General features: G+C 34.8%; 8 protein-coding genes and 1 long non-coding RNA gene across 14 annotated transcripts; 5 read left to right on the forward strand and 4 right to left on the reverse strand.

The window, feature by feature from the left end:
- Positions 1–16,955: 16,955 nt before the first annotated feature.
- Positions 16,956–25,085, forward strand: MEF8S (Pentatricopeptide repeat (PPR) superfamily protein). Its single transcript, XM_059603782.2, has 2 exons — positions 16,956–19,480; positions 24,764–25,085. Exon 1 carries the CDS (start codon positions 17,106–17,108, stop codon positions 19,461–19,463), a length of 2,358 nt encoding a protein of 785 aa, XP_059459765.2. The 5' UTR covers positions 16,956–17,105; the 3' UTR covers positions 19,464–19,480; positions 24,764–25,085.
- Positions 25,086–26,874: 1,789 nt separating this feature from the next.
- On the forward strand, positions 26,875–31,098 carry DNMT2 (DNA methyltransferase-2). Of its 4 annotated transcripts, none has more exons than XM_059603783.2 (10): positions 26,875–27,010; positions 27,108–27,218; positions 27,706–27,799; positions 27,877–27,995; positions 28,125–28,247; positions 29,274–29,622; positions 29,738–29,832; positions 30,321–30,386; positions 30,489–30,553; positions 30,773–31,098. In XM_059603783.2, the coding sequence occupies exons 1-10, from the start codon at positions 26,936–26,938 to the stop codon at positions 30,897–30,899; spliced, it is 1,224 nt and encodes a 407-aa protein (XP_059459766.2). In that variant the 5' UTR covers positions 26,875–26,935; the 3' UTR covers positions 30,900–31,098. The 4 variants fall into 4 exon arrangements, with proteins under 4 accessions (XP_059459766.2, XP_059459767.2, XP_059459768.2 ...); XM_059603784.2 differs by having other exon boundaries at positions 26,919–27,010; positions 27,744–27,799; XM_059603785.2 differs by lacking the exon at positions 26,875–27,010 and having other exon boundaries at positions 27,129–27,218; positions 27,885–27,995.
- A 1,772-nt stretch (positions 31,099–32,870) lies between these two features.
- On the forward strand, positions 32,871–37,304 carry LOC132190247 (uncharacterized). 2 transcript variants are annotated; one of them, XM_059605179.2, is made up of 3 exons: positions 32,871–35,717; positions 35,812–35,909; positions 36,641–37,304. In XM_059605179.2, exon 1 carries the CDS (start codon positions 32,979–32,981, stop codon positions 35,601–35,603), a length of 2,625 nt encoding a protein of 874 aa, XP_059461162.2. In that variant the 5' UTR covers positions 32,871–32,978; the 3' UTR covers positions 35,604–35,717; positions 35,812–35,909; positions 36,641–37,304. The 2 variants fall into 2 exon arrangements, with proteins under 2 accessions (XP_059461162.2, XP_059461163.2); XM_059605180.2 differs by having other exon boundaries at positions 36,655–37,304.
- Positions 37,305–42,001: 4,697 nt separating this feature from the next.
- On the forward strand, positions 42,002–45,859 carry LOC132189350 (Plant Tudor-like RNA-binding protein). 2 transcript variants are annotated; one of them, XM_059604057.2, is made up of 5 exons: positions 42,002–42,192; positions 43,057–43,477; positions 43,847–44,146; positions 45,553–45,589; positions 45,735–45,859. In XM_059604057.2, the coding sequence occupies exons 2-5, from the start codon at positions 43,079–43,081 to the stop codon at positions 45,779–45,781; spliced, it is 783 nt and encodes a 260-aa protein (XP_059460040.1). In that variant the 5' UTR covers positions 42,002–42,192; positions 43,057–43,078; the 3' UTR covers positions 45,782–45,859. The 2 variants fall into 2 exon arrangements, with proteins under 2 accessions (XP_059460040.1, XP_059460039.1); XM_059604056.2 differs by lacking the exons at positions 45,553–45,589; positions 45,735–45,859 and having other exon boundaries at positions 42,004–42,192; positions 43,847–45,376.
- Positions 45,860–46,211: 352 nt separating this feature from the next.
- On the forward strand, positions 46,212–49,631 carry LOC132189351 (uncharacterized). Its single transcript, XR_009441041.2, has 2 exons — positions 46,212–48,394; positions 49,246–49,631. It is a non-coding gene; the product is annotated as an uncharacterized LOC132189351 (long non-coding RNA).
- A 6,426-nt stretch (positions 49,632–56,057) lies between these two features.
- On the reverse strand, positions 56,058–58,805 carry LOC132190729 (GTP-binding nuclear protein Ran-3). Its single transcript, XM_059605781.2, has 8 exons — positions 58,726–58,805; positions 58,557–58,626; positions 58,236–58,292; positions 57,969–58,086; positions 57,227–57,316; positions 56,881–57,060; positions 56,694–56,771; positions 56,058–56,354 (listed from the first exon to the last, which is right to left on the reverse strand). Exons 1-8 carry the CDS (start codon positions 58,726–58,728, stop codon positions 56,285–56,287), a joined length of 666 nt encoding a protein of 221 aa, XP_059461764.2. The 5' UTR covers positions 58,729–58,805; the 3' UTR covers positions 56,058–56,284.
- A 6,735-nt stretch (positions 58,806–65,540) lies between these two features.
- Positions 65,541–69,099, reverse strand: LOC148583599 (GTP-binding nuclear protein Ran-3). Its single transcript, XM_088510328.1, has 8 exons — positions 68,993–69,099; positions 68,795–68,864; positions 68,324–68,380; positions 67,975–68,092; positions 67,165–67,254; positions 66,890–67,069; positions 66,693–66,770; positions 65,541–65,861 (listed from the first exon to the last, which is right to left on the reverse strand). The coding sequence occupies exons 1-8, from the start codon at positions 68,993–68,995 to the stop codon at positions 65,792–65,794; spliced, it is 666 nt and encodes a 221-aa protein (XP_088366454.1). The 5' UTR covers positions 68,996–69,099; the 3' UTR covers positions 65,541–65,791.
- Positions 69,100–78,633: 9,534 nt separating this feature from the next.
- On the reverse strand, positions 78,634–83,230 carry LOC132189476 (BIIDXI-like protein At5g11420). The gene is made up of 3 exons (XM_059604222.2): positions 83,113–83,230; positions 81,805–82,302; positions 78,634–79,484 (listed from the first exon to the last, which is right to left on the reverse strand). The coding sequence occupies exons 1-3, from the start codon at positions 83,228–83,230 to the stop codon at positions 78,946–78,948; spliced, it is 1,155 nt and encodes a 384-aa protein (XP_059460205.2). The 3' UTR covers positions 78,634–78,945.
- An 11,783-nt stretch (positions 83,231–95,013) lies between these two features.
- LOC132190526 (cytochrome b-c1 complex subunit 7-2, mitochondrial) lies at positions 95,014–98,264 on the reverse strand. The gene is made up of 4 exons (XM_059605545.2): positions 98,075–98,264; positions 97,828–97,985; positions 97,004–97,051; positions 95,014–95,413 (listed from the first exon to the last, which is right to left on the reverse strand). The coding sequence occupies exons 1-4, from the start codon at positions 98,166–98,168 to the stop codon at positions 95,345–95,347; spliced, it is 369 nt and encodes a 122-aa protein (XP_059461528.1). The 5' UTR covers positions 98,169–98,264; the 3' UTR covers positions 95,014–95,344.
- Positions 98,265–103,859: the final 5,595 nt, after the last annotated feature.

Consider the following 103,859-nt stretch of genomic DNA (forward strand, 5'->3'; position numbering starts at 1 on the left):
AACACATTTACTTATCTACTTACTACTTATCACGTTAAATACTTATTTACTACCTTATCTACGTAACATTTATATATCCATTCCCATTGTTGTTTACTCTAATTTATAATACTCATAAACACTTACAATGTCATATTAGAGCCTAAACCCCATAGGTATCAATTTCCATGGAATCCCATAAAAACCTAGGATTAATTAACACTTTAAATGTAATTAATCCATTCAAACAACATTCTTAGTGTTCACATATCAAAAGCCCCAAATTAATTCAAACTATATAAAATTAGGGTTTATGCCCATATTTTACCAAAAAGTAAAATTGGAGTTTCAACCCATTAATTTAACAACCCGGAGCTTAAATCATGCATAGCAATCTACTACACATAAAAGCCCTACATTAATTTTTAGGAATTAGGTTTCTTATCAAATTTTCCCAATTTTCGGACCTAATTAAAAATCCTCCAAATCATTATGATTTCAAGCTTGATATCCAATAGGTAGAACAAAACTTTAAAGAGAAACTAAAGATTTTAACAATATAACAAAATTTCATTTAAGAACCCTAATTTTTGGACCCAAATCAAAGCCCCACAAATCCACACAATTTCTAGCTTATAATCTCACAAGCATAATGAAAATTACAAGAAAAGACTAAAGCTTTTACCTCACAAGCACCCATGGCCAAAACCCCCTAAAAATTCGTTACTTTCATTTTTTTTTTCTTCTTCTTCTCCTTCTTCTTTCTTTCTCACGGGCAGCATCACCTCTCTCTCTCTCTCTCTCTCTAGGCCGTATGTGAGTGTGTGTGGAAGGATAAAGAGTGAGACAAACGGAGAATGAGAGAAAGGGGGGGGGGGGTGCGTGAGATGGGGTGAGGGAGAAAAGAAAGAAAGGAGAAAGAGAGGATTTGGGGGGGGTGCACGTGGGACCCACCAAAAAGGCTTGCCTTTTTGCATTTTTCTTTTAAAAAAAACTAAGGAGATAAGGTATCTCCAATGGCCAATGACAGCCTGACATGTGGCATGAGATAAGATTCTCTTTTTATTTTAAAGCCCAAACGATTTAGAATTGCAAGATTTACTTCCACTACCTTTAATTCATCTTTCTTAATTTTATATTTCACCCCTACCATTTATTTCAACTACAATTTACCCATACATATCATTATTTACCACACTAGGAATTATTATCCTAATACTGTTAACCCATTTTATTTATTGATCAATTGTCACACTAACATTATTATTAGTTAATCTCTTTATCACTTAAAACTTATATTACATAAATATATCATCGTTAAATAATATTGTTATTATATTATTATCTCACAAATATTATTATTATTATATTTATTATTCTAAATTATCTCATGTGCAATTTATCACATTAATTAATTTAGATTAGTATGGGGTTATTAATAATAAACTTAATAATTATCTTGGGCGTTACAACTTGTTACTTTAAAAAAAAATTATGTCTATGTTTGCTTGTTATACTAATTGAGTATTGACTCATTGACAATTTTTTTACTTATTATGTTCATGTCTGTTTACTTATGATTTATGAGATCATTGAGATTTATGATATTTGAGATTTAGACTCTTTTGAAATATTAACAAATCCTTGATAAATGGGAAAAATCGTTTTTATTTAGGGGTCATTGATTTGAATCGTTGATTAATAAACTTTATAATTGAAACTTGAAAGTTGAAAGAATTGTTTTTACTTATCACAAAAAAAATTGAAAGTTTTGTTTTCTTATCTAAAACTTGCCAGAGGCCTAATTTTTATTCAGAAATTTAACAAAATTTGAAGCCCATCAGTTAAAGTTTAAACTGTGCCTAAACCCTGATAAAATTAACAAAATTAGTCCCAATTAGGCTCAAAATGGATAGGTCAATAGCCCCAATACAAAATCTCGGCCTACCCCAAATTGACTTATCCCGACTGACACTAAACCGACTTGTCGGTGTCGGAAATACCATTCGGTCCCCCCATGAAACAAATGGTATTGCTCCCACAAACGGTGCAAGAGGCATTTCACACTCTCCTCGATATTTTTCGCCCACTCAATATCATTGCATCTTCTCAACCAAAATACCAACGTCTTCATCTCGGAACGTGGGTAAAAAACAAAAGTCACATACAGCATTATATTAATCTTATCCATAGTCTCCCAAATACTTATCATACTTAGTTTTCATATCACAACTCACTGAACTAAGGATAGGATTATTACTAAGAATCCTATCATTCAAGGTATTTTGAATAATACAAAATTGAATGAAATATGAGTTGGCTGTGACATTAGAGAACTTCAATGTGGCATCATAAAAAGATTTCAAAAATTTCACAATTACCCTAGTATTTTCCCACTTAATAGAGCTAAGAGCAACAAAATGATTACTCTCATCCTCCCCAAGTAGGGCAAAAGCATTTTCGTATTTCTCAGTGGAGCTCAACATTAAGTACGTAGAATTCCATCTTGTTTGAACAGCTAGACATATCATCTTCGTATAAGTAATCTTTTTCGGCTCTATACATGATTTAAACTTTGACATCCTCGCTGGTGAGAACCTCACAAATTTCACTGCATTCCTTATATTAGAAACACAATCACCCAATCCTTTCAACCCTTCATTTACAGCAAGATTTAAAATATGAGCGACACACCGCACGTGAAGAAATTCCCATCCCAAAACAATATAAGGCTTGTCTTTCAACCTCCTTTTCATATACTTGATCATCGTATCATTATTTGAAGCATTATCAACTGTAATAGTGAACAAACTATCAATCCCCACTCCATCAATGTATTCTCCAACATTCTTCCAATATCGTCACCTATATGACTTGAAATAATGCCAAATTTGATTATTTTTTTATGCATTATCCAATCATAATCTATGAAGCTAGCGATAACAACCATGTAGTTCAAATTTTGAAGAGATGTCCATATATCAGTAGTTATGCAAACCTTTTTACCACTCAAAAAAAATTTCAACTTAAGTATTTCTTCCTCATATACTTTCATGCAACCTTTTCGTAGAGTATTGCAACCTGGTAATTTGAACATTGGTTCAACTCCATTATTCAATTCTCTAAACCCATCATTCTCCACATGCCTAAAAGGCAACTCCTCTTTGATGAAATACCGCACAACCAAATTTCTTACATTACTCGAATCATACTTCACAAATTCTACTCCTAGTTGGTTGGTACCAGTGCCTTGACTGCCTTCTTTTTTTTTTTTTTTTTTTGGCCTTGACTGCCTTCTATTGCAGTCATAAGTGGCATTTGCAACAGAATTTGACCTTTGGGCATATTCGATTTTTCTGAGTGGAGCGGTCGGACAATTAAAGTTAAGGTGGGTCATCATGCCTGAATCACCATTTTTCCAGTGACACACTAACACCGTATTGCAATAATTGCACATTGCCTTAGGGTTTTTCTTATTAACTGGTTCTACTTTTTTGAAGTGATCCCATACAACAGACTGATTCACAGATGATTTTGTGGATAGGTTCGTTTGTGATTGCAAGAAATTTGTAGAGAAATTTGGATTGGTTCCAGAATTGTCACCTTACAATTGCATACTCAGACTATTTGTCTCCTCCATCTATTAAGAGTGTTTTGATGCTATATGCTAAAGTGAACAATAAATATAAATATTAAAGTTACTAATTTGAATCATTTTCCTTCCATGTGCGGATATGTCCAAAAAAACAAAAAACCAAAAGTCTAAAGCCAAATTCTTGAATGCTCAAGTCTAAATTGAAAAATTGGAGTTCCATTCAAATATTGAATACTTGTAGATTACAAACGTTTTTAATCAGATTGAAAAATTTGAGTTCAATTGATGCATTTTCTAATCAGTTTGATAGATGCATTGGATATATATGTAGCTCAAATAATTTCACATGATTTAAACCTTAATCAAATTAAATAAATCCCTTCAGGTAGGATTAACATCATTTACCCTGATTTTATTCTCAAACTTGTGTACTAGAGCATTCAACAGCTCTAACACAGCAGAAATCCATTAAAACATGGATAAAATGACATGGACAAAAAGGAGATTCAGAAACCACATGAAATCTAACTAGAAACAAGATGGTAAGATAGCAATATATAATCAAACATAACACTTTCAAAACATAAAAAGACAAATAGACAAATAAACAGTATAAACAACTAGAAAAAAGAAGAGGACAAATCAAACAATCAGATCCAAATTAAAATCAATATGAAGCTATGAAATCAAAATAGGAACCAAAATGAGAAATTGCACGTAGTCAAATATTACCCACAAATCAACATAAGAGATCTCAAATAAAGTTACAGAGATATATACACACAGCTAACAAAACACAATTTTGTTTGAAAGCAAAAGGGTAATCTTTGAATCTAATTCCGAGAATGATCAATCCAAAATCAAAGCTAAAGTGAACAATCAGATTCACCCATTATTTACCCCATGATCTCATCACCCAATACTTAAACCCTAAAATTTTCCATCAAATTTCCTGCACTTTTTGATCAACCAAACAAATATAAACACCCTAAATCAAAACTCAAAAGCAAATATAAACCTAAAAAGTAAAACCCCTTATTGCTCAATTGAAACTGCTCGGCTGGAGTGAAGAAGAGAGCGGTCGCTAGTGGAGTGAAGAAGTCTAGACGAGCGACGGAGCGAGAGAGAGAGAGAGAGAGTCAGAGAGAGGCGGAAGTGAAGAGTGAAGAAAGAGGAGGAAGTTGTGTGAACCCTAAAGTCTAAACGTGTAAACCTAAAGTAAAAAGTAAAAATAAAAGCCAATATATATATATATATATAATTTACTAAGTGGTTAAGAGTATATATATTGTATACTAACAATATCACATAAATCACTAAATAAACATATAATTTTACTGTTATCTTTTTGTTAGGCTTGGCAACTGCTTTGCGATCAACATGTTTTAGAGCAGTTGTGGTGCTTGTAGGTGAAGTTGTAAGAGAACCACTACATTCCATAAAAAGAGAATAATTTATCACGAACATGCTTAAACTGACTAGAGTCATCCACTCTATAAATTTTCGTATAGCAGAAATTTACAAAGTGAAGCTTGTAACGAGGATCCAAAATAACTGTTATGGCTAACACTGACCTGAACTTTGATCAATATTTCTCAAATTTTGAGAGCATTTTAGTTGCCATTAATCGTTTATACTCATCTTCACTCTCATTTTCTTCCTTTAAGGACATATGAATACTCTAAACCACATGAAAGTATAAGTTGGCTGTGGGATATTTTTTACCAGAAAATTCACATGTAGCATTGTAAAAGCTACACAAGATATTGCTAATATTTTCCATCTTTTCCCATTCAGGTGAAGTAGGACAATGCTTAAAGCATGGCTCAGTCATCTCTAAATAACTAAAACCAAGTCGATAATGAATGACACTCACAAGCATAAGATATGTGGAATTCCATCTAGTTGACACATTTTGTTTTAGCCACATTTTACTATTTATTGACATTTGATTCACAGGCTGAGTAAACCTTTGTTTCCTCACTTGTGATCCTTTAACATACTTAACACAATCACGTATTTTTTGGAGAGCACCATCAATCACTTTCAAACCATCTTGTACTATCAAATTAAGAATATGTGCACAACAACGGAGGTGAAAGAACTCACCAGAACAAACAGGGGCTTTCTTAATGTTCAATTGATCTTTCAATAACCCAACAAAAATATCATTGGATGAAGCATTATCTAATGTGATAGAGAAAAGCTTGGTCTCAATCCTCCACTCTTGTATCATAGTATGCATCTTTTCACACAAATATTCCATTATATGGTGGGGCCATGAATGAAAAGTTCAACACCCTTTTTTGTAAGACACAATTTGCGTCAACATAATGTGCAGTGACACATATATACCCATCAGTTGTCAAGAAGTCCACAAATCATATGTTAAAGAAATCCTCCCACGACAACAATTCAACATAGCATTAACCTTTTTTTTTACTTGCATACATCAGCCTTAACAGTGTTTTTAGATATAAGTTGCACACCATTATGCAAGTACTTCTTTGATTCTCTTACACCCTCATATTCAACATATCGAAAAGGTAAATCATGCTTAATAATCGATGCAACAACCAATTCTCTAAATCTTTTAGAATCAAACTTAAAAGAAACTACTAACATACCTCCCTGACTTCCAGATAAGAGCATCTGCCCAACATCAGGTGTGTCTTTCCTTTCGCAAGTTTTTATGTGTCCAGTCATATTTCTAGTTCCATATTTGCCTGGAGTCTTGTATGTAATGCCACATGCCTTGCATTTTGCCTGTAACGTATCATCACCTTCCACATTAACGGGATCAAAATACTTCCAAACCATTGAGGTCCTCCTACACGTTTTGGTCACCTTCTTACAAGTGCAATGACTTTCAGAAGGCTATTGTGTTGGATTTAATTCAACCACATCATCTTCAAATATGTCTTCCATAATATCTTCCGCATGTATTTTGTTACTCATCTACATACATCATCATTAATAAATTAGTCCCCGCTAGATATATATCTTAACTAAGAGTTTCTAGAAAAATATCCTCAAAATGCTTTGAATACTATTAGTAATTCATTGTCATTATTTGTAGCTCTTCTCCCGAATTCAATAAAATGACACCCAAAAGCTTTACTTCATTTGAAGCCCTACGTTTTAAAAATCCAAAGGAAACAACCTTTGAAACAGAGTACCTAAAAACAAGAAATCAACTTTCTTTTTGGGTACTCTCTAAGGAACAGTATAAAATCCCTAACATTTTTCAAAATATTTATAATAAAATCTGTTGGGGTTTTTGGTGTTGTGTCCCCTTACCTGGATTTGATGTTGGGTTGAGTCGAGTCATCCTTCTACCTAAATAAATTGAAAAGGTGAACTTAGAGGAGTATTTTAAAATTTTAGTCTAAAATTTTAAATAAAATACCCATATATATATATATATATATATATATATATATATATATATATATATATATATGTACGGACCCTTCGTGTAAACATATAAAATCCTATCCAAAAAATATTGCATAGATATCTATATATATAGTCCTTATGTGATATCCAATTTCCAATCCCTAATAATGCTGCATATATATTTATATACACAAAAAAACCTTACGTGACTATATATATATATCTGGCGCTATTCAATTATCCTATAAGTCTTGCACATCTATAATTTTTTATTTATTTATTTTTTATGTGATGTATAAAATCTAATCACAAAATCACTACATATATACACTAACTTATGTGAACATATATAAAAATCTGACTAAACAAAATATTGCATATATATAATCTTTATAAAATTTATAGAACTAACACTTCAACAACAAGAGTCGTTTAAGCTTTTTTACAAATTCCTAAACAACTACCCGTATAGGAATCCTAAAAGAAATACCCATAAGAAGCAAATAATAAACACATCCTCGATCTCTTTTCAAGAAGACAAAATGATAACAGAGAAAGAGAGCAGCAATTCCTTACCGTTGCTGTGCTAAGAGTGAGATTGAAAGAAAGTCTTTAAACAATCCTCGTGTTTGTGCTTCTTTACAGTGTGGACGTGAGGAAATGATGAAAGCTTTTGGGGTATTTATACAATAACCAAAGAGAGTTAAGAGAGAGATATATTAAAAATTCAAGCTAAAAGACAAGTGTTGAGAGAGATATGGTGAAATCCATGCTGAAGGACAGTTGTCTACTATGTGGCTTCAAAATACCTGATTGGCTATGCATGAGATACAATTTTCAAGGAATTGAAGGGATAAAGACACGTTGGTCTTGTTCTTTTCTTAGAAGCCAAGAAGGCAATAAGGCTTTAAATAATAAAAGAATTTAAAGCTCTCTCTTTTCTTTTTCTTTTTTCTTTTTTCTTTTTTGGTTATTGTTGTTGCAAGGCCTACGTTGAGTTTGGGACAAAATAATAAATAAATTCCTCCTAGATTCTAGGAGACTTTAATTGGCTAAAAAAAAAACCTCTTAAGTCCTACTTTGGTGGATCCTCTTGTATATTCATATAGATTTATATACGTAACTATATACTCCCACATATATATAAAAAAAATATTAATAGCACTTATAAAAGCATTTAATATATACAAAGATGCTTTATAACTCTATTTTAAATCTATAAAATTTACAGGATGTCACAAACAGAGTACCCAAAAACAAAACACCAACCCATTCGGTCAAGAACCGAAATACCCAAAACAAAGCTCCAAAACTATGGATGTTAAACTTAGCGAATCCACAAATCCATGGACACTGTATTTCAGAGTCACAAAAGAAAACCTTAAAATATGATAAGTCTAGCTTTTGCTATGTCCAAGTACTAAGTTCATAAAAAAGCGGTAAAAAGTGTTGTAAATTTTTCAAAATAGGGAAACTATATAAACTCCTGCAATTAGTAGTAAATATACCAATTGTAAGGCTATCAATACGGACTTGCAATTCCCTAATTCAACAAATACACATTAATAATGAATCAGAAAATAAGATCATGTAAACTTATAATCAAGGCTGAAATTATGTTCTGTTGCAGAAATTTCAATAGTGGGAAAACCAATTATAGATTGGTGTTGCTTTAAAATGAATGGGAGAGCCTGGAAATGAAGAAATCTCATCACTAAAACAAATAAAAGGAAAGAAGATACCTGACGGCTAGAGGTAGTGGTAGCTGTAGCGACGCTGCACCGCGAACCAAGAGAGACAGAGCGATCGACGAAGAAGGAGCTATGGACAGAGGTAGTGTCGAAGTGGTAGCGCCTCGAACCAAGAGAGAGGGAGAGACTAACGAAGAGAGTTAAGAGACTGAGAGAGAGACTGAGAGAGAGTGACATATCGAAGCAGTGAGGGGCTGGAGGCGTGAGCCGTGAGGTGAGGGTGAGTGAACTCAGCGTGAAGGTGACTGACTGGGTGAGGCTATGAGAGACAGTGAGACTGGTGAGCGGCGCAAAGTGATGGTTTAGGACTTTAGGGTTAGTGAGCTACTTCGGTGTATATATATATACGGGTGACCAGTTTATGACCTGAACCCATTTAGCCTCAATCCTAACCCTAAAATTACGTGTCGGGTTCGTGTCAGGTTCACGGGTCATGGGTTAAATTGCCAGCCCTACCCCTAGCATACGTTCGATCAGGAAGTGAATGTCTCGGGTTTTGTTTAAAATAACTCAACGGATTGGGGTTACTCATTAGGGGTTTAGGTTTTTGGGCTTATAAAACCTTGTTTTAGAAAAATGTTTTGTCGCTTGTAGTAAATTATTTGTCTTTTAAAACTAGTGTGTTTGTCGGGGTATTATAGAAAAGGCCCGCCAATCGCACTAACCATTAATCGCTTTTGAAGGCGATTAAGAAAAATCACCAACCACCTAGGCCGTTACGGTAAACGGTTTTAACTTTTTTCCAAGCACTAACTGCTAATTAGGCTTAAGATAGCTTGATTAAAGCGTTAATTGGACTTTAGGACACTAAGGACACCTAGAGGGACATTTTTGAAAATTTTGAATTTCTTCGGAGCTACAATAGACGAACGCTCGCGTGGGGGACCACACGAGCGCTCGCCTGGCAACAGTACATGAACGCTTGTGTGAGGAACAGGCCGAGCACTCATTGACTTTTTGTTGACCGCTGGTTTTTGCCCGCGCATGCCACCTACAATTCAAAAACCCTTGGATAAACAGTACACGAGCACTCGACACTATAGTACATGAGCCCTCGCAACTTTTCAGAAATTTTTTATAGTGCCTTCAACTTTTTCCCTCTATTTAAACCCATCCCCCAATGCCTTAAAACCCCCATTTCAGCCTTTGAAGCCTTAGGGAAACTATGTTGCTTTAATTCTTGAGTGTGTGTAAGGTTGTGAGTATTTTGTTGAGAGGAATGAGGTGCTCTTGGAGAGCTTACTTGTTGAGGTAACCACTGCACTCTCTTTGTGTTTTGTTAGGTTATTAAGCTAACTTCTTGATTTATAATAGCTTAGTGGTTATATCTAGGTACTTGCCCTTAGGGGACGAGCACTCGCTCAAAGACGTTCCAGAGAACGTCATCTCAGCCCGACGTTCTACTACCCCTATTTTGAGTCTTAGGGTCGTTTTAGTTGAACTTAGGACTAATAGTAGGTTTTTCACAGATTTGGAGAACTCACATCATTCAGAGGAGTACTCGAAGAGGTTGTTCGACCCATGTGAGTTTTAACTCACATAATGCTTGCCATTTATTTTTCCGCATTGCACGACTATTTTGTATACCAAAACATACATATTTACAACTCTCACGATATACACTTTGCTGCACCATGAACTTTATTATTTGTGAAAATGTGCTACTTAACAAGATAATGACACTTAGATTTGTAAAAACATGCATGTAAAATACGGACAAGATTAATTGCATCGTATAACATGGTACACCGGTATGTGTGGGATAACCGCTATGGACTTACTATACATGTTAACTTTATGGTCAAATGTGTGTGTTGTTATATGTGCCTTGGATCCAATGGTTGTTTCGTGACCGATGCAGCCTTAACGGACGGTCACTATGGGATGTACATCATTAGTAGCGTGGACCACTCGAGGTCAGACTCGGTCAGGCTGCTAGTGTTATGTACGGTAGTGTACAATGGTTGGGGCACCGACATTGTATTACAAGTCCATTGGGACAGTGCTAACCCCGCTGAGAATGGGTAATATCTCGAGTAGACCATATTGTTGAATTATCATTGTTAGGGGTGGGCAGATTAACCGCTTATCGATTACCAACCGATTACTGAATTTAACATAACCGATAATAACCGTAACTGATAGTTATCGGTTAGTAATCGGTTAAAAATTTTATACCGATAAGCTTATCGGTCGGTTAATAATTTGTTATCGAAAAACCGATATGACCGATAAGTTTTTTAATTTTGAATTTTTTATAATTTTATATTTATTATTGAAACCAAAACAACGTCGTTGGTTTCACTATACTGTCTATAGAGAAGTAACAAACCTATCTTAGGTTTTCACTTTTCTTGCTTTTCCCAAACTAGCAAGCAGCACTACAGCAGCCAGCAGGTCTCCCTCCGTCGATCCCGCAGCATAAGCGCCACAAGAAGGTCTCGCGTCGCAGCAGAAGCGCCGCAAGCCCGCAGCAGCACCGCATCTCCGTCCTCTCCCTCGAGTCCCTCTGCAGCACCTGCACCGTCGATCTCTCGCACCATCGCACACTCACTCGCACCATCGCACACCTGCACCGTCGCTCTTCTCTCGCAGAGTCGTATCGCAGCCCAGGTAATTTTCTGGGTTAATTGTTTTTTTCTTGTTTCATGAATGAAGTGGCTGGTTGAATTCTTGTTTCTCATGATGATTCGTTTCCCATTTCTAAGGATTTACATCAACACCTTCCTATGCATTTCAAGATCTTATTTTTCAGATTTTCAATCGAGTGAAAATGAATCTTGTAAATTGAAAGATCTAATATTATTGTTGTTTGTTGGTAGCTTTTCCCATGACTGTTGTTGATTTATCATAAAATTTTGGAGCTTCAAATCTAGTGGTTGTTGTTGGGAGAAATTAAGTTATATATGGCCTTGGTCTGTTTTCAATTTGACCTTATTCTAGTAATTATATATTGCTAGTTAGAGTTTCACTTTTCACTTGCTACTGCAGTACTCTTTGGAGCTTATACTCTTATATGCTTCTAATACATCATTGATACTAATAATATTAGAGATGCATTATGCTTCCAATAGTTCTATTCGAAAACATCAATTCACAAAATGGGTCTGAATCTGATTCCCATCTAGTTTTTTGAACTTTTCATATACTGTGTTTTTTTAATAAGTAATTTTTCACATTGTATGAGTTTTAAAAATATTGAATACAAACTATTTTTATTTTTATTGTAGTTTAGATGAATGCATATGCACCTATATCAGCTACTTCTTCTTGTCCCATAGATGATGAAGAATTAGAAACATATGATGATGAATCTGATGAATTTGAAACAAATACCCAAGGGATTAGATGTGCTGGTTCTATGGGAACATCTCTTAGTCGTGGTGGACGACCACCAATCCCTGGTAAAAAAAGATTAAGAATGAAAAGATCTTCAGTATGGGACCATTTTACTAAAGATAATAGTAGTTCTGAAAATTTTCCTACTGCAAATTGTAACTACTGTGGAAGTTAGTATAAATGTCATCCTACAAGAAATGGCACCTCTAACATGTTGTACCATTTTAGAAATTGTGAAAAGTACAAGAGCTTAAAAGCAAGAGAAGATAGCTCTCAGTCTAAGTTCACTTTTGTGGCCGGAGAGAATCAGAGCAGTGGTGCTAGTGGTAATAACCTAATTATTGCTAAGTATTCTGAACAACTTATTAGGGAGACACTTTGTGAAATGATCATTGTTGATGAATTTCCATTTTCAGTTGTGGAAAAGAAGGGTATTAAGAAAATATTTAGGGTTTTTGAGCCTCGATATACGCTTCCTTCTCGCTATATAGTGATGAAGGATTGTGTTAAGTTGTTTATGACCAAAAAGGACCTAATAAAAAAAAAGTTGTTAATAGCTGGTCAAAGGATTTGTTTGACCACTGACACTTAGACTTCGATTCAAAATATGAATTATATGGTTGTAAGTGGACATTTCATTGATCCTTCTTGAAAATATCACAAAAGAATATTGGCATTTCGCCAAGTGTCGGATCACAAGGCAATAACGATTACCAAGGAAATAGAGTAATGTTTGGTAGAATGGGGGATTAAAAATTTGTTGGTGATAACACTTGACAATGCAAGTGCTAATGACAAGGCAATTACTAAGTTTAGAAAAAGAAATATGTCAAATGCAAATGTTATTTGTTGCCATGAGTTTGTCCATGTAAGGTGTTGTGCGCATGTTCTAAATTTAATTGTGCAAGCAGGTACGAAGGATGTACATAATTCAATTGAAAGGATCCGAAATATGGTGAAGTATGTGAAAGGATCCCCCCAAAGATTGGCCATCTTTAAGTCTTGTGTAGAAAGGAAGCAACTTGGGTGTAAATTTTCATTGAAACTTGATGTTTCCACTAGATGGAACTCTACTTATAACATGTTGGAGGTAACACAAAATTATGAAAGGGCATTTGATCTTATGTTAGATGAAGATTCGAATTTTTTCAACTATTTGAATGATGATGAGTTGGGGACTCCGACTAAAGATAATTGGAAGAAGATTCGACACTTTGTTAAATTTTTGCGTGTGTTTTATGAGGGGACAATAAGGATGTTGGGTTCCTCGTACTCAACTTCCAACTTATTTTTTGAAACACTCCAAAATGTTTATCATTGTTTGACGAAGTATTGTAAAAGTGATGATTATTCGTTGAGTAACATGGCAACAAGTATGAAAGAGAAATATGATAAGTATTGGGGAGGCTTTGAGGCTATTAACCCCTTTTTTTCTTGCTGATGTGCTTGATCCACGTTATAAGATATCCGTCTTGGAATTTTGGTTGCAAACAAATGTGGGTACACCAAAAGCAACAAGAATTATTGTCAACTTAAAGAATGTCTTAGACCAGTTTTATCAACATGCTAAGAATGTTGAAGGAAGTGGGACTAGGGTTTCAAATGAGGGTGTGGATGTGGGTACAAGTTCCGAAGGTGTGGGTGCTAATAAGAAAGATGCTTTAGCTATTTACCATTTATTTCGGGCATCTAAAAATGTGATGATGTGTCAGACAGAGATAGAGCAATATTGTACGGAAGAGGTCAAGTCACCAAGTAAGACCTTTGATATTTTAATGTGGTGGAGGGTAAATAAGTCAAAGTTTTCGGTTCTCGCCGAGATAGCATGGGATGTCCTTGCAATTCCACTTACCTCTGTTGCTTCTAAGTCGGCGTTTAGCACCGGAGGTTGCATCATAGATCCTTTTCGGAGTTCTTTGGCTCCAAAAATAGTGGAAACTCTTATTTGTTGTCAGAATTGGTTGAGATCTTCTCCCAATTTTGAGTATGGTGAGCCACTCTTGCCTGATATTGAAGATGAAGAAAGCTACAAGCTTGAGTCGGGTAATATTTGTTAATTTCAAATTTGTTCATTGTTCTAATTATTTGATTAAATTATTTTTATTTTTTACTAATCCTTTAAAAATTTCATTGTGGTAAAAATTTTGTCTAATTCCCTCACATTTGATACGGATTAAAGGTTTGATGGATGAACTTTGCGGGGTGATGTTTTGTTTAAAGTATTTGGTAAGTTTTTTGCATCATATATATATATATATATATATATATATATATATATATATATATATAATATATTTTTTTTTTTTCTAACTTGATATTTATTTCTTACTCTTTAATATTAATCACTAATAGCGATTCACCATGTTTATGTTTTGTCTATTGAAGGAAGCAAATTTAAGGAATTGAAGATAATCCATGTTTGAGGTGGATCATGGAATTGGAAATTATTATGTAACCGTGTTTATGTTTATCCATATTGATTACTATCTTTATGTTTTCTTTCTACTTTTGATATTTGTGTAATCGGTGTTGCCCTTTATATGGGTTAAACTTATTTTCTTTTTACTAAGTGACTTACTGACTTTACTTGGTTGATACTTTGTTTATTATTCTTGGATGAATTTTAATTTGGGTTTGGGTAGGTTTGATATATATATATATATTTTTTTTTAGTTTTGTTGATTTGAGATTGCCTGATTGGTGCTGGTGTTTGGCTATTTGCTGCTTTAATGAAGGCATTGGATGTGATTTCTTTGCCTTTTGTGAAAGCATTATTCATTAATTGGTATTTTAGGTTTGTTTAAATTGACATGAAAATAAGTTTGTACGTTGTAAGTTACAATAAGTTCCGGAAGAGGAGGCTTGTTTAGGATGTTGGTTTTATTTGGTAATTATATTTCTATTGCACGACTAGAGTACTGTATAATTATTGACTATTGAGCATATTTGTGATTTTTATTTTTTAGTCTCTCTTATTTTGACTATTTGTGCTTATTTTCTTAACTAAAAAAAAAAAAAAAATGTTCTCTTAAAGCATTACGTGCATTTGGCAGTTTATTCATTTGATTTTTATTTTATATTGTAGTGGATCAATATAAAATAAAAAATAAAAAAATAAAAAAAACTTCAATAATCAATAAGCTATTTTAGCCAAAAATATACTCCAAAATAACTAATTTTTAATAAGCTATTTTAGGCTTTAGCTCAACAAATCGTATTTGGGCCTCCAAAATAATTAATTTTTGGCCCAATTAGCAACCAATTAAAAGCCCACAAAAAATCGATTTAACCGACAGATTAATCGATTACTAATATGACCGATAATTTTCGGTAACATTTCTTATCGGTCAGTAATCGATTAGGATTTGGTTAACCGATAGCTTATCGGTTACCGACCGGTAAGCCCATTAACCGGACCGATATGACCGATACCTAGCCCTAATCATTGTTTTTCATACTATAAGCATGTACTATATTCATATTGCATTCACGGATAACTATCGTATCTAAAATGTTGCATACTTTATCAAATGGAGTTCATCACTAAATGACATGGGTATTGTGTGCATTATCTCTCACTAAGTCTTTGTACTTACCCCTTTTTATTTTTCTCTTTTATGTAAAATTGCGCGGTTTAGCTAGTGTAGAGGAGGATGCCTTCAAACCAAATCATGGTGGTTGCTTAGGACATGATTCGGGTCATTTTTGAAAACATGGACTCGGTATGGCTGAAGTCCATGTGGGACGATAGAGGGACCATCTGGGCAAAGATGATAGATATAGTGATCATACTTGCACTACTTAAGATTAAGCATTAATCTTATTATATTATTTTAAGACAATAATTTGGGGTTGTAATATTTTGATGATCGGTTTTTGACCATATATTTGATGACCTATTTATAATATGATGCTTTATCATTACTCTGGTGGTTGTGCTTGTGATGTTTAGTTATTGCTTTCTATTCTTGTAGTTAAAGTCTTTCGCTATATTCTCTCGTTTATGAGAGATAATGATCCATGAGTCTTGTCCCGTGAAGGATGTAACTGGAAGACGAACCATAAAGTCAATTACCAGTTTATTGATTTTCACGGGGCGTTACAATATATATATATTATTTGAATAATAATAAAAAAAGTAAATGATGTGATATAAAAAGTGAAAATATATATATATATATATATATATATATATATATATATATTTTGATGTTATTTTTTTCTTGGAGAAAAGTTGTGAAAACCGTACGAAAGGGCAAAATAATTTGCCAAAGAGGACCCTATGTTAGGAGAGTTTTCCCTCTCACCATTGGGGTTTCCACGTGGTAGAGCTATGGTTTTTTTGCAAGTGTATTTTTCTTAGGGGTGAAAAGGTGGGCAACTAACCACTAACCACTTTTAAATGCAGTTAGGAAAAATCGTTAATTGCCTATAAAAATATTAAAAAAAATACATTAAACGACGTTGTTTTTATGTTTAAATATATATAGATATTTAGAAACAACGTTGTTTTTTGTTTTAATTGTTTTAATTTGTTTATTTTAAAAAGTGATTATTAGGATTATTAATCGCTAACCGCCGGTTAACCGTTTAGGCGGTTAATGTATTTTATTAACCGTCTAGGCGGTTACGGTTAGCGATTTTAGCAAATAACCGCTAACTGTGATCGCCTTTTCACTAATATTTTTTTTTTAGACCAATGGATTCACTTTCCTAGGCTAGTTTGGGCTGCAAGCGCTCTAAGCCCAAGTGGGCTTATGACGGGCTAAGTTTGAAACAAGACAAGAGACAAGAACATACACACCCATCCTAAATTACCTTTTCAGGTAATTACATCTGAAACAAAGAAAAGCCCAAAGTCCCATTTCTCATATGCCAACGAGGGGGCCCTGTACATTTGTAGCCCAATAGGGTTTAACGTTCGAAGATCAGGGATTCAGGGTTCAGCTCCTCCATTAACACACTTTCCGGTCTCTGCTTTTCTCTCTTTGAAATTCTGTTCTGGGAACTCGCTTGTAGCACTAGAAGGGTCTGGGCCAGAAATGTCCTCAAAGAGAGCTACGATTCTCACAAACAACTTTCTCGTAGCACTATCCAAGGTATGTTCTTCACACAACTCATCATATTCAATCAAAACGCTCACTTTGCTGAGAAATCTCAGCACTGCCGCTGAAAGATCAGATTTTCAAAACGCTAATGGATATTACGTAGATAATTCTTTAGAATATCAGCAAAACCCTAGTGGGTATTACAGTGAGAGCCAAAATCCTAGAGCTTTTCACCAGAAATCAACTGGTTCTATTGGTGGAAGCTCAGTGGAGGTTCAGTGTGGCTCAAATCCCGCTGGGACTTGTAGGGAAAACGCAACAAATGATTTTGTGGAGAACCCAGTTGGGCAAACTGGAAGTTTTAGTGGGTTTTCTGGGCAAAATTATGGTGAGTTTCGGCAAAATTCAAACGAATATGATCAGAATTCTGGTGGGGCTTATAGGCAAAGCTCTAGCAGTAGATATCAGAGCAGCCCAGTTGAAGAAGGGGGAAACTTTAGTGGGAATAATGGTCAAAATAGTGGAAAGGCGCTGCAGAACCCAAGTGGGTTTTATGCAAATAATTTGAGAGGGTTCGAGCAGAATTCAAGTGGGTTTCATCAGAATAATAGTGAACTTTATAGGGAAAGCACAATAAATGAAATGCAGAGCAACCAAGTTCAGCAAAATGGAAATTTTAGTGGGCATCATGGGTATAACAATGGAGAGTTCTCGCAGAACTATAATGGAGTTAACGCGCAGAGTACAATGAATTTACAACATAGTATGAATGGATTCTATGGGAGAAATAGAAATATACAAAATTCATATGGGTCTTACCAGGAGGGGCCTGGAGAAGTGAGGCAGAATCCTTATGGGTTTAATTCCCAAGGCCTTTCAGAATCTCATGGAAGCCTAATTGGGAACTACATGCAAAATTTTGGGCAAGCTCAGCAAACCCCGTATGACCGTAACTTAGGGAATGTTGGACTGAAGCAGCAAGTCCAAAGTGGGTGTCAGCAGAGCCCAAGTGATGGACAATATCATCAGAACCTACAAGTTGGACAATATCCGCCAAACTCTAATGCTTTTCATAATATGACAGGGAGTTCTCAATCACCGAGTCATCCAACACCTGAGGGGGAATCGGCTGAGATATCTGACAGTCACCCAGATGTTGGAACTCTTGAGGAGCTAGATGTCTTTTGCAAAGAGGGGAAAGTGAAGGAAGCTGTGGAAGTTTTGGGGTTGTTAGAGAAGCAGTGTATTCCTGTGAATTTGCCCCGATATTTACAGTTAATGAAGGCATGTGGTGAGGCTCAATCTATACAGGAGGCAAAATCTGTTCACGAACACATCTTAAGATCACAGTCCCCTCTCCAAGTGAGTACCTATAATGCAATCATAGAGATGTATTGGAAATGTGGTTCTATGGATGATGCGTTCACAGTGTTTGACACAATGCCGAAGCGGAATTTGACATCTTGGGATGCTATGATAACGTGGCTTGCTAAGAATGGTCTTGGGGAGGACGCCATTGATCTGTTCACTAAGTTTAAGGAAACAGGACTGAAACCTGATGGTCAAATGTTTATTGGGGTTTTCTCTGCTTGTGGTGTTTTGGGAGACATTAATGAAGGAATGTTGCACTTTGAATCGATGAGCAAGGATTATAGCATTGCCCCATCCATGAATCACTATGTTAGTGTGGTAGACATGCTAGGTGGTACAGGGTATCTGGATGAAGCTTTTGAATTCATTGAAAAGATGCCATTGGAACCAAGTGTTGATGTATGGGAAACCTTGATGAATCTCTGCAGAGTTCATGGGCACATGGAGCTTGGTGATCGTTGTGCTGAGCTTGTTGAGCAGCTGGACCCCTCACGTTTGAATGAGCAATCGAAGGGCAGCCTTCTACCTGTGAAACCTTCAGACCTTGCAAAACAGAAAGAGAAAAAGAAACTAGCAAGTCAAAATCTTTTAGAAGTTAGGAGCCGAGTCCATGAATATCGGGCAGGAGATAGATCTCATCCTGGCACTGATAGGCTCTATACGGAACTTAGGGCTTTGAGGGCACAGATGAAAGAGACTGGTTATATACCAGATACTAGATTTGTGTTGCATGACATAGACCAGGAATCCAAGGAGGACGCTCTTCTTGCTCATAGTGAGAGACTTGCTATTGCTGATGGTCTTCTTAATAGTCCTGCTAGATCTCCTATTAGGATAATCAAGAATCTTCGTGTTTGTGGTGATTGCCACACTGCTCTGAAGATCATCTCAAAGCTCGTTGGCAGAGAACTCATTATACGAGATGCCAAGAGATTCCACCATTTCAAAGACGGGTTGTGCTCTTGCAGGGATTATTGGTGAACAGACTGAAAATTGAGGTACTATTTTATCATAACCTTTCTTTGTTTCTATTATATGTTCATGCTAGGTTCTGAATGTGGTCCTATATTCTTGTTAAGCTTGTTACTAATGCCCACTCTTGATGTAGGTCTTAAGTTGTCTCTAATTTTTTTTTTTACTCCCTCCTTTCTGTTGAGATGATTTGTATCCAATAATGTAGCTGGGTTATTATACCTTTAGCTTTAGCTTATTACGATTTTATCTAAAGTATGCTTCATCTTCAACTGGGCAAATATGAGTAGAGAACAAACGGAACTGTCTGGTTGCTTTTATCAAAATGTTGATTATATATATTTGATGCCTATGTGAAATAGCCTTTTTTCAGTGTTTGCCTTTTGTGGTGAGAATTGAGTTGCATGTAATTTCAGTTATGCATATCCAAAGCAAATGGAACTGCTACTATTTGAAGCAAGTTTTTGTGTACTTGGAAGTCAGATTTTAAATTGACTATGACACTGTTTATAGGTTCTGGGGAGGGTGTCGAGTTTGTTGATTTGTATGACTGACGTGCATGAGTTGGTTACAACCAGTGTTGTTAAAATTGTGCCTAGGCTTGCTTAAAGCACAAATCACCAAGTTAAAAACATTTCTTGATCTTCAATTGAAGTGCACTCAATAAAGCGCATTAAAAGTGTAAAAGGCACGTGTTTTTTTGTAGATGCACCAGAAGCATAAAAACACTTTTGTTGTTGATGTTGTTGTTGTTTTTAATGTTAAAAATAATGACTTGTCAGCAACCAATTGAAAATGACCATTGACTAGAGATACTCCCATTATGTGCCTGCACTTTTCTGGGTATGTTTTGTAAAATCGTCTGCTTGAATTGACCTTTCTACTATAGTTGGGTATATTTCATAATGCACATGAAAAAAACTTCTTAGAGTACGAGATAATGGTATCTGCTGTTATGTTTAAATTTTATTTGGTTTGTTTGTACTTTGCTGTGCATTTATGATTTTATTCATATGTGTTTATGGATATTTTAAGAAATGAAGGGCTTGTTTGGATATGCTTTCAATTTTGCTGCTTTTGAAATGCAATTTCTGAGGAAAAAATAAAAAAAATAACAATAAATAAATAAATAAATAAAAAGGTTTTGAGTTGTTTTGAAACATGAAAAAGTGGTTGGCAACTATTGAGAGAACAACTGATTCTGTGTGCGAAAAACAGGAAGTGCATTTCGATCCAGACTGGTTTCCCCATGTTTTCAAGCGAAATCCATTTTTTAGGTTTTGAAAACATCTAAAATATGTTTCCAGTTTCAGTTAATTTTCTGGGAACTGGGTCCAGAAAACCAGTTTTCAGAAATCAAAATGCAAATTCCTTTTCCTGAAAACTGTTTTAAAAAACGAAATGCAAACAGGACTTAAATAGCCTACATAGGATTCAACCTTTGGGACCTAAATTCTGCATATATTTGAGCTAATAAGCTAAATAAATCATATTTTGATTATTTTCTAACTTTTCTGATCTAATATTATAAATAGTTTTCTTGGAAACAGGTATATACTACATTAAAAAGATGCGTGCTTTACATCAGTCAGGTGCATGCTTGTACTTTGCACTTAGTTCCATAAGGCCTTTGCACTCAAGTGCACCTTGAGCTTCTAACAACACTGGTTATAACACATATTCAGTTTGACTTGAACTATTTTGTTTTTTAAAAAAATACTATTTTTGTGTTCAAAGTAATTACTATTGTATTATTTTAATTTTTTTAAGTATAGTATAAGTAGCCAAATTTGTTTAAAAGCTTTGTGACGAGGAGACAGCGAGGAAGGCGAAAGTCATAAGTGATTTGGAGAGGTCCACTCTCATGGAGGAGGTGAGTTGGAGACATAAATCTAGGGCCTTGTGGTTAAGGGAGGGTGACAAGTGCACGGATGTTTTTTCACCGAATGGCCAGTTCTAATAGAAGAAATAACTCCATTGAATCCTTGCTTGTGGATGGTTCAATCTCTACCAACTAGAGTGAAATCAATGAATACATTGTGCAATGTTAGAATAACTTGTTTTCTGAGAAGTTCAATTGGCAATCTAAGTTGGATGGCCTTTCTTTTGATTCCATTGGTGAGGTTGATGCCAATTGGTTGGAGAGAGCATTTGAGAAAGGGGAGGTTGTGAAAGCTATGAACAGTGATAAGGTCCCAGGTCCTGACGGCTTCTCTTTGGCTTTCTTCCAAGCTTGTTGGGATGTTTTAGAGGAAGATATTATGAAGGTCTTTCTTGGCTTCCATGCTAGAGGCAAGTTTGAAAGGAGTCTAAACACTCCTTCCAAAGTTTCCAATGGCTACTGATCTCAGGATTTTCATTTGAGTAGTCTAATGAGTGGCATTTACAAAATCATAGCCAAGGTTCTAGTTAACAAGCTGGAAATGGTTTTGGAGAAGGTTTTCTCCAAGTCTTGGAATGCATTTATTCAGGGTCCTGTTCACATTGCTAATGAATGCCTTGATAGTAGAATTAGATCGGGGAAGTCGAGTGTTCTTTGCAAATTGGATATAGAAAAATCTTATGATCACGTCAATTGGGATTTTATGTTGTACTGGTACATGCTAAGGAAGAGCCTTTTTTTTTTTTTTTGGGGGGGCGGGGGGGTTTGGGGGATGGGTGTACTTGGATTGCTCACTGTATTTCCTTGGTGCGTTTTTGTCTTGGTGAATGACACTCGCTTTGGTTTTTGTAATAGTTCTTGTGGCTTGAGACAGGGAGTAAGATGTTTGCTATTGTTATGGAGGCGTCGAGTAAGATGATCTTTGTTGCAGTGAGTGAGGGATTGTTGTCTGGATTTTCCGTGGGGACTAGAAATGATGGTGGGATTGATATCTCTCTGGTTAATCACCACTTATCCCAAAAGCTAAGCTCATAGAAATGAATGAATTTAATCATCTAATTTATATTCTAACATTCCCCCTCACATATGGGTTCAAACTCCCTTTTAATAAGTGAGGCCCAACACGTGGAATATTTAATTGAAATTAGGGGTGAATTGTGGAGTAAGGGTTTAAACTCATGACCTCTGAATCTGATATTATGTTCAATCACCTTTTATCCCAAGAGCTAAGCTTATAGGAAAATATGAATTTAATCATTTAATTTATATTCTAATACTTATCTCTTGTTTGCGAATGATACTTTATTTTTTTGTGGGGCCGATCCAAATCACCTTCGTATTTTACGATGTTTGTTCTTATGTTTTGAATAGGTCTTCCTTTGGGTGCGTCGTTTAAAGCCAAATCTATTTGAGATGGCATTATTAAGAAGATTGAACGTCAATTGGCTGGTTGGAAGCGGTTGTACTTGTTTAAAGGGGGTAGGATTAAGAGATAGGCCATGTTGAAATTGGTGGTGGACCTTAAATATGGTAGTTAGTGGGGCGGGTGATGCTCTAATGGAGTCAATGGGTAGTATGGGGTGGGACTATGGAAATTCATTAGGAGGGGTTGGGAGGAATTTTCTAGTTTTACTAGATTTGAGGTGGGAGACGACTCAAAGGTTAGTTTTTGGCATGACGTATGGTGTGGGGTGCTGCCCTTGAAGGGAGCGTATCCGGAGTTGTTTAGCATTGTCTACCTTAGGGATGCTTCCGTGGCAGATTATCTCCAGTTCTCTATTGGCTCTTCTTAGTGGAACATTAATTTTTTTAGAGCAGCGCATGATTGGGAGTTGGAATTCTTTACTTCGTTCTTCGATCAGCTGTACTTCATTAGTTCGAGACAAGATGGTGTAGACAAGCTTTACTGAATCCCCTCCAAGAGAGGGCAATTTGAGGTTAACTCCTTCTATAATGTCTTAATTCCCCACGACAGCACCCCCTTTTCCTTGGAGGTGTATTTGGCGGAATAAGGCCCCTTTGAGAGGGGCTTCGCTTGGATGGCCGCTTTAGGTAAGATCCTCACTTGGGATAACTTAAGGAAGCGGCGTATCATTGTGTTTGATTGGTGTTGTTTGTGTAAGAAGAGTAGATAAATTGTCGACCATCTTTTACTCCTTTGCGAGTTAGCTAGTACGTTATGGAAAACTTTCTTTGGATTGTTCAGCTTGGTGTGGGTCATGGCTTGTCAACTGAGAGATCTCTTTGCTTGTTGGAGAGGGAAGTTTGATTGCCCTTTGAGTGAAGCTGCTTGGAAGATGATTCCATTATGCTTTATGTGGTGTATTTGTAGAGAAAAAAATGATAGAAGATTTGAAGACAGAAAAAAAAAAAGAAAAAAAAGACGGTAGTAGAATTAAATGCCTTCTTTAACTCTTATTTTTGTTGGATGATTGCATATGGTTGTTTTCATATTTTTAGTTTCCATGACTCTTTTGACGGTGGGGAACCCTCTAAGGCAGGGTTCGTGTACCTACCCGTGAAGGATAAACCCTGGACCTATGTAACACACTCCCACCACATAGGTTGGTGAAATTTGGCTTTCGCCAGGGATTTGGGTCCAAGGAGTTGTTTGCACCCAAAGTGATTCGAGTCTTAAACCTAATGGTTATGCCACCAAAGTCCAAGTCCTTCACCACTTGAGCCAAACCAAGGTGAAGGACTGCACAGATTCAGTATATCTAATATATAATTTTCACTATTGATCATTGCTAATGATATTGCAATATATTGTTTATCCTCATCCTTTTGAGAGCAGCTAGTAATTTTGTGAACTAATATTAGTGCAAGTATACTAATGCAGTCAAACAAAATTAAAACAGAAGTTGCCAAGAAGAGCCTAAAGTAGAAAACTATTTGTTAAAAAATTAGTTATAACTGATTTATATTAGCTGACACTATATTGGATGTTAAAAATATTTTTTTTACTTGCAACTTGCAAGTTCCCATCATTGTTAGATGTCAAAGAAGTAATCTTTGCACATTGACATAGTAGATGGCTACTGGATGCAGTGGGGGTTGCATGTCAGAGGCCTAGCTGCAAGATCACCTGCTCCCTGTACTAGTCATCATTTGGGCACCATTGAGTGTAAACCTTATAGCTCTTTGATGACTTACTGCCTCCAACTAAAGGCTCTTATAATCTACAATTGCAAAAAGAACTCTGGATGAAGCTTTTTTGTGTTTCATTATTTCTTGGAATGGAGTGAGAAGGTCTGAGCATCTCATTATTTATAGGATTTTTTATTTTATTTTTATTTGTTAGTTTATTTTCTTTTCATCTTTAGTTTTTTATATCTTATTTTACCTCTTTTTTGTAGTTGTTGTGCTTCTGGGTTTGTAAGCCAGGTTTAGAAACTGGAATTAACTAATCTCATTTTTGGATCAGTTATGCAGGTCTTACCTTGAGATTTGAAGGAAAAGCCTTGGAGCTTACTCACAGGGAAACCAGTGAAGAAAATTGCATACAACATGTCTAAATCAGTTCTGGGAAGCAACAAAATCTGTGTCCCTAGATTGGATGATATTTTGCTCTTTTCAGGGTGTTTTGTCCATTGATTTGACTGAGGCAAACAACAAGGAAATGGTGTAGTCTCAGCCACTAAAGCATTATTCTTTCCAAATACTCTTGAGATAGCTGATTGTTCTTCTCTGCCATATTAACTTCAAACATCTCAAAATTTATATCTTATTATTTCCCTTTATGTTCACTAGCAATCTCTATCTTTGTAATATGAGGTCCAGCCCCCAATTTTGATGGTAAAGGTTGGTTGTAATCAGCACATTACCATTTTTCTTTTGCTATGTGTGATTTCTTAGAAGATGTAGGGGAAGGAAACAAGCCCTAAAGCAAACTGGCAGTTAATTAGGTTAACTGCCTAGACTACATTTTTATGAAATCTAGCATCTGTATGAGTAGGGATTTGCAACTGTCTTGTGGGGTTAGCATTCGGCAGGTTTTGATGTTGTGACAACGTATGTTTGATAGACTCTTTTCAGAACTCTTTTATTGAGGGGTGTGCACCAATTTTGTTGGAGTCGGAAACATCCTTTTCGCCTTTTGCTTTTGTCGGAGTCGGAAAATCTTCAAGCAAAAGTATAGGAGGTTTCTGTCTTGCAGTGTGCTTTTATGGATTTTTTTTTTCTTTTTTTCTTTCTAAATTGCAATATATATATATATATTCTTCGAGATGAAGAAGAGGTCTTCGCCTTCAAAGGCGAACCTCGTCTTCGAAGGAGAAGACGGCGGACAACTCTTCATCTTGGAAGACAGTTCTTCAAATTCATCTTTAGACGCATGAATAGGGTTTGGAACCTAAAGGTGATGGAGATGGGGTAAAGAAGGAACAAAAAAAAATAAAGAATAAGGGGGTTGTGGTAGGATTTCGAATCATTTCGGCCGAAGCCTCAATGAGATGAATTGAGATGAATAAATAGGCACATCAAAACGACGTTGTTACGGTCTTAGTTGATTTCAAAATTTATGTACAAAATAATGTCGTTTCACTATTTTTTTTAAAATACATTTTAAAGTTCATGTTGGATTTATTCGAGATTTTATACCCATTTTCGATTTCTGACCCAACTTCATTTAGAAATCCAAAATGATATTGAACATCCGAGATTCTTTTGATGAAAGCCGGCTTGTGCACGGTTCAAAAGTTGGAGGGGGGGAGGGGGGGGTTCAAAAGTTGTGGGGAGGGGGCGGGTTGAGTTTTTGCTCACCCTTGCTTTCTATCCTTTTAAAAATTGAAAAACATTTTCACAAAATACATTTCAAAATCAAAATATAAAACACGTTTAAGAAAACTTTTCATACATTTCTCCAAGAGTATTTTGAAGACACGTGCTTATGTTCTCAATTGTAGATATTGACTTATTACTAATAAAAAAAAAATTAGAAGAAAGAGGTGGTTGTGTGGCCACCCCAACCAGAGAGAACAGATGGTCGCCTGACCACCCATACATTTTTATTTTTGTTTATTTTTATGAAAGCAAATCTTAAATTTGTGGTTTCACAAACACTCTTCAGCTTATCAAACAAATTTTCTTGGTGGATTGGATTCCACAAATATACTTTTCAAATGCGAATCTCCACAGAAAAAATACATCTCAATTTTTTCCTTTTCAAAAACTCTTAACAAACATAAACATACCCATAGTTCCCATCTTATGTAATTCAACGGATGGATGCTAGTTTGAGATGGTTTTAGATTGAAGCTTGTAAGTTTATTTTCTAAATTATGTTTTGGACATAAATATTAAATCCCATTACCAGTTTTGAGTTTTTATCTGCAATTTTAGGCACAACAAGCCTGTGGGAAAGCTCGGTAATCATTCAACGCATGGTCGTTTATGATTTCTCCCTCAAAGCAACAAAAAAAAAATGACGAAGAAGAATTAAAAAAAATCGAACAACCGGCGTCGTTTCTAGAGAACGACAGTGAATATTCAGAGAATGTATACAAAACGGCGCAACAATAGTTTACCCATTACATAACTTCAAGGATTTGGGCGGTCTTGGTGAAAAAGAAGCAACTGGAGAGGACAATCCGATCCCATGGCGGAGGGTTCTAACAAGCCACAAGAGGAGCCCTGGAGAGTCCTCGAATTCTACAGTGGCATTGGTGGCATGGTATTACGCTTCCAAAACCCTAAAATTTTCTTCTTCTTCTTCTTCTCTCTTTCTCTGTGAGTTGAATGGATTGATTCTTGTTTTATGGTTTGGTTAGAGGTACTCGCTAATGAAGGCGGGCGTGAATGCGAAAGTAGTGGAAGCCTTCGATATAAATGACACAGCCAACGATGTTTACGAGCACAACTTTGGTCACCGTCCCCATCAGGTTTTTGCTTATACTGCTATATACTGCTTGTTTTGCTTTCAGAAGTAGGATTGTGGGGTGCAACTCTGTGCTCCCAATTGATAAATGCAATCTTGTGCTGCTGAACTTTTTGCTAGAATGTTCATAATGATTATTATACTGTCTAATGCTTCATTGAAGTTCATGTAGTTTTTCACTTGATTACACATTGTCATGGTTAAAATTTGATAGTTCATCACTTCCCAGTTTTAAATATGTGGTGTTAGGCTTTTAATCATCCAAGAAAATGGATTTTACTAGTTAATCGATAGAAAATTGTGTATTCCAGAAAAGGGTAGCTTCGTACTAGTCATTTTCAGCAGGTTTATATTTGTGCTTTGAGCTGCTAAAAAAACCAGGATTTCCTTTAGGCTTCAAATTGTTTGTGTTTGGCTTTTTTACTTATTGTGTCAAAGAATTCTCTATAGTCACAAAGTTTGTCTTGTCCTAAATATGTTGGTCGGCATAGGGTAATATTCAGAGCCTGACAGCTGCTGATCTCGACAGCTATGGGGCTCATGCGTGGCTTCTTTCTCCTCCCTGCCAACCTTACACTCGGCAAGGTGAGCCGTTGATGCTTCTTGCTTTATGGATTATTTTGTTAATTGGTCAATAGTTTCACAAGATATCTTATGACTAGGCCTCCAGAAGCACTCCGGTGATGCTAGGGCATTGTCTTTTCTCAAGATTCTTGAACTTATACCACATACGTCACAGCCTCCAAGTATGTTATTTGTGGAAAATGTCGTTGGATTTGAGGTTTGTTCTTAATATTTTGCTCAATGCTTGAATTTTAATTTCTTCTCGTGGTTGCAGATATCTGTCCTTTTCTGCTCAAGTAAATCTTTTTGCTTACTTGTTTTGTCCTTTTTTTTTCTTTGGTTGCAGACATCTGATACGCACACGAAAATGATTGATATATTGGCAAAAACAAACTTTGTTGTACAGGAGTTCATATTGAGCCCTTTACAATTTGGCATCCCATATTCCAGGCCACGTTATTTTTGCCTGGTTCTCTCTCTCTCTCTCTCTCTCTCTCTCTCTCTCTCTTTCTCTTAGCTAGAATTTTATTAATTAGAGCTTTTTATTTTCATTTGTTATTCTTTTCACCTGGCTTTTTTAAAAGTGTCCTAAGCTGTGGAACTGACGAATTCAGTAGGGTTTTGATTCTTAAGAAATCAACTGGTTTTGATTCTTAAGAAATCAGCTCAGAAAGTTTAAAGGATTCCGTTTAAAATTATTAATCAGATTTTGACAACATAGAATTATTAATTTACTTCTGCTTCACTCAACAAGATAAATTTGAGGTCGGTATATGATTTGCCAAACTATTTTTGGAATTATCTATTTTTAAAACCATCAATTTTGAATCAAATTGGGGGCCATTGTTTGGTGTTGTGATGGTCTTGGGCTTCCAAGTTCACTTGTAAGATACAAGTCTTGAGAGTGACTACTTCGTGCAAAAAATGCTAAAGGGGAAGATCGTGTCCAATCCACCCCTACTAGGACCTCATTTAGGTGCGACCAACACTGGGTAATGACCCTTAATCAGTTTTGAACCAAATTGAGTTCCACGTTGACTGATTGTTAGTCATATAATGGACCAGTTAGTCATTGTGATAATACACTTTTGGATAGAAATTTGTATAGTTATTGATTTTCTGTTGAACTTTTTTTCTTTTCAGAAAGTAGATTTGTGCAAATTTTATGAATTGGACTTATATAGTCTTTGGCCAGGCAAATTTTCACTTAAAAACTGAGGTAAAGGCACCTTTCCACATATTCTGTAAAGGTGATCTTGTTGGATATGGGTGGTAATGGGGTTGATATCTTTATTCAGTGGGACTATAGAGGCTTCGATTTCACCTTTGATGGTTGAATAATCATGTTTATAGATAATTATGTTTTTTTCTTCCTTTTTTTTTTTATTTCTTATATAAGATATTTAGTTATCCAGGATTTGGGAACTCAGTGTTATTCCTCTTTTCAAGAGTCTTTGAGTCTATTTGTGTGACCCATATTTGTTTTACTTGACAGGCAAAAGGGAAACCTTCATCTTTTCAAAATCAACTCCTCAATAACAGGCTACTTTGGTCCCCAAGCCCATTGTTTGGGCATGATAACACTGAGGCCATTGAACATGATCAATCACAAGAGAGCTGTGACGAATTGCTCCAGTCATGTGAGCCAGTAGAGAAATTTCTTGAATTCAAGAATCATAGTGACCAAATGGATACCGAATCTGGTTTGCTGGACACCACCATTGTTCCTATAGATGCTTATGGAGCTCTGGAGAAAAATGATAATGCGAATGGTCGTAATGATATTTCTTTAAACCAGTACCTTGTTCCATTAAGCTTGATAGAGCGGTGGGGAAGCGCTATGGGTATCCTTAATTTCTTTTCCTTGTCATTATTGCCTTCTCCTATTTACTATGTCATTATTTATATTGACCATCTCTCTCTTTCATTCTCTCTAAAGATATCCTTAAAAGACTTTAGATATTGTATATCCTGATTCAAAGCGTTGCTGTTGTTTTACTAAAAGTTATTATCGGTATGTGAAGGGGACTGGCTCACTTTTGGCTACTGTCCAGGTATGATTTCATTGAACTTGTGGATAGGTACAGAACCACATGGGACTCCAAGTTGAGCTAATTGGATGCTGCATGCCCAAAAAAAAAAAAAAAAAAGAAACTCAATCGCTTTTAAAGCTAAAGAAGACAAAGACTTGCTGTCCATATCGTTCTAAACACTGAGAAGGATGATAATTAATGATATTATTAATTTTAGTTATTTTCACCTGTCTGTGCTAGTTTACAGTCATTTTATGGATCAACATCCTGCTTGGGTTTCAAAATATTGGGTTGGATATTTGACATGACACTTTGTGTCAAATTCTGGTGTACCTGACAAAACTCTGAATAATTATGTTACATCTTGATCTATTTAGTTTGTGCAAGAAAATACGTACCTCTTGATACTTGCTCCTTTTCTTTTTCTTTTTTGACTGCTGGTGTCTTTTGAATAGTATCTTGCTATGGTTTTTCGTAGCCATGACTTATATAAATTGGTGGACATGCAGCCAAAGAAGAAAGGCAAATCATCTTCATTGAAGGAGCAGTGCCTTAGATTTTTTACTCCTAGGGAGGTATGTGCATTCTGCTCAATCTCTTTATTCTCCCTTTTTTTTTTCCTTCCAATTTTACTTTTCCTAATTGTGAAAGAGGTTTTCCCCTGCCCCCAAAATTAGGTTGCTAATCTACATTCTTTTCCGGAAGACTTTCACTTCCCGCAGCACATAAGCCTTCGACAACGGTATGTCTATATATAATATTTATACAGTTTTTTTTATTTTTTTTATTTTTTTTGGGTGGAAAAAATGGAAATTGAATCTTAGTTTACCGCTGATGAATCGGCTTCTTCTATATGCTTTATTCTGCTATATCTGCAAAATTAACTATCATCTTCAAACCGATTATTGTAGACGATGGTCTTAAGATAATATGTTAAATGATTCAGTCGTTTTTGCTGCAGGTATGCATTGCTGGGTAACAGTTTAAGTATAGCAGTGGTTGCTCCCTTACTCCGATATTTATTTGCAGAACCATCTGTTCAAATCATGCAGATTTTTCCTTCCAATGGTGCATATACCCATATCTAATTTCTAGCCTTGTGATGAGATCAACTTGATAATTAAATATTGCCCTAAGTTTTGAATTATTAGGACCTAGGTATCACCCTAACTTTTATCCAATCTCTCCTCTCTCAATGACTAGGAGGCTCAAAAGTCTACTAATCATTCATGATATTGCCAATTTGCCGGTGTTCCAAGACAAACAAATGTTGACAGGTTGCAAATGCACGCGTTTAAAATCCTATAGTGATCAAGTGATTCTATTAAATGATGTGGAAGGACGGATAGAGATTTTTAGCAATTTTGCTACTACATGTAACTTACTTATCCAAACAAATCTTAGGTAGCATGCCCACTTGTTTGTAGGGATTTAAACTCTATTCCGGTTAGCGGTTATTGGCTAAAATCGCTAACCGGAACCGGGATAACCAGTTGGTCAATTTTAAAAATCGGAACTGGTAACCGGCTATTGGTTATCCGGTTACCAATTGATAGCCGGTTATCCATACCGGTAACCGGGTCTTTAAAAAATTAGGTATTTTGGGTATTTGACATACATTTTGAGCCTAATTTAGTCCTTTTTGGTCATTTTTAAAAAACAACTACAACTTTTTTGACCAATAAGCTAGGCTTTGTTATGGTGATTAAAAAAAAAGTACAGTAAACGAAGTTATATATATATATATACACTCTGTTACTGGTTATAACCAGGTGCATATTATCGGTCCGGTTATTTCCAATCGCTTTTAAAAGCATTTGGCCGGTTAGCTTGTTATAGGTTAGTGGTTGGTTATTAGTTATAACTGGTTGGTTTACGTCCCTACCTGTTTGGGCAAGTGAATCCTATAGGGGCACTTGATATGTGCAGCAAATTGCTAGAGATTCTTAATTCTCAAAGTATAATTCTTAAAAGCGCAACACATCTCAGAATACTGTTCTTTTATTAATCATCGAAATTATATATAAATTTTAGTGAAATTGGGTAATCAAAGAGAGGAAGTAGCAGGGCTCACTTGTCCCAAACAAGTTGGTCATGCATCCTAAGTTGTTTGAAACTGATGGACTCTTAGCTCTTTCTCGCTTAAGTTGTTTGAATTTTGGTAAAATTTGGGCAACCTAATTTTAGAAATCTTTGTCAACTTTGTATTTGCCCGTTCAAATGTGGCACAAGACATTTGAACAAGACTTGCAATGTTTTATGCTGAAAAGGGCAAAGTACCTTGAAAATAATAATAATAATAATATAGGAGTGTACGAAGGCAATGATGATATTATTAATTGTGATTTACAAATTCTGTGGTAGAGTGACTGCCTTATGAAATTAGCTTCAATGGAGAAAGTAAGAACAAACTTGAGTTTCACTCCTAGGCAGGATCATTATGGATTGCTCTTGGAACGAGCTTCATCAAGCGTCAATCTCGTCTCAAAAAGAAAGCATTGATTAGGCTGAATCTCAAAATGAATTTACAAAACCTTAATGCCAAAATCAATGAAACAAAACCTCTATCTCTAACCTGTAAAATTTTGTTTCCTGCACGATTTTTTTTTTTTTAATTGAAATTAAAAATATGGGTGAAAAAATCAAATACGAAATATAAAGAAAGGTAAAAACATTTATTTATTTTTATTATTATTATTATTATTATTTTGGTAAAAGAGCAAATAGAATTGGACAACAGAGCAGGATAACAGTTTTGAGAGGAGGAGGGAGCTCTCCTGTTCCCCTTCTACTCCCTACTCTTATCCTCTTCCTTTTTTTCTTTTTGTAGTTATGATTTTTGCAGAGTTTTTATACTTTGTGGTGTAAGAGCTTTTTGCTCTGCTCGGTAAGAGTTTTATGCTCGTGATCTTTAATCAATAAAATCCTCAAATTTCCGTTAAAAAAAAAAAAAAAAAAAAAGCATAAGCAAAAGCAGTAAAACATATTCATAGCGCAGGCCCAGCCCAATCTGAGCTTCAACTTCTGCCAACGGCAGGGAAGACTGGAAGTCCTTGCCCCTCTTCCAGTTTAACGACGCACCGTTGAAGACGATAAAGGGGTTTTAAGATTTAACATTCTAGGGTTTTGGCGGCTCGTATTCTTCTCTGACCAAACCCACTCACACGATGAGATCTTCACTCACTTCTTCTCCAACCTCTACATGTCTTCTCCGCTCTTTCTTAAACCCTAAATCTCTCTGCTCACAACCACAATTTCCCAACGAACCGCCCATCCCAGAACCTCCATTTGCAGAGAATCCGAATCCAAACACCAATTGTCCCGAGAAAATCACTTCAGTATCCAACTTTTCCACGAGACCCACTTCAGACCATGAATTTACTGTCGCCCCATTTTCCCCAGAGCCCAAACACGCTGACTTCGCCGCACCAATTTCTCAAAGCTCGGTTTTGACGCAAACCGATGTGATAAACACTCTTCTGAGCCACAAGAGCGAGCCAAAATCGGCTTTGAAGTACTTCAAATGGGCCGAGAGAAAGCGAGGCTTTGTTAAAAGCGTGGATGTCTTCTGTGTTGTGCTTCACATTTTGGTGGGCTTTCCTCAGACTCATAAACTTGCTCAAAATTTGCTTAATCAGTGTGTCTCGGGCGATTCGGGTCCGGCGCCGGGTGTTTTTGTTGATCACTTAGCAGAATGCGCCAAAAGGTTTGGCTTTGTGTTAGATTCGCGGGTTTTTAATTATTTGTTGAACAGTTATGTTAGAGTTAATAGAACCGAAGATGCTGTATTTTGTTGTAATAGAATGATAGAGAGGGATATAATTCCTTGGATATCATTTGTGAATATTCTTTTGACAGCATTGGTTAGGAGAAACATGTTTGGTGAAATGCGAGATTTGCATGATAAGATAGTATTGAAAGGAATTAGTGGAGATTGCTATACGGTGCATGTGATGATGCGTGCATTTTTGAAGGAAGGGAAGGCTGAGGAGGCGGAGGAATACTTTAGAGAGGCGAAAGATAGAGGGGTGGAACTTGATGCAGCGGCATACAGTATTGTTATTCAGGCTGTTTGTAAGAAACCCAATTGGATTTTGGCTTCGGGGTTGTTGAAGGAGATGAGAGAAATGGGATCGGTTCCTTCAGAGGGTACTTATACTTGTGTTATTGGGGCTTGTGTGAAGCAGGGGAATATTGTAGAGGCATTGAGGCTTAAAGATGAAATGGTGAGTTGTGGGAAGCCAATGAATTTGGTTGTGGCAACGAGTTTGATTAAGGGGTATTGCGTGCAAGGCAATCTGAATAGTGCTTTGGATTTGTTCAATAAGATTGGTGAGGATGGGCTTTCACCAAACAAGGTTTCATACTCAGTCCTGATTGAATGGTGTTGTAAGCATGGGAACATGGAAAAGGCCTATGAGCTTTACACCCAAATGAAAGACAACGGTATTCAGCCTAGTGTCTTTAACCTTAATTCCTTGTTACGTGGATTCTTGAAATCTGGGATGCTAGAAAATGCGTACAAGTTGTTTGATGAGGCAGTTGAATGTGGTATTGCTAATGTTTTCACATATAATAGCTTTTTTTCATGGCTCTGTGAAGAAGGCAAGGTAAATGAGGCTCAAAGTCTATGGGTAAAGATGATTAGCAAGGGTGTGGTACCTAGTGTAGTTTCATACAACAACTTGATACTTGGTCACTGCAGAGAAGGGAATACGGATGTTGCAAATACATTATTTCTGGAGATGGTAGAGAAGGGCTTAAAACCTAATGTGATCACGTATTCAATTTTGATGGATGGGTATTTCAAAAAAGGTGACACTGAGTGTGCCTTAGATTTGTTTAACCAAATGTTGGATGTAAATATGGTTCCCACAGACTTCACATTTAACACTATTATCAATGGCTTGTGCAAAGTTGGCCGCACAACTGAGGCAAGGGATAAGTTGAAGAGCTTTGTTGAGAAGGGTTTTGTTCCCATCTGTTTGACTTACAATAGCATTATAGATGGATATGTCAAGGAGGGTGCCATAAATCCTGCATTGGCTGTTTATAGAGAGATGTGTGAAAGTGGAATTTCCCCCAATGTTGTAACTTACACTAGTTTGATTAATGGATTTTGCAAAAGCAATAATATTGGTCTTGCTCTGAAAATGCGGAATGAGATGATCAATAAGGGTCTTGAATTGGATGTTAAGGCATATAGTGCTCTGATTGATGGATTTTGCAAAAGGCGAGACATGGAAAGTGCACATGAACTGTTTTCTGAACTCCTTGAAGAAGGTTTGTCTCCAAATACGGTTGTGTACAATAGTATGATTAGCGGATTCAGGAATCTAAATAACATGGAAGCAGCCCTTGACTTGCACAAGAAAATGATAAATGAGGGGATTCCTTGTGATTTGCAAACTTACACTACATTGATAGATGGACTGCTAAAAGAGGGTAAATTACTCTTTGCATCAGATCTTTACTCGGATATGCTTTCCAAGGGTATTGTGCCTGACATCATTGCATATACCGTTCTGATAAATGGCCTTTGTAACAAGGGACAGCTAGAAAATGCACGCACGATTTTGGAAGAGATGGATAAGAATAGTATGACTCCTAGTGTTCTTATTTATAATACCTTGATTGCTGGACACTTTAAGGAGGGGAATCTGCAAGAAGCGTTTAGACTACATGATGAGATGCTTGACAGAGGTCTTGTACCTGATGAGGCTACTTATGATATTCTTGTAAATGGGAAGGCCAAGGGAGTAAGTACTCTTGCTGGAGCCTTGCAAGCGTAAATAACTGGGACGGTCATTGTTTCAAGTTGCTTTCAAGCTTTTGCTTGGTCGTTCAAAGGAGAAATATATCGTGGCCTGCAATTATGTTATATTCTTCACCATCAAGCTGGGAAGGTAAGGTCCACATTGGCTTCACATGACTGTTTTTAATTCATTACTCTGATAACTTTGTGGATGATTAAAGTATGTATTTTCTTTCGTTGACTAGGCCAAGGATCATCATCACTCTCTGGCTTACTAGAACATAAAGCAAAAGATGTCCAAATTTACTCAAAAGTATTTGCTGCACCTCTGCATTCTTTTGAGGTAAGAGTCAATAAGTCAAATTGCAGTTTTTTTTTTTTTGGTATGAATTACAAGGTGTTATGGTTTGGTCTATATTTGTGGATTGTTTGAAGTTTGACTCCAATCTTAGTTTTCAGTTCGCACCCTGAGAATATTCTTAACTAGCCAAATTGCTAACGTTTGTTTAAGCTACCTGATTTCCAGGTGTGTAGAGTGATTGGCTGTAGGTTGAAGTTGAGTGATTGTCAATTGAATATTGTGTGTGTGGGTGTGTTCTATCTTATAAAGGTTTTTCATCTTGGTGATCTGCTTCCTCTCACATGACTTTTTATGCAATCTTTTCATACTCTATTCCTTTGAAGGATGCCTTTTTTTTTCTTTTTTTTTTTTTTTTTTTCCCCTTCTTAAGTGACTCTTATCCTTTAACATGAAAAAAGTAGTTTAAGTTTTTACATCTTGGTGATCTTATCAAAAAAAAAAAAAAAAGTTTTTACATCTTGATGAAGGTTAGGATTTGATTATTGTGGTCTTTAAACTTCAGCACTCGATCATAGGCTTTATTTATTGTTTCGGAGTATGCCATTTTCTCAATTTAATTCCCCAATAACTTGCCTTTAGCTTTGATTTTCCGTATCCGAGATGTTCAGATCACTAACCATACTATAGTTATTTGTATTAAGTTGGGTATCGCACTTGCATTCTTGTAAATAATTTCTCAATCTTTTGCCATTAATACTGTTCTTCTCTCCAAGAATGCCAAAATCAGTTCCAATGCATCAAGTATCGGATCAGTTTTCTCTTGTGTGGACATGGAAGTTTTTGTGAAGCTCAAAATGTCTAAACCTCTGGCCTATTGTTGTCTGTTGGATTCCATCTTCAGTGTTCTGCTATAATAGGAGATCTAAAGGAGCTTCACATGGATTGTTATGGGTCTTCAATTTGCTCTGTAGATTTTGGAATAAGCGATGCTTACTGGAATAACGCATTTGTGTAATCAATGCTTGAGTGAGATACTGTCCACCCAATTCTCTATGGAAAGGCTATGGGAGCCTTGGGAGGTACAGGATGGTAGGAGGTTCTATTACCCTACTGTCTTGAATAAGGTTCTTTCAACTTCATTGAGGACGTGAAAGTTTCTTTGAAGCTGAAATCTTGTGTCCCAATCTTCATCTTCTTGTGGTGGCTTCAGTCCGGCTTGTGCTTCTTGTTTTGGATTATGACAGATGATAGATATTGTTTGTCATTCGTGAGAAGTAGGAAGTAGCTATTGGTTTATAGATTTTTTGGATAAGAGTTTTTTGTCCTTTATTAAAAATATGTGAAACGTAATGTCTCTGTTGAAACATAGAGATAATGTAAGATGGAAGCACAAAAGTTTCGATTAAAGTAATGTTATTTAGTAGGGCTTGATTACGAGCTGGGTCGAGTCAAGTATTGAATGTTTAAGTTCCATTATTTAAATTTATTTCGAACATGAGCCGAGTTTATGCTTATGATCGAACTAGATAATTTGCTCAAGTTTGACTCATTTATTTTTCGAGCGAACTCTAGCACAAGTTGTATTTGTGATGTAATAGAAAGTAAGAGTTCAGTGATATCTAAGAGTTATGATAAACCTATATGTAGTATTGAAAATGTTATGGATGTTGTTTGGGGAATTGTTGAGAGAAAAAATGACATTGGCCTCCTTAGGTTTGTGACCGAGGTATTCCTTTAGAGATCACATAGAGAGATGTTTGTAATTATTAAGGAGTCATGGTTGCAAATTGACTTCATTAAGTGAATAAAAAAGAGGAATGTTAGGCTTACAAAATATTTTACAAAGTGATGTGGCATGACATGATTGAGAAGGAGATAAATCCAAAATTGGAGAAAATCAATTATGTTGTGCCACATCATTGTAAGAGTTTTTTTTTTTTTTTTTTTGTAAAATATTTTGTAAGCCAAGCATTTTTAATGAGAAATATAGAAATCAACCGTCTTGACGTGGAATCATGTTGTTCTTTTTTAATATTGTTTGTTATAAACTATTTGAAACATTGTAAGGATTTATTTGGATGTTAATTTTTTATGCATTGAATACTTTGAAGTATTGTAATGCTGCTTTTGACAAATTATATATCCTTATTTTAAATGATGTGTGTTTTTTAGTTATTGCATATTCATTTTTGTGTTTCTTTCTATTTTCTTTTTCTTTTTTTTTTTCTTTTTTTTTTAAAAAATTGCTATTATTTAGGTTTTGTATTGAAAGTTTATTTTATAACTTAAAACATGCTTTGTTACATAGGTACTACAAAACCTATAAAGGTTTTACTAGCTAGCTATGCACATTTGCCATAGTTGTGTCTCTTGCTTGCTCCTTTCTTCTCTTCTCAGGATTTTTGGGGTGTTAGAGTGGAGTAGGGAGACAGATGTGGGGGGGCGCTATTTCCTCTTCATAATTTTACCTTTCGAAAATCAGTCATTGGATTTGAAGGTCCACACATCCAACAATTGATTTTCAAAAAGAAAAGATGAAAAAAGGACGAGAGAATACAAAATGACATTTCTCTACATAGTTTTTGTCTATTGGACTTGTCTTTGAGATTGTCATTAAACACAATCTGAATTCTAAAATAATTAATAATCTATTTAAGTTTCTAATATATGAGATTCACTCTCTTTTTTTTTTTTTATTCTTTTAAATTATTCTTTAAATTCGGAACTCTCCAGCATTTAGGTGGTTTTGATATGAGACTTCTCTAACATCATAATAAAGAGAGTAATACTAGAAGTCATTCATGTGTCATTCTAAAAATGACGTGACTTTTAAAATCATCATTGGACTTATGATTGATCATTATGAAATTTTGATCAAATAATGATTTTAAAAGCCATTTCATTCGTAGAGTGACACAAAAGTGACTTTTAAAATTATTCTAATAAAGAAGCTAATCGAACTGAGTACATATTAAAAGGTGAGATGTACCTAATCATAGTCGTAGACTCGTAACGTATCTTAATTTGAGGAGATTTATTTGATGCGAGAAAATCTTTTGAATTTGAATATGATTGGTGAGATATTATCTTTAGTCTAGGTTTGAATTGTATTTTTTTTTACCATATATAAATCTTTATGTAGATCCATTATAATTATCTTTTTCTTCTTCTTTTTGGGTCTAGTAAGATAATTATGCCTTAACTAATAGCATTCTCATTGGACTAACCAATGTTCAGCCTATTAAAAAAACTCATTTTCTATTTTAGTTACCCATTTTTCAAAAGCTTCATACATCTCGCTATCTAAATCTTTCTCAACTAATTCATCAAAATATATATATATATATCATATGCATGCGACCTCTGCCACTTTCTTCTCCACATCCATAACTTCTCTATTCCAATCAGAACCAAGTTCTCGAATCCGAACCCATACCCGAAAGTAAATGTTTTTGGTTTAAAAAAATGTTTGATACAACATAAATGTGAATTTTTTTTATTTTTTGTGTTTTAGTTATTTGTTAATATTTTTATTTTGAGAGTTTGATGTGAGAGGATGCGATTTGTAAAGTAAAGGCCAAGTTTGGCATGGGCACCAATCAATTTCCCGACATCTTACTTTATCAATTATATTGCTAGGACCTAGTGAAGATACTCCATCCAACAACCAATGTGGGTACGTCTCGCTTACCCTCAAATTTTTATTTCATATAATTTTTGTGGGCGGAAAGATAAAGAGAGAGGAAGAGATAGAGAAAGAGACGAAAAGGACATATTTTGGCAGCAGGGAATTGGAGAATTTGTGTAAAATATGCAAATTGAGAATAACATTTGAGGATTTCTTTTCATGCATGCAGTTTTTCTTTCAAATCGGGTTTCTTTCTATTAAAATAATATTTATTTATGAGAGCCCCTACTATCAAGCCACTTTTTTTGCAGCCTCAAATTACTATATGATACATCATTAATTTAAGAAAAATGCAAAAATAAAAGTGAGAACAATCACACCAAATCAAAGAAAAAAAAAAAAACCGTAGCCGGCAAGACCTAGGCGAGACCCACACCGTGGGTCTGGCTGGCGGTGAACGCCTCAAACCTCGCCGACCGTGACCCGCCTCAAAACCCGTTTCTAATGCCCCAAAACCCATTTCTAATGCCTTAAAACCCGTTTTTAATACTTCAAAACCCGTTTCTAATGCCTCAAAACTCGTTTTTAGATTCAAAACTAAAACCTAAAAGTGGAAGGTTAACCTTTTAAGGATTTTATCACCCTAAAATCTAGTGTATTTTGGTCAAACTTATTTTTGTGCACTTTTTTTGTTTTTCTTATGTGTCGGTTATTGATTGGGGGCTGTAAAATGGGTGTTATCAGAATGGTCCTGATAAAAGATTTTCTCTTTATTTATATGAGAAATGATTAAAGATGGTTTTATAGATTGGATTAGAGTAATTCTAATCCAACCTTCTTTTCATTAGTAACATAATTTCAAATTCAAATTTCAAATATGGGAAACTTGATTACTTAATCTTATGAAATTTCATTACTTTTGCAATTATCCTCTAAAGTTCAAAAACTCTTAATTTAGTTAGTGTGTATTGGAGGAGTGTCAAAATTACTAAAATACCCTCTCTCTCTCTCTCTCTCTCTCTTTTTTTTTTTTTTTTTTTTTTTTGGAAATGAAATAAAAAATTGCAAATATTGAAGCGTTGGCCACAATTTAAAAGAATTTGCAAAAATACTCACGTTTTGAATCTTTGCAATTTTTTTAAAATAAAATACATGGGTATTTTGAAAATGTTGACATGATTTAACCAAAAAAACTTAACGAATGGATGACATTGCAAAAAATTAGAAGTTTGATATACTAAATTGAGAGTTTTTTAACTTTGAAGGGTAATTACAAAAGTGATGACAGTTTAGGGGGATTAAGTCAAATTTTCTCAATTAAATATCATTAAAATATATGGAAGATTCTTCCTAAGGTTAGGAGTGCAATAGAACTAATGATCGAGTTCTATGCATTTAATTTGAGGCCATTCACTTGCTAAGGAAGCACTTTCTCTTTAGTGATAAATATGTCCTCTTGAAGGAGGTTCTCTAGTGTATCTATGATATTGTTTCTTTCTAGCGTTGTACTTAAAGCGTTTTATATAAACGAGATACTTGAATGTCTTAAAAAAATAAAATTGAGGGCAAAACAAAGATTTTGGTATATTGATGCTGAATATATAGATATATAATTTATTGTTTGATTATTCGCCAATTTTAGTAAGGAATATTCAGAAAATTATCGAAGTAGAACAAGTTTTAAGGTTCACACCATTCACATTGTCCAACAACTCGTATACTATATTTGTAACAAAAGTGAATTACAAGCATATCCCATAATCATCAAAATTTCAAGGCAAAAATATTGGATATAATTTAATTAGAAGTGAATTAACACTTAAAGAATTATATTAAACATTTTAAAAAAGAAATTGAAGTTGAACTAGTTTCGTATTCTACTTATTATTGGAGATTTAAATGAGAGAGAAGTTAAAGTAAGAAAGGGAGTCTATTTATGAATTATTATTATTATTATTTTTAAAGCTAAAAGCTAAACACAAAATACCTCTTAATTGCCCATATTTCTAACAAAACTCACTTGAGCCACTACTTTATTTAATATTTGAAATACATACACATACATCTTAAATGACTCACAATATAGTAAGCTAACAAAATAATAATAATAATAATAATAATGATATATAACACAATAAAAATAAAAAATAATTTTATGGTCGAATAAAATTTATAGGGTCGTTCTCAAATCGAGGTTGACTACAATCCATTACCTAAATTGCAACTTGCTGCGCGGTTGATAGGCTGATAAGATGAGGCCTAGAACGTGACTTACATAAGTGTCCGAAGAGTTTAAAACTTGTTCAAACGCATAAATTTCATAGAACCTTTGTACAATTCATACCATTAGAAGAAATTTCAGCTCCTCATTATGAATAGTAAAAAAAAAAAGAAAAAGAAGGGTGTTAGTTTTAACACTTTGCATTAAGAGTGTGCGCACTACGCACCCGTCCGTTTTATGCTTGAGATTTTTTAAACTTGATCACCACGTCTGAAAAAAAGTATAATATATAAATTCATGACAATTTATTATAGTAATTAATTATGCGCATTCTTGGTCTCTCAAACCCTAGCTTTTAATTTCCCCTTTCAACTCACGATCACAAAAGAACGCAAATCGGTTAGATAGAGAAGCAGAAATCGATCAAGAAAAGCAGGATTCTTCAGTGATTGAATTCCTTACGATCATCGAGGGAGGTAAGGGAATCCTCTCCTCAATTTTGAGTTCTAGGGTTTTGATTTTCGTTCATAATACCAGTTTATTGTTGTCCTATCTGCATTTGTTTTTGTACCAATTTTAATATTTTTTCTTTCTTTCTTTCGGCGATTGACGTTCTGTTACCGCTTCAGAAATCAAATTTTTATTTATTATTTATTATTTATTTTTAATTTATTTTGTGGTAAAAATTAATTAATTAATTATTGTGTGTGTGTGTGTGTGTGTGTATTTTCTAGTTGCATATGATCTGTTTGGTTCTGCTTAATGGATTTGTTTTGATTTATTGAATGTTATCTGAGCTTTGGATTGAGTACCTTTTGTTGTATGTTTGGGGTTTATGATTATTCTGTGGTTAATTTGTTATGAAGTCGGTGTTTTTGGAAACTGATTGTTCTGTATTTAATCTTTGCTTTGATTTTGTTCCTATCTGATTTGGTTTTGGTAGACTGTTGGTTCTCCGTAGAAAAAGACTGTTATTTCTTACCTGTGTGGCAGGGTGTTTTGCACAGTGTCCCCGGATCTATTTGGGGCCGAAACCTTGGATACCCCGGTTTTCCAAAAAAAAAAAAAACAAGATTTGTTTTTGTATCTAGTTATTCTGATATATGTCTGAATGGTTGCTTTTTTTGTGATGAAAAATGTTTAAATCATATGTTCAATATTTAGAATTACTGCTAAATAGTTCATATAGCATTTGTGTAACTGCACTTGGAGTTGTTTCTTTTTTGGTGTATTGCTTATATCAAAGGGTTATTGGACAAAAAATGTAGTTGGGGAGTAACATATTTTGGGTGCAAGGAGATTTTATCTGATTGTGACATTTACGTTCTTGGTTCTTACAGGTTTTGTGATAGCATAGCAATCATGAGATTCATAAAGGGGAATACAGTTGAGGTACTACGGAACAAAGAGGTGCCTCCAGGCGAGTGGCGTTGTGGTAAGATTATCTCAGGTAATGGGCACACTTACAGTGTTGTATATGAAGATCCTTTTGGCATGAGAAGTGAGGCACTTGTGGAGCGAGTGCCAAGGAAGACCATTAGGCCCTGCCCTCCTGTGGAAAGTGTGGAGAGTTGGGCAGTTGGAGATGTTGTGGAGGTGTTTGATGTTGGTTCCTGGAAAGCAGCTATGGTTTTGAAGGTTCTGGGTGGGCATTATTGTTTGGTTAGGCTACTGGGATCTTGTGAGGAGTTCAGAGTTAAAAAATCCAACATTCGGGTGCGTCAGTCTTGGCAAGATGACAAATGGGTTGTCATCGGAAAGGTAAGGGCTTTTTTTTTTTTTTTTTTTTTTTTCTTGTCTTGCTTTAGTTTGTTATTATGTTTAGTTTCTTAGCTACACTTTAATGATAATGTTTATTCTTTCTTTTCATTTACTTGGTCTCTGGTTAGATTTGATCTTGAGTCCTTATTTTTCTTACTAATTGGGTGTTAATAGTCGGATGTCAAATTTCTATGTAAAAGTCACTGAATTTTATTTTATTTTATTTTTATTTTTTTAACTTCTAATTGAAAAGCATATCACCTATCATAGTTGACACACTGTTTTTTCTCAGAAACAAAGTGTCACTGAATCAGTTTATGCTATCCTTACCTTTACGTTGACTAATTTTATCTTGGCTTTTGTTCACAGGGTTCAGGAAGTTGTGAGGCTGTGAAATCCAAAAAACCATCTAGCTTGAACTGTTATCTGATGAACTCTGAGTTTCCGCAATTCATTAAAGCCAGAAAGAAGCAGACAGGAAATGATCATTTAGCTGCCCAAGACAATACTTGTTTTCAGGAGTCTCATATTGTCTCATCTAGAACATTGAAGAGACTGTCCCCTTATTCCTCTCATATTGAAGAATATACCAGAAAAATGAGAGCAGTTGAGAAAGAGGGTGAGAGTCAAAGATTCATTTCAGAGTCCCCATCCCCCTTGTTGAAAAAGGTAGATGCTGTTGCTTACCCACGAGTAAAACTGGGTGAAAAATACATGCCTGCTTCCTCTAATAATCAAAAAACTGGATATTTTGAATTGGAGAGGGGAAATCAGAATGATTCTGTTTTGTCTTTTCATGAAAGAAGTTCAGAACCTACCGAGTGTGATAGCGTGGCATCTTCTGTTGGTAGTTGTAGTGTTGTTAGTAACAGTCCAATTAAGTTGTCAGGTCATATTATATCAGGTCCTACTCAAGATGCAGATACCCTTTGTAGTGATGCAGATTCCTTTTATGATTGTGGAGATGAGGAAGGAAAATGTCCACTTTCTCTTAAAGAGGATGTAGCAGCAAAAATCCATAGACTAGAGTTGCATGCTTATTGCAGGACTCTAGAGGCAATATATGCTTCTGGGCCCTTAAGTTGGGAACAAGAAGCTCTATTGACAAATCTCCGTATTTCACTCAATATTTCAAATGATGAACATTTGATGGAGATAAGGCACCTAAAATCAGTTGGAACTGGCCTTCATCTTAGTTAACTAATAATCAAGGGATTTGTTTTCCTTTAGAATAGGATATTCCATAGTAGGCTTTTAATGTCCTCACAAATCATTGTAAGAAGCAGGAGTAATGGTTGCTTTTTGTAGAATCAGTCTTGGCGTTTCAATCTGTACTTGGAAATTATGTAACAAAAATTTGTATACAGGAATGAATATTTTTCTGGCTCATCGCAGTGTTCTTTTATGCCCTTTTTCTTCTTTTTCCTTATATGTATTCATTCATTTTTGGGAGGATTTTATGATATTTAATTATTTTCAGCTAAGATCGTGAAGTTCTTTTAAATCATTGGAAAGGTTTGGCTGCCATATCATTTTGAGAAAATTCTTATTGACTTTTCTATCTGCATCCCTTGATTTTTTAAATCTTGCACCCAAAAAATAAGGAAAAAAATTTGAATTATTCTGTATCTGATGTTCTGGATATGAGGATGACAAGTTGCAATCTAACCCTATATGTCTATGCTTGCATAAAATGTTTGCCTGTCCTGCCTTTATTATGTTTGGCTGGTTGACTAATTTGGCATTTATAAGAACATTGAAGCTCTTCAATTATTTACTAGGTGGCAATGGAATTTGAATTCTGACGTTTGAAATTTTCTTCTATCCTCTGGCCTATGGAGATTGTGCTTATCCCTTCCCCTCATTATGTTTATTCCCTTTTATTTCATTCTGGTGAGGTTATGGCATCAATTGATTTGTTATGCATGCAGAGGAGTAATAAGAAAGCTATTTTTTTGCTCCACTGTGTAATCCTTTTGTTCGATCTAAATTATACTATGGCTTGATTCCCTCACCATTTTGCACTGGGAGTTGTCTTTCAAGAATGCTATTGATGAATCCCCTACTTTTTCCAGGGCCAAAGTTGGAGGCTTGCATGTCTTGCTTCCAAAGGTCTAAAGATGATGTTGGGTTTTGCCGCCTTTCTCTTGGCTTAAACAATGGGGCAAGAACTGCATCTAATTTTTTACATAAGAAAATAGATGACCATTGAATGGCATCATTATTTCATCTGATTCAATGATATAGTTCATTTCAGGTTTGCTGGGAACCATGGACATATATGGACCTATGGTGCCAATATAAAACCCAATCTTTGAAACAGCTGCAAGAACAATCTTGATGTGGAAGGCCTTATCAAACTTCTACTTCAGATAATGAACACATCAGTATAGTTTTCTTTTATATGGCATATTTATTTAGTGCATAATGTTTGTCTTTTACCACTCTGGATAATTTCCTTTGTTTAACTAATTTCCTAGTATTTCCTCAAAATTGGAAAATAGAGGTTTGGATTTTCCTAATTTTATGTTATATTTAGGGAAAACTTTACTTACCACCCCTGATCTTTCATCACTTTTGCAATCATACCCTTAAACTCTTAAAAGTGTCAATTTAGTATATCCATCTTTTTTTTTTTTTTTTTCAATTTCACCCGTTCATTAGGATTTTTTGTTAAATCTTGTCAAAATTCCCAAAATGTCATTTAAAAAAAAAACAATATTAAATTTTTTTTTAAAAAAAGATTCGGGTGTGGGTATTTTTACAAATTCTCTTGATCAACAACTAAATCCTTGCAAATTTTTTTCTAAAAAAAATTATCGGTATTTTGGGAATTTTGATACCCCTCCGTTAGGAATTGAAATGGAAAAAGAAAAAATTGAAAGATGAATATACTAAATTGACACTTTTTAAAGTTAAAAGGGTATGAGTGAAAAAATGATGAAACATCAGGGGTGGTGAGTGAAGTTTTCTCTTATATTTAATATATGAGAGATGTGAAGCTACTCACAATGATTCTATCATCCATATGATCTGCTTAACTGGGGACCTGTTTTTGTACAAGTCCTATTTTGTTACCGTAACTGACGCTTGTTCCCTTGCTATTATATTATAGAATTGGGAGAGAACTTCAGTGCTACCTTGGAATACCCTACTACCACTTTCTTTCTTTTCTAGGAACTTTCCCCTTTATACTTTCTCTTGGTGTGTAACTGCTAATCACTAGTAGCACATGGCCTGTTTCACTCTGTAACTTAGGCATAAAGACTTATATGTATGCTTGTAATGTGGATGCCCATATAGGATAGCATGGCAATGCATTTATGGGACTGCTGATTGAGCAGACATGGCATGGAATTATTGGGGAGTTCATAAGAAAATAAACATATTATTAAAAAAATTATCTGTCTGACTTACGGGTTCCATACAAAATTAAACAGCATCCAATGTTTTTTTTCATTCTCAAGAAGTGTGATTAATTGAAGTTAGTACTTTTGAACTATGGCTGCTGAGTGAATGTACTCAGGGTTGATTATGGAATGAGTAATGCTAAAAAAATGTACTCCTTGTGTCCCTCCAAAAATGATGTAGCTTTTAAAATCACTATTAAATCAAAATCCAATAGTGATTTATCACAAATCCAATAGTAATTTTAAAACCCACATCAATTTTAAAGGACACAAGGAGGACATGTAGCATTACTCGGCACAAGATATTTTGGTTTTCTGACTTTTACAAGTGATGGTTAACTCAACTACCTTTTCAACTACTCTTTTGCCCTTACTACAAATGTCTGTAATCCAAATTCTGTGAACATAAGTTTCCTTTATTAGTGAAGGAAGACATGTTTTTTTTTGTTTGTTTGTCTCAATTGCCTTGTTAGATGCCATTCTAGTGAACTTCAGAGGTTGTATCCCTTTGAGCATGCTGGTGATAATATGGATGTTCGCCAAATGAGAGTCATATTGGTGTCTAAAAAACTCTGTTTCTTTCCCTAGTCTTCAGGTGTTGTATAGTAATTTTGCTTTGAAGAACTTGGACTCTTGTTTGAGTGTAATTCTTCTTTTTAATCATTCAGCCTTTCGTTTTATATTTGGACAATTGTGTTTGTAGCTCCTTTAGAGCATTCCCAATAGAGGAGCTAAATTTTTATGCAAAATAGTTCCTCAAAACTCACTTTATCTAGTTTAGCTAATGAATTTTTAAAGGCCTCCTACATCCGATTAGCTATATTTTTATCTATATATCATTTAAATATTTTTTTATTAAAAATTGTGAAAGAATATTCTTATAATGATCCTTTGAAAAGTGGAAAAAGTTTTTAGAAAAAGAAAAAACAAGTGAGAAACAATAAAAAATAAAATAGCTCCCTTGAAAAGTGCTGTTACATGTAGCTTTTCTTTGGGGCTAATCCAATCAAATATCCATTTTGCATTTTTTTTTGCTAAGCCAATGTGGGGTGTTTTTTACAAATCTGATTAGTCATTTTAGATAAAAATACCATTTGGCTCCTTCATTGGGAATGCTCTTAGAGATTAGTTTTCTTGATTTTTTTATTATTTTTTCTCCTTCTATCTAGGTGTTTCTCTCATATACTTGTCTACTTTAGTTGTACTTTTGCTTTTAATGATATTTCAATTATGCATATAAAAAAATAGGAGTGGAGGTGACTATTCAATGCACAACAAATGCATTGACGTGCATAGGAATATTTGTGTTATATCTATTTGCGTTTTTGATTTGTTGTTGCTTCTCTTTTTTGATCTTACAGCTTTCACCTTTCATAATTAGCGAGTGTTCATCTTGTTATCCATTATTTCTTTTAATGTTAGGTACTTGAAGCAACTGTGTTTCATTTCTTTAGTTGGATGCACTTTAGCTGTGAATTGGTCGCATTTGTGGAGTTTTGGACATGAAGTAATTTCCATCTACAGCCATTTGTTTGGTTTTAGGTCAAGCTTTTTTAGTTTTATTATCAGCTCTAGGATTGGGATCTGAAGTGGGTTTTGGGGAGAATATTTGGTTGCTTTTACAGTATATGATGGATGTTTGTGCATGTCTGGTCCTCTACAGTTCTTTTCTCGAGTATCAAGTTAAGTTCATTGCAGTAACAAATTTGCACAGGACTATGCAAAAACTTTTTTTCTAGTCATTATTTTCCGCTAGTTCCTTCATCAACCAAATCCTATAGTAATCTACATTTAGCATTTGTAGTTGTGATCATCAATGATACAGAGATAAATGGACTGTATAAAGATATGTGTTTTCATGTCCCTGGGGTCCGTGGGGGCAGGGCGCTGGGCTTTAGAAACTGTGCTAATTTGGCTGTAGACTTGTCAATATTAATTTATGTTGGTGTACCTTTGGAACTATCTTATTAATGAAGAAGATAATTCCAGCACTGTGTATATGACTGCTCTTGTTTTTTAACTTGGCATATGATGAATGCTGGATCTTTTGTTTGTCATTACTTCCTTTGATTTTAGGAGCCTTTTACTTGGACAACCCATCCTCGATAATGCCTGTAAATGCTGCACATGTAGTGGAAGGTTTCCTGGGACTTGATCCTCCCATACTCAGCGCTGCTCTCCATACAAATTACTTAATGAACTGAGTTTTTTAGTAAATTTTGAGAATGTCCCAAGTTATCTCTAGTTACTGTCTTGAGATTTAGCAACAGTGGCATGGAAATTGGATTTGCAATATTTCTCAGGCTCAAGTCCTTTGATTTATTGAGTTCATACTTGTCCTGAATTGGATTTCTGCAGGAAATTTGATTCATAATGGAGCAGTCGGTTGATTATGATGCTCACAAAGATCTTCAAGTCAAAAGATGGAGTTCCTGAGGCTGTGTTGATGATGAGAAGTTTAGCTGATCCTATGGAAGGTGAATTTTTCATGAATCTGAGTACTCAGTCAATTTCACATTGAAAGTAAGTGAATCTCCTACCATTCTTAAAACCAAGCGGTTTTACGGACTTGAAGAACTTAGTATTAGTATTTGGATAAATGTTTATATGGAAAAGATGCGGACATGGAAGCAGTTGCACCTCTAGAGGAGATCACTTGGTCCATTACTAATGCATGGTAATGGAGATTGATATCCTAACTTAACATGTGCTACTCGATAATGAGAATAGAATTTTGTCTTACAGATATATGAGCTGATCAACAGCAGTGTCTTGCAAAGACGGCTTGGAAGGGGTGTGGCTTTTTGATCACCATTTAAGTTGGGTTTTTGTTAGGGTCCTCTCTCATACAACTGAGTTGATGTAGTACTGTCCATTAAACTATTGGATCAATTTTTATTAAAAAGAAAAATAAAAATAAAAATGTTTAAGGGCGAATAAGCACTACTATATTAGCTTAGTTGTACGAGAGTGAAATAGGAGTTGAGTATTTAGAATTACCCACACGCGTCTTCGAGTGCGGAACTTGCTACATGGCCTATTTTTCCATCTGTCTCCTCTCATTTCCCTCTGCTTATCCTTGCCTCTCTCGGTCATCTCTTCTGCCCCTCACTGTCATATCCTCCCCCATCGGGTGAGCATTGAGCCAAAGGATATTTACTAATTTGCACGGACAGAAAATGCATTGTCCAAAGGGCCTTTCCCACAGCTTCTCGACCAACTAGTATGGGCGCACACCTCCCCATCATGGCCTTGCCTTTGTACTTTGTCGTCACGGACCCATCTCCTGTAGCCTTAGAACTTGCTTGTTCGTGAACTATCATCTATGGTAGCCTATTTAGAGCCTGTTTGGGATTGCGGTGAAAAATAGTGTTTGGATGTACAGCTTTTGCCTGTGAGCTTTTGGCAAAAGTGTTATTATTGAAAAGCTGTTTACATGTTTGGTAACTGCATGTTTTAAGTGCGTTTTTTGATGTTACTGAAGTTTGGTTACAAAACTAAAAAAATGCTTTTAGTTGCAAAAATGATAATAAAGGACATGTAATGATTTTTTTAAGTATAGGCTGAAAAAAAATCATTACATGTCCCACCAAATATATGTCATTTTACGTAAAATCATTACATGTTTTTCAATAAAGGCCTAAGGTTGGCAATCATTTTATTTTATTTTTTTTCCATTTTATACCAACATTTTTATATAAAAATGTTTAATGTTAGCTTTCACAAGAAAAAATTTGGAGAAAATATATTTTACCCCCTGAACTATCTACGCATTTGCACTTTGACCTCTAATATTTAAAAAGTGAAACTTGACTCACTCCCAAACTTTCAAATTGTTGCAATTCGACCAATCTGACTTTTTTTTTTTTTTTTTTTTTTTTTTTCTCTCTAAAATGCCCCAATCCCAAGTTAAAAAATAATAATAATAATAATAATAATAATAATTTAAAAATTTTAAAAATTAAGGGGTGGCCGGCCACCCCAGTCCACCTTTGCCATCCTGTATAGTTCTTAATTTTTTTTTTTTTTTTTTTTAAATTAACTTGGGATGGGGCATTTTGGGAAAGAAAAAAAAAAGTCAGAATGGTCGAATTGCAACAATTTGAAAGTTTGGGGGGGTCAAGTGTCACTTTTTAAACTTTAGAGGTCAAAGTGCAAATGTGTGGATAGTTTAGGGGGGTAAAATGTATTTTTCCTTAAAAATTATTTTGTAATGGTTTATGTATCAAAACGTCAACATTTTCTTTCTTTTGTACTTATATGTAATAAAAAGTGATGTCAATCATTTTCTTTATTTTTTAATTATTTAAAGTATTTAACATATCAAAGTATTTAACACACTTTTTAACACCACAATCTTTCAAAGTATTTAACACATAAAAAGAACAACATTCAATGAGATCCTTATAACATTTTAAATAGTTTATAACAAAACAGCATTAAAAAAAATAAAAATATTAGCGGGTAATAAGTAGATTAGCAATATGATCACGGTCAATGTTCATAGAATTTTCATTGGATGTCTCTGACTATTGTATGCTTGACTCATATTGTGCTTTATGATTGCTTATACTGCCAATAGGTAATAAATCATCATCATCATAATATGGTTGGAACTCAATATCCTTTATTGCATGCTTCCTAATGAAGGTATGAAGAGTCATAGACGCCATCATGATTTTCACTTGTTTATCATAAGGAAAACTCGGCATGCAATGTAATAACTTTCACTTTTTTTTTTTTTTTCAAACTCTAAATGTTCTTTTAATAGTACATCTAATTGATGAATGTGCATGATTAAAAATTTTATGCATACCCCTCGGTTGGCTTCCGCGACGAAAGTCTAGTAGATAATACTGCTCCCCTTTGTAGGGCCCCATGTATCTCTTCATGTGAGGATATCTTACGTCTACCAAGTAATATTTTCCTGCAAAAAATATATGAATAATGGTCATAAAAAATATTGAAAGTATATTTTTTTTCATGTATAATTTATAATTGTTATTTTTATTAAATACAAACCTCTAGGTAAGTGTGAAAATCGTAATTTTTCCTTTCGAATAACTTCCAAAAAAATACGTGTATCATGTGCAATACCTTCCCATCCAGCTCAAACAAAGGTGAAACACAAACGAAAATCACAAACAGCCATAATATTCTGAGTATGAGTCCCTTCTCGACCAATATATGGTATTTGTTTTGATGGAGGAATTTTAACTGGCACATGGGCTCCATCAATGGTTCTCATACAATCTTTGAATTGTGGCCAATACCGCTTATCATCATGAATTTTGCTTGGAACATCCTTAAACTCCCTATCAATAGGATTAATAATGTTAATCGCCATTCTCGAAACGACCATTAAAACACTAGTAAAATGTCTACTAATTGTTTCTCGTGAATGTTGAAACCTTTCTTGCACTATTCTATGTCCAAACCCATGGCCTAAAGTATTCAATAACATAGCCACCAACTCTTTAACAGTTAATTTCCTAGTACATCTTAAATGATATCTTTCCTTCAACTCTTTACACAAGTAAATGAATACATGTATTTCCATTCTGAAATTTTGTTTGCACCTATTAGGATTACCTTATAAAATCTCCATAACCCACTTATAACCTGTTTGAGAAGATATCCTACAAGGTTCCTTTGCAATATATGGCATATAATATAGAAGCTTGATTCAATATATGGAATCAAGTTTCTGCAATAAGAATAGCATTAAATAGTTAACATAAACTTATTGTTTCTCCCCCATCATAAGCTTTATATATATATTATATGCCATATATTGAGAACTATTATATGCCATATGTTGCAAAGGAGTCTTGTAGGACCCTTTCTCAAACATGTTATAAGTGGGTTATGGAGATTTTACAAGGTAATCCTAATAAGTGTAAACAAATTTCAGAATGGAAATACACGTATTTATTTACTTGTGTAAAGAGTTGAAGGAAAGATATCATTTAAGAGGTACTAGGAAATTAACTGTTGAAGAGTTGGTGGCTATGTTATTGAATACTTTAGGCCATGGGTTTGAGAATATAATAGTGCAAGAAATGTTTCAACATTCACGATCAATTAGTAGACATTTTACTATTATTTTAATGGTCGTTTCGAGAATGGCGATTGACATTATTAATCATATTGATAGGGAGTTTAGCGATGTTCCAAGCAAAATTCGTGATGATGAGTGGTATTGGCCATACTTCAAAGATTGTATTAGAGCCATTGATGAAACCCATGTGCCAGTTAAAATTTCTCTATCAAAACAAATACCATATATTGGTCAAAAAGAGACATCTTACTCAAAATGTTATGGTTGTTTGTGATTTTTGTATGTGTTTCACATTTGTTTGGGCTGGATGAGAAGGTACCGCACATGATACACGTATTTTTTTGGAAGCTATTCGAAATGAAGAATTACAATTTTTACACCCACCTAGAGGTTTGTATTTAATAAAAATAACAATTATGAATTATACATGAAAAAAATATACTTTTCAATATTTTTTTTATCACCGTTATTCGTATATTTTTTTGCAGGGAAATATTACTTGGTAGACGTAGGATATCCTCACATGAATAAATACATGGGGCCATACAAAGGGGAGCGATATCATCTACTAGACTTTCGTCGCGGAAGCCAACCGAGGGGTATGCATGAAATTTTTAATCATGTACATGCATCACTTAAATGTACTACTGAAAGAACATTTGGAGTTTAAAAAAATAAGTGGAAGTTATTACATTGCATGCTGAATTTTTCTTATGATAAACAAGTGAAAATCACGGTGTCGTCTATAGCTCTTCATAACTTCATTAGTAAGCATGCAATAAAGGATGATGAGTTCCAACCATATGATAATGACGAGGATTTACTACCTATTAACAGTATAGGCGATCACGAAGTACAAGATGAGTCAAACTTACAACAATTAGAGATGTCCAAATTCTATGAACATTGAGCGTGATTATATTGCTAATCTATTTATGACCCACTAATGTTTTTATTTTTTTAATGTTGTTTTGTTATAAACTATTTAAAATGTTGTAAGGATCTCCTTGAATGTTGTTCTTTTTATGTGTTAAATACTTTGAAGTATTGTGGTGTTAAAAAATGTGTTAAATAATTTTAAAAAAAGAAATAAAGAAAATGATTGACATCACTTTTTATTACATATAAGTACAAAAATAAAAATGTTGACGTTTTGTTACATAAACCATTACGAAATAATTTTTACTTGTGAAAGCTAACATTAAACATTTTTATATAAAAACGTTGGTATAAAGTGAAAAATAAATAAATAAATAAATAATCATTGCCAACCTTAAGCCTTTATTGAAAAACATGTAATGATTTCACGTAAAAGGACATATATTTGATGGGACATGTAATGATTTTTTTTATTGTCATTTTTGCAACTAAAAGCATTTTTTTAGTTTTGTTACCGAACATCAGTAACACCAAAAAAGTACTTAAGACATGCGGTTACCAAACATGTAAACAACTTTTCAGTAATAACACTTTTGCCAAAAGCTCACAGACAAAAGCTTATACCTCATCATGCTTGAAATGGCGACACCTGTCCCCAGATGCCTCATATCAATGCCAAATTAGCAAATTTAGCTGACATGACATTATATATAAGTGGTACCTAGGGTTTTGCTGCCACATATGCTTAAAAAATAATGAAAAAATGAAAAAAAAAAAAATTTTGAAAAATAAAATAGACATTTTAAACCTAAACCTAAAGCAGAATTCCATAACCTAAGAAGCTCAACATTTTCTTCTCCTACTAACAACAGCATTACCGATTCTAAAAGCCGAAGAAATCATACGAAGAATATGGTTGAGATTCGAAAAATACGAAGAATATAGTGACAGAGTGCGACTCTTTTTCTTGAGATCCAAAAGAAATATGCCAATTATTTTGGAGGGTAGAGAGATCGATGATTTTGTTTCCCATGAGCAAAGTCGCTGAATCAAAATTTTGCAGATTTTTAGTGGAAACAAACAAAATTCTGGTGTTGTAGCCTTTTTGAATCTATCAAGCCGTTGAATCTGCATTTTGAGCAGTGAAATTGATCAATGTTAGGCATCAAACTGTAAAAATTTAGAAGGTTTTTCTGGTAATTTGGGTAAAAACTTTCATGTCCAGAAATTTGTTTTCTTCTTCGTTGTTTTGGGATGATGGCGAACTAAAGGTATTTCTAGATGCATAATGCTTCGTTTGGGTGTAACAAAGAATGGTAAGGCGAAAGGGTATGATTGAGGTGATCGGGGATGCGCTTTGCCAGGCGTTCATGCTGAAGCGCGAGTACAAGACCCTGTGAGAAGAGGACAAGGCATGGGGCAAGCTTCGGAGGCCACTCGTAACGGCTTTTGTGGCCTTCATTTTGCTCCTGGTGATTATATGCACGACTATCAATTTGAACATTATTTTCCCTGGCAACAATGGGAAGAGGCCGTTTTGTAGCGACGAGAGGCTTCAGCCTCTGTCTTTGAACGCCAAAGGAGGCAGAGGAGGAGATTCTGATCTATTTGGTTGACCAGGCCGTTTTGCAGTGACGAGAGGCTACAACCTTTGTCTTTGACGCCAAAGGAGGCGGAGGAGGAGATTCTGATCTATTTGGTTGACTAGATTTCAGTCAAAATGGGTACATGAGTATTTTGCTTTATGTTTAGGTTTAAAATGTTTATTTTATTTTTTTCATTATTAGTATTATTATTTTTTAAGCATATGTGACAGCAAAACCCTAAGTACCACTTATGATATAATGTGACATCAACTAATCTTCTAATTTGGCATTCGGGACATGTGTTGCCATTTTAAGCATGCTGATGTGTAATTCTGTTAAATTTTTTGACGGATCATGGATGAAGATACTAAGTGTATTTTTTCAATATTCATAGGTACAACTTGAAACACTTTTTGAAAAGGAAAGATCTGTTTGATTTTGGGCCTAACCACAAGTACCAAAATTGCATTTAACCCAAAAAAGAAAAAGAAAGTATGAATGATCTTGTGAAGTTCGTAGAAAGTTCAAGCCTCTTTACACTACTTGAATGTTACAAACTTGGAATTTGATGTGGAAAAGTGTATCTCCGTCTCATGTAATATATTTTGTTACAGGCCAAAGGAAAAAGAGAAAGAAAAAACTCTGAAGTTGAATATTTCTTGTATTTGTTGCTGAATGTGGAGGCTGATATCCCACATGACCGAAACCAGGACTTCAAGTTGATGTACTACAAACTTAAACCTACCACAACCAACCAACCTTAATGTACAAAATTAACCGTAGCAACATTGCAAAGTAAAACTGCCCTAAAACCTACAAGACCCTGAGTGTGGCAAACAGGCAAGCAAAGTTCAGGAACAGGAACCCTCCACTACTCAATAAAGTCATCATCTTCATCAGGAAGAGGCTGTGCAGCTGCTTTGTGCAACTCAGCTTCATGCCTGAAAATAAATTCCACCATAATTTGTGTTAGTATGAGGTTGTTCACCAAGGAATCTCGAAAGCAGCAGCAGTAAACAAAGCTGCAATATTTCTTAGTTGTATAATTATTAATATCCTTGGAAGAGTTATCTGCAAAACTAGATGAGTAAAAATTCACATCAAAAGTCCCAAGAATTAAGCCCAAGCAGTTTCTACAATTTAGTCACACTCCCAGCCAGTAGTCTCTTTTTATTTTTATGGTGCATTCCTTATATTGAATTAACAAGCATGTTTAAAAGTCTTAAGAGATCAAAATGGGAAAGCCGAAATGAATCTGGGAAAGAGGCACCATCACTTACTCTGCTTGTGCAACCATGTCAATTTGAACTTCAGGAGGAGCAAGAGCAGGTGATTCAACAAAGTGTAGGTCAACATTTCTGCAGTTACCAGTGAAAATTTAAAACTCTCTTTCCAACATCAGTCTGCAGATGATGGAAAAAAACAAAAGAGAAAGAATTAAATAAGATAAATAGACCAGACCATTACCCTGCTAGCTTTCTGGCAAGGTACAAGAAAGGTTTCTCAAAGTTGTAATTGCTCTTTGCAGAAATTTCATAGTACTGAAGATTTTTCTTCCGGTGAAAGGTAACCTGCTTTGCCTTGACCTGCCTGTTTTTGACATCGATCTTGTTACCACACAAAACTATGGGAATGTTGTCACAGACCCTGGTAATATAGGAACAGAGAAGCCATTTAGAAGACCATTTTTACATAGCAAAAGATAAATACGGAGAGGAAGTAGTTAATGAAAGGGGCAGTAGAAGTACAAGCTGCAACTAATGGCAACTTTTTTTTAAAAAAAAAAAAAAAAAAAAACCCATCAATGACTCACCTGCAGAGATCACGGTGCCATGTTGGTACGTTTTTGTATGTCAAACGAGCAGTGACATCAAACATGATGATAGCGCATTGTCCATGAATACTGAAAATCAAATGGTACAGATCAAAAATGTTAAATATGAACGAATGAAGGGTTGAAACCTAATTATATATTTGCATCCATAAGAAGCCGCAAATAAAACAGAGTCCTAATGAATCAAAATTCAAATTTGTGAAAGTACATATACCCAGACACCCTTGGTGAACACAAGATGAAACCCAATTTAGCTATCACATTCTAACAACTAGAAATTGGGTTTTGTACTAATGCCTTTTAGTGTTCTCTTAGAAACTAAAGTAATGTAACTTCAAAGAATCAATCATAAGCACTAATTCCAATCTCTGTACAGGACCATAAGCTAAAGAATCACATCACAAACACCATTACAAAAACAACTCGAAAACGTGACCCTCTAGATTTCTTATGATAACTCTATGGTAGAGCTTTCTAAATCCTAACCATCAGTTTTAAATAAAATGATTCTATAAACCATTTGACTTAAAAATAATGGTTGAGATTTTAAGAATTCCACTTAAATATATATATATATATATATATATATATATATATATATATATATATATATTAGAGTTTCCCTAGATAGATAAAATAAAAAATAAAATAAAAATGCCCATTAATCACAATTATATGCGCTAAGTGAATATAGTAAAAGGGGCAAATGGAAAATACATACTAGTAACCATCTCGGAGTCCACCAAACTTCTCCTGACCGGCAGTGTCCCAGCAGTTGAACCTGATCTTCCCGTAATTCGTGAAGAAGTCCAGCGGATGAACTTCCACGCCGATTGTGGCTGTACATAGACACATTTACAATTCCAAAACCATAATATTATCATCGTCGTCGATTTTAACACGCACACAATCACAAACGGCGAATTTTAGAAAAGAGAGAGAGAGAGAAAAAAAAAAAAAAAAAAAAAAGAAAGGAAAGAGTTCCTACGCTCATATCTCTTCTCAAACTCTCCGGTAAGGTGCCTTTTAACAAACGTAGTCTTGCCTGCACCGAATCAAAACGCTTTATTCAGAAAAATAAATAAATAAATAAAGTAAAAGAGCACTTAAAGCCTAGGATTCTCAAATTAGCTCCGTTTGGTTGCCAAGAAACTGCAGAAGTAAATGAAAATGAACTATATTCTCGAGAAACATGCAAACGGAAAACATGAGATTCGAGAATTTTCCCTCAAATTCCTTTTCCATTCCCAAATTTTACCGGCAAGCAAACAAAACAAAGAGAAAGATAAAAGCTAGAGTGCATTCATACCAGTTCCGCCATCGCCGACGATGACGAGCTTGAAGGAAGGGTAATCTACACTCTGCTGAGTCGGAATGGCCTATAAACACAAACAACGTCACCACAATACGATCACATCAAGAACGAAACGCTAACAACATATGTAACGAGAGAGAGAGAGAGAGAGAGAGAAAATCACCATTGTTGAGATGGTGATTGGGTAAGAGCTGTGGGTTTTGAAGGGAGCACACTGTGGAAGTGGTGGTGGCGAAGGATATATATAAATACATAATACGTATAAGCAGGTTTGGACATTGGAGGGAGGCTGGACTTTTGTTCGACGCGATTTTCTACGCCGTTGGATGGACTGCCCGCTTAAACTTTAAGCTTCAATTTCAGCCGTCCACGCGTCCACTACTGTACGCTACTACTACTTCAATCCTTAATGTGGATAAATAAGATAATTTTTTTTTCTTAGCAAATTAATCATTACAATAAAATAACCAAAGGACTAAAAAAAGGAGGGGAGAGGAATATCCAACAAATACTTAAAAAAAAAAAAAAAAAAGGCATGATAGACTTTATATTGCATAAAAATAAAGCTACTAGTGAAACGGGAAATAATGCAGCCTAAAGATTAGACCGTGACCGTGAATAAGACATGCATTGAGTATGAATGCGACGAGATATATATTAATGAAAGGTTCTCACTTTTATTTATATATTTTGACAACTAGTCAAATGTTATAGAATTATAATAAAGAACAAATATTATAAAAATATGAGTGCCGCTAGGAATAGATAAGAGTTTTCTTCCAAAGTGAGTTAGAAATTTTTAATGCTAAGAGGCACGTGACAATTTTATAAACTGGGTTAGAACAAATTCGTACAAATTACTCCTATGAATACAATAACTTTTACTATAAGTTCCTTGTAAACCGATGTGATAATTCATGTAACGTATACTTAACACGCCAACTACTAACATTCAAGTTGTCACAAAACAATCCACATGATACTTATCACGTTTAACTGTCACGCGAGAGTTCACGTGGCACTCATTCACGTAAGATATGAAGTGATACGAAACAAAAATAAAAAGTGTAGCATCAAAACATTATTTCCTCCCATAAAGTTCACCATCCTCATCAGCATCCAGAGCATACGTATCTAAAGAACATAAAATATTCCATGTTACTTGAAGAATCACATTTTTAAGATCAGAAAGAATTCAAATCTGGCATGGTCCTGGACACAGAATATTTTGCTCGTCCAATCCTTTAGGCTTTAGGTCAAATCTAGAGCGGTTGGGTAAAAAGTAAAAACCACTGCGTCAATATCAATCTATTGCACCAAGTAAAAACAACAATAATGAGGATAAATTATCTATAGTTTTACCCTTTTTCATATGTATAGGTGAAAGTACTTGTAATGCAATTATCTAGATGTGGATTAAAGCCCTATTTACAGCATCCAATAATAAGAGCAATACCCCTTTTGTCGATGACAAAGAATGGGTTGGCTAATCCTGTGTTTTCCTAGGTATTCTATTTTATGTTTCAAGTTGATGTGTGAAATGATTATTTGACTTAAATGAGGGGGTTTACACCACACCCCTTTCAACTTAGACGTTTGTTCGAATGGCACATTACATTGTTCAAAAGCAGTCTATCAAGATCAGATCCTAGTCGTCCATTTTCCTGCACGAGCTCCTAATTGACATGTGGCAAATTTCTCGCATTTGACATGTGACCAATCCTCGTTTGAACAAACACTTATGACCCTCTTAGATAAAAAAAATAAAAAATAAAAATAAAAATAAAAAAATAAAAAAGGAAAAGAAGAAGAAAAAGAAAAAGATTAACTGGGCTGGACAATGATAGTAGGCTGCAAAACCTAGCCATGAGTGAATTGTGCTCCTAGCCACCCACGACTTAGAGGGTGGCTCATGACCACCCCCTCACAAAAAGGGTAACTCACAACCACCTTGTTCAATGGGGCTAGAGGGAGTGGTTCGCGATCACCCCCTTTATTACGGGGCAACTATGAGTCACCCCCTTAGCTAGGGTTGGCTAAGAGCATGACTCATCCTTATCTAGAAAACCCACTACAATTGTTGTGACTAAACTAGGTCGAATGACCTAACAATTAACTTAGCCATTTTTAACCATCAAGGGTGGTGGTTCAATGGCCTAAGAAATTTCTCAAGTGGTTAGGTAAGTCCTAGGGTGTGGGTTTGAATTTTTGTAATGGAGAATCCTCATGCCTGATTAGTATAAACCACTAGGGGTGGGCAGGTTAACCGGTTACCGATTTCAGGCCCTATACCGGTTTCGACCAAACCAATATTAACCGTAACCGATATACCGATATCCTTATCGGTTAAATTTTTTATACCGGTATGCTTATTGGTTCGGTTCGGTTCGGTCCGGTTATAAATTTCATATCGGTTAATCGTTTAACTGATATAAACCGTTAAGTAGGTATGCAAAAACGATGTAGTTTTGAGATTATATATATACCTATGTAACCTTATCTTAATTTGAGAATTTGTAGGTTTGACTTTTTTTTTAGTTATGGCATTGGATGGGATTTATTTGCCTTTGGTGAAAGCATTTTTCATTAACTAGTTTTGTTAGTCTAATTAACATTTATTATGTTAATTAGTCCATTTGCTTTGGAAAAATGTATTTTATAATATATATAAAAACAAAATTAAAAAAAAAATTGTGGTGGATCAATATAAAAAAGCTTCAATTTTTAGCCCAAAAAACAAATTTTTGGGTCCCAACAAAAAGTATTTGGACCCTAAAACAACTCATTTTTAATAAGTTATTTTAGCCCAACAAAAAGTATTTTGGTTTTCAAAAGTAAAAAAAACTCATTTTTGGCCAAACAAAATAAATCAATATAAAGCTCACGGTTAAATCGGTTAACCGGTTTAACTGAACCGTTTAACCGTGCACCGTTATAACCGATAATTTCGGTTAAAATTCTTATTGGTTCGGTATCAGTTAATAAACCGTTTAACCGAAAATTATCGGTTAATAACCAATAAGAGCCAAAACCGGACCGTTTTGACCAATACCCAAGCCTATAAACCACATTGGTTTCCATTGATGTCCTGATGGGGCAGGCGGTTAAGTTATTGTTCGACTGGTCTTAAGGGTGCGCTTGCGGCTTCCGCCGTCTAGGTCCCTCCTGAGCAGTCCCTCGCAGGTTGGTACTACTATGATCACGTTCAAGTAGAATAGCCACAATTGGTCTTCCCCTCCAACCTTTTTTATTAAAAAAAAAAAAAAAACTTAGCCATTTTTTAAAAGCTTTTTTTCATCAATTCTAATCCACATGGAAGATGTGCTTAATAATAAAAAAAAAATCTATCTTTTTTTTAATCTGAACAGCATAATTATATTTTGGTAATAATTTCTATTATCTATTTAACGAAAATGCTTATTGCTTATAGAGTTTTCGAATTCACAATAAACTTAAGAGATATACTAGAATTTAATAAAAATTTCATATTTTGCCCATAAAAGTTTATGTGGCAAGATACCATATCATCTTCTTTTTGTTGTCTTTTTTCTTCCACCAAAAATATGATGTGTCATCTTACCACATGAATTTTTATGGACAAAATGTGGAATTTTTATTAGATTCTAGCATTTCTCTAAACTTAAACTAATCTTAAAATCAAAATGACAAAAAATATGCTAGAATCTAATAAAAACTTTATATTTTGTTCATAAAAGTCCATGTAACAAAATACCACATAATCTTCTTTTTGTTTTGTCTTTTTCCTTTCACTAAAAATATGATGCGGCAACTTATCACTTGGACTTTTATGAATAAAATGTAAAATTTTTATTAGATTCTAGCATTTTTGGACAAAAAAATATAGGAGTCATTACATAATTTCTCACAATTTAAAAATATATTAGCTAAAATAAATACCAGTAATATAAACTAAATGATCTTTATTTTTATTTTTATTTTAGTGTATTTTGACTTATCTCTTTGTTACTTCAAAATCTACTGATCTTGATTAGACACCACCTAACACCGCCATTTCTAGTATTATCACGCGTTTGCAAACCATTTCCTGCCCATGGATTTCGAGCATTTTTGGCCATAGCTCTCAAATCCTCTCTTCGAATTTTACAAGTTTCTCTAGTGTTATTCTTGTGTCCTTCAAAAAATAATGTGACTTTTAAAATTATTATTTGATCAAAATTTAATAGTGATCAATTACGAGGCCAATGATAATTTTAAGAGTTACATCGTCTTTAAAGGGACGCAAAAGAGACGTGTTGCATTACTCCTCAAACTAGGATGGTCAATTGAGAGAGAAAATGAAAAAATAAGAGAAAAATTAGAATGATGAAAACTTTCTATTTAAAAATTGACAGAATATTAACAAAATTCTTAGATTAAAAGATTCAAAACTCAATTTTTAAAGTCAAAATAACCCGAAGCACAAAGGGATATCAAGAAATGTTTTTTTCCAAAATTGATAATACCCCATGAATCTTGATTAGACACCACCGAACGTTGCTTCATAGTTTATCACTAATTTTGAGTATTTGATTGGTTGAATGTCCCTAATAGCACACATGTTATCATTTCAATTTAAACCAAGGATTGCAGTCGCCTCCAATTTCAAAAATCTAAATCAATTCATTTTGAATGAATGACCTGAATTAAGTCTTTTTTGGATATTTTTTTTCTTAAAAAATAGGGTTAAATTCACTTTACCCCTGAAGTTTTATTGGTTTTTCAATTCGAACCCCAATGTTTAAAAATTGGCAATGTACCCCCCTAATGTTTAAAAAATTTTCAATTCAAATCCTCCGTTACTAATTTCCGTCTAATTGAACCGAAATCATCCCACGTGCGTCTCACGTGAGATTTTGATACTCTCTATTCTAATTTTGCCCTCATTAAAACCTATGAAATTAAGGGTAATTGCGTAATTTCATAAGTTTTAATGAGGGTAATTACGTAATTTTATAGGTTTTTAATGAGGGCAAAATTGGAATAGAGGACATCAAAATCCCACGTGAGATGCACGTAGGATGATTTCTGTCCAATTAGATGGAATTAGTAACGGAGGATCTGAATTGAAATTTTTTAAAACATTAGGGGGGTACATTACCAATTTTTAAACATTAGGGTTCGAATTGAAAAACCCTTGAAACTTCAAGGAGGTAAAATGAATTTTTCCCTAAAAAATACTAATGGGTGGCAGAACCACCATTTAAAGCAATCAACTACCCTACCCTATTAAGAAGTGATTAACCATCTTTTTATTCTTTGAAGTAGTGCTCAACCATCCAAAGGGATGGTGGGGGAGGTCAAACTATCCTACCCACTCATAGGGTGGCCGACCACCCCCATAGGGGCTTGAGGTGGTCGCACCACTGCTTGAGCCATAGGGAGGTGATGAACCGGGCTAGAAACCATTTCGTTGTCCTTACTGATGAAGTGTAAATTTCTTACCATTTGAGGTGTTAATATGTAAATCCTTATGTTTTTGAATTGTTTTGTGTCTTTGAAAAAATGTTGGATTTTTGGTGAAAGGATTTGTACTTTGGTGTTTGAATTATGTCATGAGCTCTGATTTGTGCTTAGGGTAGTGTTATGAAGTTTGTTAGGACTTTGGAACGAGCTAGATAGGTTAAAAATATGACCTTTCTGAGTTTTTGGGTTTTTGTTCAAGAAACGTTTGAATGGTACAAGAAATGATTGAATGGTTAGAACATTTGAATGGCCCTCAGGGAATGATCAAACCTTTTAAGGGCAGAATGTGCACATTAGGGGCTTTAAGTGCACATTGGGGTTTTAGAGCATAGATTAGGGTTTTACATAGTATCTTAGCTAATATTCAAGTATGGACTTGCAAAAATGAGATGTTGACCTTTGGTATGTGTGAGGTTGGATGTGAGAGTTCGAGGTAAGTAATCATTCATGGAAATGCCAAAATACTTTGTTATCAAGCATGAATATTTTATTTATTAACTTGCATTTTAGATACTCATGCCTGTCATAAAAAATATATGGTGTAAGCCTTAAGGCTTTTAAAGGTTGATTTACAAATGCATTGATGTTTTACCAATGAAATATGCTATGTTCTTAACTGGAATATTATTGATGTGGCGTACCACCATGGGAAATGTGGGTGAAGAATCTGGATAAGTACACATTAGTATATGAACTTGACCGTATGGGCCATGTTTAGTTTAGTGTTAGGTTGCCTTGGATCCAACGACTAGAGTGACCAATGCAACAATACGCATATGGTGGTCATGTCCTATGGCATCGCTAGTGGTATGGATCATTCAGGATCGAACTCGGTCAGACCTCTAGTGGTAGCTACTTATATACCGTGCTCAGGGCACCTAAATTGTATTAGATGCACTCTAGGATGCGCAAACCTTATCGTCGAGAAAAAACGACACGAATAGACTATATTGGGGTGAGTTATGACCCAAAAATTAATTATGAATATTATATGATATACTTCATCAACATGGTTTTTTGACATAAATTGCAACATGTTATCATTGGAATTATGCCTTAATTGTTTTATAATGGTGATATAATTACGGAGATAATGATCACCAGTATAATTTATTCAAAACTCAATTATGTTTCTAAAATGTACTCTCTCTATACTTATTTCTAATTAAACCAGACTCACTGTATAGACTAAGTTCTATTTGAAATAAGTACATAAATGTTGAGCGAAAGATTGTAGAAAGCAATTTATGTACAACATTTGTATTGAGACGAAATCGTCTATTCTCAACTAGATATTTAATCTCAATAGTTTACTAGTATTTTATTTTATATTGATATTTGTTGTTATTGGTAGTACTTCAACTAATTAAAATGAAAGTATTATGAATAACCTTTCAAGTTAATTACCATAGCTAACAAATTTTAAGGGCGTTCACAAAAGAGCAGCCACACTCTTAAACCACAAGCCATGAAGAGTTGGCAAACTAGAAAATGTGAACCGGGGACACGTGGGCCATAAGCTTAATTAATCCAAACTCAAAAATATCACATTGCTGTGCAGACACATATGTCATAAAATCCAAAACAAAAAGCAAAACAATGGTCCAACTCCGCATCCACAAGTTGATACAACCAAAGATTTAAGTTTGTTAACATGCACAAAGCCAGCAATTTAGGGGAAAAAATGGCTCAAGGGACTCGAATATTTTGATGAGAATCTCTGACAAAAACTAGAACACCCCAATCTACTCAAATGCGTCATCATCGTCATCAGGAAGGGGCTGACTCGCAGCAGCAACAAGCTCAGCTTCATGCCTGTGGAAATCACCAACAGAGAAAACAAAGGTTATATATACAAGTAAAACGAGTTTATTAGAAAGCCAACCCAAGTGCACAAGGAGAGTATATAAGAAAATACATCCAACAAATCAAGAGAAAGAACAGAGAGCACAAAATTCTACAAAATTAGTGCTATTGAGAAAGCATTAGTAGCGACCCACTCTAAGAGGAATTTAAGAAAACATAACAGTAAATCAGAAAACATAACAGTAAATCCAAACTCGTTTTCTCGCAATCATCAAGCCTGATGAGCAGTGTTCCTTTTCCTTTTGAGTTTCTCCCATCAGTTTGGAGAAACTCAAAAGGAAGAACCCCGCTCATCAGGCTTGACAAGTTATTCATAATTCAAAAAGGAAAAAAAAAAAAAAAACTGATATCAATTTTAATTCGCGAGACCTGATGGATGAGGTAAAGGAATCTAATATATTATGCAACAATTAATAATTGCTGTAACAAACTCCCTCATCACAGAACCACAGAAGCACAGCATGCCAAAAGAATAGCAGTTATTAAACCAGTTTAACACACAATTCTGGCAGTACTTATATCAACCTGATACAAGAAAATACAGGAAGAGGGGAATAAGTAGCATCTACATAACAGTTATAAGTATAGAGAAGTTTCTTGCAGAGGAAATAGTTATCGACACCATTAAGAGTATCGCTTGCTGATAGCACCTCAAAAAGGCACGATTTTCACATGACAACACCTAGGACAGACCATGTAGTACTTGGTCATGCCTTCTTTAACCTAGCACTCCACATTAACTGTTGGGAGAGAGAATTTTAGTTATAAGAGAAGGCTTACTGTTGTTGCACAGCCAAGTCGATTTGCACTTCTGGGGGAGCCAGGGCAGGAGATTCAACGAAATGCAGATTAGCGTCCCTATAAACAAGCACATTGCACAGTAAATACTTGATTGTAACTGCATTCTGCAGAATTATCAAGAGCACTAAAAGTAACAGGGGGAAAAGCTTCTCTATCAGAAATTAATGGGTCTTTACCCTGCAAGCTTCCTGGCAAGGTATAAGAAAGGCTTCTCGAAGTTATAATTGCTCTTAGCTGATATCTCGTAGTACTGCAAATTCTTCTTCCGGTGGAAAGTAACCTGCTTTGCCTTCACCTGCCTGTTCTTCACATCAACCTTGTTTCCACAAAGAACAATTGGGATGTTTTCACACACCCTGAAAAATGACAACATAGGAAGTAGCTATGAGACCCAATAAAGCAAAGGAACTCTCAAACTTAACAAGAGACTAGTCAGGGTTTCTGAACAGACCTGCAAAGATCCCGGTGCCATGTTGGAACGTTCTTGTATGTCAGCCGGGCAGTAACATCAAACATGATAATTGCACATTGCCCATGGATGCTGTAAAATGAACATGATTTTTAAAACATCATCTGAAGAGACTAAATTAAACTGAAACATATATGATTTCTGAGAGTTTATGGACCGAAGTGAATCTATCAAGCACCAAAAACAAAAGAGGAAAAAACAACATTTTTTTCCTGGGAAGTTAACCCAGTCCACAAAATTAAAATTAGTTCAGAACTAATTGAGTATACCATCATAATATGTTTATAAAAAACTTTACTACAAACACAGACCTCTAAATCTTCCTTCCCTCAAGAAGTAGCAAATAATTATTAAGAAAAAAGAATTGTGATTTGGGGTTGGCGGTGGTTATTTGAGCGTACAAAGTGGGGGGACAGGTTCAAAAACTACACATAAGAAGCATGAACATGTTTGCATTTAATCATCTGCATAATAGTTTCCACGAAGTTCAAGAATTTCATTTAAATATAAAAAAGCTCATAAAATCACACCAATTCCTCAATTTCTTAAGTTACTTAATACTTGATTCGAAAACAAAACAAACAAAACATAACAGATTGCCATATATAAATCTCAAAAGGGCAAAAAGGGTCTAACTACCATTACACGTGAATCTCTGCATATAAGCATTTACATACAAACACTAAACAGGGGTAGCTAGAAGGTAATGGTGCGCTAGATATGGCTACAACTTAATTTGAATAATAAGTTAGATATAAAGAATTGCCCAAAATTATTCTGCAGATCACTCACTAGTATCCATCTCGAAGACCACCAAACTTCTCTTGCCCAGCTGTGTCCCAGCAGTAGAATCGAATTTTCCCACAGTTGGTGAAAAAGTCCAAAGGATGGACTTCCACACCAATGGTTGCTGTACATGAGTTGAAAGATCAAGAATGAGATCAGTCCCGGATACCAATTCCAATTAACAAACCAAAAGAACAAAGTTCCAAGTTTTTTTCCTTTTTATTTTTAGCATCAAACAAGAGTAACTTTGCTCTAAACGCAAGGTTTTACTACTTCCTTAATACCAAGGAAACCATAAAGACAAGATATCAAAGATCAAAATCCAACAGATAAAATCTAAATTCATCAGACTTACGTTCGTATTTTTTCTCAAACTCCCCAGTCAGATGCCTCTTCACAAATGTTGTTTTTCCTGCATTGTTCAAACAATTGAAATCCAAATAAGCAAAACGTCCACTACTAGAAGCCAACCGCTTCAACAATCAAATATGATGAGTTACCAAATAATAACAAAACCAAAGGCAATTAATTTATCACAAATCAACCCAACTGCACGAAATAGAAATACCAAAGAATATCATTCACTTTTTTTTCCTTCAAGTTTTAGTTTCACAATAAAGATTTTTTCTTGGGACTATTTTCAAACAAACAGAGTATAAACGGCAACAGACCCCTAGAACGAAAGCAAAAAAATACCTACGGCTCAGCAGCTAAGCTTAATTGAAATCCACTATTCAATAAACTGATCTTTTTTTTTTCATCCTAAATTTTCCCAGTAACCAAACAGATCTTGAAGGAAAGAACCATTACACCAAAGAAAACTTACCGGTTCCACCATCGCCGACAATCACAAGCTTAAAGCTCGGGTAATCGACGGTCTGTTGGTTCGGCAAAGCCTACAACACAAAACCAAAAGATCAAACGCCCAAAAAAAATCAGAATCAAAATGCCAAACAAACGTCGAAGATCAAAGAAAATAAACCGAAAATTTTTGAGAGATTATGCGAGAAAGAGAGCTGCATACCATATTTCGCAGCGAGGGTGTGGCGCAGAGAGCGAAAGATAGAGAGAGAAGGAGCGTAAGAGATTTGTGAGGGTTTTATATAGGAGGAGCCGGTAGAGAGGCCCTAGTCTTTCCCAGTTAGCTTCAAACTGACGCAGCTCTCTCAGCCGTCCGATCTGAGGACTCGTGGAGTTATGAAGATCACGTGTGGCCGACCGATCAGACATTTGAACTTTGCCAGAAATAATATAATAATAAAAAGGGTTAAATACCTAATAGCATGAAGTTTAAGAACTTTATAATAGCATGAAGTTTAAGAACTTTATTTTTATTCATCTGAGGTTTTATTTTTATTACAGAACTTTCTTGGGGTTTTGATAAATGACCAACTTAGTATATCTATTAGTTGACCGTTAATTGACCGTTAAGACTGACACGTGGACCAATCAAATGTTGACATGTGTCATCTATTTAATTTTTTTTTAATTTGAAAAAAAAAAAAAAAAAAATTGGGGGTGGCTCGCCGTTTGAGGTGGCTCGGCCACCCCCCATCTGGACTTTTTATTTGAGGGTTTGGGCTCCTCCCCATCTGGACCTGTTTACGTCCAAGCCTATTGGTCCGTTTTTAAGTGAACCATGCCAAACCAAGTCAAACTTTAAAACCCATTTATGGTTAGATAATTGGCATCCCCGATGAAAACTTTGATAACTTGTATATTCAAAGTGACTAAAAATTACAGTACAAAGTTGTGGTATTTATATACAAGACTTAACCTAAAGTATGCTCAACTAAACCTAATGCAAAATCACAAACCAGAATAATTATATTACAAAGGGATAACTTTACTTTAAACCCTTAAATTACCATGCGATTTGAGAAGCCTCCTAAACTTTAAAACCTCTCAATTTGGATCTCTAAACTTTCAATTGCAATCAATTTGAACCCCTTCGTCATATTTAGCCATTAACTTCCCTGATTTACTCCTAAAAAGACCAAAATATCTCTAATATTTTTTTAAAACTTTATTTATTTTTTTATTTGGAATTAAGGGTAAATTTGGAATTTTATAAAAAAATTCAGAGGTATAAACGTCATTGTCTCACTTTTAACGTTTAAAATCTGATGGACAGTCTAAATTGAAAGGTTTTAAAGTTTAGGGGATTTCCTCAAATCGCACGGTAATTCAGAAGTTTAAAGTAAAGTTACTCCTATATTACAAACAAACAAACCTTCTTGCATATTTTCTTTTATGCAATAATACAAGTCATCCAATGGTTGTGCATCTTTCCTTCTAGAGTAGATTTGATTATATGTTATCTGATTGTAAGGAAGTTCTCTGTATGCTGTCATGAGAGATCGTGGAATGCCTTAAATCTTTCCATATCGGTTTTGTGATTTAATGCAGTGACTGATCTGGCTTGTGTATATGTCTGCGCTCGAGCCCTTACGGGCCTACATGTCTAAGCTCGAGCGCATTGAACTTATGCTCAAGCCCTTGCGGGCCTAGTATACTTTAACACCCGAGTGGTGAATGACACTAGCAATAGTTTGGTTGCAAAGTTGTCCTCGTGCTAGATTTGAAACTCTTGTTGATATCAAGAGCATATTATATATGAAAGGTGAAAATAAAGGGGAAAATATTGTATTGAAATAGACTTCTTTGCTTGATTGATTTACAAACAGTACAAAGGGTATTATTTACTATTACAAATGCGCGCGTGTAAGTAAAGCAACAAAATAAATACAGGACAGTAATTGACAAAATGTCTCAGACTTGCTCAACGAGAATAATTTCCTTATAGACATGTGAGTGTGGCGCAAGGTATGGGATCTTTCCTTTCTAATGTGAGTGTACCGCAAGGTGTGAGATATTCCCTTTCTAATGTGAGTGTACCGCAAGGAGGTGGACTACTCAAATATTGCTTTCTTAATTTATTCATAAGGTTTCCCAACATAATATGTAACCATACATGTGATAGCTTGATTTGAGGAGCCTTGCGAGGCAATAACCTTTAAGGATGCAGCACGATCTAATGAGGTGGCATGACTGGACTTACCATCATAATTAGCAACAGGCCTTCTTATGTTTAGGAGTTGCCCTTTATTCTAGGGCAGTGGGGTTTATTCTAGGGCAGTGGGGTTTTTTGAGGTTGAGATAAACAGAGAGTTTATGGAAGAGACTGATCTTGATTATGGGCTTGAGTTTGAATTTGTTGAAGCTGCAGGCCAAATTCTGTATCAACTCCTTGAACAACTTTACCCCAATAGGATCGATTTTGACCGTTTGCAGTTACATAAATCTAGCCAAAGGTAATATAAAATGCAAGCTGAGTGAGTATATGTAGTGTAGCATAATTAATGCTTTGGGTAGGTGGTGGTGTTTGTTATTTTTCTTATTTTTTGGCTTATTGGGCTGACGAAATTGCAAAATACATAAAGTTCCAAGATAAGGAGATGGAAGCCTTTTGTGGAAGAGAGAGATAACCTTGTTAAAGTCCAAGAAGAGAAGAAGGCTGAACTGAAGCGGAGGCAGTGGGAGGAAGAGGTTGAGCTTGAGAAAGAGTTCAATGCAGACCTAACCCAGCTAATGGTCAAGTACTCCCCACATCATCTTCCTGATGCTGTTGTTTGTCTTTGAATTATATATATCCACTCAGCTTGCATTTTATATTACCTTTGGCTAGATTCATGGAACTGCAAACTGTCAAAAACATGTTGGGGTAAAGTTGTTCAAGGAGTTGATACAGAATATGGCCTATATGGCCTGCAGGTTCATCAAATTCAAACACAAGCCCAAAATCAAGATCAGCCTCTTCCATAAACTCTCTGTTTATCTCAACCTAAAAAAACCCCACTGCCCTATAATAAAAGGCAACTCCTTGAACAACTCCTTGGATATTTGTATCAACTCCTTGAACAACTTTACCCCTTCAGGCTGATCCAGCTCTTGAAGGATTCGCGTTTATGAAAGAAAGCAAAGAAAATTGCTTTTGGCGGAATGAAGTCTCAGTTTCGTTCTCATTGTATATATAGGTAAAGAGTTACAATTGTAATCAAGTTTGACAAACCCAAACTTGATACAAACTAGGAGACCTAATTCAATACAAATAAGTAAAACAAATACAACTAGAACACTAAAGAGAAGAGATAAGAACAACTATAAGGATAATACTAAAAGATAAGAACAACTATAAAACAGACTCTATTGGTTCCTTAACAGCCCCCCTCAAACGAATGGGAGGGAGAGTAACCATGAGTTTGTCTCTGAGGAAAAGAAATCGAGAGGAGGTAAGGCCCTTTGTAAAGATATCAGCACATTGATCTTGAGTTGGGATGTAGCTAGCACAAAGATCTTTGTGAAGAATTTTCTCACGGATGAAGTGGTAGTCAACTTCTATATGCTTGGTACGAGCATGGTAGATGGGATTAGAAGCTAAAGCAATAGCTCCTATGTTATCACACCAGAGTACAGGAGGATCATGGAGAGAAACTTGCAATTCTTTGAGTAGCATTCGAAGCCATGAGAGTTCAGCAGCTGTAATGGCCATTGCACGATATTCAGCCTCGGTGCTAGATCTCGAGACAACAGGCTGCTTCTTGGCATGCCAAGATACTAAGTTGGAGCCGAAGAAAACACAATACCCTGTAGTGGATCTGCGATCTAGAGGATCCCCTGCCCAGTCAGAGTCACAGTATGCCTGAAGTTGAAGAGGACCTGAAGTGAAGTGAAGGCCATGATCTGGTGTGCCTTTGAGATACCTTAGAACTCTTTTAGCAGCCTTCATATGTTCTGTAGTTGGACAATGGAGAAATTGACACAATTGATTGACAGTGTAGGCTATGTCAGGTCTTGTGAGTGTGCAGTATTGTAGAGCTCCAATGATATGACGATAGGTTGTGGGATCTGGTAGAGTATCACCATCAAGCTTGGTGAGCTTCTTGCCTGAAGTGCAGGGTGCGGCATAGGGCTTTGCTCCAAGCATTTGCACACGATCAAGTAAATCAATAATGTATTTACCTTGATTTAGATGCAAGCCAGTTTTGTCACGAAGGACATGGATGCCTAGGAAGTATGAAAGGCAACCAAGATCTTTCAACTTAAATTCCATTTGAAGGCCGTGGATGAGAGTCTCCATGATAGATGAATCTGTACCTGTTACTATGATATCATCAACATATATCAGTATGTAAATATGAACAGAGCCTTGATGAAGCATAAAAAGAGAGGTATCTACTAAGGATCCAACAAAACCAAGATGGAGAAGAGCTTGTGACAATCTATGAAACCAAGCTCGTGGGGCTTGCTTTAGACCATAGAGGGCCTTTTTGAGCTTACAAACATGATCTGGAAAAGCTGCATCAACAAAACCAGTAGGCTGCTCCATGAGGACTTCTTCATTCAAGTAACCATGAAGGAAGGCATTAGAGACATCCAATTGCTTGAGGGGCCAATTGTAGTGGATTGCTAAGGATAGTAGGATCCGTATAGTGGCTGGTTTTATAACTGGACTGAAGGTTTCAGTGTAGTCAATACCATCTCTTTGTTGGAAACCCTTAGCCACTAGTCTTGCCTTGTATCTTTCAATAGTACCATCTGATTTTTCCTTTAGCCGAAAAACCCACTTATTCTTGATGATGTTTCGATGTGAAGGTCTAGGGCAGAGAGACCAAGTACCATTGTCAACTAAAGCTTGAAGTTCACTTTCCATTGCAGCAAACCATTTAGGGTTAGAAACAGCCTGAGCAAATGTGGTAGGGATAGAAGGCAAGTGTGTAGCATGAAAGGATTTTAGTGGATGCTTGGTTGATTTTAAGGATAGGAATAGCTGATAGTTGGGAAAAGACTTAGGTTTGGAGTTTCCAGTCATAGATCTTGTGACAATATGAGGAGAGGCTGGTTCAGTAGGTGCAGGCAAAAGCTGAAGTAAGGATTGATCTAGGTGGGGGATAGGATCAGGGGTAGGTGGTAGTAATTCGGCAGTAGGGGTAGTCAGGGGAGTGTTTAGAATAGGTACTTGTGCTGGGGAAGGCAAGGTGATTGGGGGTGAGGTCTGAACAGTATTAGAGTCAGAATTATTCATAGAGTAAAAATGAGAATGATCAAGAACAATACCTGTAGGGGAAGGATCTGATCCGTTAGGGGATGAAGATGCTGCTCTATTCTGTGCAGGGAACACCAATTCATCAAAAATAACATGTCTAGAGACATATACACGATTGGAGATGGGATCAAGGCACTTGTAACCCTTTTGGTGGGTACAATATCCAAGGAAGATGCATTGTTTGCTTCTGAATTCCAATTTGTGTTTGGCATAGGGTCTTAAGAGAGGATAACAAGCACAACCAAAAGTTTTTAAAAAGGTGTAGTCTGGCTCCTTATTGTAGAGTTTGGTGAAAGGACTTGAATTTTGGAGAGTAGGGGTAGGCAATCTATTGATGAGATACACGGCAGTACTGACAGCTTCAACCCAGTATTTAGAAGAAAGGTGGGATTGAGCTAGGAGACTAAGACCAGATTCAATGATATGCCTATGTTTTCTTTCTGAAACTCCATTTTGTTGAGATGTATGTGGACATGTGACTCGATGAAGAACACCATGTGTTGACAGAAATTTAGTAAAGTTATGAGAGGTGTATTCACCACCCCCATCTGTTTGAAGTTGTTTAATTTTAAGGGAAAATAAATTTTCTATCAAGCACTTGAATTTAACAAAGGTTTCAAAAACATCTGATTTGAGTTTTAGAGGAAATAGCCAGGTGTATCTAGAGAAATCATCAATAAAGATAACATAACATTTGCTTCCATTGATTGAAGATAAAGGAGAAATCCATACATCACTATGAATAAGCTCCAATGGAGCAGTGGTAATACGACTTGACTCAATAAAGGGTAATTTTTTGCTCTTTCCTAATTGACATGAAACACAAATAGATTGACTCGACTTAACTGAAGACACAGGAAGGTAGTAGTTGTGAAGCAGATGCTGCAAGATTTGATGACTTGGATGCCCTAAGCGGTTGTGCCAAACTGAAGAAGACACCCTGATCCCAATTTGCGCAGTAAATGCTCTGACTTTATTTTTGGTGAAGTGTTGTAGCCTTAATGGGTAGAGACCATCTTCACTTGCCCCTTGTAGGAGGATCTTCCCTGTGAGGTTGTCCTTAATCAAGAAATAGGTATCAGTTAGTTTAAAATGGCAATTATTGTCACGACAAAATTTATTTATTGAAAGTAAATTTGTTGTAGCATCAGGACAATGTAAGATATTTTTAAGATGTAGGAGTTGATTTGAGCGAAGAAAAGAGGAAGAGCCAGTGTGGGAGATACCAAGTCCATTACCATTACCTACTGCTACTGTCTCATTACCCTGATATGGTTGCTGCAGAGTTAGATTTTCCAAGTCATTAGTGATGTGAGTATTGGCTCCACTGTCAGCAAGCCATTCATCTTCATCTTGTAGATCGTTGGATTGGGAAACCATTGCAGCAAGTTCAGATGGTGGATGTCGTCCTTGGAATGAATAATCCATGCGATGAAAGCAGTCCAATGCTTGATGATTGGAGCGGCCACATATCTGACAAAGAGGTTTGTTGGATGAGAGGATGCCAGGTTGAGAATTTCTCCTTGTAGTGTAGTTATTTCTCCTTGGAGTGTAGTTGTTGGGAGAATTGCTTCTTGGAGTGTAGTTGCTAGTGCTTCCAGTAATAGTTTTTCCTTGGGAGAAAGCAGGGGTTGGGAGTATACCAGGAGATCCGTTGAAAGTCTTCTTTGAGGGATAGGAATTTCTGTAATTGGAGAAATGTTTCCTTTGGTTGTTGAATCTCTGTTTGTAACCTGGCTTCTGAGCAGTCATGGCAAAGGATTGTGGTTCATCAATGGCAGCCTGATGTTCAATGAGTTGCTCGTGTCCAAGTAATTCAGACTGAAATTCTTCAAGAGACATAGTGGTATTCTTTGTTATCATGGAGTAGGTCATGACAAAAGAATTGTAGGTGGAGCTTAATCCACCAATGATGTAGGATACAAGGTCATCATCGGTGATGGGGCTGCCGGCGATAGCTAGCTAGTCAGCCAAGGATTTTGCACTTCGAATAAAGGTAACACATGGATTATTACCTTGTCTGAGAGTCTGAAGTTGGCGTCTCAATTGAGTGACGTGAGACCTTGATGGAGAAGCATAACGAGTGGCAAGGGTTTTCCATACTTGATTGGAGGTTTTACACCCATAAATAGTAGGCACAAGTGGAGCAGTTAAGGTTGCAATGAACCAACTGAGAATACATTGGTCTTTCTTTTCCTAAAGAATATATTCTGGATTTGGGACATCTGGAGTAGTTTTGTCCGGAGAAGATGGAATAAGCTTTGGTGGGCATGGCTCAGAGCCATCAACAATACCCATCAAGCCGTTAGTTTTGAGGATGGGCTTAAATTGAAATACCCATCCGAGATAGTTGCTGTCATCGAGCTTGGATTGACAGAGATGCGCAATGTTTGGCATTGTGAAGGATAGAGCAGCGTCGCTGGATTGCGTCATGAGTGCAGTATCAAGGACACGGCAAGGAGATGCAGCTATGGTCTAGTGCGGCAAGGAGAAGAACAGCAATGAGGCTGTAATTTGGTGCAGCAAGAAGAAAGAAAGTAGGTGCGGCAATCTGGTGCAGTGCGGCAATGTTGGTGCAGTACAGCAGGTGCGGCAAGAGAAAAGGTGATCTGAGGGCAGCAAGAAGAGCTGCGAATTTGCCTGGAGAAGAAGCTGATTCCGTTGAAGAAGGCCCAAAAATTTGAGAGGGTCAAGGATCTTATTGAGAGGGGTATGAACCGTAAGGCTCTGATACCATGAAAGAAAGCAAAGAAAATTGCTTTTGGCGGAATGAAGTCTCAGCTTCGTTCTCATTGTATATATAGGTAAAGAGTTACAATTGTAATCAAGTTTGACAAACCCAAACTTGATACAAACTAGGAGACCTAATTCAATACAAATAAGTAAAACAAATACAACTAGAACACTAAAGAGAAGAGATAAGAACAACTATAAGGATAATACTAAAAGATAAGAACAACTATAAAACAGACTCTATTGGTTCCTTAACAGTTTAAAAGCCAACATGTAAAGCCAAAACCGCTCAACACCTTCTCTCTTTCTCACCTCAACATGATATCATAGGCCCCGTTTGCATGTTTTCATGCGGATGATTTGCTCTTGCGCTCATCACTGTTGTAGTGATTTTGTATTTGAATAGTAAACCCATTACTCATACCAAATTATGTTAACGTCTAGAAGTTGTGTTGCGCTCATCTCTTCAAGTTATTCGACAAGATCAGCCTCTTACCTTTGTAGTGTTGTCCCATGCATTGACGAGTTCTTCTCCTTCTCCTTTTTAACTCCTTAAGAGAAGAAATTGGATTAAGCTTAGATTGGGTGCTGTGCTTTTAGGCAGGCGTGTCAACTCCAGCGATTTAAGCCTGCTAAGATTAAACACTTTAGCCGGAAATGACTACAATCTCACATCTAATTAAAGTTAGATCTCCTTAAGATTTCACACCACCCAACACGTAGGAAATCACCGATAAAGTTAGGCTTCTGACACACGTAATTAAAAAAAGAATTGAAAATAGTTGAGAGTGAGAGGAACTGAGTCTCTCTGAAAACTCTCACATCTCTCCTCAATAGTCAGGTCGAAGAGACAAAAAGGCATAAATTGGGACAACCATGTAAGGTAGTTCCCACCCTCAAGCTTGTAAAGTAGGATGAGGAAAAGCTGACAAAGACCAGGTACCGAAAGTATTTGCCATGGAACGAAACTAGGTTGAGGCCTTTAGAATGGCTCTGATACCATGAAAATAAAGGGGAAAATATTGTATTGAAATAGACTTCTTTGCTTGATTGATTTACAAACAGTACATAGGGTATTATACTATTATTTACTATTATATATGTGTGTAAATAAAGCAAGAAAATAAATACAAGACAGTAATTGACAAAATGTCCCAAACTTGCTCTACGAGAATAATTTCCTTATAGACATGTGAGTGTGGCGCTAGGTATGTGATCTTTCCTTTCTGATGTGAGTGTACCGCAAGGTGTGAGATCTTCCCTTTCTAATGTGAGTGTGCTGCAAGGAGGTTGACTACTCAAATATTGCTTTCTTAATTTATTCATAAGTTTCCCACATAACATGTAACCATATATGTGATAGCTTGATTTGAGGAGTCTTGCGAGGCAATAACCTTTGAGGATGCAGCACGATCTAATGAGGTGGCATGAGTGGATTTACCGTCATAATTAGCAACAGGCCTTGTTATGTTAACAAAAGGTTCAATGTGTTTTTTTCGTAGGGGATCATATGGAGAGCATAAAGTAATTGTTCTTTGATATAAAAAATAAGAATATTGGGAGTTAAATTTGATATAAATAGTATGAAACATTTTTTTGGGTTAATTGGCAAACAACCCCAATAAAAAAAAGCATGTTGTCTAGCCTTGCTAATCCTTAGTATGAATCGGGATAAAGAAACAAAAAGAAAATAATTTAAGGGTCGTTATTTGCAAACTCTCTTGGAGTGTTGGAGTGCGGACATATGGTCAAGATTTTGTTTTGCGGCTCGTTTAGAAGTAAAAATAGTCTCCATGCGGAAATATATACAATATTAGGAAATCAAATTGAATTTTAAGTGAAGTGGAACTTCTATTTCCTTCAAGTATATATAGTACCGTTTTACTAATTTATTTTGCTAGAGTACATGGCACTCAATATACTCATACCACTATAAACCATCCTCACATTATTTTTCAAATTTATGCTCTAAAAACTCACACTAAAAACCCAATATTGCTTCCTTAGAAACAAAATTACTCATTATATATATATATATATATATATATATATAGCATGACGAAATATCCAATATATCCGAGCCGGACCCATCTTGCATGTATATATATATATATAATATATATAATAACTCATAGCCCTCACATGAGTCGACGTGGATTACGAACGCTCAACAACTTCACGTCATCGAGAACCGGTCCACAGAGAGAAGAAAAGTCGTCACTTCTCATGGTGTAAAAAGTGCTGAGGAACATGACACGTGTTCGCGGAGAAACCGCCACGAACTTGAGCACGGCGCGCTTGAATCCGCCTTTGCCCTTGGATTCGTACGGCACTTTGACGGTGTCCCTACCGGCGAATGCCTCGACGATCATGGAGCCCTCGCAGGAGTTGCTGGCGTCCCCGACAGCGAAAGAGAGGATGTAGGTTTTTCCCGGGATGGTCCGGGCTACCTGAGCAATAGCACTTTCTTTTCCGGCGACAAGTTCAACGGCTCGCTTTCCTTCCGGGACGGAGAAGTGGTTGGAATCTATGTACTTGACGGCTTTGAGGGACTCGACCATCCAGCCGGGTAGTGGAGAGTGGTCGTCTTCGATGTTGGGTGGTATAAGGACGCCCCAAGAGGTGTTGGGGAGCACATATGGTCCTTCTTCGAAATCCCCATTCTTCAATAAATTCTCTGCACAATTACAACCTCAAAATAAGTATAATATCGAACAGGTTCCTTTTCAGTTCAAATATAATTACAACCTCAAAAGTATAATTTGGAACAAAATTCTCTCAAGTTTATTTAAACTAAACTAGATAATATCCAATCCAATTAATTATATATGAGGCATTTTTGATTTTTCACTATTTAAATAGACAAAAATTTTCTTCCAATATAACTAACCGGATATTATTCGGTTTATTTAAACTAGATATGTTCGTATAATTTGTCCCAAAAAAAAAAAAAAAAATTATAGCACATGATCAAATTTCTATAACCCACATTAAAGTGATTAAATTTTCACTTTCATTTTTATTAATTTCGTCAAAGATCCTTGTCCAAATAAAAAATAAATTGTTCATATTTATGGTGCGACAACATATAGATTAGATATGTAAAATCATTAAATAAATCATCAGAAATTAAATTTTAGGGTTTATAACATGGTATATTTAGGATATTTTGGCTTTATAACATGACATAGTTAAGGAGATCTAGGACTTGTTTTAGGTCAAGGTATCCTAAAATTTAATGAAAGAATTCTTCTCATTTCAAGTGAAATAGAAATAAGTTATTTCTTTCATTTTATTGTATTTAATGGTCTACATTGTATCATGTCATTTAAACATATATATTATTACATCAATAAAATCTACGGCAAAACATTATAAGTAGATTTTCAGCAATTTTTGTGATCTAGACTATTAATAACAGGTGAATTTGGATCATCTCTAATTCATTTGAACTAAAAAATATGCAGTTAGTTAAAATTTAGAGATATTTTTATCATATTAGAAAGTAAAAAAATAAAAATACCTTTCAACTATATATATATATATATATATATATATATATAAAGAATTCTGACAAAATTTATCTGCCCTAATAAATTTGGGACAACCTGTCCAATTGTTAGGGCAGGTGGACAAAATTATCCGGGTCCATGTTTCCAGGCGTCTAATTAAGGGGGTGTTTGGCAAATGGGATGGCCTAAATACTGTAGTTGATGTAGATTGATGTGAAAAAATGTAAGAATGTTTGGTATAAAAAAAATGAAAAAGTTGTATGAAAAAATGAAAAAATTTTGTTTTGTAGTGATTTTTTTATTTGAATAATAATAAAAAATGAATAATTTGATATTAAAAGTGAAAAAGTTATAATGTTTTGATGTTGATTTTTTTTAGAAAATAGTGATGAACAGTATTTGGGTCAACCCCATCCCCATTACCAAACAAAGCCTAACTCAACCGTTTTAAAATGTTCAAGTTGTCAGCCAAGCCCCGAATCCTGATCTAATTGGAGCACCTTTTTCCTTCTCCCCACAGAGACAAAATACGGCGAATAACATTAACTGCAAATACCTTGGCGGGAAAGACAGCTACCGAACTCCAAAGAGGTAAAATTAAACGACAGGAAAAGAGGTGGTCCTATAGCCCCTACATGATGATCTCAAAGCATGCCCAGTTGCCCACGTTGCCCAAAATCATTGCAAAATTCAGCGGAGAAATTGGCTTTTTCTGCCTTCTTGGGGTCCAAGAAATTGGTTTTTTTTTTCTCTCTCCTAGTGTTGCCTTCCAATTATAGGTACCCATTTAGGCTTATGTGTGCAACATGATTATGTGGGCATGTTTAATGTTTAAGTATGCGTTTGAAAGATTTAAAAACACGTTTAATATTCAAAAAAATCTATTTTAAACTCATTTGGTAAAAAAAATTGAAATCATTTGTAAGAGTTTAAAAAGTCTAAAAATAGTCAAAACTTACTTTTGACAAAAACTTAAAAATAAAGTTTTTACTCAAAAATATTTTTTATTTAAAAAATCTATTTATCAAACGCAATCTCAAACAGACTTTAAAAGTATGTTTATGGTGCGTTTGAAAGGTCTAAAACTGTGTTTAACACTCAAAAAGTCTGTTTGAAAAACAAAAAAAAGTACACATTTGATAAAAAAAATTGAAAACGCTTTTAAAGATTTAAAAAGCCTAAAAATAATCAAAACGCATTTGACAAAAACTTAAAAATAAGCTTTTTCCAAAATTTTTTTTTTTTTTTTTTACTTAAAAATTATATTTTTCAAACGCAATCGCAAAGAGGCTCTTAACCATGTAGAGTCGTAAGTATAAAATTTGTGTTGAGTTCGTCTCGAAAACTATATAAGTTACTTATTTAATTCAAGAGATTAAATATTTTAACTACATTCGTATTATCTAATAATAACTTTATATTATTATTATTATTATTATTATTATTTTAATTGTTCCAACTTTATATTAAGGTAGAAGAACTTACTGTTGGTTGCTCTAGGAGGATAGAGAGCTTTAATGGCGACAGAATCAATGAGTGGACCGCATGCCGGATCCTCCTCCACACCCGGATTATGAATAACAATTTCGGCAACTTCAAGCTCGGCCTGGAAAGCCCACGCATACGAGTCCCACCCGTTGCTGCTATACATAGTCTGCATCGGCAGCACGCCGGAATCAGGCGCCACCGATATGTTGAGCTTCTCCTCTTGAGCGCAGGTGCGAGCCGCGCTGAAAGTGAGGGAGTAGTAGAGCCCCTTGACCACTTTGATGCGTTGCTTTATCGATGCCTCGTTCCCGAGCCTGACGGCGAAGGCTCCCTCCGGCACCACCAGCAGCATGTCGCCTTGCTTTTGCCCGGATTTTATGTACTCTACGAAGCCGGAGACCTCCCAATCTGGTACGGCATAGCGCCCGATCACCACCGTGCCGTTCATGTCCGATTGCTTCGGGGCAAACTCGAAGTTCCCATTGCGTACTAATCCTGTGTTAGATGGGAAATCATGGGATTCAATTTAACAAATCATATGATTACTGCACATACAAAGCATAGCCTTTACAAGGAAATATGTTGGGTTTACTACAATATATTTGTATAGTAATTGTCCTAATAAAATAAAGAGAAATGTTTAATGCAATAGTACTTAGAATGACGGCTAGCTTTTTTCTTTCTAAAATAAAAAATTTAAAACTTATTTTACTTTATATCAAATCACGAACTCATTGCTCAATTTAATCTTTACCCAACTCACCATTCACCAACTAGTCCCGTCAAGAGTGACAAAATTGACTTGTTTTACTTTTTGGGAGGTATCTTGTGGGTGTTTTTTCTTTGGTTTTTAAAGTGATATTCATGTGGGGTATTAATAATAAGAATTCACCATCACGTGGGCTACTGACAAATTAACCCTCATTAAAGCATTGCTTTCTTGGATGTCAGAACATTCAGAAACAAAAAAATGTACATGCTGTCAGCAAAAACCAATGAGTAGCGGCAAATAGCAGCAGTAGATTAATTACTGGCCATGAAAGTGACCTCTCAAGCCCTGAGAAAACCCAGATTCCTATTTCCAAGAGCTTAAATCTTTAGCTTGGACACTCTGCAAATCTGCCTTAAAAACCTTCAAACCTCTATTATATGAGTCCATTTTGGAGCAGAAATGGTAAAAAAAATGTAATCTGAATTCTAAAATCTCAACAAACAACTTCTTTGAAAACCAAGACAGCTCAAGAAATCATATATATATATATATGAATGTATCATGTACATGGGTAAATGCACAAAACGACTTACCGTCGGTGAAGGAGAAGGCGAGGTGGCAGGTAGCACACAGAAGCACCGACAACAAAACGACCCCTCGCATGGCGAAGCTGTGTGTAAATTTTGGTGAGAGAGATGGTGTTGAAGACATAGAGAGGAAAACATGGCGAGGATTTCTTTATATGCATGACAGCCTACAAAAAGGGTCTTGGATTGCGTTGAAATATCGAACTTTGCCATTTCTTGAGTCGTTATCTTCACGTGGGGGGTTCCTGATGACGAATTTGCCCTTTTTCTTTTTCTATTTATTTTTTTTATTTTTAGTACTATGACTAAAAAGATCGGGACGTGGATGTATATCGAAGACAAAAGCTGTTGAATGTCACATGGTAAGTTGTTACACAACCTGCAAGGCCACGACATGCTTTTGTTTTGTTTACTTTTGCAGGGTTTTATTATGGGTTGGGATGACATATTTTAAGTAATTAATATCTTTTTAAGCGATTTATATAAAAAGTTATTTAAAATATGTCACCGATGAAAATAAGTGTAATTATTAAGTATACAGAGTAACGTTACTTTATAAATAAGCCTTTTGGTGATTTAGTAATAGTAAGAAAAATTCTCATAAAAATTTATTTTCTTATGTTTTAATTAATAAAAAAAATGACGGGAATTATGATCTAGATCTTAGATTTATTTTAAAGAATAACTACAATCAGGTCGTGGTGTAAATTGGGTATTTTGCACCCTTTAATAGTAAACAGACACTTCAGCTTAAAACACCAAAAAACAATATGACTTTTCACACTAAATAATTTTCCTTACGTTGACAAAATGCCTTATAGACAAAATACTCATGGATAAAACCATCGGACATACCGTCTTTGTTGGTTTTGAAACTTCCGGTGTCGAGGGCTTAGAAGTGGGTGTGGGGTTTGATGGTAGTCGTTGGGTTATAACAAATGAAAAAGTTTATACGATTGATTAGAATTAACGATACGATGTTTTCATCTCCATAGTATTTGATGTTTTTACTTGATGTGTCGAATTTTTATTGAAGGCGATAAAATAGAATTGGCTCTCATTAGATTTTACGTTAAATACAATAAAACAAAATCTTAACGGTAAAATAGATGAAGCAAATTCCCCGCTCTTAAGACGGGATTGCCTAGTAGAAAGAAATAATGAAATAAAATCAAGATGGCCTAATTATTGAACCTTCTCAATAATTATGAGAATGTGATTATCGATTACTTAAGTAGTTTATAGTAATTAATGACGGCCACGTGGAGCTTAAAATATTTGTGTTTAGATTAATTATCTACAAGAAATCGGTGACAAATGGGGATTTTCAATTAGATGATTATAATTGTTGGGCTTGGAAGCATTCTAATATATGGAAACACACCCATGTGCACTTGATATAGAGAATCTCAGCAGCTTATGATCTAAACTTCCTGGATCCTATTTTATATTTTAATTTTTATAATACATGAGTTGTGTGAGATAAGTCAATTAACTAAATAGGTAAAATAAGCCAATTATGATGAAAGCAATTATAATCTTGATGTGATATATGATTTGTTCAGATTTCATAATCTTTTTGATTGTTGGGATTTTTTTTTTTTTTTGACATAGAGTGGGGAGGGGGATTCGAACTAGTGACCTTCACTTCATTAGGCGTAGTCTCAGCCGATTGAATTACCTCTTGAGGACAATTTTTGAGATATTTAACCTGTCAATATTCAAGATTCTTTATATAAATTATGACCTTAAAAATAATAAAAAAAAAAAAAAAAAAAAATTGGTCGAAAGGAAATTTCTAAAACTCAATCTTAAGATAATCAACACATGTCCTTAGAGCGTTATTTTGACATATATTTTTGGGAAAACTTTGTAAAAAGCACTCTAGCATTTTGAAAATATTCCTTTAATGTTAAAAAATTATCTCAATTTAGGGTATCAAATTTTCAATTTTTTGCAATGTCCCACTCTGTCAGGATTTTCCGTTAAATCTTATCAAAATTTTCAAAATACCCATTTGTTATAATAATAAATTGCAAAAACTTAAGCGTAGATATTTTTGCAAATTTCATAAAATCTTGAGCAACTCCAGAATCTTTGCAATTTTTTTTTTTTTTTTTTAATAATAGAAAACATGAGTATTTTGGAAATTTTGACAATATTTAACAAAAAATTGTAACGGACGGAGACAATATAAAAAATTTAAAATTTACTATTCTAAATTGAGAGTTTTTGGACATTTGGCATGTCAAAACTGTAAAAATTTATGAAAGTTTTGTGAAGTTTCCCCTATATTTTTAGTAGAATTACCATATTACATACTCTAAATACATATGTCAATTTAATATATTAAATTAAATAAATTTTCTCCTACCCAAATTATAAGTCTTATTATTAGTTTTTATTATTTATTTTTTTTTTGTGAATATAAAAGCATCTGGATATTATAAGATCGATCACAGGATATTTCCTTAGAGTTGGCAATCCTGCCAACTGTCCCTACCTTTGGGGTTCTTTCATTAAAACTCTGGATTTTGGTCTGCTATAATTAATATGGAGAGGTTTGAACCATATGAAATTTAATAGTTATCTAAGTTCATCTGAGGATGTTTGAAGAGAATGATTTGTCATAAAAACTAGCTTTATTTTCTGTCCCAAATATCATCCGAAAAAATTTGCCATAAAGTAGCTGATATATATTTATGTTAGAATATCAATTAAAATATTAAATTAATAATTTTTATAATCTTAAGTTTTTTAAATAAGTGGTGATTTAACACATGGTATTTGAGTCTGAATTCAAATATTATCTCTTTCATTCACCATCTATTTCAATTAAATATTTCACGTGCTATGTTTCACTTACTGAGTTCTCGAAGAAATTGTAGATTTTAAAATGATGTAAATTCAGGTCGTTCCTTGAATGGAATGGCTTAGAAAATGTTACCTATTAAAAACATGGCACGAGACTGAGACAGTCAAAAAGAATTTTACTCTCAAAAGGCTTCTTATTCAGTTTTGAAGAGATGATTATTCTTTATAAAACTAAAAGGCAGGTTTTTGGCTCAAAGTATATTTATAATGAAAAACTTAGGTTGTGTTTGGCAAAGGAGTAGGCTGAACCGGACCCAAAATCTCAAAAAATGCTTCTCAAAATTAACCCAACATTTTTACATTTTACATCACATCAATCACTTTTGATTACTATTCAAATAAAAAAAATTACTACAAAACAAAATTTTTTACTTTTTATACAAAATATTATTATTTTTTTCTTTTACAACAATCAAATCTGCTATAGTTTTGGCCAACTTCTTAAGTCCATTCTTTTGCCAAACATAGTCTTAAAAACCTGATAAAATATATTCAATTATCATCGATAACACGACACCTTAATATGTAACATTTTTTTAATCGCTCGAGGTAAGGAACGGCCTGAATTTATATAATTGAAAAAATGTTATTAATTAAATAATTAAATCAATTTTTTTTTTATAAACATAAATATTTAGAATAAAATAATAATTTATGAGAATTTGTAGAAGATACCATTTCTCCATCCAAGGTGCCTCCATTCTCTGGTGTCAGGTGAGTGCATATGAACAAAAAGCCAGACGCGCAGATGGGTGAGACATGAGTCACTCCAGTATGCAGTCATCCTAATTCCTATGCACAGCTATAATATAAAATTCATTTCCCTTCTTTTTTTTAATATATTTATGGAAAAAAGATATTTTTCAATTCAATTAAATTCGGTGCATATTCCCTACTTTATTATAATAGTTTTTTTTTTTTTTTTTTTTTTTTTTTTTTTTTTCACCCATGAGAAAGGAACGGAAAGCAAATGGGGAGGTGAAAGAAAATTCGAACTAGTTACTTTTATTTCATGAGGTATAATTTATAATTGATTGAACTATTTCTCGGAAACTGTCGTTTACTAGATTAGTAGGTTTTCAAAATACAAAAATGGATTTGTCACCACCAAAATTTACATGATTTACAAGAATTAATCTTAAAGAAAATTCGAACTAGTAATTTTCATTTTATGAGGTATAATTTACAATTGATTGAGCTATCTCTCAGAGACTTCTGTTTATCATATTAGTAGGTTTTCAAAGTACAAAGATGGATTTGTCACTACAAAAATTTACATGATTTACAATAATTAATCTTAAAGAAAATTTGAACTAGTAACTTCCGCTTCATTAGGTATAATTCACAACTAATTAAGCTATCTCTTGAAGTTTGCCATTTACCAGATTAGTAGGTTTTCGAAGTACAAAAATGGATTTGTCACCACAAAAATTTACAAGATTTACAATAATTAATCTTATATGAAAATCACATGTATGAAATGTTAGTGGAAATCCCACAACTAGGAGTTAGTTCTTTTTGTTCGCACAAAAACAAAAGTCTATCATTTTTATCAATAAAAACAGGATATTTTGAATTTCTTTATTGATTTCATCTTTTTAATTAGTAAAAACGAGAATTAGGATAGACTTCTGAGCTACAATAAGAGAGTGTTAGAATATGTTGTGTGAGATTTGATATTATGAGAATATATTAGTATTGATTGTAATTAATAACATCAAATCGAAATTGAATATATTTGATTTTATTTTATTAATCATACATTTTGTATTATCTCTACATCCTTATTAATCATACATTTGTATTGTAAAATCATTGAAGTGAATAAGAGTAAGTGTAGTCTTAGGACTTTATCTATGCATATAGGCAATAGACCGAATCACGTAAAATTACTATGTCTCTTTTATTATTCTGCTATTATCTCTATTTTCTTATTTTATTATGAAATTTTTCAGAGAATAGATCCCAAATTCAAATGACCTTTTCTTTATATATTTACTTTCATCTTTTAAATAGTACCATTTGACATATTTAGAGTTTGTTTGTTAACGTGTTTTGAAGATATATATATATATATATATATATATATATATATATATATATATATATATATATATATAAGTTTTTTAAAAAATGTTATGACTTGACATAAACGTGAAAATAATTTTTATATTTTTAGGAGTATTTTGTGTTTTGTGGGTTTTTTTTTTTTTTTTTTTTAAATAGAAACAAAAGACCAAAGGAAACAAAAATTTTAACAAAATTACCATTCGGTGGCAATACGAAAGATACACGGCTAAGCTGCTGGGATTGGGATCATCTCCATTTTACTTTCTATTATTCATATTAAACTTTACAAATTTTATAGTGCATATTTTCCAGACAATGAACATATTTTACGTTATTTAAAATTTTTAAATAACACGATACTTTATACACAATTAAAAATAATAAAACAAAATATAAATAATCACATGAATTCGATTTGGAGCCGCTAAAGGTAGACATCAAGCTCCCAATTTCGAACTCAAGCAAAGTTTGATAAAATTCATTCCCTTTTCTTTAATCACGATTAAGACTAATCATAGGATTATTGATAGGACATCAAAAAAACAAATCTTTTATATATATATATATATATATATATATATATATATATATATATATACACACAATTATTAAGATTTGCAAGTGAAAAGAAGTCCAAGAAACATATCACGGGGAATGTGGGGCAGTGATGGCTCGGAGGAGCTGCAAGAGGGGGCAATGGGGATTCTGAGAATCTTAGCCGACCTAATCATGTAGGGCAGCCCTACGGTCATGGGCTTTCCGCTTTCACATAGGAAGACGCATGTGGGTCTGTAGCCTCTTTTCAAAATATTGCATCCGGCGGGCCGACTTTCAATCTCACCCACATCCTCCTCCATCAGCTGCATGTGGACGACCGAGCTTCTACCGGATATCAAGGAGCCTGTATCTTTTTTTTTTTTTTTTTTTTTTTTAGTCTCGATCTCTATGGCCCAAAATTATAATCAACCTACCTACCAAATTACTCCTTTGTCCTAATTGGAATTTTTTCTTGCTTTGTTTGTATATGCATGTGTACTAGGATAAGAACAGTAGATTAATGATAAAATAATTGCAAACTATAAATTTTAGGGTTAAATTCACTTTACTTCATGAAATTTCGAGAGTTTTTCAATTCGAATCTCAATGTTTAAAAATTGGCAATGTATCTCATAATATTTTAAAAAATTTCAATTCAGACCCTCCGTTATTAATTTCCGTCAAATTAGACAGAAATCTATGAAATTACGTAATTATCCTCAATGCTTTTTTTTTTTAAAAAAAAAAAAATTTCGTCTAAATTTTCAATTCAAACATTCTGTTACTAATTTCCGTTTAATTAGACGGAAATTATGAAAATTTTTAAAACATTAGGAGATACATTGCCAATTTTTAAACATTGGAGTTCAAATTAAAAAGCCCCTGAAACTTCAAGGGGTAAAGTGAATTTAATCCTAAATTTTATTATAATCGCTTCCAAATTTACGTAACAGTTTACATTTTATAAAACGAGTATCACTTTTTGATTGAAAAAATTGCTTTTAAAAGCCTTTTCTAATGGTGCTTACTGCTTACATGTGAGAAAATGTTTTATCTATAATGCACATGTTTATCTTGAGAAACACTAACAAATATAAAGGCATACTTGTAAAAATATAAAAATAAAATAAAAATAAAAATGGTGGCCGCGTGACCTCTACAAATTTATAAAAAAATATTTTATGTTTTGAGTTGGTTGTTCATGAAGAAATAGATTTATTTTAAAGCCACCTCTTTTGGTTTTAGAAGATGGGTGATTTACCACCAAGTTGCTGTGGTTCAGTAGTTTCAAAGAAATCCTTATAAGTTGGGCATATATTAGGGCATGAGTTTGACTCTCCGCAATAAAGAATCACTCACACAAGTTTGATTATTATTAGTTATCTTAGGTTTTCCTAATGTCTTAGTGAAGCTGAGTCGGGCTGTGATTTAATTGCTCTTGACAGAGCGCATGCAGTTACCGCTGTTTAGGAGGCCCTTCATGTGCAATTCTCAGCAGATATGTGCTATTATTGTCACATTCAAATATAGTAACTACAATTTGAAGGATGGGTGCTATTTGTGTAGGATTTGTACTTAAACAGAGGAATTGCCCCCACCCATTTATTTATTTATTTTTATAATCTTTTGTTTTCTTCTTTGTGTTCATTTTTCTCAGTTAAATGAATATGGCACACCAGATGGGATTCAGCACAAGAAGATGGAGATCCACTTTTAGGGTTGATTTGTATGGAAGTGAAATGGACGTATTTGATGGGATCGACTATGATTATGACACTTTCTTCTCCTTCTCACCTCTTCACACTTCAAATAATTTTCCCAAAAATTTAAATTCAAAGGAATGAGCATCCAAGAAAAACCTTTGTTGACTACTGTGACTTCTCAAATACCAGAAAAAAAAAAAAAAAAAAAGCGACAGAAATTCTAAGTATCGAAAAAAGAAATGATAAATGTCATGTAAACCGTTATGTATTCGATTTACATTTTTATATTGCATGTGTATTATTATGTCCCTTTATAAAAAATGTACGATAAAAGTTGTAATTCTCTTAAGGGCAATAAAATAAAATAAAACATCAATTTAAGGAAGAAAATTAAAATAATTGAAAAGCAAATAATAATAAATAATAATTTAAAAAGAAAAAGTGATTGAAGTGTCAAGTTGAGAAGCGGCCGAAGGTGAAGAAACAGTTGAGGGTTTAAGTTAGTTTAGGCATTTTCATGGGTTTGATGGAAAGAGACAAGGCAACCGACGTGGTTACCTTGGACTAATACGGCCACGCATCTATCCCACTTGCTACCTTTAAATGGACTTGTCCCATGCTATAACATGCATTTCCTTAGTTAGGGAAAAAATAAAAGAAAAAAGAAAAAAGAATGGATAAGAACATCATTTAGACCGACTTCTTAACAACACGGTCGATTTTTGGACAATCGGACTGGTGACGGGTTTTTGCAAAGAATAATGCTAAAAAGAAGACATGAATTAAAATTACTATTGAATCAGATACATTACGATAATCAAGTTAATAAATTGAAAAATGATATTTTACATTCTACAGTCATTCTCCCATCATATTTCACTGACGTGACATGCTCAATCCACTCATAACTTCTTTTTTTTTTTTTTCTTCTTCTTTTTAACTAAGATTACATAATGCAAAATAACTTTTCTCTAATAAATATGTTGAGAGGAAAAAGAGTTTTTGGAAAGAGTAATAGTGAGTGACCACTTTAAAAGAAAGGCTGCCATCAGATGCTTGTCATGTAACGGACTTATTGCAGTCTGATTATTTTCATGTTGTGGGGTGTTTCTACCAACAATTGCCACATTTAAATTTGATCAACTTTTGATTCTAATTTGCAAAATATTTTTGGTTTACACAAATCTTATTGTACCAAATTTATAAAAACTGATTCCATTGTTAAAGTAGACAAGTAGTCGAATTATGTGATGAGAGAAACCAATAAAACCTTTTACATTACACTTTGGCATTATTCTTCATAGTTTTGGTTTATATTCTGCGTTCTGTATATACAGAATACAAGCTGAAAATGATAAACGTCTTCAATTACTGGCGTAATAATCCCACCTTGCATTCTATGCACACAAAACATAGAACGCAAACTAGTTCCATCCCTACACCGGCTCTTCTCCCAAAGATTAGCTGTAAAAATGCCCCAATGGTATTCCCTATCCATTTGTAGTTGGGTGAATGAAAACAGCACGCCGTGTGCTGTGAATCAGGACTCGTGCATAAGTTTGTCCAAAAAAGAAAAAAGAAAAAAGAAAAAGAAAAAGAAAATAAGCTCATATCCATTCTCATTGCTCCAAATGTCCAAAAACAATAAATAAATTGTGAGAAAGATGATTGACAAGAGATTGAAATTCTCTGTCCTCATTTAATTCCAGAAAAGCAACTACACGTATATGCAATGAATCTTCAGTCAGATTGCAGGTTGAGATGGTTGTTTTCAATTAGCATGGTGATGCAACCCTACTTCTCTCAATCATACAAAAATGGACATCCTAACAACTCAAACCATCACTTCAGATATATATATATATATATATATATATAGTTTCTTCTAAATTTGACCCACAATCTCAAATTTCAACAAAAATGCAATCTTTGGTTCCTTCTTGTTTAATGTAATACAGGCTGAAAACAGTCTCACAAAAATAGACACCGACCCAAAGCCGAGCCGAGTCGAGAGCCGTCCAAGAGGCTCGGATCGGCTCAAATTAAGGCGGATTTTGGCTAGCCCTACCCAAGAGGCAAAGAGGAGGATGGTTAATAATTGCTAGAAGGCTCCTCCATTAAACACACACGGCTGATGGTATCACATTCACATGGAATGTCCAACAGTAGATAAAATTCCACGAGGCCTGCTTATCCTCAACTCAAGTCTGCAATATCAGGATGGAGATATTACAGGCTGAAAATGCTTCATGTCAATTTCTGGCCATCTTTCAGTCATTTATTTTTCCCTCTGGCAGCTTCATGCTTGTAGGTCCTAATTACATGGACTGCATTTCTCCTTCCAACTTACAAGAATCTCATTGACAAAAATGTACAAAGTTATGGAAACAACCAGCTTTTTTTTTTTTTTTTAATGATGAGATTTTGTTATTCAATTTTAAGAAAAATGATGCTTGTGTAGTTGTGTTACTGCAATATTTATTATAATTTTTTTTTTTTACAAATTGACGTGATATTTAATAATTAATATAATAATTAACAGTAAATAACAATTAACTTTATTTTATTAATTATAAACTGTCACGTCAGTTTATAAAAAACTTAACCTCAAACAATACCGTAAATAGGCAAACCGTCAAATTATTGCTCTACTTGTAAAAAAATGAAAATAAAACAAGCATGAATCAATCACTTCATGGTTGGTAGGTTGTATAGATTGGACAACCAGAGGCATTGGCAGATGCATTCATTTATGGAAACATAGCACCACATAATTGAGAGAGATGTTTGTGGCCGTGAGTTTGATAACAACTTTGAATAATTGCACCTCACCGTCACCGTCAAACAATGTTATTAGCTTATACTTAGATATTATATTTTTATTTTACAGTGGGTGCTAATGCTAATGTGATAGTCTAATTATTATTACCAAGAAATAAATCAAAATATTATAAAATAAAGGGATAAATTCAAAATTGGTTCTTGTGGTTGGCCTAATTTACGAATTACTCCTTGTGGTTTAAAAAATAATTTATCGGTCCCTAGAGTAAGCCAAAATAACATTTTACTCTCTGAGTTCATTTTCCGTTAAATGATTTAACGGGAACTGTTACATTGCCACATTACACTCAATAAAAATAAGACACTTGTTATTTTTTATTTATGTTTTTTAAAAAAGACAAATAAGCTTTTCCACGTCATTTTGAGGCTTTAACACATACTCCACGTCAAATTAAATAAACCCAATCCCTCTATATCCCCAGTGCCGCCATCGTCTTCATCTTCCCCAACGATTCTTGTCGTCATATTCATCTTCGTTTTCATGCCATGGTCTTCAACTTTCCCAATGATTCTTGCCACCATCATCTTCATCTTCCTCCCCCCAAAATAAAAAAAAGGACACAGAGAGAGAGGAATAGATTGTTTCCAATGCTCAGAAACAATTTTTGAAGATACTTCAATGCCCCAAAACAAATCCGAATTTTCATAAAAAGACTGCCAAAAAATGCACTAATCCAAACACGCAGATGCTCAAAAATCTTAGAGTAATTCACAGATCGAAGATCACACCCATCGGAAGATGAAGACGACGACAAGAATCATAGGGAAAGATGAAGACGATGGTGACACAGGAGATATAGAGGGATTAGGTTTATTTAATTTAACTTTGTGTGTTAGAGCCTCAAAATGACGTGGAAATGGTTATTTATCATTTTTTAAAAGCATAAATAAAAAAGAATATATGTCTTATTTTTATTGGGTGTAATGTGCCAATGTAACGGTTTCCGTTAAATCATTTAACGAAAAATGAGTTCAGTGAGTAAAATGTTATTTTAGCCTACCTTAGAGACCTATAAATTATTTTTTAAATCACATAGAGTGATTTGTAAATTAGGCCAACCACAAAAACCAATTTTACATTTATCTTTAAAATAAAAGTGTGATGTATAGTGTTACTACTCATGTACATAAAAAAGTCCGATATGAATACTTAAGAATTTTTAAGCTATTTTATCTTCAATTCTCAACAATTATTTTTAAATTAAATGGTTTATCACTTCATTATTTATCACTTACTATAGTAAATAGACAAATGCTATACATCACTACTTAATCTTACTTTTATCTTTCTATACTAACATGAAAGGTATAGTAATCCTTATATATATAAAAAATTATAAATAATAAAGTGATAATGGTAATGTGGTAATATCTCAACAGTTTAATTTAAAAATAATAGTCGACATGCAAAATACTGTTTTGATCCAAGCCAGCATTGTTTGAGTTGACAATTAGACAAAGTATGTTACACTTTCCAATTTTTTTTTTTTTTTTCAAAAAAAAAAAAAAAATCTAAATAATATATTACCATCTCATAAGTCACCATCTCATAAAATTCCAACTCCAAACTACAATCTATTAGTGAGTTGTTTAATATTTCTCCTTTTAAATAGGGTCCAATTTTTAAAAATAATCAACTAGTTTGGTCAGGGGGATATATTTCAGTCTAAACAAGTTTATTGCATTCATCAAATTGAAGACGTTCACAGAAGTGTCTTAATTATTAGAAACAAAAGGAAAAAGATCACACACAAAACATCTTCAAGAAGAAGCATCTAGGGCAAAACTTTCAAACACTAACCATTCTGTTTCTTTTGGTCGGTCCCCATAACAAACATGCCTAGGAGACGGTAACAAGTTTATTGCATTCAATCATACGAAATAAGTCCAAAGTAGCACTTTATTATTAGAAATAAAAGGGTCTGCCTGTGCAGGAGAACCAATAAGTGATACCATTCAAACACCAAAAATTAGAAAATCAAACTTTGAAACAGAGACACAATCCATCTCCACTTCTAATATGAAAACAATTTTCCACATCTACTAACATAATCTCATTCAGGCTATATCTCCATTCCTACATAGTGATGTTTAAGACTTAAGTTTTTTTTTTTGAAAAGTAAAAGTTTCACCATTTCACAAAGATTTATGGGTTGTACCCGGGGGCGAGCACAGCCACCCTCGAGTTTCGATGGAATGAGAGGCGAAGTTGTTTAGGGAATTGTACGCTGATAGAGAGGCAAAGCTCCCAAAGCCTCACGTTCTGCCCTCTCCCTTTTCACCTGCAAAACGTAAGCAACAAGACATTTGCTCACATATTTGGACCTTATATAATCCTTTATTGAATTGTTTGATGTCATGGTCAAAATTTAAACCAAACTATTTCCGTTGATGAGAAGTAATTATCCTTGGTAATTTTTTAATTTCTTTTGGGTTTTACACAGTAAAATTAATGATTGTCAATCAATCTTGCAGACAACATAACATACAAATGAAATCTTATGCAGAGCAAGTTATTCTGGACCACCTGGGTAGCCAACAGGACCATCATATAACCAAGCCTATGTCATTTTGACAAAGTTTGATCACAAAATTTATGCTGATATAATAAAAAGATGATGCCAATTCCCAAGTATTCTGGTTTGTATGCCTAGTAATGACGATATCAGGTAAAAAGGATATAAGGCACTTCGCACTGAACAGATTTATAGATGCCAAATGCACACAGAATATTCTACATTTTCCCTAATGTGCGCTCAAACAAGTTGATTTTCCAACGTATTTGATACTTTGGCGAAAGTGTAGTACAGCCATAAGTGAGCTATCATGGTATTGGTACACACTGTCCTCTTTGTCAGCATCTTTGAGGCACAAAATTATAAGGGGAAAGACGACAGTGTGTACCAATAGATTATCATTATTTAAGGGGGGAAAATATTATCTTCTAGTGGCATAAATGCCCCTAACGATACACTATCATTAATGTTCTACAACCTCCCTTCATCATAGGTGAACCCATCTTGACAACGTATCCTTGTTTAAGGATCCACCACCAAATGTACCGGTACATGTAACTTCAAAATACTTGAGTTGAAAAATGCATGAACTTTGGCAGAAAGCTGACGAGATAGTAATGACCAAAACTTTAATCTCATACTGTCCACCACCTTTATTAGTAAGACCATATCATCACTATGATCATAATGAGTTATCCCCATCTAACAGCATATATTTCATCCCATACCTTATTCTATTTCCCATAGAAAAAGAGAGCATAATATAGACATAGACAATCGTGCAATGAATAGCTATGCACATCAGAATAAATAGTAAATCATGTTTCTCTCTTAAATTACTATTTGGAAATAAACCATAACCCATCCCTTCAAATCTGGAACCAACATGCAAATTCAGGGACTAAACCAACATGAAACTCATCTCTAACATACTCTGACACAGTATGGGATTATATAAGCAACATAATAAGGATATAACATTGTATTAATCACTTGTAGGTACCAAAAACCAACTTAATAGGTTACCTATTCTGGAAAGAAACAATGATAAAGTAATTGAAAACTCCCATAAAGGAAGAACAACATAAAGATATCGTTGGTGATATAGATGTAAATTGAGTAACAACATGAATCCAGAGCACTATGTTTAACAGCAAGGTAACAGAGGGTAATAAATCTCATCAGATGGATCACTAGGATCATCATTATCAGCACAGATCATGTGAAGCATCATTATCAAGGCATTAATAAAAACTGTGTAATAAGGGTATTAAGGATCATCCCAACAAAACAGGGTCACAAAATTGGTAAGTACGTAAATTTGATAAACATTATTTCTTGAGAGAATCCACTTACAAGGGCCAGCATTTCTTGAAGGTAGCTCCTGAAGGGTGTTTGCATTTCCTGCAAGGGGTAAAAAGACTAATAAGGGCAGTGGCAATTCAGATCATAGTTGAAACATGTTGTATACAGTTCCACATTTGAAAACCTCAGCAGACGGCTTATAATACTTATCCCTTTTAAGGTATTTCCAGAAACAGAAGTGAAGACTATGGGTACACAATTTACTAAATAGTTCAGTGACCTAATTTAATACCTAGTGCCAAGGTGAATTGTTTAATCACACTTGAAATTATACATATCCAAGTGTCTATTGCCAATATCAACACAAATTGGCCAATACAGAACCAACACCAATTGCAACAAAAAACACAATAACATAGCCTGTAACTTATCCATCAAAACGACAGCTTTTTCAGAAAACCCTGAAACAGCAAATTTAGCAAAAAAAAAAAAAAGTTTCTGTGAAACGTAAGACTCATTTCCCAGCAATATCAACGAACGCTTACTACAATTGCATCTAGTGACTAACACTAAAAACAAAATCTAATGCAACTCAACAATGATCAGTATGACACACGCATTTACCCATACCAAGGCCCCAACCTTTGAATCCAAATCCTCTTTTCTCTCACTCAGAACAAACCAATTCTTAATACCAGTAATCTTGTTCTGAGAGAACCTCTAGCATGAATTATCAATCCAAGCAATTCTATAAATATAAAATGAAAAATACATCACACGTTCCATTTTCTTCTCGCGCATGTTTTCTCGGCAACCAAACAGAAAATGATAGAACCTAATAAAATAACATCATAATAGATCGAATGAAGGAAAACCTGAAGGTTTTCGGGGAGGTAGTCGTGCTTCATGGAGAGGTCCATGGCGCGCTTGAGACGCTGGTTACGCGCGTCCACAATCTCCCTGGGCAGCCGATTCAGGGCCTCCTTGATATCCAGATCTTCGTAGGGGTCGTACAGATCGTCGTATCGAAGCCCTATTTCTCATTCCAAATCACACCAAAAAATCAGCATACATAAAACACATATGAGAGACGAAAATTAGGGTTTGGGAGAAGTGGCGGACCGTATCTACGGAGGCGTCTGGTCATGGATTTCATGTGCTGAGCTGCGAACCAGTTCTTCTTCGGGTCCAGAAACGTCTGCAGGAACGACGCCATTTTGGCTTCCTCTCGTTCACTCTCGCTCTCTTCGATAGATGGGGAAATGTGCGTCCCTTCTCTACTCCCTGATTTTTCTTCTGGAATGATCGTTTACCAAATGAACCGGATTTTGTTAGAATAATTTAAAAAGAAAAAAGAAAAAAACAAAAATTGAATAGGCTTGACTAGTTTATTGGGCCATGAAAGGCCCCAAAAGTAGGCCCATAATCCAAGAGTTTTGTTTCCATTTGGGACTTCTACAAAGTCATGGCCCATTTTTTTCTTTGGGCAAGATAAGTAGATAACATATATTAAACAAAATTGTAGCTAATATATAATTATTTTGAGCCTTTTATGGCCCATTTTTTCTTTGGGTTTGATCTCTTTCTCTCCCTCTCCCTTCTTTTATTTTTTTCTCCCTTGAAAATAAATATTTAAAGAGTAGAAAGTGAAATAAATAATCTATTGGAGTTTGTATTGAAAATTTAATAGTTAAAATAAAATAGGGTAAAATCCACTAAACCTCCTCAAACTACCACCCTAACGACAATCTACCCTCCAAACTATCAATTGTGACAATTTACCTCATAAACTACCAAAACAATGACAATATAGTTTGAGTAGCTAAAATAGCTAGTGTTACTGGAGTATATCCAACAATACTAATTAAAATAGCAGTGAAAAGGTGAAATTTTTTATTTTAGTTATTACTTTTTCTATATACACTTCAACAAACTCTCTACTATAGCCTCTATTTTATTTAAATATTATTTTTCAAATGGAGAGAGTGAGAAGCAAGAGGAGAGAGAATGGAGCAAAAAAGAATTAAAAGATCTTGAAAGGGGCAAAGTTTTCAAAATCTTTTATGTTGAAGCATCTGCCGGAAGGATAATGTGGCTCATAATAACTATATTTAATATAGTTATTATGAATCATATGAAGAGTTTGCAGATGTATTTTTAGGATTCTCTCTCTTTTGGCAATTGTAGTTTCTGTTTTTTCCATAAACGTTTTTTGGAAATAAAAACAGAAAATTAATTTTTTTGACAAAATCTAGCTTCATTTGCTCAACTCCATTGTTCAGCCATCAGATAATCTGTCATGCTCCCAAAATAATCAATAAAAATTATTAACAAAAGGATAAACCTTCATCTGCAAAAGTGATGTTTTGCAGTATCTAATAGAAGGTGTACTTATAAGCTAGTTACACCTGATAAAATAGGAACACCCACTTTCTCTTCTTCTCTTTCTCTCTCACCATTCATCCACCACATCCACGGCTGGGTCATAGCAGGCGGCAGCCCTCTTCGGCGAATCCCTTTAGGGTGATAGAGTCTCTAAAGGGTTAATCTTCTCCCTCTAGGTTTTAGTTTTGAATTAAAAAACGAGTTTTGAGGCATTAGAAACAAATTTTGAGGCATTAGAAACGAATTTTGAGATTGGGTTTGACAGAAAAGTAGCTGGAAAACGTGACCCACGACCCAGCTGTGAGTGTCGCCAGACCCATGACGTGGGTCACTGGGTCTCGCGCTAGGATTTTTTTTTTTTTTTCTTTTTCTTTTGGTATGGTTGTTCTCACTTTTATTTTTTGTATTTTTCTTAAATTGATGATGTGTCACATGGTAATTGGATGCTGTAAAAGGGCTAGTTTACACTAAGACCTGATAGTAGAGGCTCTCTTAACAAAAAGGACCAAAAAACGATGTTAGTTATAATTTTTTTTTTTTTGACATGTCCACACAAGAGGGGGAGGAGGAATTCGAACTAGTAACTTTCACTTCATAAGGCATGGTCCCCAGCTGATTGAGCTGGGGACCATGCTCAATATTCGAATATTGAGCATTGTCCCTTTGAGACAATGTTAATTATAGTTGAACATATTTGATAAACACACGTACATTCATAATATTCGAATAAAATTCAATCAAATAGAAATAGGGTACGATTACATACGTGCACATTGGTGTCTAAATAAACCAAATTACAAACCATAATCCACATGCCTTGCCAAACAGCTAGCCCAAAACACTAAAGTAGGTCCAAAATGTCAATTTCTAAAAAGTGATTTTGCAGTACAGTTATGTGTTCCAATAACTGCTAACCGGCTATTATTTTAAAACTGTTTAACCTCCTAAAGCGGAGTGATTATTTGAGAGGATTTTTTTTTGGAAGAATTTGAATTACATGCAAAGAAGTCTTTCTCCAATCAAGGCATTTTATACAACAATTACAAAGAAGTCTTGGATTACAAAGAAGAATTTGGGCCTTCTTTGTTAGCATGTGAGGCCCAAATTATTGGGTGCCAACCAGTGAATAACCTGAACAAACCATGCAATTACTATTAATGAATTATTTTAAGTTAAATTAAATAATATATAGCTATAGCTAATTAACTCATAGGAGATGGCTTTACCTTCGAGCCATTGAACCACTTCTTTGATATCACAATCTACAAAAATTATGACAGTTTTATCTAGGGGTGGTAATTCGTGATCATGTGTTGGGTTTTGAATTTGATCGTGTCAATGCAAGAGTATAAAATCATTTAATTAAACGGGTCAAACTCTTCAACTCTAACCCTCTAATTTTGTATTGAGTTCGTGTCGGGTTCGCAGGTCATATTAAAAATTGCTAGACATTATGTCATGTGTCGGGTTTAGATCGTGTCGAGGCATATATAAGTATAAGACTATATAGGTCAACCCTAACCTTATCTATTTAATTAAATAGAATAACCCTTTAATTTTGTGTTGGGTTTATATCATGTTTGCGAGTCATGTAAAAAATTGTTAACCCTAGTTATATCCTACCCTTAACATGGACAATTCTACTGTTAAATTTACAGGTTGTGAAGAAATCAGCAGAATAAAAGATATGATGAGAGACAAGATCTGAGGAACTCAGACATGCAATAGTAGATGCTGGAACCCCAAGATTTTAAAAGACAAACGTGATGCTTGGCGTAATTTATGATGACAAAAGGTAAACGAATTCCCAAGTTCTAAGCAAAAATTGGAAAGGAAAAAGAAAAGGGTCACATGCAAATATGCTGGAGAATGTGACACTTTTAGGTCCTAAGAATAAAGACATATAATGTCTCTACTTATATAACTTTTCATGGATCATATGGAGTGTTCATTTTCCATGTCTGCCGTTACTTATTACCATGGAGCCGACAGCAAGAAGCTTAACAAAAAGCTTGTCGGCAAGAGCGGGTGGTTTCTGATTGTTACGTTGGTCTTTTGTGAATTATGCAGCTTCTCAAATCAAATCAAAGTCTACTTCAATCACTCACAAGATGTTATAATTATTTGCTTTCATACTTTTGAATTATGATCAGTTCTAATACATTTCTAGCACATTTTCAAGAGGTTTGGCATGCACTAACCTGATTAGTGTTAGCCGTCTTAAGTTTCATTGATGCATGTCCTGGTGGATCGGTGGAGCTGGATCAGGCTATAGTTCAATTGGATTTGAAAGAGTACATATGGTTCTACTATCTAGGTTTATTTTGTGCGGGTTTTCAACGTCCAATGTGTAGTTTCCCTGCCTGTCCTTTCGCTTACAAGTAGGGACCTTACACTTGGCTGGGGTTCATCAAAAGACGATGATGCGACCAAATATGCAGTTGATGAAAAGGGAAAGAACATTTTTGAGTGGAAATCATCAAGATGAAACATCCTGATTGCATTGCTTGCTGCATGGTGCACCGTGCATGCATGTGCACCTGTTGAGCTACTGGAACTACTGCTAGGGCTTACTTCCTTTTTACAACAGGCTGCATGCATGGCCCATGAAAGATTTTGAGGATCTGGGTTTACTTTAGAGAGAATGATGCAAAGGCAAAAAGGGTTAAATTTATATGCATTCACACTAGGGAAAAATCAATCTTGAGTACTTTTTTAAATGCTTGGAAGAGGATTAAAGAGCAGTCTAGGGAAGGTGAGCATGACACGTGTTGCTTTCATATTCAAACATTCCTTGCTTCTTATAATCACACAATGTTTTCCAATCCTCACTTTTTTATTTATTTTTTATTTTTTAATATTAAGAAGATTAACATAGTGGGGAGTCTTTAAGTGAGACCATATTATTGTGTGTTGGAATACCACTCAACCCAAAAGCTTAAGCTAATTATAAGTTTGGACCAACTATACTACATTAGCCACTTATATTTGTGACATCTTTCCAATGTAAGATCCAATTTTTTTTTTTTTTTACCATAACGTGTATACTCAATAATCTTCTCCATGTGTGTGAGTCTATCATCATGCACACTATTACACTTCTCCTCAAATAGAAGCTTTTATCAATCTCATGGGTCATCTCTAGGATCACTTGTTTGTTATATGGGTTTTCCTGTGCCATATATTGTTGCCCTTATGCCGGGGACTCTAGATTATGCCCAAGCCATGAAACCTTTACCCTTTACTTCAACTTACACCTTTTTACCCCTATTCAAAGGATTCTTGTCTGTCCCATGCACCTTTGTCCCACTCCAAGAACCCTTGTTTTTGCCTACACCACTCCACCATACATGCTGCACACCACCATCGATCAGTTCTGATACCTGATCTTATTAGAGAGATTAACAACTTAATGAGTTTTTATTAAAATATCACTCAACCCAAAAGCTTAAGCCTATATGTTTGTGTCAAATGGACCAATTATGCTATATTAACCACCGATATTTGTGACATCTTTTCAATGTGAGACAATAATTTACACTCACATTTGTATACTAAGCAATTAAGGGTAACTAACAATTAAGTCTGACGTTTAAAATATATCATATAATTTGCATTGGTGTAAGGTTTATGCTTTGCCAAGCATTAGTCTCAAACAAAGCTAGATACTTGAGAAAAATTCAAATCCTGAAAAAAGGTGGTAAAATACATTCACATCCTTTCATCCCTAAACCACTTTCCTAAAATCTCAATCATGCATAACGTATTTGGAAGCATGAAAATCACATATAAAAAGGGTTTTGGTTCGTTCTGTCTTATATGGTACGAAAAGAAAGTAACTAGAGGGCCCTTTCCCTTGAAGACTTGTACAGTTATGCACATATGTGTTTGGCAGAGGGATTTAGTGGTGAACTCGTTTGATAAAGCTTTTTAAAGGAGTTTTTTTTTTTTTTGTTCTTTTAGCAAAAAAATAAAAACATTAACAAAACTAGCTTTCAACACAAATCACTTAAAGCTACTTAAATCTTTATGTCACGTTCGAATATATTTTTAACAAAAAAACAAAAAGGGTACCCTCTATAAAGTTTTATCAAGAGAACCTAATAGCTTGATTGAGCTAGCAGCCTTTCTTAGATCTAGAATTGAGTGATGTGACAATGTCTCTAACTCTAACCTTTAATTTTTTACAAGTAGCATTCTTCCATTTAAAATTGAGAAATGGGGGGAAAGTGTAAGTGAATGATTTCACAAACAAGGAACATGAATACATGATAGATTATTAGGTTTTAAGAGAATATATATCCTTTAGATTCGTTAAAGGAAACCTAGACGATTTTAAACACAATGTTTATGATTAAATTATGCTTACTTTTTATTAATCACTCACACCTATAAATAAGAAAATTACAAAAACATTGAATATGAGATGAACTCCTGCCTCTACCCCGAAGAAAAACCCCCCTAATACAAATAAACTATTTGGAGATAACTCCTACTAAAATAAAGATATCTAAAACAACAC

This window comes from Corylus avellana, chromosome 9 (genome assembly GCF_965113065.1).
Source record: "Corylus avellana chromosome 9, dhCorAvel1.hap1.2, whole genome shotgun sequence".
NCBI lineage: Eukaryota > Viridiplantae > Streptophyta > Magnoliopsida > Fagales > Betulaceae > Corylus > Corylus avellana.

Coding starts and splice junctions, on each gene's coding strand:
- LOC132189350 (XM_059604056.2), top strand. CDS start 43,079: ATGAGATTCATAAAGGGGAATACAGTTGAGGTACTACGGAACAAAGAG. Junction 43,478..43,846: donor AATGGGTTGTCATCGGAAAG/GTAAGGGCTTTT, acceptor TTTTGTTCACAG/GGTTCAGGAAGTTGTGAGGC.
- DNMT2 (XM_059603783.2), top strand. CDS start 26,936: ATGGCGGAGGGTTCTAACAAGCCACAAGAGGAGCCCTGGAGAGTCCTC. Junction 28,248..29,273: donor GGCCACGTTATTTTTGCCTG/GTTCTCTCTCTC, acceptor TTTACTTGACAG/GCAAAAGGGAAACCTTCATC. Junction 30,554..30,772: donor CACATAAGCCTTCGACAACG/GTATGTCTATAT, acceptor TTTTTGCTGCAG/GTATGCATTGCTGGGTAACA.
- LOC148583599 (XM_088510328.1), bottom strand. Junction 67,255..67,974: donor GGTCTTCGAGATGGATACTA/GTGAGTGATCTG, acceptor TTCATTTTACAG/CATCCATGGGCAATGTGCAA. Junction 67,070..67,164: donor TGGCACCGGGATCTTTGCAG/GTCTGTTCAGAA, acceptor GTCATTTTTCAG/GGTGTGTGAAAACATCCCAA.
- LOC132189476 (XM_059604222.2), bottom strand. CDS start 83,230: ATGTCTTCAACACCATCTCTCTCACCAAAATTTACACACAGCTTCGCC. Junction 82,303..83,112: donor CGCCTTCTCCTTCACCGACG/GTAAGTCGTTTT, acceptor CATCTAACACAG/GATTAGTACGCAATGGGAAC. Junction 79,485..81,804: donor TCCTCCTAGAGCAACCAACA/GTAAGTTCTTCT, acceptor GTAATTGTGCAG/AGAATTTATTGAAGAATGGG.
- LOC132190729 (XM_059605781.2), bottom strand. Junction 57,061..57,226: donor TGGCACCGTGATCTCTGCAG/GTGAGTCATTGA, acceptor CTATATTACCAG/GGTCTGTGACAACATTCCCA. Junction 56,772..56,880: donor CTTGCCAGAAAGCTAGCAGG/GTAATGGTCTGG, acceptor TGGTAACTGCAG/AAATGTTGACCTACACTTTG.
- LOC132190247 (XM_059605179.2), top strand. CDS start 32,979: ATGAGATCTTCACTCACTTCTTCTCCAACCTCTACATGTCTTCTCCGC.
- LOC132190526 (XM_059605545.2), bottom strand. CDS start 98,168: ATGGCGTCGTTCCTGCAGACGTTTCTGGACCCGAAGAAGAACTGGTTC. Junction 97,986..98,074: donor CAGACGCCTCCGTAGATACG/GTCCGCCACTTC, acceptor AATGAGAAATAG/GGCTTCGATACGACGATCTG. Junction 97,052..97,827: donor ACCTCCCCGAAAACCTTCAG/GTTTTCCTTCAT, acceptor TACCCCTTGCAG/GAAATGCAAACACCCTTCAG.
- MEF8S (XM_059603782.2), top strand. CDS start 17,106: ATGTCCTCAAAGAGAGCTACGATTCTCACAAACAACTTTCTCGTAGCA.